Below are 142,553 nucleotides of genomic sequence, written 5' to 3'. Positions count from 1 at the left end.
GAACAGGCACAAATGCTGCTTTCACACACAACCTGCCAGAGACAGGTGACCAAAAAAATTCTGGAGGGCTTTCTTAGTGAAATGCTGTCTAACTATTCATATGGAGAGTATGCGATGCCCACTCAAACCCAAATGCAGAGCAGGAGTAGGAAGTCTAGGTTTAGTAGTAGCAGATCCACAAGATTCGCTACAGATCATTTTGTGACTACAGCATTGGTATGAAAGCCTTTCTGTTCTTCGTGTTGCCAGTTCTGTGCTCAACATCACGGTGACTGGCAGCACTCCCTACTGTCACTCACTTCTATCCTGTACCTTGATGTGGGCGTGACTAGAAAAAGATACTGCTTAGAATTCCACTTCAGCCCTGGCACCACTACCTTCCCCACCCAAGACAGGGTTCCCATCTCCCAGTTATCTGCTCCGGTGTCAGACCCCGGGCTCCAAGTCTCCCAGTGCCTGCTACTTCCCAAGCTAAGTGGGTATAAGAGCCTCAAATTAAAACCATTAAGTTTGGAGCCTCTCTCTAGGCAAAAATTAAGGCTGTGCCGGCGTCTCCACCTGTAAGACGTTTTCCTCCAGTGTTTTCCGTTCCATTCCCCTCTGCAACGCAGCAGGAACAGATCCAACCTGTACCCAAACACCTTTTACGTGACCTTGAAGGAAATCACTCATATTGAAGATTTCATGCTTATTGCACTTCCATATTTACAGAACCACATGCCCTGTACATCTGTCCTGGATGCATTTCTTTACATATAACATGTTTCATTTTTAAAGAGTTTAGAGAGATCAAATACATCCACATTATATGTTAAATACTTTCCAAACAACAGCCAGCTTTGTCAGGGCCTCTGACACTAAAATCACAGTAAGCGTTCAGCTCTGTTCCACCAAAAATAGGACCAAAGAGCTTCTACTTTGAATTTCCATGCTTCTGCAGACAACTTGTTCTGGGGTTGCCCATTTGATTCTTCTCAGAACCAACCCACTGTCTGCACTTTCACAGTTTCAGCATCTGCCAGGAAGCAGAAACAGCAGCCATTTCTGCTCTCTTACGTAAGTCTATGTAGACTTCATATTTGTTCTCAGTACTCTGCGTAACCACCAGAAGGAACAGGAACCCAAAGAACTCCGCACAGGAGGGTCTTACGGGAGGGCCATAAGACTGGGCTTTCTGCTGGCCTAAAGCGGACTCCAAACAGGGATCCAGCTCTCACTGATAGCAGCCATAACAAAATCAACCTCCAGAAAAAATTTGTTGAACCTGAAACTGGATTTTACTTTCCATTATGTCCCTTCAAAGCAATTAAAATAAAAAGGAATCTCACTAACAATCTCATGTGCTGCACTGAGAGTCTGGGTACTTTACAGTCTAGGTACAATTGCAGAAGCCTGAAAACTAGAAGTTGGAAGTCCAGCCAGTCCCCAACTTCTTAATGGGCTTCTGCCAACCCTTAATGTGATTTTAACGATCCTCATTTTGAGGTAGTGATGATGCAGTTTATTGCTTAAGATGTATTCATCACTCCAGCCACATCTGATGTTTGTCTTTAAGGAGAAGGAAACAAAAAAAAAGGGATTACAAAGTTAAAAAGGACGTTAATGATTATTAGTCCTGATGAAGCAGTATTGCCAGATTAGCTTCATGACAGACAAACCCAGTATCCATTCCATTTGCTTGTTAAAGAATAAGCAAAAGCCTCTTTGGTAGTAGAAACTAAGTGTGAAAGCCACAGTAATACAGGGCTTCCTTGTGTTTTCATGATTCTTTTTCATTCCTTGCCATCCAAGCCCTTTACAAACATTAGTTAATTCTTTACAAATCCTTATCTTTGCTTCACACCTGGGGAAACTGGAGCACTGGGCAGGGATGGTACTTACCTAAACGCAGCTCTGGAGACTCATGGTAGAGCTGAGAACAAAGCCCAAGTCTTTTGGCTCTCAGTCTTGTACCCTAAAGCCCTCTTCTTTTCTGTACTTTTCAAATTTGCTCATTTTGAAATGCAGCGGTTCCAAATAAAAAGGAAACAATCTCAAACAGTACAATTGTCATTCACTCTTCTCCTACTCCTCCATTTGAAGGAATGTGCAGATACAGCCATTCTGATTCCCTCCATCATGGGTGTGAGAAAGAAACCTTTGGACTCTGCCACAAGCAGTTGTGGGTTTGGTTTTTTTCTGGCACACAAGTGATCTCAGTAACAGAAGAATAACCCACACATGCCAATGCCCCATCTTAAAAGCCCCAGTGCACAAAAGAGCCGTTACTATCCTGGCATGGGCCCAACACAATGAAAGCAAGGAAGGAGGTAGCAGTGTGCCCATCTGCCTCAGTGAGGAAGACTGATGGTTAGAAATCAAGCAAAACTCTTGACAATTTTGCAGTGACATGTGCTCTGCACCACAGCACTTCTGGGTTTTACAGATGCACCAGGAACTTATCTACTGCTGTTAGCATCCTGCAGTATACAAAGACATCTTGAGAAGAAAAATCACTTTACTGCCAAAAATGCAGTGATCCTTCTAATACAACTCTGTCCGGTACAAAATTTGCCAGCCTCATAGATAAACCTCACATCACACTAGTGTCTGAGCAAGATCTGCAGGTCAGGCCCTGCAACATTAAATTCCGCACACAGCTTGAAAATATCATGTGTGATTTATTCATAGCATCTACTTTTAGTAGATGGTAGAGCTTTTCTCAAAAGCTTACCAATTACTGCTGAAAACACAGTAGTAGTCAACGGTATTAAAATTTCAGTCTGCATAGTTGAATGTATATTTGCCTTCGCATAGGCTGCTTACTCTTTACTGTCTTTACTCTTGATACAGTTATGTTTTATTTCGCAGAAATGTTACACGCTTTATAATTTTTGGCACCCATAGTAAACAGTTGTTTGCTGTACGATTTTGCTATAGGACATTCCAGATGTTTCAGCAGAAAGATATAAATACCAAAAAAGCTCGAAATAAATCCTTACTACCTGACTCTTAGGTTCAGTTTGATAAAGCAGAATAAAGTGATTAGGGTTAAAAGGGGCAATTCTACTGAATCTAGAAAACATATTGTAAATACTAAAATCTTATAACGGGACCTTTACCAAGGAATGTAACACACACTGCCATTACACCAAAACTGGAAATTGGGCAACAATTACAGTGATTTGGCAGGCAAGGAAGTACAGTTTCTTAGTCAGAATAATGTAGCAAGGTAGATAAATGTGAAAAATAGAGCTTCCTACCCCGGAAATTTACATTTAGAGTTTTTACTTCGAAAAGTAAGAGCACACAAAAATGCTTACACTGCATATAGGAACACACTGGTATTGGTGAAGATGTGTTCTTAAACATCCACATATTTAGCCCCTTTTTATTAATTTCATACAAAATGCAGGCATTGCAAAAATGGCTATGGCTTCGTTTACACTGTTTTCAACAAATATATGACTATTTGCCTGTCATATACTGGGCAGCCAACAGGTTGCCCTGCAATGAATCTCAAAGTATGTAAGAGGAAGCGAGAGACTGATAAAAATAACAGCATTAGCTCCAAAATAGCATAACCACCCTCAGCTGCTGCTTCTGCAGTGCTTTGGAGAACTCTCTGGACTTGTTACACTTGTGCACTTTGGAGGTTAAAGATGTTGATGATAATGTTGATGAGTGTTAGAGGCTTTAATATTACTGCCTTAAATACTCCACAAACATAACCCACCAGCTAGCTCACAAAGCATATGGTGACAACTTCCAAAAATTAACGCGAAAAGGAAAGCATTAGTTTTCCAGGAATTACTTTGTCTGCCATCAGAAATATTCCAGAGCAGAAAGGTGGCTTTTCATTGATCCATAATAATTCATATTTTGACAATGAAAACTGGAATTGCATCCATTGCTACAGAGTCATTTGTATGCATCGTTTGTGTTATTAACATTGTCACAGTGCTATTAGTGGCAATTCTCTGGAACAATTTGTGGTTTGGAGCAGATTCTAATGTGATGACATATCAGGCACCAACATATAGTATCACCGTTTGAAACCTTAAAGGAGTGTTATTTATCTGATAATTTGGTAGCATCCACAGCTCTGTTTGCCACTGTCATTTGCAAAAGCACGATGATGTTATACCTTGCCTGAAGACGGCTTATTACAAATATCTATACATATTGGTTAGAATCCATCTGGCAAGGCAAAGATAATTACAGAGGTGCTGTAGGAAATGGACTTTATGACATAATTACCCACATAGACATGGTCCATCACTGCAGAGTAAGCCTCTGGATGAAAACTAGTTCTCCAGTATAAAGCACCTACTAATCCAAAAAAGCTTACTAAATTCCAAAGCTTTAGATTACAACAGACCAAATATTCCATATATCTTTGCCCTTCCCACTGATTTCTACCAAGAGTTGTTTTGTGTGGGGACCTAGCTAGGCTCATCCAGCTGACAGTCATTGGAACTACAGTGCCACAGTTTTGTTTTGCCTTGCAGACTTTAAGTCGGGACACACTTACAGCACTGTTAAATGAAGCTGCAGCAGTCCAACGTAACCCAAAAACATTAGCACTACAATGGCTGAGGTATCACCCATTCTAATGGGACTGTAAATGCATTTGTAAGGAAAAAAAATTCCAGGAATGCAAAATGTTAGCTCCAGCACAGCTGTTCTAATGAGCTCATTTGGACAGTGGTGAGTAGGGAAAACTATGATTTTTACCTGCAGGGGGCCATGTTGGATATTTGCGGAAGTTACTTGTAAGAAGTTCCATTTTTCAACTGATCAGAGAGCAAAGTATGCCTTGCTGCTGATGAGATGAGCCAAGACCATAGCAGGTATCATTAAACTTCACTCAGACGTAAGGCACTAGAAAAACAAAATTTGCCATCAGTTGACATTTTCTGTAGCAGTTTTCAACCAAAAAGTGACAGCTGTTCTGCTAGTGCAACAGTCAGTTCTATGTGTTCTGTAAGGCCAGTATTTAACAAGCTGATCTGAAGTCCCTTATCAATTCAGTTTAGCCATGAGCTCAGCTCAGCTCATGAACTTCATTTCAGTGTCACAACTACTGGAAACTAATTGTGGCTTTCCACCTGGAAGCATTTATTTTTGCAGCAATCTCCTGTACCTGTACCTGTCTTATTAAGGAGCCAGCTGCACCCCAGGTTGCCTCCACTTTGAAAGCTCCAGCATTTCTGACTGGTTCTTTCCTAATGCAAGTGGCAGCTTGAAATCACCATGACAAATCCACAAAAGGGGACTGCCAGTTTTCCTGAGCACTCGGACATCTTGCATTCCTCAAGTATCTAAGACCTCTAATTCCCTAAGGCATACAAAGCATTACAGTACCAGGAACAAACCCCCAGCCAGTTCAGTGGATGGCTCTCTGCCATGCTATTCCCATGCTTGCACAGTGCATTAACATGCAAATCCAGAATATCATATACGCTAATGTCTACTAAAAAGACTTTTCATTTTGGGATCTCAACTTAATGAACAAATGGAATCCTGCAGCATCACTGTGGGGAAAATGATTCCATAGCACAAGTGATCAAGGAAGACCTTCAGCGATCTGTCAGAATGAATGAACACAAGTGAATAGCAAAGGAAGGAGAGAAGAAATGGCCAGAGAGAAGAAAACCAGCTGTGGTAATTCTCCCTGTCCACCTTAGCTTCAGCAGCAAAAATGGTGCAATCGGTGAATGACCTGCGACCCTTTGGCTCTGTGATGGCCCACTGCTTTGGTGAAGCAATTCCTATCTGTTTTGTTATACCTTGAGCTGCTGCTCAACTCTCAAGCATCAAGCAGCGTAGATGGTACAAGCGCAGTGACTTCAGGGTCCACACATCTGTTACTCCTGTAACTGCTGCAAAAGCACAGAGGCTGGGTTGGCAGATGGAAGATTTGCCTTTGAGGAGAAATAGGTCAGATATCAGAAAGTAAAAATAGAGAAACAGATGCCGTCTTTCTTTCCCAGCAGACTGGTACTTTGCTCAAACATTACCTTAGTAACTGAAGGCACAGCTCCTTGAGAGCAATTCTCTGTACATTATGAAAGACAACATTGCCCAGCAGGCTCAAGAGTATAGCAAGGTCTCTGACCGTACAAGTCTCTGACAAGGCACAAGCCAAGCACACTCTAGTGAGAAGCAAGAAGTGGAGGTCTCAGCATAAACACTTTGCTTGGGACACGGCTCCTAGGGTTTGTGACTATTACAAGAGGGTAATTTTCTGTGGGAAGGCTCCATTTCTACATGCTGTTAATGAAATGCTGGAGGAAAGCAGAGAAATAGTGTTATATTTTCGTGCAGTTAGTCTATTCACATGTACTCACTAGGATGGCACTGGCTTTTTTCATCCAAGTAGACCCCATAATGACTGTTCTCCTGTTTGTCTCACTGAAACCATTCTCCCCCCCATCAGTTCCCACACTATTTTGAGGTAAGAATTTTAACTCCCATTTAGAATCATAGAATGGTTTGGGTTAGAAGGGACCTTTAAAGATCATCTAGTCCAACTCCCCTGCAATCGGCAGGGACATCTTCAACTAGACCAGGTTGCTCAGAGCCCCGTCCAACCTGACTTTGAAGGTTTCCAGGGATGGGGCTTCTACCAACTCTCTGGGCAACCTGTGCCAGTGTCTCACCACCCTCAGCGTAAAAAATGTCTTCCTTATAGCTAGTCTGAATCTACCCTCTTTTAGTTTAAAAACATTATCCTATCACTACAGGTCCTATTAAAAAGTCTCTCCCCATCTTTCTTATAAGCCCCTTTTAAGTACTGAAAGGCCGCCCTAAGGTCTCCCTGGCGACTTCTCTTCTCCAGGCTGAACAACCCCAATTTAAATCAACTCCAGCTAACAGATAGCAAATAAGAGGGAAAAGAAAGTGATGAAAGCACAAAAAAAGACTTAAAATAACAGGCAGGAGCTAGCACAGGGGATCTCTAATACCATGCCGGACCTAATCATTAAGATAAGCAACAAAAACAGCCAACATTTATGTTGGTATGGCTAACAATAAGGCTACAGTGTGCTGCAAAAATTTTTTGAGTATAGACAAATCATCAACCATCAATTCCTATATAGTCCACAGAACTTTTTATCATCTGAGATGTTTGCATAGCATTAAGATGCAATAAATCCACCTCTAAACAAAGTGATCACATGTATATATATAAAAGTTTAGTAGTTATAAGAGATTAAAATTTTATATTTTTTAAAGTTAAAAACACTATAAAACCTGAGGGAGTATAACTGAGGGTGTTATATTAAAGGTATATTAAAGGAAATTGTTTGAGATTGCAGGTGAAGAAAGGTGAAAACATACAAGCCATCCTTCTCATGGTAGAAGTGTGTGAGCTTTTTAAAGAACTACTGGGAATCCTCAGTGGAGGGTATGGTATAGTTAACATACCTTGAGTTTTCAGAGTAAGGGAAGGCAACAGCACAAGGCACTTCATCAAAGCTGACTTGTAACAGCTTGTTTTACCCAAGTAGAAGTCCATGCAGTGAGTGCTTTTCCATTTGTCTCACTGAATCCATCCTCCTACCCTAAAGAAATGAGCCAAAAATAATAAATAGACTGTTTAAAGGAGTTACATAGATTGTAGATAGTACAATTATCAAAAATTTTAGTAGAGTCTCTTTACATATTGGGCTACCTCTGATGGCAGCTCCTTTAAAGACAACAAAGTTATAACATACTGGACTATTTAGTGAAAAAAGAAGGTGGCTAAAATGTTTAGGGAGAAGGCAATGAGTTGTTCAACACTACACTGACAGCTTGCCTAAAAACAGCAGCAGGCGACCTTCTCCAAATAACCCCAGTCAGGTAGCAACTGTGCTAGATGCAGAAGTCTGGTATGTTATGCTGGTAAATCAGAAATGCCTCCATCCCAGCCAATGGTGTTACTGGGAGATGAGACAAGAGCAGAACTGCATCCGGTGGCCAGCTGAAGCAGAGAGAAACCTCAATATGGAGATAAAAGAGTACTTAGAAGATTAGCACCTTTTTTTTCTATCCAGGGACTTCAGCCTGTCCTACAGTGCTTGCAAAGGGCATGTAAGATCTTCTTTCCCCTTCCTTCTACACGAATCTTCCCATGGCAAGTCCCAAAACACATGACACTCTATACTCTGCTGAACCCTTCAGCTGTAAAAGATGACTTCCATAGAATTTCTCTAATGCTCCTCTGAAGTGTCTTTATAGCTATTGCTATTTCTCAACAGGCTGCTTTAGCTTTCTTTTAAAAATCCTGTCAAATGCTAATGACAACAAATTCTCTGTTCCTCTCCTACTGCTCCGAAAAAGTCTTGTGGAGTTCTAGTATAGAGAAATCACATGTGTGGGCCTTGGAGTGGAAAAGGGTTGGCAGTAGGTAACTTTTTTCTCTTACACAGAAAATTACTCTCTGCTAGGGTTATAATTTATTGACACATCTTTCACTAACAGGTCTTATGGCACAAAGTTATATCCAGCTCTTCCCACACAGCTATTCCCACCCATTGCACTTACTAACCAAAAGCCTTCTAAATGCTATCTAGTAACAAGAATTAAGCAGTTGTGTTTTGCAGATCATGTTCCTTAGCTTGCTCTTTCCCTTCCTCTTATTCAACATTATCACATTACGTTCCCTCTTCTTATGTGCTTTTCCTCTTCACAAAGCTCTTTAAACAGCCGCAAAGGGGGAGGGACCACTATGCTCACGAAAACTCCACTTTGCAGAATGCTTCTGCCAGGTCCTACTGTCTGTCTCTTTCCAGGCATTTAATACCTCAAGATTCAGGTTTGCTTTTACATCTCTTCCTTGTGCATCCCTGACAACAGAGCCTATTGCCAGCTGTCTGAATTGAAGAACAGTAATCCACCTCTTCTTTTTATTGCCATGAGGAATACGTACACCCTCTTTCTCTTTGTAGTGGGCTCCTTTTATTTTAACGGTAAGTGATCTTTTCTTTCAGATACATTTTGCAGAACAGCGACAGCTTTCGGGGCTAGGAGGTAGGACTGTGATATAAGCTCTCAGACAATTTGTAACTATCACCTCAGTAGGTTGCAGACTTTAAGAAGATGCATGAAATAGATTATTTTAGTGTTGTTTCTGGCTTGTTCGGTATCAGCAAATCCACTACGATGGATATGGACAGACAGTAAGTTGGACGTAAAATGACAGGACAGTAGATGAAAATGATAATGACTAAATAATATCCTTTTAGATGCTCCCAGGATCATCTGTGATGGGAAAAGCACATATCGTGCTGAGAGTGAAAAAATAAAAAATGAACCATGACATGAAGCATAAATAAGACAGATCTTATCCCTCTACAGTTATTGGCTCAAGTTCATATATTTTGCAAAGTTCATACTTCCTAATTGTTTGATTAGTATGTAAATAGTTTAAATTAAGTTGAAATATGCAAATATATGCTTAAAAAAAAGCAAACATACATTAAGAACATTTTCTTTAGTCCACCAGGATTTCTTGCATATGTTTTAGCCAACGCACACAGCCCAAGAGCAGCATGAAATAGTGCATTTACCATGGGAGCTTCTTTCCATGGAGAGACTCCACTGAAGAGTTCACAGTGAAACTGGCTGAAATTGAACTGAGACAAAATTCACATCTTTCCCATAATTACCTATTCATCCCACGGTTGTTTTGTTTCTTCAGTCACTGAAAGGGAACTTTAGAAAACATCTGCTTTGTAACAAATGAAGAGTGAGGGCCTACTTTAGATTCTTAGATAACACACTTTTAAACCCATTAGTATTTCCTTTTTATTTGCATTAATTGCAGTGTAGAAATTAAAATAGTCTTTAAAATACAGTAAATTCACCACTAGTTCCATTGGAACAATAAGCGTTCCAAATTAGCGTGCGTTGTTCTAAGAGGTTATATAAATCTTTTTACTCAAGAGTATGCTGAGAAGTAACAACATCATGAAGTAATTTCAGAGAAGATAATGGGATTGTCTTATTGCTGCTTCTCACTTGCTCTTTACTAATTACAGATGGGAATTTGGTATGTCACCATTGTCCACATAAGTTATTTGTGGGAGAGGAAAGAACAAAAATGACAACATATGCTACAACATACTATTTATAAACAAATGCTATTTCAACATTTATTAAAATAACTGAAGCCAGGGAAACGGACAAAACATGCCTTATGTTAAATTTTGCAATTTAGACAGTGATAACAGTGCACTTGCCTTTATTTGTCAACATTGCTCCCTATTCTCTTCTGTGGAAATCACTCCAACATATTTGTCATTACACTGAAAATAAACAACATAACAGAGGATGATTAGTTATTTAATTTTATATATTTAAATTAGACCATGTAAAAGGGAAAGTTTGCACAGGGAAGTGAATGAAGTCTGTGTTTTTGTTTCTTCTGCTGTGAAATTGGAAGCATCCTGATGCAATTTTTTTTCAATGGTCATACTCCCGCAGAGAAAACAAACTTACTGCAGAATGTGTACTGCAAGTTATGTGGCAATTTGCTCTCCTTGTCATGGAGCAGATGTGTAGCGTTCAGTGAAGCTAAAACAATTTCCCTAGCTCAGGATCCATCCCAATGCATTTTCTCTATTACTGCTTTCAGTACACAAAAACACTCCACCCCCAAATTAGGACTGCTTCATCATTCTTGTTAAAATCCTTTGTCTAAAAGCATCAGTCTACCCTCTGTGACATTTCTGGTGATTACTGCTATTTGGAAAAAAACGGTTTGCGAGGGAAACTGTGCACTTCCATTTCTTCCAACTCTGAGAGGAAAAAGAGGAGTTTCAAATGCATGGCTACCGACACCATGAAATGCATATAAAGATGAATTTGAATGCCTGGTAATTTTGTTCTCATTAGGTGCCATCTGGTTAATATGTAGATTGGTAATGGAAAATATATTATAAAAATTATACAAGAATCACTCTTTTTTTCATGTTATTTACAGAGAGATTGAATTTAGCAACCTTTAAGGCAGTGCACTGCTGACATCTAGTGGTATCTGATACAGGCATCTGAGTCAGATGAAAGCAGTCCCCCTTCGATCTTTATTTCTGATGATTTAAGTTATTTAAAGGTTGAGATAGGATTGCAATTTTATAAAGAATCATTCACTACAGGAACGCCTTCCCTAAGAACAGATAATAATTTCTTAAAGGGATTCATTATTTAACAAATCATTTTTTATAATTAAGTCATGGCCTATCATTCATCTGCATAAAGTTTATTGACGGAGTCAGTACTTCGAAATGTGAGCTGTTCTCATCAGACAGGCAGACCCCACAGTATGTTTTGATTTGCAGACCAGACGACTATGATTGCTAAAACCAGGTTTCAGAGAATAGAATTATTATAAATTCAGAATTAGTTTTCTGCAAATATTCTGCAGTTTCTACTTCTTACTCGCTGTTTTACTTCTTACTCCATATGCTAGAATATTTACAGAAAAAGATGGCAACAGAGTGAAAACATATTTAACAATTCAAACAAGAATTCACTGTCTTTGTTAGCAGCATTCAGTGACCACTGTATGAAACAAACCAAATGACAATTTATTTATATTTGAATTATAGGCATCTGCTTATGTCACATACATATCCAACAGCGGGAATGTTTGTTTAAAAAAAAAACAAAACAAAACAACACAATAAAATAACTTTAACCAAGATTCTCTCTTTAGCTACCACAAGGCTTCTCACCTATCCTCATAAACACGGAACGATTCATTGTTCTGAGTGCGGCCCCATTTTCTTCACAGTATCAAATTTAGCTCTATCTTGATCGCAATACACAAGAAAAAATAGAATCTGGAGCCTAGCAAGGATCAGCATAGCTCTAGCTTGATAAGCCTTTGATTAGGCAGGCTTACATTGAAAATAAATGTAATATTAAAATATCACATGGTACTAGAGCTTTCAAAATGACTTGCAGGGAGGTACAAAGTAAGTGTGAATCAGAAAACAAACCGACCCAACAAACACAGATGTATTCATCCAAAGTTGTTTTCCCAAATGACTTGGGAAGTATTTGAGAAGCCTATTCTGAAGAACAATGTTATGGTTAAGTATATGTGACAAAATTTGTGCTACCAATGCCATAGCATATGCTCGTCTTAAAAGAATTAAAACAAGTCTGGTGTTTATCTCAACCTTTCCCCAGAGCTTGAGTAAAAGCTGTTCTTAGATGTGAAAAATCCATTCGATGATGTTTCCTTTTATGTCTCTCTACTTTCTTACTGGTTCAGAAACAAGAAGGTCTTACAGTATTTTTTTAATCTGAGTGGAATTCAGGAGTACCAAGTTTCAAGAGAGACTTGTTCCCCCTAGCAAATTACAGCCCAGTTCACATGAAAACTAGGCACCTTCTAGAAATGCACACAAACTTTGGCTGCTTATGTGATCCTGGCCTTTTGATGGCTGCCCTTCTCTGGATCTCATGGATATGCTACAACATAAAAAACCAGAACAAATTAATGTACCACTTGCATGGCCAGTGGTTTTTACTGTGTGGAACTGCTCCGGGGAATAATGAAGCAAGTATGCTGTAGGGACACCATCCTCATTTCTGCAATATCTAGGTTAGAGTTAGGTGCCCTTTCCTATGGAAGCACTGTTCTATCAATTGGATTAGAATCTGTTTTCATTAACACCTGTATCCATCACTGCCAGCTGTATAACACAACACAGAATTACTCGACATACAGCAGAATCCCTCTGGGTCAATTCTGTTGGCAGGATGTTACCAGGACTTTAGTCATCAGTATTATTATGTGGTCAATAGTGGTTTGAAAAGTCCACTAGAATGGCTTTAAAAAGCACATGCAAGAACATGGGAACAGATGCAGTTACCTCTGGGGTTGTGCCATAAGCTGTTCTGCTCCATGGAGGACGTTCAGGCTTGTTTGATAGTAACCTGCAGATACTATATTTTGTAGTCACTAAACTCCAGCTTTGGCCATCTAAGATTTACGGTATTTGTGCTAGTCCATAAATCAGGTTTTGTTTCCTCATAAAATAAGGCTTCCATACCCTAGCCAGCAACTAAACACCACTTCTACGCTCACAATTCTCTCCCCAATCCCACTGGAGCAGGGGGAGTGAGCGAGCAGCTGCATGGTGTTTAGTTGCTGGCTCGGGTTAAACCATGACACTCAGATTTTCAAATAAAATCATTCTGAAACAGAAACATCACTAGCTACCAAAGAGCTCCCAATCATTAAAAAACCCTTATGACTCCTGCAGCTCATCCTTTGGTTTTCCCTACACAGATCAGAGTCTTTCAATTTGTACGTATGCCTGCAACTCTGTCTCCTACGACACTAAAGACAGAAGTCACAGCCGGACTCTCTGCATTTGGACTATTGAAACATTCTTTCTCTGTTATTAACAGGGTGGTTTGTTCCCAGTTTCTATTTCTGAATGTACTCCCAAAAGTATCTATCAATTTGAGCTTCACATTTTACTGTGAACAAAATCAAAGTGTTCTGATTTATCTGCTTTGATCTACGCTCTGTGAAAGACAGTCAAGTTCAGCAGAACAGATACTGGTACAAGTACCATATCCTTCTGTTCACACAAGCCTACAGTCTTTAGAAAATCAAAAGCCCTCATTATTTCATGAAGACGATCTGGTGCACAGAAATTCTGTGATCCCTACATCATGTCACTTGGTCTCCCTTCTATAATCCTGTTAGGTGATGTTTTACAGGAAGCACCGCAGCAGATGCTGAAGAAAAGCTAATGAACCACCTACTGAGTCCTGACAGGTACAATAAGTTAATTCGACCAGCTGTCAACTCATCCCAATTGGTATCTATAGAACTGCAGGTTTCCCTGGCACAGCTCATCAGCGTGGTAAGTTCAAATTAGGCTATGCCTTTTAATTCATTACTACCTGCACAGCACTCTAAATAAAATTCATCTTGGTATTACTATGTCCCTGTTATTTTCTAGTTTATATAATACTACTTAGTAGGCAGGGCCCATACATGCAATTTACTGGTTTTATACCTCAGAATGCAGCTACAACAGGGAGATCAACCTATGCCTAAGCCATAAAGAACAGCAGCCTGATCTTCATCCAATAAAACTCCATTGATCAAAAAATCAAAGTCATTCCACTGATTTCAGTACAGCTACAGTAAGTTACACCAGGTCAGGATCTATCCTGGACTGTGTACACAATGCTAAACCATCTTCTGCTGCTTGCATCAAAGAAATGTGGTTGAATGGCCTGAAAACAAGGTACGAAGCCAGCTCGTGGCATATCAGGCATATCAGCAAAGAGTAGTGAAATGTTGTAAAGAAAAAGATATGTTAGTTCTGGCTGGAATAGCTTAACATGGTTAAAACAATCCTCATGTAAGCAATTCTTCATATTCAATAAAAATTACTTCAATGGGTCTGAAAGACATTTTCATTCACAAGGTTAGAATGTGTTTAACAGTTCTTCCAAGGTACAAATACACACCTCAATGCCAAGAGAGGTTTAGCATTAACTGCAGTGGGAACAAGATCCAGCACATAAGTGGGAATAATTTCCTGAATCAGGGCTTTCAACTCTGCTGCTCTCTCCCTGGATGAAAAAGAGGACACAGATGACTGCCTCCCTGCCAGAATTTGTGTATGGGCCAGCGACTGGACTGCTGCAAACTTTAAGAGACCTATATAATTTATGTTCTGAAATTCAAGAGTAAAAGAGAGAGACACTGATGGAACGTAAGGGAAACTGTACAAACAGATGAGCTTTCATACACACATGCAGGCTGGTTTATACAGGATATACTGCCATGCATATCAGATGACTCTGGGACAAGTGCTCCTTCTCTCCTGGAGAATTCCACCTGGACACAGACATGCCTCCTCACACAATGCACTGCCACCCCTAGCACAGTGTCCTCCCAGACTGCAGTTTCTGGGCATAAAAAGCGAGGTGTCTTGCCGCCACAGGCCCCAGCGATCAACAACCTAAACAGAGTAGATGAATAGCATAGCTCAGTCCCTATCCCTCTCTATCCTCACTCTCCAAGCAGAAAGCAAAATTAGGCATCTTATAGGCTCTAACAATCTCAAACATCTTAAAGATCAGAGAATTAACTTGTTTTCCTGCAGAAATCCTCCTGACTCTTTGACCTCCTAACTTGTCCCTTCAGTAGAGCCCCAGACACACAGATCTGCTGCAGAGAGACTTCTCTTCTCCAGAGAGACAGCAATTCCATGAAGCAGAGCCTGCCAGCTGAGAGCTTACATGGCAAACCTTACATAAACCTCACAGAAGTTAATCTAGGCCTTCCTGGTAGTCAAATGTGCCTTCTGTTTCAAACCAAATCCACAGGAGGGAAGAAAAAATTTAAAAAATCAGCTCGGCAGGGTCGTGGTAATTGTTTCCAAATAGCCACTCCAGTCACAACAGTCCTTGTAAAAGCCACTTGGAGCTCTACACTTGTGGGCTTACTATTTACCAGCGTGTGCACAAGACTGGCCATCTTACCAGCAGAGAAATGCCTGTCTTGAAATACACTAGACAAAATCATGCTGCGCAGTTGGAAATATCCTCAAAAGCCCACTGAATAAATCTTATAACCGCAATAAAGTGAAAAATTTTAGAGGACAACTTTCCTCTCTCTTTTTCCCTGCAGAATGAACGGGAGCAGATCATGACTACAAACGTCTGGCTGAACCAGGTAACCAAACCCACAGAGGCATGCTCTTGCAAACCACAAATGCGACTACTTTCACTTCATCACAGTGATTGTTTTGTTAGTGCTGGTCTGATACTCCCATCACTACTGTACAATTCTTCTCTTAGGAGTGGATTGATTATCGTTTGGCTTGGAAGCCCTCTGACTACGAAGGAATAAATAAGCTGAGAATACCTGCAAAACATATCTGGTTGCCAGACATTGTGCTTTACAATAAGTAAGTAAAACTTCCGTAGTTTATGCAGACGGTGAACAAAATTTTAACAATGTATCAAGAAACAAGCATCGGAACCAATGAAGTAGGTCTGATAAAATTCTAAAACTGAATTTTGTAACTTTTAGCCAGTATCAAGTGTATCTGAATGGGGTACTGGCCTCAAAGATAATTTTAGTAGAATCAGGGCTCTGGTTAAAGAAATTCAAGCAGACCTGGAGAATGTCTGCAGTGAGAGCTGTTACAACAGCTGTTACAACCAGAGGATCCATGACGAGACACAGATATATATCAAACTAGATTATATGGAAAGCATGAATTGTAAGTACAAGCACAGCCGAATTATGTTCTATTTTCATAAAGCATTAAAAAGTCAATTATAAGAATACATAATAAATCTGTCAACGTTTGACACTGTTGCTTTACAGTACTGAGAAAAATAAAAGCTTGGTGCTAGAGCATACTTCAGTTCTTTCAAACAAACAGCTAACTGCTATTTTGGGTTTTTTTTTGTTTTTAAGTCTCTAGCCAAGCCTTGAAGTGGATGATATCAAAACTTAGACTTTCATGATACTTCGAAAACCAATGAATTCATGAACACATGATGGTTTATGAACATATAGAGATGGGAAACCTCGGAAGTTTATATATAACTGAGTTAAGTCTCTGGAATCCTACTACCAGAAATCAGATTTGAGAAATACTTAAAACTATTGCATTAGTCACAAAATAATTCAGCCAGTGGATTAGGATGTACTCTGCCTGGTCAAATCTTGTTCTGGTAAATTGTGCCCCCACCTTCTGCTTCTTCCTTCCTTACTCCCCAAATGATACCATTTAATGGATTGTAAGAATGGAAAGAAACAGTTTTAAAATGCTTCTTAAATGTACAGGAACAAGCTTTTTGCCTCACCATATTGGATTCCTACATTAGTACAAGGCTTCAAATTAAAATTTTAGATAAAGGACAACCCGCTGTAACTTTCTGCTGCTGAAGCAGTGTTTCATAGGCATCAGTCAGTTCAAGAAGGTGCTAAGGAAAACACAAAGAGCATCCCCGTGCCCCACAGCTCTGTCCATACGTAGGCTGTGCACAGGACTGCAGAGGGCACTGAGACAGCGCCAGCAGCCCTGCCTCTGTCCCACAGCTGAGCCAGGGGCAGCCAGCAGAAGAACCTACATATTCTCAGCCAGGAGTCTACCCCAGTAAATTGTATGGCGTAACAGTAAATCTAACTCAGGGAGAACAGCTACACATGTGCCAAGCCTTGGATACTCGTAGCACTTCCCTGCTTAGAAAAAAAATCAACCTTAGCACTGAAATAGCTCTATTTTCCATGATGTCAACAAACAAGTTATCCATTAGACTTTTTATTAACTCTTAAGGAGCACATTTCCACTCAAATAAAAGGGTGCTATTTAACCATAGTCAGTTAAACTTCATTCGTTTACACTTGCAGTGAGTTTGGTCTTATATTTTTGCAGATAACATACTGTCTTTAGGTTATGTGCATTTCTTTACATAGACATTTGTTTATCAAAAGGAAGGCATGTGGGATGTGTCTAGTCTAGACTCTTCTTTGCAGTCTAACAAAGTGGCTAACCCAGTTTTTAATAAAAGTGATTGATCGACGTAGGAACAAACTTTTGAGTTTCCTCATCTGTCAAGAAAGACAGTAATAGTTGTTCCTTCCTACTGTTACACTTTCCTTTGGAAGCCCGACTGGCTGAGTTTGAAAGGTGTTGCATAGAACACTTGAGAAGATGCAGTGAATATACTCAGAAACACTAAATTTCAATATTTATCAGCAATTGACCATTTCACATTTCTACCTTAGGATACTTCATAGGTTAAACAGCCCTAAGCTGTTTGCCCAGAAACATTGGACAGGAGAAGATACTGACTACTGACTGATAATGATCTTCTCCCTGAATTAAAGAGCCCATCATAACACAGAAGACCCTCCTGGTGGAAGTTCGGCAGTTAGAGGAGATATAAAGCCAAGATTATTTGTGGGCACTAAGAACACTGTGGCTTTTCTGTTCTGTTTTTTTAATAAGTAAACATTAACTGGACTGATGCAATAAATTATAAACCATATAATTACATTTCCTCTGCCTACACTCTCCCTGCATTTCTAACTAACACTGCTCATCCTTATTTCCTCATCCAAGTCATTTAGGAGTGTTGCTGTGTGCTCTTAGCAGTGGCTGTATTCCAGGTCAAAGGCACCTCCATTTTCATGCTGGATGATCTAATATTTACTCAGCCTTCAGAGATGTTGTAAGCCTTAATTACTTTAATTTTTACAACATACTTTTGAGTTCTTTGGATGAAACAGAGATGAATATTTATTACTGAATAATCATTTTATAAAATAACTTTTGTAAGTATTGGACCAAATATCAATTCTCCAACTGGGAGAAATGCATACCTTAATCTTCCTAACAAGTTATAGCTCCCCACAATATAGATTTCAAAATCAAAATATTACTAAACTTTGATTCTAGAAACAGCTGAGGCCCACAAGACCAAGAATGTCAGAGCTCGTCTGCTTTGAACTATGTTTTTCCTCTTAATGTTTCATTATCTTCTCTCCTTTGTCTTTCCTCTTGTTTCATTAGTGCGGATGGCACATACGAAGTTTCACTATACACAAATGCAATTGTAAAGAATAATGGAAGCATTCGCTGGTTGCCACCAGCCATTTACAAGAGTGCCTGCAAGATTGAAGTTAAGCATTTCCCATTTGATCAACAAAACTGCACATTAAAGTTCCGGTCTTGGACATATGATCATACAGAAATCGATATGGTGCTTAAAACTTCCATGGCAAGCATGGATGACTTTACGCCAAGTGGAGAATGGGACATTGTAGCACTCCCAGGAAGAAGGACTGTAAATCCTTTGGACCCCAATTATGTCGATGTGACATATGACTTCATTATTAAAAGGAAACCTCTTTTTTATACCATTAATCTTATTATTCCCTGTGTGCTAATTACATCCTTAGCCATCCTGGTGTTCTACTTGCCTTCAGACTGTGGTGAAAAGATGACCTTATGCATATCTGTGTTGCTTGCATTGACTGTGTTCTTACTGTTGATCTCCAAAATTGTCCCTCCAACATCTCTAGATGTTCCACTGATTGGGAAGTATCTCATGTTTACAATGGTACTAGTGACCTTCTCAATAGTTACCAGTGTCTGTGTACTCAATCTCCACCATAGATCTCCAAGTACTCACACTATGCCCCCTTGGGTAAAGCTGGTTTTCCTTGAAAGACTCCCAGCCTATCTGTTCATGAAGCGTCCAGAAAATAATTCTCCACGGCAAAAGTTGTGCAACTGCAAAAAGACAAAAGCAGAGAATCCTTGTATGGACCCAGCCGACTTCTACAAGACCTCTACCTATTTTTTGAATACAGCCTCTGCCAAAAAATATGATATGAAAACGACTGAGACTCTTGACAATGTCAGCAGTCATCGAGATTTTAGGTTAAGAACAGGCATGAAATTTTCTCCTGAAGTCCAAGAAGCAATTGATGGAGTCAGTTTTATAGCAGAGCACATGAAAAGTGATGACAATGACCAGAGCGTAAGTAAAAATGAGAAATCATCCCAGTCTTTCCAAACTTCATCTCCTGTCCTCCTCTGTAACACGCTGTTCTTCAGAAAGCATATTTGAAATCCCTACCTATTCTGAAGTTTTTAGAGAGATTCTAGCTATAGTTTATAAGAGGAAATAATTTTTGCTGTTAGAAGAACTTAATGAATAGCAATTTGGTAAATGCCGATACTCTCCTGGAAAGTAACATGGCTATTTCTACAAAGAGAGAATGTTGATTGCCCAGTAAGTCATGAAACACCCTTGAAAAAGTTGTGTTGTCACATTCAAGTAGTGTTTGGCAGGGGAAAAAAGTACTATTCAGTTCCAGGTCAGAAAAAGAATATTTTTCCCCATTGTATTCAGTAAGACTGTGACTCAACCCATGGCCAGGCCATGTTAACCAGAAACAATCTACCTGCAGCTCAAGCATTCATTTACCTAACTGGGCATAGAAGGAGGATTTAGTAAAATTGGTAAAATGTCTTTGCAAACACCCGCTCTGGGCTAAGATATCTGTCCATATGTGGCAAACACAGTGGGTAAGATCGAAATCCTAATGCCAGCAGAGCTGACACTTCTTCCATTTGAGTTAAATCAGACTTGTTATTGGCTATGAGAAGTACTTTATCCAGTATGCGTTTAAGCAGTGCTGCTGCTGCCCTATTCACCTGCCCTACTCATGTGCTACTAGCTAGCACACTAAAGCTCATATAAATACACTGTGAAAAATGCTTGGAAAAACTCAGACGGTTCAGAGTTTTGTTTTGACAAGCATCCATGGTTAGGAAATGTCGTCCTCCTACCTACCAATGTCCTCTCTCTGACCCAGATCCCAGTCAGACTCTAGGTGCTCTATTCCTGCTGTGCTCTCCCTCCCTCAGCCAAGCAGATTAAATAAAGTCTGGTTTCTGATCTTGCAGAAGTCCCTCGAGGAACGTGCCACTGAGTAGCTCATGTTTTCTATTAGCTGAAATTACTGTCAATATAAATAAAGAAGATCAGCTATTAACATTAGACATGAGCTTGTAAACATTGAAACTGACTGAACAGAAGCAGACTTCATAGAGCAGAAAAAAAGTTTTCTAATAGCTCAGAAATTCTTGCAAGAATGTGCAAGGATCTACAAAGCCTCCACTTGACATTAAGAACAATTTTCAAGGGTATTTTATACATTAAAAATTAATTGAATGCTTTTCACACAGGGTCCTCTGATATTACCTATCACTTTTCTAGATTCATAATTTTAATCTCTGCTTTCTTCCTTCATTATCACGGTCTGATAACAACTGTTCATGAACATTTACTATAGTCTGATTTCAGAAGTGCACAATTCCCATTAGCAGCAGTGGAAATTAAAAGTGTGCACTGAAGGAAAAATACGTAATGTTCTAATATAAGATATGAGATAATTGACAAGAATGGTAAAGTCATTGAGGTGAGGATGTCCCACGTGTAACTAGAATCAACGAAAGAGGAAAAAATAATCATTCCTGAGATGCAAATGAAGATTGATATATTCCCCCTTTACAATAATAGCCTGGTAGTCACTTCAGTTTGAGAACAGAACCTAAGGCCATGACTTTCACAGACAACATATGCAAGGCAAAAAGGGGTTTTAATAAAAGCAACAGTATTAATATGCATTAAAACCCTTGATTAAGATGACTGCTGATAAGAAAAGAACTCGGAAGCTAACCTTGTTTAATAGCAGTAAACACTATCTATTTTTGTCCACTGAGATTAATAGCATCTGCAAACTAAAATTAAGAAAAAAATTCCTTAATTGGATTATACTGTGGGTCCTTCCAGACTGGCTTCCACCAGGCGGCCACGCTCAGTACCTGATGCATCCAAGACAGCTAAGAAATATTTACAGTATTTTTCTCCACTGCCCAGAATGGTTGTAGGAGAAAAATCCCTTCCTAAGCTTGAAGTCAGTTTATTCCCTGAACCTTGAGATTTGTTTCCTTGTATTTTCGCAAACAAAAAACTCGGCATTTGCAAGAGGAAAAGCACAAGAATATGACAAATTGCTAATATCTTTAATTGGCTTTTTCTTTCAGGTCATTGAAGATTGGAAGTATGTTGCCATGGTAGTGGACAGGCTGTTTCTCTGGATATTCGTCCTTGTTTGTGTCCTGGGGACTGTTGGATTATTTCTGCAGCCACTTTTTCAAAACCACACGGCTGCCATGAACCCTTAGTTGTCATTTAGAATTGTCAATACTTACATAAATGTTGGGTCTCATTCTGCTCTCTGTTTCCCTCTGTTAAATCCACAGAAATGCCAACTGAGTTGCTCTTACATCAGATTTAGAGCAGGGAAATGGAAAGTAGAACTTGACGTCTTATGATAGGGGAAAAAAAAAAAAAGCAAACAGAAAACTATTATTTTTTCCAATGAGTTCAGTATTTCTGGTGATATCTTCACCCTTTTTTCAATTATTTGAAGTCTGAACATTACAGAGAAGGCCGTTTACTATACAATATGTATTGTATACTATACAATGTATTTTACATACATTGCCTCAGGAAGGACATTTTGTTTCCTTAGAATACTGCAATTTCCCTATTACAAAGAAGGTATTGCTATGACATTTCTTTCCTTCAAATGCATCAAAACTATTTGTGTCTGATTTATAAAGAGCTTTACAGGTGGAATCACTGTTTAGTTGTTTGAGTATGATATTTAAAACTGAACTGAGAAACAGAGACATACTTCTGAGGTAACCACTAATAGGTTTCTCACCTTGCCACCTCTGATAGCTGATTGATCAACAGAGGCCAAATTAATATATGATAAACAAACATTTATATACTCTGTTCAATGATGAAATATAAATAAAATGTAAAATTTTCCTTTATATAGATTTAGTCCTGAAATGTTTCTGCAACTTTAACAGCTCATGTAACTGGGGTTCATATACACTTTCAGGAATCTAAGGCTAAGAGCACAGGAAAACATCTAGAGAAGACAACTGAAAGGCAGCTAGAATAAGAAGACACCTGAGAACAAACAGACCTGCATATGTTTTGCTGGGGAGATTTTAATGTGGATTTAAGTAGAATCCTCAACAAATTAGCTAGGAAAGCACATAACACATGTACAGTCTTAAAGTCTTTGGCAAAGGACAGATCAAGGCCCCAGACTTCTGTCACAGGACAATCCCACCACACTTTGTTCCAGGTAGCTCGTAACCTGCAAAAAGAGGAGTGGGCTCCTGGCATTTTTCAAGCTAAACCAATCTCAGCTTTTCCTGGGGTGTTGTCAGAACACATAACAATTTTACCACCATTGATAGGTACAACTAATGACTGGTGACCAAACTGTTAAAATCCACTACTACTTGTGAAGGGGATTTGAGGCTCACCTGTCCCAGGGGAGGATTAGCTGACACCTAAGCCTGTGCTCTTCAACAAGCCACAGATGAAGACAGCTCCGGCTCTGTTTGCCCTCATCAAAACTGAGCTACATCTCTATCTACATCACCATTCCCAGGCAGCTACAGATAACTACATAGATTTAGACATGCTAAAACAGCTACACCAACACCTTTCCAATTGTTCAGAGCAGCTCCAGGACCTTTGCTGATTCCTGTGTTCACTCCCCCCCTGCCCATGCGCTGAACTCCCCAGCACTGCTGCCACACACCCCCACCCCCGAGCACTGGAAGGGCTCTCCCGGGGGCCTGAGCACTGCAGCATGGCCTGGTGCGCGGCAGCCTCGGAAAGATACAATGAAAACCTATCAGAAGTCGGGTGGGCAAGGCTATGTGAGCAGCGCCAGCATCTCTCTTAGGTCGTACGCTAGAAGAAGGAATGGTTGTAACACTGTCATCCTCCCTTCCATTCCCCTTCCTCAATGCACTGTGACTGTGTCCATCGCTGAAGACAGGGCAAAAAGGTGAAGGATGTGGGACAGTCCTATTAATGCAGGTGTGCCCTGTGACCATAGAAGCTGCCAAATCCTCCTCTCCCAGAGGGTGGCAATGCTCTCGTCATCTCCCCAAACATTAACTGTTCTGGTCATTTCCCATGGTGACTAGTGGGTAGTGTAAAGTTTAAAGAGGTCAAACCTGCTTTCTGCACCTCAAATGTCGTCTTCTCCATCTCAAACCTAGAGAGCAGAGCTATTTCTCTGCAGGCAACTGAAACAACAGCTGTGAGATGAGATGGGGCACAGGCAGCCCCCCGGGAGATGCTCCTCTATGTTAGGTTATATGCCAGGAGCTGCCCTGGCACAGAACATCACAAGCACACGTGCACACACTGCCCCAGCTGCTAAGCAGCTTTTTCTGCTTACAGAGAAGCCAGAGGGAAGCCAGAGCAGCTGCCAGCACTGCACAGACAGTGTGGAGGTGAAGGCCCTTTAAATCCCACAATAACCCTGAACAGTGAATCTGAAAGAGGCAGCACAGACCTCAGCACAGACTTAAACGCTCTTGTTTAAGCTACTACACACTCCTGCAGGGCAGAAGGGAGAGGGATTCTAGCAACCAAGGGTGCAACAAGTCAGTCGCAGACCCTGCAGACCACCCGACTGACACTGGACCTGTGCAGAGCAGAGACTCCTCTCTCTGCTCTTTTCACCCAGCACCAACAGCACTTTTGGCCCTGTCCTGCTCTCACCCTCCTCTTCCTGGCCCCTTCTTCTTATCCTACTCCTCACTGCCTGAATGCAACTGAAATGAGGCCTCCAGTACTCCCATCTCATAGTCGGCCTTATCTTTATGAGCAGTAATGACTGATAACGCTTGGCTCCCTAACTGCAGCCTTCAGCTGAATTATCCCCAGCATAGACAAAAGTTTTAGAAAGGATTTGGCAGCTCAGCTAGCAGCTAGCACAGAGCACAGGCAGATGGAGGCCTCAGACTCGACAAACCCAGAAAAAGCTTTCAAAAGGCATATCCCTGGCTCCAAGGAGATCCCTGCAGAACCAGGGCTCCTCATCCAGGAAATGGTGGGCTCTGGTGCTTTCTATACACTGTGGCCACCTTATTCCTTTTTTAATAATGAGTGAAGCAATACACTCTTCCCTAGTTATGTTCTTGGAAACCACCTTTTTTTTAAAGTTTCCAGAAATAATTCAATACATAGCAAACTTCAGAATGGAAAATTTCACCCAAATTCCTAAAATTTTGAAAAATCTGATCTCCTAAAACTGTGGTTTCAAAATGGGAAATGCTTTTTTTGCATAACCCTCAGCAGCTCCACCTTCATAATACATAGAACTGTTCCCAGTTTAACTTGTCAAAGAATTGTAGGGTTTTCCACTCTGATTTTTTGGCAAAATTTCAAAAATAAAAGATTTCTGGAGAAAAGAAAACATTAAAAATGTCACCTTGCAGGCTAATATGAATAGGATAAGGTCCAGTTCATCAAACAAAATAAACTTCAACATTTCTACTTTTCAGGGTTTTTACAGAAATGCTTTTCATTAAAAAAAGAAGAAAAGTGGTCATTCAAAATGTATTTTTCACTAAAACTGTTTTTCAATGGCAGTGCGCAACCAGCCATTGTTTCCCTACTAAGGAAACAAGTAAGGAAAAGTCTCTGCCCATTCCATACCATTATAAAACTCTCTAACCCTGACCAATCCTGTCTTCCGTCAGAACACGTAAAAGTGCCAACACCATCACGCACATGTACCATCCGCCTCCAGGTGAGTTTATTTGGGACTGTTTCTGCACCCCTGCAACCACAGCAAACTAGAAAGAGCAGCAGTGTTGGCTTTTTATAGAGGGAACATCAATACCCCAGACAAAGGTGGGAAAATATTCTTTTCCTCATCACCTGAGTTGATTAAGATTTGATTTTAACAAATCTTAACAAAGCAAAACACCCCTAAAAGTGGCATGTTTATTAAAAAGCAAAAGCAAGTAGTTTGTTACTGCAGATCTTCTTGGATAGATGAGCTTCCCCCTACCCATACAAATTCTTCTTCTGTGTAGTTCTGCAATGCAGTCATGGTGACGTGTTCTTATCACATCACTCTGCCTAGCCATAAAAATAATCCTACCACAAATCTGAGCTGATTTCACCAGGAGCTCCAGCATGTGATGTTAGAAACAAAATATCTGTGCATACAAACACCACTGAAAATTTCAGTAACCAGGCAAATTAAGTTAAAATACCTGTATCTCTTGATGCAATGGCTCTTTGCTGCCTCTGCAGATCAGGTGTTTCCAAATTATTCAGGCTTAAGCACTGACTTTTGGGGAACACGGGTTATGATCTGATCTTTGAAGCTTTAGCTCATTTCTAGTTGGGACTAAAAAGAAACAAACAAAAATCTCAGTTATAATGCTGCTTATACATGGAAACCAAAAAGGCAGAAAGGGAAAACATCTAGTCCCAATGCCCTGGAAAGGCAAAAAAAAATGTATCCATAAAGGGTTAAGCTAAAAGACCAAGCGGCTGAGTTCACTGGAAAAAAGAAATAAAATCAAATGGACAGGAAAGCCTATTTCCTCCAAGCTAATAGAATTAGAGAAATTATCGTAAGAGCATGTGTCTGAGGATGGAGTGAAGATGCTCTGAGAGACAGGGCAAACAGGATAAACAAGCTCTGTGCCAAGAGCAGCTGAACCCAGCCTGATGCTCTTTCTCCCAGTGCTACCTCTTAACACAGTGCCAAATGGGGTCATTGTTTACCCTTCCCTAACGGCAGGGAGTGAAGCACCTATTGGGTGCACAGGCCTCTCGGCATTTCCAAAAACAAGGGTGGAATCCCACATTTTTCTTTCTCCCCCTCCTCCCTCTGCACAGACTGCCCAGATGTGTGCGACAACCACTTCATGCATGAGCCCTGCATCACGTGGTCGTTCAAGGGGGCGCAAAAACTGACACACAGCTAACAAGGAAGCTGATGGGCGCCTGGGGAATAAGCCACTTTGGAAATCATGACTTTATGATTGAACTTCAACACAACTCCCCATTCTCCTCCATCTACTTCCCCCTGAACAATAAGGTTTTGTGGGATCAAGCTGGGATCCTATACTCTTATTCCCCTTCCTAAACTTCACCTTTCTAATCCATGAAAGCAGCAACGGTCCAAAGACAGCTATTCTCAAGAGCTTTGGTCAAGTTTGGTCCCCATTTCAAACGCCTGGCTCTTGCCGGATCCCAGCTGCTACGTATATCACGCTGGGCTTAGATCCTGGCAACAGTTGTACATGCCTTTAATTACTCCTGGGAATAGCACATCCTTTTTATACAGTCAAGCACCTACCACATGCGCTTGCAAGACGAGACACAGGCAAGAAAAAAAAATCAACATTAACAGCATAATTAGAAATGCAGGTCCCATGCCTGCTAAATCAGGCATCCCTAATGTCAATATCCATTTCAGCACAATTCAATTGTAAGATTTTTATTAATTAAACTTCTCCTATTAGCTTGGCATGAGCTTCTGATAGAGAAGGCTCCTATATAGCAGCTGAATGGAAAAATCTTCAGCACTGTCAGATTACCAGGTTCATTTATGCACCAGTTTAAGGACTCTTCCTATTATCTTGCCAGAAGACTGCTCTTTGCCTACAGTAACATCTGTTTTGCCTGCAATTTATTTGCTGTTTCCAATGCTCTGACAGCCTGGGTAGCTAGAAAGGGGGCAGCACAGCAAACCTAATGGGCGCTTACTGCGCAGAACTGTGTTCAGGGTCCTGCCGTCTTCTGCTTCCAGGCGTTTCACGCATCAGAGGAGCTGAGCTCTCTCTCTCTCTCCTATGCTCATGCAATCCTGGCAGCTAAGCTCATCTTCAACAGCCTCTGTCGACAGGCAGTAATTCATAACACCATGGAGAGCAGGCACGCTCTCCTTGTAACTGCTGCTGTTTGCTTTCTCTGTCAAGGTGAGTGATCCTTAATTTGTTTATTCTTTGTTGGTGAAGGGGAGGTTGAAAAGGTGAACAGGAGATGGCTTTGGTGCAAATTATTTTTAAGAAGTGCTGAAGCTCACTCCAAACTAACGGATAAATGTACAGAATCCTAGTACAGCTCTTTTTGTTACGTAGTTTGTTGTTGTTTGTTTGTTTTTTTAAATTTCTCCTTGTAAAGTAGTTAAGTAGTCCTGATTCAAGATGCCAAACAGGACACACAAAGCAACAACATTCAGAAGAGAGAGCACCTTACATGTAAAGGTGTGGTTTTTACATATTGTAGCGAAGACCACAAGAAAGCGACAATATTAAACAGCTTTAAATATGTGCTGCAAACAGTGCACCTTCTCTCTGCAGATATGGAAAACACCAAAACATTTAAATTAAAAAAAACATTAATGCACTTCTTTAGATACAGTGGATGCTAGATTTAGAGTGCTGTTGACATATAAAAAGGCTGGCAATTTGGGATTGATTATAACAGAGAGTCGTTAAGATCTAGCTTTAAAATTATTTACCTAAAAGATTCGGAAGTACTTATTCCAGGAAATCTTGATCTGAGAGATATGAGATACCAATAAATAATAAGGGCAAAGCTAGCAGTTAAAAAGTGTGAAAGAAATGTGTTCATTTTTTAGTTAGCAAGTTGGCTTGAATGATTTCACTAATCTGAAAATAAAATTGCCCTCCAAGTGAACAGGAGAAGGGGGGGTGGCGAAGAAAAAAAAAAAAGGCAGTTTTAGCTGAATACAGTTTCACATGAGGGGGACCCTCTTGTCTTAGGGAGAGGGGAGCTCTTACAAAGATCGGAAAGTAACACCTGCCTTGTGAAACACTACAGATCAGTCACCTGGAGATACTTCTGCCTCCCACCTCTTTCTCTACTGAAAAACAACTGTCTGGCAAAAAATAAACACATCCGTGCAAATATCTGTAGATTCATATTTGTGTTTCAAAGGAACTGTAGAGTATGTTCAACAGACTTCAGTTCTGTGCCTTTGCCAAATTCGCATAGTGTCATCCATAAATGACAAAACATGCCTTTTCAGTTGGAGTGCTTGAGGATGTGTCATCCAGAAGAGAGTTTAAGAGAGAGTCCCCTAAAAATAAAAGGCCATTGGCTTTTAAATAGTGTCCAGCTGTCAGGATGGTTATCGCCTAGCTAGCTCTGGGAGTAAAAAAGTAGTTTGAAATACAGGCTCTCACACCTCATCCCAAAACACTGAAAGGCCTTGTTGTTTAAGAATTTCAGTTTCCAGCTTTTCTGTCGGCCACAAGGCACCACGAGCAGCAGTTATCAGTGGCAAAACAGAAAATAGGAATATATTATAAATAAAAATTACTTAGACTAATAAATGGATAATTAGCACATTTCTTTGAATGTGCTGAAAAGTCTTTGAATATAAAGGCTAATCAATTTTTAATCCTTTTTTTTCATATTTTAACAAGCAGGCTGTTATCATCACTATAATCACGCAATCATGACTCAGGCTAGAAAGCAGAGTTCTCATTTCCTGGGAATCCTTCTACTGCAAAACGCTCCGACAGCTTACAAGTGGCCTGGTCTGTCGGGTTACACTTTTCCCTTCCTCTGCTCCACACCCCTGCAGCTTCCGCAGGTGTAGGGGACTAGGCCTGTGAGGGGAAAGTGCTTTTGCACCTCCAGTTCTTCAGTAACTCCCTGAAACTACTTTTTTAACCCAATTGCAGAGATGTATGTGAGAAAAATTCTGTCATAGCACCGCCTTTCATTGCTTTTCTTCTCCCAGCCTAAGCGAATGCCAATCATGACACACTACTACCCATTTATGCGAGGCTTGGCCTTTCCCAGCGCATCACACAGATGCTAAGCAGTTAATACACAGCAAGACGGGTACCAACAGCGGCATTGCCCCCCGCTCCGGCCAAGCCTCCCCACACAGGGTGCTGCTGCCTCGGAGGCTGCTGGCCCTGAGGCTGCGCCTGCCTCCGCGGCCGCTCACCCTGTCGTGCCCTCCGCAGGCTGCGGCGGCTCCGAGGCCGAGCACCGGCTCTATGCGGCCCTCTTCGAGAGCTACAACCAGTTCGTCCGTCCCGTCAAGAACGTCTCGGACCCCGTCATCATCCAGTTCGAGGTGTCCATGTCCCAGCTGGTGAAGGTGGTGAGTACCCGCCTTCGGGGCGCCCGCGGGCGACGGGAGGGCCGGCGCCTCTCCCGACACACCTCTGTTTTCCAGGATGAAGTCAACCAGATAATGGAAACCAACTTGTGGCTGAAGCACGTAAGTAGAGCTCACTGATAGCCCAGGCGGCACCAAGTCACCTCCTCCCCAGCGCGGGAGGTGCTCCCCACTCCGGGCGGGGGGACCCCGGCCCTAACGGGCCGCGCCAGGGGCGGGAAGCGGCGCCTGCGGGTTCCCGGGAGCACCCGGCTCGCCAGGCCTCCCTCCCTCGGGGCAAAGCCGCAGCCCAGGGAGGCATCACGGGCACAGGCAAGGCCTCCACCGGCGCCCGGGGCCCCAGCAACAGCCGCCCCCCCCTCAGCGCCGCTCTCCGGCGGGAACGCCGCCGCGACGCCCTCCCCGGCGCGCTGCTGCCCCCCAGCGGCGCGCGGCGGCCGCGGAGCGCTGAGGGACGCCTCCCGCCGCGGGCGCCGGCATCGACAGCGCGCGGCAGATCCCTCAGCGGCTCGGGCTGCCCCCGGCCGGACGCGGGAGGGGGCGGGGGGAGCAGCGCTGCCCGGCCCGGCTCTGCCCGGCCCTCCGCGCCGCCCGCCCGGGCAGGGCAGGGCTAGGGCCCGGCCCCGGCCGACCGCCTGCAAGGGGGCACCTCCCGTCCCGTTAACTGACCGGCCAGAAACAAAGTCAACGTCGTCGCCCCCGACCCCTCCACGTTTCTCTTACCGACTCTGGGTGCTGCAGCATTTAAATACGGGCCTGGCTCGGGGTGCAGCTGTGAGTCGTCAGCTGCAGCCCTAACCTTCCTACACTTAATATTGCCGCTAAATACTGTATTTTTGCTCTGAAGACTCCCAAACACGCTGCCTTGGCAGACACTGATGCACAGGGAAGCACCTCAGCACAGAGGTCCCGCACAGCATCACTTCGTGCTGTTTAGCTCCCGGAAAGTGAGAACAACCCAAAAATGTTGACTTCACTTAAAAGGGTTTTTATGGGTTAAAAACGCAATTACTCACAGTTGCAGTCAGCTTAATAACCAACTTAATTCCTGGCTTCAGCTTAATATTCAACTTTGTTAAACTGGGGTTCAGTGAGCTCCGATGAACAAGACTGTTACTTAACCGAGCAATGACACCCTGCAGCTCTTTCTAACCCACCTACCCAGGGTCACTCAATGCTCACATCTAGCACCAGAGCCTCCAATGTATTCTCACCATCTCACAGCTACCTGGCTTTTTGAGACCTAAGTTATTATTGAAGTCCTACATTCTCTGGTAAGAGAGTGTCTTATTCCCTCTTTCACCTTGTTCCAACTACTGAGTAGACATTCCTGGGAAATGGAGTCACACACGTCTAAATCATATCTAGACCAATAGGCCCATAATATCCATGTGAATAAACACCAGACATACATGTTTGTTAAAGAAACATCTAATCATTGTAGTATCCAAAATAAAACAACCCTAGAAGTAACATGACAGCACTTAGTTTGAGTCTAGTCCACTGAATTTCACAAACCTAACATAGACTAATTTCTTCCATAATTAGATCTGGAATGATTACAAGCTTCGGTGGAATCCAGCGGACTATGGAGGTGCTGAATTCATCCGAGTACCATCTGGCCAGATCTGGAAGCCAGATATTGTTTTATATAACAAGTAAGACTCTTGCATATTTACCTTCTTAATTCAGGAAGAAGGGGTTGATGTTACTAGTTTAAAAAAAAACAGCAGCAGATTCACGGAATTAATTGAAAAAGCCTGTTTTTCAACACACCTGTATCCCACAGCTCCCTATTGCTGTACTTGCCTCCATGCCATCTACATCAGCATCACTGGGCAGGAGCCAGCTCCGAACCTGGAGCTGAAGTGGGCAGGCCAAAGTGAACTTTGCTTTTCCCCTTCACAAGTCCCCACTTTTACTATTATTTCTATCACTGTCTATAAGGGATGTGGCAAGAAATTCTCTTAGACTGGAGAGTTCTTGTCTGAGAGTCAGACCTTTGATTGAAAAAACCTGCAAATTCTAGCTTTTTAGCAGATAAACTCGCAATTTGACACCTTTACAATAACTGTTGACATATAAAAGCCACAGGCAATTTTACTTTGGATGTCAGTTTCTGTGACTGTGAGGAGCCAAACCATAACTAAGTGGATCCCTCTGCTATGTATGGAAGCAGTTCTCAGTGAAGTGGACTTAGCTACACAGATCCAAAACGTAGGTCTATGGAACAACAGTGATGACACTCCTTTTCTAACTGTGGCCTTAAAACTTTAAATTACCTTTTTAGTTTTACTGTTTCATATAAACAACTCAGGATATCAATGTGGGACTTAAAAAAAACCCTTCACCAAATGCACTCCTTATGCAAAGATTCACCCCAACCCTAATCCCTCTTTCCATAGTTGCTACCTGCACTGTCCACAGAAGAGGTGGAAACACCAGTACTGCAGGTATCCTCTTATCAGCCCTTGGGTTCTGATGTGCTTGATCTAGAACAGAATAGAGTAAAATAGTTCAGTTGGAAGGGACCTACAACGATCATCTAGTCGGACTGCCATTTGCAATCTCCTATTTGCTGCTTTGAATATTGATTGCACTGAGTCATATTATTCTAAGGGAGAATATTTCCTTTCAAATCCTCCATAGTAAATTTATACAGCTGTTTATTTCAGTTTAACTATGCAAATTTGACAGCCGCTGACTCAGTCCTGCACACGCAATTCAGCTCCATGTCAACATGTAATTGCTGACTTTCCCAAAACAGATTTTAAAGAGTTAATGTATATGATCTGAATCTATGAAACTACCTGGAGTAGTTGCATTCTGATTTTGTTATTTTTATTTGCTTTACAGTGCAGTTGGGGATTTCCAGGTTGATGACAAGACAAAGGCCCTATTGAAATACACGGGTGATGTGACCTGGATACCTCCGGCTATATTTAAAAGCTCATGTAAAATAGATGTAACCTACTTCCCATTTGACTATCAGAACTGCACCATGAAGTTTGGTTCCTGGTCTTACGATAAAGCCAAAATTGACTTAGTTTTAATTGGCTCTACAATGAACCTGAAAGATTACTGGGAGAGTGGAGAATGGGCTATTATTAAAGCTCCTGGGTATAAACATGACATCAAATACAACTGCTGTGAAGAGATATATCCAGACATCACATATTCTCTTTACATTAGGCGTTTACCTTTATTTTACACTATCAATATGATTATTCCATGTCTGCTGATTTCTTTTCTGACTGTATTAGTTTTCTATTTGCCTTCAGACTGTGGTGAGAAGGTGACACTCTGCATATCAGTCCTTCTATCTTTAACAGTGTTCCTTCTTGTTATCACAGAAACCATACCTTCTACTTCCTTGGTAATTCCACTTATTGGGGAATACCTCCTTTTCACCATGATATTTGTAACTCTATCTATTGTCATTACGGTATTTGTACTTAACGTGCACTACAGAACACCCAAGACACACACAATGCCTGTGTGGGTGAGAACCATTTTCTTGAACTTACTTCCCAGGATCATGTTTATGACAAGGCCTGCCAGTGATGAAGAGAATAATCAGAAGCCAAAACCATTTTTCACTTCTGAGTTTTCAAACTTAAATTGCTTCAACAGTTCTGAAACCAAATGCTGCAAAGATGGCTTTGTATGTCAAGATATGGCATGCAGCTATTGTCAGTATCAACGAATGAAGTTCTCGGATTTCAGTGGCAATCTCACAAGAAGTTCAAGCTCTGAGTCTGTAGATCCTCTGTTTTCATTTTCAGTTCTGTCACCAGAAATGAGAGATGCTATTGAAAGTGTTAAATACATTGCAGAAAATATGAAAATGCAGAATGAAGCAAAAGAGGTAAGAACATATTTTACTATTACTCAAAATGCAGACACCATTTGCCATTAGTGTGTTTTGAGAGAAATAGGGATCTCAAAAAAAAAAAAAAAAAAAGAAAAGAAAAGAAAAAAAGGACAACACAGACCATTATTTTATACAAGTAAATTACCCAAGCTGTATTACAAATATGTGCAATTTTGAATGTAGATAATTTAGGGGAGCGGCTCTGTTGCACAACATCCTCTTCACTGACACACGTATACTGAGTGAAGCATGTTAAGGTAACCACTGCTAGGGAAACATACTTGAGTATCCGTCCTACAAGATTCGGAGTGAGGATTTTCCAAGTTACAATCTTAATAGTGGAATTTGCTGACTGTATACCCTTTAGAAAGTTACATTCTCCCTCCCACAGCTTACCATCAATAATAAACGTCGTAAGACTGAATGTTCTTCACAGTGAGCATGATGCTTATTCTGCAGCTGCTGCAGAGTAAAGTGCTGTAGCTAAATGAGACAACTGCTGCAAGACGGGGACCATCATCTTTCATAAAGCTGCATCTTGATGCAATAAAAAAAAAATTAAACTTTTCTTTTTATCACGTTCCTCAAACATGCTAAGAATAGTAGTCACACCACCACAATCATCACTGAATTTAAATCCTCTGCAGTATGGTACCTAAAGTCAGAATGAAGTTACTTTGTTTATGCTGAAATCAGAACTTTATTTAGAATTAGTTGGTACAGAAAATATGGGGTTGTTTTGGATTTTTTAAGTCTGCCTTAACAAACAGGTTCTAAGCTAAAAAGCGCAAAATTTCAAACAACAAATGCATTATTCATTTATTAGCCTTCCTGAAGAAAAAGGAAGTAAAAATTTAAATTGTAATCTCAAGAGTAACTAAAATGATCACCTAATGTAGTTACTATTAATATATAACATATATAATACTTAAGTGTCACTCTTGTTATAAGGCCCACTGTAAAAAAAAACCTTAGAAAAATCTGTTTTTTGGAAACTTGGTTCCCTCTCTACATGAAAGGTAAGGAGATGAATTTTACATCATGCATGAGAACAATCAGATTTCAGTACTACATAAGAAACATACCAAATAATTATATACCAATTAATCTTTGTCTTTTTACGTACTGCCTAAAGACCAGTAGGAGCAGTCTGTTCCAGTAAAGTTTTCTGGACAAACCTGATCACCTAAGAATGTAAAGCTTTTCGCTTTTATTTTTGGCATACAGAAGAGAAATTGTATCTCATGAAGTCCAGTGTCTTGGTGAACAACTTTTTGTATTTGAAGAAGTAACTTTTGGCTTTGCCACAAATAGCATATTCAAATAAAGCCTCTTCAAGATGAATTCATTTGTAAATGAAAACAGAGATGTAAGTTGTGCATATATGAAAGACATCTACATATGGAAAAAAACTATGCTTCCCACATAAAATGTTACTAATTGCTAATGCAAGTTATTCATCTACTAAACATGTCTACTTGCTATTCAATTTATTTTTCAGATTCAGGATGACTGGAAATACGTTGCCATGGTAATCGATCGTATTTTTCTATGGGTTTTCATCCTGGTATGTATTCTAGGAACAGCAGGATTGTTTTTACAACCTTTGATGGCTGGAGATGAAATGTAAAGATTAAATAGTATGTTGTGAAATCAAAGAAAACTTTTGCCAACCAAATCTTCACTCCCACCCCAGCACCTGATGTCTCTTCTATGTGTAGTAGAATAAGGATTTCTCTTGGCCTCAACTTTGCTTGACCAAGAAGGCTTTGTTAAAAATGTGAAAAAGTGGAGAAGAGGAGGAAAAAAAAAAAAAAAAAAAGATTTTGAACCTTATGGACAGCTAATCTCAAAGTAGTATGAGCTATGCTTGACAGCTACTTTTTGCAATAATTGGAAAAGATGTAGTAGTACATTAAACTTTATAGGAATGGTTTAAGAAGGGGTTGATAAAGAAATGGAAAATTACATGAATATTCGGAAAGTCAAGACAGGTTGAATACTTTGGGCTACTAGATTTGTTTCCACAAGTCTGGTGCCAAGTCTCTTCAGACCATGACAGGATCTTCTGGGAATAAGTTCATACTGAGTTCAATGAATGCCCTCATGAGGACGAAATGGTTTAGGAAGCATACATACCAAATTGCTAGAATGCAGACATTGTCACCTGGTGTATAAATTGACTCAAACAGTGGGAGGAAAGGACCATGGGCAGGCTTTTTACAAAAGGAAAACAAATATGTAAATAATAGATGACGGTAATAAAGCAGCCATAATGTAAACTCTGTGCATCCCCATATTTCAATGTAAGAGAAGGCTGTCAGAAAAAACAAGCTATTCAAACCTAATAATGTTTAAAACTGTGTACAAGTAAAACACATGATAAGATGCAGTCTGCAGGTTATGCACAGGATCAAAATACTTTGATAGGATAGTGTGGATACAGAAGCATCCCACTATAGTGAACCGTTTTATGACAAGGGAAGGCAGGTAGATACAAAATAGTGCTGTAAAATATGCTAAAATTGCTTCTTAGGCATACTTTTTTTTTTTTTAAAATCAGTAACTGCAGATAATTTAAGGGCATGAATAAAGAACGCAACAAAATACTGTAATAAGAAAATATTTTGTAAAAATATGAACTGTTGTCTCTGTACCAAACTGGAAACTTTTCGGAAATACAGTGTAACAAGTGATGTAACATTTACAAAAATAAAGAGACTCAAGCTGTTGAAAATTGTGCTTTTTTTTTTTCCATTTATTTTGACTGAGTGACAAAAACCTATATAAGGTAGCATTAGCTATAGTTCAACACATTCAGAAACAAGTTGCACAACTAAAGGTCCATGCTTCTGAGTCTATTAAAATCATTTTGTTTCAGACACACCTGATGATAAGCTGAAGACCCTAAGGATTCAGTGTCAGCTATCTGTATTTATCATGAGCAGATTGTAGAAGTGACTAATAGAAATACATGCATTTGCAAAAATTGTGAGTTACTAGAATAAAGACTGGGACTCCATTGGCCAATATGCTGCCAATCACCTTATGATATAATTGGGCAGTCTACAGACATCATTTAACAAGGCAAAGGAGATGAGGTGGGAAGTAAAAAAAAAAATATATATATAGCTAATCTATAGTTTTACTTACTTTGCTTTCTGTTCAGGTAAGAGTAAACTTCAGTAATTCAAACCCAAGGAGGACTATAAAAAGAAATTTTGCATCTGAAGAGGAAATAAGATATCTAAAGTATTTCTGCAACTTCCACACAAAGAAAGTCATTGATGCATTGTTTAATCTTAGTAATACTGAGAAAGTTAAAATTATTATATTAATGGATTAAATCAGATAATCTTTGCAAATTCACCTTTAAAATTAATTATGATGGGAATAGAGGAAATATGGATATCCAATGCCAGATGTAATTGTATAACTGAAGAGGAAGAGTGACTCCCTTTACAATCAGAATTATTTATAAAAAAAAAAAAAAAAAAGGCTTGCTTGGCATCATTTCCCTGCCTGTGAGCCTTAAAAAGCTACACAAAACCAAGAATGACCTACAGGTGAAAACCATTTGAAATAAATATTCAATTATATATAAGTTATGACATAAGCAATCAGTATTATAATCAGTACAGTGCTATTCTAAAGGACATACAGGGGAAGGGGGGGGAAATATGTATCCATTTTCCAAATTCACAACCACTATAAAAACCTACATTATCAAAGATACTACAATTTACATTAAACTTCTCACCTAAACATATCATTATTAACGTAGTAATTTAAGCAAACAAAAACTTCCCAATACTTGCTCTAGCTTGGCATTACTGTATTAGCCCTGCAGGATGCAACTATATTATGAAGTACGCTGACAAAACTTTGGTGTAGGAAAACCGCCATCTATTTTAGAGTCTCTTCCAGAAATAAAGCTTTTAAGAAAGGTGGCACTAGAACGAATGTAAAGAATTTAAAATCAGTATTTAAAGAATATATTTTAATGGAATAAGTAAAAAGTTGCAAGTTAGTTTTCAACACTCTCTAGAAAAAAGAAAGTATGGAAAGTTGCAAGTCCTCGCTGCTTAAAGTTACATATGTTCTGTAAGTGAGAGAACCTATTAAAGGTAGCTTTCTAAGTTCGGTTTAACAAATGTGTGAAAACTTAATCATCTGTTTTTGGTTACACACCATAATAATTTTCAACCCATTTCCTTCAGAAATGCATTCCCCAATTTCCTTCTACCTGTGCTTAAAAACTTAATTCTGAGAAACACACAAAGGCAGGAAATGATTAACATGTTTGCAACTAACATACTGTATCAAATTCTTCATCAAGAATAAAGAAATCTGTATGTCCCGGTACATTAGAATACTCTTGCAACTTGGGAACTCATTTAATTGTCTTTGCCTTCCTTTCCATAGCCAATACAGAGATATCGATATACATGTATCCTGCAGGCATTTTAAGGCTTACTGTATTAATGTTCATGTTAGTATGATAGAATTAACAAGGCTTTAAATTTAGCAGCAAATTCCACTGAAAATTTATAAAGGCAAAACATAGCCAAAACGCTATTTTTACTTATATGTTGAATATATGGGAAGTTTAACTGGTATTTTTATTATTATTTTAAATTTACTCTGTAGAAACTTTACACTTTTACAACACATTCAAGAGAGCTGATAAAAATTCTCCTTTGCATATTACAGTAAATTGAAATAAGCAACTCTTACTGTGTAAATATCTGCAAATATTTAATACTCAATATAACAATTTATATAGTAATTTAATAATTGGACTACAGTGATCATCATTCAAAAATTTTAAATCCTCCTATTTCGCAGTAGGTGTCAGTATATGCTTTTTTGATATATCATACATGCAAGTGCTTGAGAAGGTCCTTTTAATTCTGATCCCATTTAGAAGTAACTTAGTAGACTGGCAATAAGCAAATTGACTTCTATGTGTCCTAGGGATGCCATGCTTTAATATAAACATAATTTTCTGGGTTTGGATTTTTTTTTTACTCTATCAGAAACATGCCTACAATGAATGTGCATGGAAATAGAGCTACTGCAAAACTCTTTAGAGCCTTATTAGTAGGAGGCAGATCCAAAAATATTTTATGCATTTGTACTGCCTATATGCGTAGGTACTATTATACTTGCCCATTTATGAATAACAGGAATAAATAACAGAAGTGATCCAATTATTGAAACTAGAAGAAAAGTCCATAAGAACATTCGATCAAGCACCTGAGCAATAAATTTCCAGTCTTCAACAACCTAAAAAACAAAGAGCGTAAGAGTTGGTCAGTATGTGTGAGAGAAGGTAAAAATATGGTACCAAACCCTGCAATTCTTAATCACATTACAGTACACTTTTTTCCAATCAGGTCCATTTGGTAACCCCCTTTAATACCTTTTTATAAGTACACTATGAGCTAGAACAGGAACAAACTTCCCTCTATGCAGATTGGTAAGCTATATAGACCAATACTAGATTTTAATGCAGAAACTGACCCTGAGAAGCACTGAACATCCTCAACTAGAGAGAGATGAAATCGGTATGCAATTTTCTAACATACTGCAGGATTTAGGATTCATGCCACAGCCTCATTCATAAAGTGGAATTCCCGGGCAGGAGCTAGAAGCAAAAGCTGTAAACAAACAAACAAACAAACGAAAAACAACCCAACCCCCCCCCCCACCACCACCACCTACTGAAACCAAAATATATTAAAAAAAAAATTAACAGTAGACAGCAGCTGTTGTGTTACATACAGGATCTGAAAGCTGTGAAGTACTGCTGCACAGAATTATACACTAGGGAGAATACTCACAGTACTTTCAAGACTATTTTCCTTTTTGATAGGATTATTCCTATCTGTACAGTTTTGCAAGTATAGTAGATATAATTGTGCAAGCAAATTAAACCTCTGCCAAACACTTGTCTTTGATTTGAACTGGAGCTATCCACATTTCCCAAGACTACTGCTTCCCAAGAGGTAAGGCTACAACAGCACTAACTGCGTAGTTTTTATTAACAACTTTTGCAGTTAAAGTTTGCATTCTCTGCAGCCCAAATAATAAAATACAAGGGAATCCCCAGTCAGCTGTATATTAATTTCTGATGTTTAAAGTCACAACAACATTACACCTGAAAAACAAAATACTTATCACCTCTCTTGTCACTCACAGTCAAATAGAGTAAGTTCAGTAAGCGAAAGAAAACCAACCCTTAATTTACAGGAAATCATGTATTTAATAGCAAACTATTCTATTTGTGTTGTTTATACAATGCAGGGGTATTAGATGCTGTTTTAACAGTAGATACATTTATGGAAAATCTAGGCTGGATCCCTTGTGATAATGTCAGAACTGAGTCCTGAGAAGGTACATTAGAGGAGTTAGCTTATTCCTAGGCTAGCACATGAGAACATGCTCTCAGCAACCAGCAACTTTTGAAGACAGTATTTCTGTATAAATTGAAAGAATCTCAGGCCTTGCCATCAGAAACAGATAGAGTATCATGAGACCGCACAATAAATGTCTGTATTTCTACGCTAGCCTGAAAATAGCACCAATGGTGCTAGTTTAAAAGCATGGAAAGAAAAACATATTCATAATGCTCTTACCCGAATGGTGTAAACATCCATTATGGATAGTTCAGAGTGCACATGTACAGAGTGAAAAAAAGCCTTTGACATCTTTTGATATAACTGAGAGATAAATAATAATAAGGCTAGAAGAGAACACTCAAGAAGTCACCTAGTCCATGTTTGATCTCAGCACAAAATGACAAACACATGGCTATAGCTTGTATTTAAACTTAAAATTAGAAATATAAGTTAGGGCATTAAAATTGTTTTTATTTGGAATTGAAAGCTGCAAAATAAGGCTTAGCAGTATTTATTCTGAAAAAGGCAAATGCATTTTTCAGATAGCCTTCAGGTACAACATCAAAATGAAAAATACCTACTTCTCTCATCATGAAAATAACATCCAGGAGCACTGTAGGGAACAGTTACAGTACATGCTCTTGTAACAGACAAGTATCTCTGAAAATGTGTAATTAACAATATGAATTTACTTCTAGAAGAATGCAAAAGACTTTAAAGAACCCAACGACCCAAGGACTGTATTGTATCAGTCAGTATCTATAAGAATTCTCAGTATTGTACCATACTTGTACTTCTTTCCAGTGGAAATAATTACACAGCTTCCAGTGATGTACAAAAACTGGAAATCCCATAGCATATATTTAATATGCATAGTAAACCATTACTGGTTTTTTAATTTCCAGTTTTACAAAATCAGCGTAATATGACTAATATACCCACCTCGCGAACTTCATTCTCCTTCATAACATGTCTTGTAATATATCGGATAGAATCTAGAGCTGCTTCCAAGGTGTTCCTAGATGATTCTGATCCATTCATATTTCCTGTTTCCTCCTTCTGAGCAAAGTATCTATCTACATGACTTCTCATGCAAAGCAGCTTGGGAAGTTTGTGAAGAAATATCTTGCGAACCCAAGGTGCCATAGCATTGTGTGTAGATGAAGAGCGATGATGAATATTGATAGCAAAGACAGTTATCACAATGGACAATGTTACAAATATCATAGTAAACACCAAGTACTCTCCTATAAGTGGGATAACTTTAGAAGATGATGGAATAATCTCTTCAATAACAAGAAGAAAAACAGTCAAAGATACCAGTACTGAAGTGCAAAGTGAAATTTTTTCACCTTCATTTGAAGGAAGATAGAAAACAAGGACAGTTAGAAACGAAAGCGCAATACAAGGAATAATGAGAAACAACGTGTAAAAAAGTGGCAAACGTCTAATTATAAATGAATATGTAACAAAAGGATACCAGCAGCATCCATCAGTCCTATTTCCTTTGCTCCCTGTTGCAGTCACTATTTCCCATTCTCCATTATCAAAAAAGTCTCTTTTGTCAACATCATAATCTTCAAGAATTATATCAACCTGTGAGCCATCGTAAGTCCAGGACCCAAATTTCATAGAGCAATTTTGGAGGTCAAAGGGGAAGAAGGTTACATCGATAGTACAAGAACTTTTGTAGTTTGCTGGTGGAGTCCAAGCAATGGTGCCATCATATTTTACCACGGTTTTTGTAGATGTTCCCTCAAAACGTCCATCTGCACTGAAAGAAAAGAGATATATGCATGCAATTACAATGGGGAGAAGGGGGGGGGGGTGTTTTTAAATAAGAAAACATGTTTTGTTATCGTCATTTCAGCTGTTTATCCCTTCTCCCCCTTCACAGCCAAAATTTTGTATTGTGTTCATGGTCAACTTTTTTTTTTTTTAAATCTGAATCTCACACAGGTAAACAGCTTTGGAAGAGTGAAGAATATTTTCAAGTCATGAAAAGATCTGTGCAACTTTCTGTGGCCTCAATGACTTATGAAAGGATTGTAAAAATCCTGACCTTTAACAGCATGAGAAAACTCTGGTGTTTCTATTGTTAATACAGCATAAATACTTTTCAATTTCGCCAAATCATAATTATTGAAGAAAAAAAGTCATGAAACAGGTAAAATAATATTTGTGCGCCACCTCCAAACTTGAACTTACAATCACGGCAACAGCCTTTTTTCCTGTCTCAACAAGTCAGGAAATGTAAAAGCATTGCATATGCACCTGAGTTGAGCAGAAAGGTTAATTCAAAAGTTTTTGCTTCTGAGATCTGTTCATTCTCAACAAAAAAAAAATCCAAAACAAAAAACAACAACCAAAAAAAACCCTTACAGTTGCATGTACTACATTTAAAATCCATGCTGAATATGACTTACAACAGCATGAATTACTTGCTTCCCTCCCATCACTCTACACTATTAGTTTGTACCTGGCACTGTGCAAGACATTGTTTTCTACTTAAAAAAGGAGTTTACACGAAGAAGTGGAAATAAACTTTTCAAGGAGACTAGAAATTCCATACAGAAGCAAAGCAAAACATTTAAGCATTTAACATGGCAACAAAATCCATTTGCATTCAGAGGCAAATTCTTCCACACATTCTTAGCTCTACTAAACGTACACACATATCTATCCAATGAGCCTCCTAGAAACAGCTTGGACAGTAAAGTTAGAAAGTAAATGTAATTTATATGAAAAGATTAAAATCTTACTTGTCATACAACACGATATCTGGAATCCAAATAGAATCTGATGGGACACGAATAGATGTTATTCCAGCATAGTCTTCAGGATTCCACCTTAATTTTACATCTATCCATTCCTGTGGATATTCGAGATGTAAAAATCATTATTATTGTGAAGCTGGTTTAAGCAGGGCAAGACTGGATGAAAATAGATAAAAAGGCAATTAAAAAGAAAAAAAAAAAACAAACTGGCTTCTAAAATTTGCACACAACAGTGAATTTGCTGAACAGACATCTATTTAACTCATCCAATATTTGTCTTCTGTTGTAAGAGCCACTTGACAGTATTTCTGTACAGAACTTAAGATATTAAAATCTTTTTTCAGAACATGTGTACATAAGTAAGAGCTATTATAACATATAGACAATTAAATTTGAAAAAAGCTTGTTCTGAATGAATCTCAATGACTTTGGAAGCTGATCAGAAGCAATTTAAACATTTTCATCACAAAAAAAAAATCATGCTGCGACTCTCAAGGTAGTCATTCCTATTTCTATCAGCAACACTAAAAATAGCACCATTAAAAGCATAGTAATACTTTGGTAATTTTATATTTGAACTAAAAGCTCAAGAGGAAAAATTCAAGTTTCTAAGAATTCACTATCACATAGAATTTTAAATGCATACTCAGATCAGTTTTTTTTTTTTTTTTGAACTGGTTCAACTGCAACAAGTTCTGCAGAAACTATTAAGAGGGCACAAAGTGTTGCCATTGACATATTGCTGAGTAGTCTCAAAGTTTTCCTGAAAAGAAAAACTTTGCCTGAAATTACAATTACTGGAAAAGAAGGGAATGAGAAGCAACTGGAAAAAAAAACAACAAAGGAAGTAGCCCAAACAAAAATAATTTAGTAAGCTAGTAAGTATAATCAGGGTCTGCAAACATTCTTCTAAGTTAAATCAAGAATGATTTGTGAGCAGCATTTCCCAAGTTAATAGTGGCCATTAAGGTTAGCACTGGACTCTGATTATTATAAAGCTTGAGGCTTTTTCCTACCCATAAACAAATATTCTTACGAGGAAAAAGTAGCTCTTTATAGGAATCATATACAACTTTGAAACTGCAATTCTTCAGTGATGTTTATCCAATAATCTCAAGTACCCCATAAGAGAAAGATCTTAAAACTATTATACAAAAGACTACACAAACCATACTTTTCATAGTTTTTGAAAGAAAACTTATGTACTGAAGCAGTAACTTTTATGATTGGATAAACACACCTTGGTATATTAAATGGCCATGCAATGCCATATCAGGTTTCTTTTCGTTAAGTAATTTTTTAAAATTTACCTCTTTTTTTGTTTGTTTTTGTTTAAGAGTTTTATAACAATCAATCCTTTAAAGCATTTCCAGGGACATTTTTAAAAGATACTATGTAAAATAAAAATTCATGCAACCACTAAGTTTTTTTCAATACACAATTAATTTTGACTTGCAGTTATGAAGCTTCAGAATTTTTCATCAATATTTTACACATACCTGTTTCAACCAGACATTTGTTGTCATCAATTGATTTTTCTCGTCCTATAAAAATAAAGCATATTTTATGAAAAATATCTGCACAGTACATTCATAATAACTAGCTGCTTTAGTTCACAGAGGTCTGTAATTTAAAATACAAAACACACTTCTAAAAGCATTCCAGTCACTGGTAAGTATGCTTATATGAGAACTTTTTGAACATACAATTATGACCTTTGATTATTTAACTGTTAAAAGTTATATTTTCCCCTTCTGTGTCTCTTTCCTCCCTTCCATTTTTTTATTTGACTGTATTTTATGCAGTCTTACTGTTTTTCTATGGAAAATTAAAGGAACAGCCAACATGTGGAAGAAAAACTCCTCTTACAGCTATAAACAGTGAATTCAACTTGAAAAGAATATTCTGAAGTGAGTAAGTATCAGGGGAAAAAAAAATCTGATTGATCTCTTTTACATCACAGGTAATGCCAAGAGATAATCTTCATTACTATGGAAGTGACATATTTGAAGGCTTAGAGGTTTTTTTGCTGCTTAAGGGGGGAGGAAGAGCAGTATTTGCCAGTGTTCCTGAATTTTACAGAAATGAGATTGATAAAGTTTAAAAATATATGGTTTTCCCATTGAATAAATGAATTAAAACACAATTCCCTATGCTTAAGAATTTCACTCACGTTTTTTTTTCTGAAAACGCCACTAAAGAGCCAACTGTCTTCTCAAGCTCTTTGCAATCACTTCTTCATGCCCCCATCTACAATGCATTTTTTATTATGCTGATAATAATTTTAGAGGTTTAATCTATTGTGTTTAAGCTAATATATGCACAATTATTTCATATGACATTATGTTCCAGAATTTTAAGAATTAGGGAAAAAAAACCCACGAACTTATTTACTATACATACCACATCTACTAGCTGAGAGATTGCAAGGCCAAACTTTATTTTTATTGTGTCATTCAAGCGTTCCACTGGACGAACCCATCTTTGATAATCTTCAAATAAATGTTTAAACAAACGATCTTCACTTTTAGCAAGAAAAAAAGGTTCAGATATACCTACATAAAAAAAGTAATTTATTAACATTGATTTAAATGAAAAAGTATACATCTGCATTCCTGTGTCCAAAGAGCTACAGCTATGTTTATGCAGAGTTACATTTCTCATATTAACCCCTTTCCTCTGGAAGCATGGACAAGCTCTTGGAAGAAGAATTTTATAAAATTACCTGCTTTTATTAGCATCTCCATACCACTATCACACTTGTAAAATCTATGACTCAAGAGCATTAAGATAATTTTAGTAATAATAAAGGCAAAATGCACTTATATCATTTACCTGGTGCCATGCAGTTATGGAACTCCTCTAAAACTGAAAGCTTATCTAATGAGGGACTGAAGTTCTATCATTCTAGAACAAAGTGGTACTTTTTAAAAACCTACATCCATACTACACAGGTCTCTAGTATATTGCATAACTTGCACTCCGGTTTGAAACATCAGTCTCTTCATGTTTTATACATTATTTCTTCTAATGTTTGGTCACCACTATGACGTATAAACTTTGCAGTACTTGTACAGCACTTTTTCCCCCACACAGTTTTGTATCTTAAACGTATGTGCCAATCTATTTACCTGTCTATCCTCTACCTATTCTAATGTTACATTGACTGGAATGCACCTTTCTAGACAAGTAATAGTATACATTCAGTTACTTCTTTTTCATAGTTCTCAAGGAGTCATTTCAATGCCTGGAGACTGACTGATGACCTAAAACAGCCAAAAATCTTTGTATAGCTTACAAAGAAGTGGAAACTAAATGTTTTCTTTTGTCTCCTGAGATAATGGCATACATGGCAGAGCTTTGAAAAAAAAAAATTCTGTAGATGCAGAAACTGCAGGCAGAGAGCAGCCCAGACTTTAAGACAGATATGTACGTTGTCCTAAAGCACCTCATCAAGCAACCACTGTCCTTTATCTTTGGGAACCCATAAAAAAATGAGTTTTTTACCAATGTGGTCTCACTGAAGTGTATCAGTAGAAACCCTGTTACCCAAAAAAAGGCAAAGTTTAAGGTTTCTCCATGATGAAAACCCACGCAAAAAATTATATACCCTAAATAATAAGAGAAGGACAAATTTGGGGAAGATACGGAGAGAGGGGAGGAAAAAAGGCAAGATCAGTGTCTAGCTTAGTAACCCAATAAGAACAGCTTTCAAAGGCAGTGTGAAAGACCTGAAGAAGGCCACCGCCTCAAGAAGCAGCACAAGCTATACACATCACCTTGAAAGGAATGGCTCCAAAGGGGTCTCCAATTCCCAGACAGAAGTCAGAGCAACCACCAGAAGACATGAACATGTACTGCAGACAAAGATTTTTACTACTCACCGATGAGATTTAAACTAACTGAAACTACCTCTGAAAAAAGACCTAACAATTATTATAGTCACTTTAAGGGACAGAATAAACCAAAGAAAAATTTTCACAACCATCTCTTTTTAATGCAGATTTAAAATATTATACCATTACATAAATGTATGGCATGACCTCTCTAGAAATGATGTGCTCACTAACAGCATCCATCTAAAAAAAGATATATCAGAAACAGAAAAAGCACCAGAGAATGTCATAAATAGATTAACAGAGACTGTCATCCATACAAGGAGAGATTTAAAAGATTAACATTATTTTGTTTGGAGAGGAGGTGAATTTAGTGAACATAACAGAAGTAGATAAAGTAGTGAACGATACATGCAGAAAAAACACTGATGGTATTTAACCTTTCTCATAAAAGAAGGTAAAGGAAACAAAAGCATTCATTAAAGGCAGTATAAACAATTTCTATTTCAAGTTCATTACCATCAACATTCGGTAAATCAGAGATTGTTAGACATTGAAGAGGACTAAAATTTTAGAATTGCCTGGGATTACTAAATTGTCAGTTATGTCAGGTAGCATCATATTTGCACAGGGTATCAGTTTTCATTTCAACACAACTTGCAAAATCTACCTTGGAAATTGATCAACACTTTGATGACTTGCATTTGTTGCAGAGACATGGCTAACACCATTTAAACCATTAGTTCAGACAGACCTAAGCTAGTTCTATGTGACTGCAACCACTGCAGCCTAGACAACTAAGACAGGCAATGTAAGTTTTTAAGTTCCCTCCCATTCAAAGTGCTCTTGTGACAGCAGCGGCCTTCTGCTGCGCTGCAAAAGGCTGCGTTTATGATCCTTCAGACAAAACACCCAAAGCACTGCAGAGCCCAACCACCAGAGAATTCCCTGCCTTCTGCACTGCAGGTTTGGGGCAGTCCAGTAAAACTATTATTATGAATACTAACTGGATTTTCTCTGAAATTTTATAGTAGGAGCAAAAGCAGAATGTAGCTTAAGGAGTAGGATCCGCCAAGTGGGAGCAGCAGGACTCCTTTTCCCTCCAAATCTTACCATACACTAACATGCTGCTGAATGGTTCTTGTTGCAGGCCAAATCAGCATTTGGGTTTTAAGACAGTTCACCCTTGTGTTTCAAAATACAAATCTAGCTGTTTACAGTTGTATTTCATTAATTTGCAAACACTTAGAAACCTATGGCTCTTCAAGATGTATTATTTGTACGTGCTCTACAATTTAATATCTTCCCATTTCAAGATTGGTGACATGCGGGTTGTGTAATAGCAAAGAACTGATGGGCAACTTGCACTGCACTACTGAGCAGACCTCAGGTGGATACATGAAAACACACAGGACATAAGAATTGCTGCCAAAAAGGATCCAGCAACAGAATGTTACACACACACAAGCTACCTTCACAGCTATTAGGTTAAAATAGATTTATTTTTATTGATACCTTAGCTTCAGTGTATCCTCATTAGCCAAGGCATTTTTCTTATTTGTAACTGTATATAGATTTGCCAAGTCCTGCTTTTTACAGACATTCAAAAGAATGCTTCCTGAAGACACAACTTAATTTCTCTATTTCTATATCCCTATTTCCTGAATTATGAATGCTTTTCTGTATATTTCAGCCTAATGTTCTTGTACAATTTGAGAATGACTATGCAGCTGAGTATTCTCTCTCCATTAATTGACCTTGAAGTAATGCAGAGTCAAAGTTGCACTTTCACCATTTCTGTGTTCCTGTAAGATGACCTCCTGTACAGCAATACAGCATCTTCAGGGTACATGCTGTTTCCAGATAAAGCTTCTCTTAAAACACAGTATCTTCTCTGCTATGCTAAATGGGGACATGTTCCTTTACCACTTTTATATACTTACAGAATTTTTTTCAAACATTTTATACTCAGACCTACAGTATACTCACTGATGTATTAAGATGATCATATTTACTAACAATATAGTTAAACTAATTTTTTTCTTTTTTTTTTGTATCACAGAAATATCCACACTTTTTCATATTTCTAGTTTATTCTGTTTATTAATAAGCTGGGGCATACTGGTCTATAAAAGGCAGCTTATATAAAGGAGAACTCCATGAGGAAGCTGGAGGTGGTAGCAATAGATTAAGAGTCGGAAAAATAAAATAAATAACCACCCCCACTTTTCCATATTTTATTTAACAGGATCACACAGCTCACTTGTTACACAGACTGCACGTGTTTAATTTCTCTTTTCCGTGTGTCTGTATACTTTTAAGATTATAATAAAGGGTGTAATTCTTAGTTACTTATTGGTGTTAACACCAAGGAAAAAAAGTGAAGAACTGGTGGCAAGCAAAAAAAAGGTGCAGAAGAGAGGAAAAGAGGTAAAATACAGTTAGTGGCTTAAGGCAGCAGACTGGCTGTGCTAGTTGGAGAAAAGCAGAAAGAGCAAGATTAGCAAACAAACAACCCAGAGTACAAGTCTCATACTAAATCAGACAGTAAGAGATTATGAAAGCACTCACCCCTGCTACTAGCGCAGTGTACTAAAAATCTTAGATGATTTGTAGCCTTTGAAGGGCAATTCTAAGCATGCCTGTATTTGTGTGGCTTTATTTTTGTTGAGGTCAAGTAACTTCTGCAGTCTAAATCAAAGGTAGGCTCTCTATATTGTTCAGTGATAAATCCCAATGACAATGTTTACTTTGTAATTTACACCTGAAACTCTTCTCTGCTCACTCCCTCTCAGTGTGATTCCATGTTCAGCAAAAAAACTTAAATCACATAATAAAATGCTGGATGGCTGAAATTTTAATTCTGCAAAAAGAAGACAAATATTTACGCACAAAGCAGACTAATGATTGAATTTTTTTAAACTTTGAAGTAGTTGGAGCACACTTTTGACAAAACGGTAAGTAGAAATTCTAATTAACACTTGGCCTCGGACACAATTGTATTTAAAAATTCAGTCCTACCATTTCCCCCCTAAACATTTAACAAACTTCTTTAACAAAAGTACTTTGGAAGAACTATTTAGAAAAGAAGAGGAAGCATTACATGGGTCTCAGACGCATGAATAGCATGACAAAACATGTATATGTCTATTCATTTTTTTAACATTCTCAAGTCAAAATTTCACTAGTGCTGCTAATGGCAGACTTTTTAAATGCTTCAGGTAAATCACAAAAATTTTGTTCTTTTGTAAAATCTCTCTTTTTACATTGTTTCTTACTGTATTATTATGGGATGAAATTTCTTAGCATCTTAATATGATTTAGCAGCAGTATTCTTTTTACAAGAATTACCGGTGAAATATTTAGTATTACAGGTATACCTCATAACTTTTCCTAATTTTTTTTGTTTGTTTTTAAATGAGAGAACATCACAGTCCGTGTTTCTCCAAAGAATAAACTTTCTTTGAATTCTATATTCCTCTGTACTTCCTTAGATAAAGTGTCCAAGAACCACATTGGGATTGCAGGTATAACACTGGTCCTTATACTTCAAACAATGCAGTTCAAAGCATTTTCTAATTGATATAATTGAGTGTTAATGATTTCAGGTTTTCTTTGGATTGCCACTTGGTGCATTTTCAAAAGAGGTCCATGGGAGAAGGGAAAGGATCACTTTTTAGAAGCCTAATGTTAAGATGTAAATTCAGAAGTAATATCTATTACTAATGCAGATTTATAATCATATACCACTATAATGAAAAAGAACACTACTAAGGACAATAAACATGGCAAAATATCCATACTTTGTAGTTAACATTAGATTCTTTAATGGTGTGCTATCATAACATATAGACTGTTATCCACAAACCTAACTACTACAAACTACAATACAAGTAATAGTTTGCCTACAAACCAGAAAAGTGAATGAATATATGCAGGACACCTGCCTTCAGTACACTACTATTTTGTATTAAGATGATACTGTGATTTTTTTTTTTGTTTTAAGTAATATATTTTACATAATTTATAACAAAGGAAGCACTACGAAGTCTAGAAGCGCAATGATAACTGTTTAAATCTTACTCTAAAAATTATTCAGTGATCATTTTGAGAGGAAAAAAAAAGTTTTCCATCTTTGCTAACTATTCTAGTAAGCATCAGTGCTTTTCCTCCTTTAAGTTTACAATTTTTCCCCAAACAAATCTAGTCGTATCACAGTACTTTGGTAGCTGGTGACAATTCTGACTGCAAGTCATATTTATACTGCAGCAGACAGGAAAAAGAACAAGATCATGTTCAATATTAACTACACAGATCTCTCTCTGTCTAAGCCTCCCTTTAGATTTTAAAGAATCTCCCACTGCTACTTCATTAAGCAGAAAAGATATGTAATACATAAAATGACATATAAAATGGAAGTTTTATTTCTGTACTGATTCCCCCCTCCCTTTCAAAGGATTGTGAGTCATACTTTCTGTATGGTCTTCAATCTTTTTCCCTACTTTTTCTTCCATGCTTTAGGAATTGCAAAGAATCCAATCACTAACAGTCAAGTGTTTAGTTAACAGAAGGCATTTAGAAAGATCAAAATCATCTTTACTAGAATGTCTGTAAGTCAAAGCAGGATTGCTAACTATTCAATTTACTGCACAAAAGTCAGAAAAGCCAGCTATTACATTCTGTACATCCTACACGTATCCTTTTCTCCCCTGTTCAAAAAATAAAGCCAAAGCCCATCACTACACCTACAAGCATGGAAAAGGTGGCTATTCTTGACCATTTCTTGTTGGTGTTTTTTTTGCAAATTCATTTTGCTTTCTTTCGTTCAGAGGTTGTCTTGCGATTTCAAAGGTTGAGAGTACAAAAGTGACAGCCTTGTATTTCTATCACTGTGTATTAATACACGCCCGGCAGCTGCCACCTGCTTCAGGAACTTTTATGATTTTTCATTTACTCCGGGACTTTCAAGTTATTGGAAGGATTTCTGCCTTCTCTCTTACCTAGCATATCAATCTCCTGCCAATCAGTAGCAAAATAAAATGACATATCATGGACATGAAACTATCAAAGATTCTGAACTGCAATATTGCTTAGCACTTACCAATATGAACAGAGGTACAAGAGCTGCACGTAGAGAGCAGGGAAAATGTTTCTTACATTCAACTCAAATTTAAAAGATTAAAGTTTCCGGCTTGATAACTGGAAAGTAGAATCGAATTATCCCCTAATAGCTTAGCATCAAGTGATAACTATGGCCCATATTAATGAATGCATTTACAAGTTTGATTAATTACAGCATAATATACTGCCACGTAGTTTGTAACTAATCAAGAAATAGATACCATCAACTATGGATAGACTGTCAGTCTTTCGATTTAGAGCTAACTGGAGCACAAACCATTCCTTTCTGAATACCTGTGCTATGGATTCTATGGTAAATACACACAATATGCCAAACAGCTTCCTGAACTCTATAGTGAAGCTATTGCCAGCAGCAGCCTCCTGATGAACAGCCACCTACAGCGCTAACGTTACAGTTCTGTGGCATGGCACTGCATTTCCTCGTGAGTTCACTGACACTAATATTCTCCACTCAGCTTTCAGCAGACAGAACTGTGATCCTTCTGCCTGCCCAACAGCTAGGGCACATGAAAAGGTTGCCTCATGTCAGGCTGCCTCACGGTAAAAATTCTGGTCACTCTGAAGCCAGGGGGACTTTTTCTGTAACAGATCCAGGATTTTGCCATCTCTCTTTATACCACTTTTAACCATTGCATCATTTTCACTGACACTGACCTATCAGTAAAGACTGAAGATGGACTGTGAAGAGAGCACTGAGGAATGCTGAATGCAAGCAGCAAAAAGTGTACATACAAGTGCAGATAGCGCAAGGAGTAAAAGGAAGAACAAGTATGTAGAATCTTAAAAGTAGAACCATTTATTCATATAGATTTAGAGGGTATGCATCATGGAAGTAAACAAATCCACAATTTATGTAAATAAGACATTTATGCAAATAAGACACAGGCCCTTGGGCTTCTCACAAGTTGCCAGTGCAGCCCTGGATGCTGCAGAAGTTGCGCACTGGCGTTACCTTCTGCCACAGCAGCATTTGCTCACGCAGCTCGATTGCAGTCTTGGATACACCGGAACATACAATCCTACAGCTCATAGAAATCAGACACTCTGTTTAGAAATCAGATACTCTGCTCAAAAACAGACGCAGGGTAGGAGATTTCAGAACATACCCTATCGTACAAAAATCAGGTTTTACCATTCTGAAAAGTGGGAAACTATGCAAGTACTTCCTTCCACGGTTCCTTCTACAAATCGACACAAACATTTCTCCACAAATGAATGCTCACGTTTTTCTTCCTAAGGATCTCTAAAGAAAGCACAAAGTATTTTAAGAGAAAAATCACAAGAAACCCATACAGGCAGGAAGGTTTGCAGCTTCCTGCTGGGCAGGGAGAAGGATCCAATCTGTTAAACTGAGTGGAAAATGCTTGGGTGTATGAACTCCCAAGGAAACACTATCACAGGTCTGCAGCATGGCATAGCAGTGCTATAGGTGGTTGTTAATCTTGATTCATTTTAGTCTCACCTGTTAGTTTAAGAATCAGAGCAAGGAACAAAACTTGTAATTTGATTGTATTTTAAATCAGCACGTATTTTGTCTTGTCAAATCAGAGTTATCCAGGATAAAGGGTTAGTTCACTTCCAGACTACTATCTAAAGCAAACACCAAATTAGTTTTCAAGCACTCTTAAAGTATCATAAAAGCAAAGTCACATCCATAATTCACTTCTACTCATTAAAATGATTACTGTACCACATGCAAAGCAATACCTCTAAAATAATTTTAACTGTATATATGTGATACAGTGATTTAGGCTATTATTTCCATTTGCTGTATATTTTAATAATAGGTAGCTATAATGTTTTTCATCTTCTTAATAGCAAATTTCATTTTATTTTAGAGCAAACAAATCGTGAAAAGAAAATTTTATCCTCACTATATATAAATAGTGCTCAATGAAGTCAAAACTACTGGCTTGTACCAAAAGGCAAAACTTGGCTAACCTGACTGCAAATAATTCCATAGTTATATATACTATATAATGTAACATAACAATTTTACATAGCAATATCTTTTGCCATGATTAAAAACACTACTTTTCCAAACATTGAGACCAAGAATAGTCTTTTAAATCACATTTAGCAATAACAGACTGAGGTTTTGTATGTTGAATTAAAACTGAGACATCAATATGATTTACATTCCTTAAAACATATTTATGACCATTTTTTCAGTTTTGAGCTAATATTAAAAAAAGTCAATTTTATTTTTCATTGATTTCCTTTCTGCTTGTAAATAGTGTAGTTATGACTTCAAGACATTTTGCAAAACTCTTAGCAATGTACCCATAAATTATGTAAAAGCTTTTGTTTTGAAATAACTATTTCTAAATAATTCTTTGAAAGAACATTGATTCTGCTCCTTTAATCTTTGTGTAATTTTATAAACTTTAGCTTCACATGCTATTTCACATCCTTCAACTCTGAAAGTTACATCCTGATTGAATTATGAGACTGACTCTTTTGAAGTCAAAGAAATAATGCATAACCAAACTAAAAAGATTTTTTTTATAAATTCTTATGAGGCACATTTCATGTGCAGCCAGATCCATATGCGATACTGCAATTATTAAAATATATTCTGTAAATTTACCTCTGTATCAGCTGCAAATGCTAAGAGCACACACCACAAATCCACAATTGTACCTCATCTGAGTAAGTGAATGGAGCAAAAATTGAAAGTTATGACACTTCAAATCTTCAAAGCATTATATATTAATTTAAAAAGCGTAACAATTGCGTAATGAAATGTGTGGCAGTCAAGGCTGATATGCACCTGAAAAGCCGTGGTTTGACAAAGGCATTTTTCCCCTCTTTTGTGAAAGGGGCAGCTCTGGTGAGCCCGTTTGACCACAGTCTCTGTAGGTCACGTTCATTTTTTTAAAAACTAGCCGAAGTCCAGCAATCCCTACCTCGGCACTCCTCAGCGACCGCCAGAACCCTGCTCCACCTGGAAATCAGCCTTATTTTAGCCTCGTCTTGGCAAAAGTTGATGGCATGGAAAACGAAGCGTGATGCGTGGCCGCCTTAACCCCGGCAGCATTTCCCCACACACGCAAAAACCCGCCTCATTTCTTCCACGCGAAACGCGCTCTCCTCCTGCCCGCGCTCCCGCCGCTCCCAGCTGCCCGCCGGAGCCGGGCTGCAGACGGAGAACCGGAACAGCCAGGGGAGACAGCGGCGGCCCGGCAGACCCCTGGGCTCCGGTACAGCCTCCCCCTACCCCCGGCGGCGAGCTAGCCCCGCACAACGGCAGGTTTACACGAAAGCCGGGGTTCGAGAGGGCTCGTAACTCCCAGCTGACCCTGCCCTCCCCTTCCACAGCCTCCCAGCTTCTCGCTGAGGCGCCTGCCTGCCACCCACCCCTCCCTAGCGGCCCCGGCAGGGCGCCCCGCTCGCCCTCTCCCGCACGGGGCCACCCCGCGGCGCCTTACCCGCGTAAGGGGCGCGGGCGGCGGGGCCGGCTCCGGGCTGGCCGAGAAAGGGCGCGAAGAAGCAAGTGAGGAGGAGCAGGGGGCGGCCGTAGCGCAGCCAGGCTCCGAGCTCGGCCATGGCCGGGGCACGGCCCCCGCTGCCTCGGAGCCTCGCGGCGAGGACGGGGCGCCGCGACGGGGCACCGCTCCTAACGGGCGGCGCTGGCCACGCCCCCCCCGGGCAGCCATGAGGGGGCGCGAGGGGCGGGAGAGGAGCGCGCGCGCGGCGGGAACCGTTAGGACGGCTGGCGCGTTGCGGGTGGGCGGGAGAAGGCGGCGCGAGCCTCAGCAGCGGCCTCGGCAAGGCATCGTCCCGGGTCGTTTTTCCCGGCGGCCGGTCACGGAGGTACCGAGTCGCGGCCCCGCGCTGCGTGGGAGACGTGCGGGGCTAGCCGGCCAACCCTGCCGCTAACCGCTGGCTGCGTGCCTCAGCGGCCCTGCTCCGGGCGGGCAACGGCCGTCGCCTCCCCCTCGGGCTGTCAGGAGAAGTTCCCTGTGAGGGAGGCAAGTACCTCGGAGGGAGAGCTGTAGCCATCCCACTGAGCACGGCACCCAAAGGCACCCCGCGAGCACCGTCCCGCGGCTTCCAGAGCTAAAGAAAAGGCTCCTTCGGGGCGCAGGTGCTGACTAGGTGGGTGGTGAGCTGGGGTCCCCGCTCTGCCTCTCGAGCGACCGGCCGTGCCGCACTGAAACGCGGCAGCAGCAGCTGCAACGTAAGCGTTAAATAACGATGGTAAATCCACCTGGGTCAACGTTTGTTTCTTTTAAACCATGTGTTTGGGAGGGTGTAAGTTTAAGTGATTTTTAGTGAAAAGGAAAATGTTAAACAAACTAATTTTTAACTTCCATTCCATATGAAACACTCAGTAGGGTTTTCTTTAAGTTTCTAAATCCGAAGGTTTTGGAACTTTTAATCAAAAATAGATGAACTGATGCAAGCTAAAAAGACCTAGGATATTTCCATCTTTATGATTATTATAGATATATAACATATATAATGAATACTATATACAAAAACCCACCTTTTTTTCCTATATCAGATAAATAAAAAGCTGTTACGAAAGACAACTTTAAATGCATCGACTGTGAAATACAATTAGTGATTTTTTCCTAAATCATCCTAATGGAAATGTACAGTGTACACATTGCCAGGGAAAATAGAAGCAGCTGGCATAAATGCATTTTTTACATTTAAAATACTGTTTAAGATTTTTACAGAGAGAAAAAATTTGGAAAGAAGGGCTAAATGGCTTTACACAGCGTTAATCGGCTGCTACATGAGAAGTGCTAGATATCAGATTCCTCAGAAAAATGGACCTTATTCAAGTTAGCAACTTTGTACCTTTCTAAAATAAGCATTACCCAAAGTAGTAATTTCATTAAGCACGTTGTCAATTATCAAAATTCTTTTATATCGTGCTCATTTTATAGAAAAATCGTGCATCTCTCTGGGTAAATCATGAATCTTTTTGATGACCAAAACAGAGTACTTCAGCATTTCAATCCCTTTCTTAATTTTTAAACTCGTGTTTTTCTGAGGTATTTTATCCTGCAGCCATATTTAGGTTGTGCATGTCTGTGCAAGGCATAATGCAGTCCATACAAGCCATCTGAAAAAAGGCTGCTTACACAGTAGTTTCTTCCAGCACACTTCTAGTGACATGTTGTATTGATTGAATGCTCTGCAGTAAATATGGTCCTTTTATATATTGAGAATCCATTTGTATACAGAATGTTCTCCACGATCGAAATATACATGTGTTGGAGGATGCAGCGTGTGACTCTTATTTTGAAATGCTCAGTGTGTATGCAGTGGTCAACCCAAGATTTTAGGGTAAATAAAAATATATTATAGCCCAAAGCATGGCACAAAAAAACCTATTTTATTCTTTTATGATACACTGGAGTTCTAATATTGTCTGAGTGCTCCAAAAATTACTGGGCAGTGTTTCTACTGAAATTGCAAATCTGTAGTTTTTGATGACAACCGGTCCACCACTGCACTGCACCTGGTGTTCCTAATGTAAGGTTATCACATAAAATCTTTATTTCTGTTAGCAGCGTATGTGCATTGCAGTAACTGCATTTTAGAGCCATAATGTCTAGTTAACAGTGTTAAACATAGTTGCCACTCAAATGTGCAGGACACAGCAAACTGGTTTTATTACATAACTATGAATTTGTTTGCAGCTGGGTCCTAGCTAGGCAAAACAGATGCCGTCAGATGTAAAAGGATTAAACTGTCTCCGTTACATGCCCAACGTCTTGCTAAATATTTTATGTAGCATCATCTGGCACACATTAATTATATTGTATTATTACTGTTTTAGAAAATAGTAGTTATAAATAAGAAGCCATTTTTTCCTGCTGCTTTGAACTTGAAGCAAAATGTTAATACTAACAGCAGCATGTTAAGTTTAATATTAATCATTAAGTGAAAGCCAAAACAATTACATGAGTAATGTCTGCTATCTTTCAAAGGGTCCTTCTCAGCAGGAGTTGACACCTGAAGGTCCTTACTAAAGTATGTTCTGAGAATCTCCAGTAAATTCATTGATGGCAGCTTTTACTGTGCACTGAAGAGTACTTTAACTGGAAAGCCAAATGCCAAATTAATCACAGATAAAAATAGCAAGCTGCTCAGTTCTCTTTGTAAAATCAGAAATATTCTAAAAATTTTTGTGACGCTGTATTTTCTCCAGATTAAAGCCAAGAGCTATATAACTGGTGAAGGGTACTCTCAGATCAAGTTATTTTAGTGGTTTTTCATATCGTAATAGAAAAAACTGCAATTAAAACTTGAAAACGAGGACAACTTTTACTACAGAGAAACTGTAATGGAAAATATTCTTTAAAGAAAATGAAAGACAAGTCCTAGAATCTCGTCTAGTCTGAAGCTACATCATTTCTCTCATGTATCAAGTACCTGAGTGCATTAACTTCTTGGACTTAAATGTCTTGTATATACTAAGCTATGTTATCTATTTATCACATACAGTTCTGTGGCCTCTAAAACCATTAATTTTAATGCCTTGTAATCATTAATATATTCATTCTCACAACACAGTGGAGAAGCATTGTCCCTAATTTTAAGACTATGAACAGAAAGAATAAGTAATTACCTTGGGAATCCATAACAATACAGAAGCAGCAGTCAAAGTTAACACAAAAAGTCCTTTGTTTATCATCTTAATTTGGGTGTTTTTATAACTCTGACAAGTAAAAATATTTGGATGAATAGGGAAGTACATCTAAAGGAATCTTCTGTCTTCCAGGGCACAAGACAGTAAGTCACATAAGAAGCAGTCTTAGAAGTTAATTTGACTTTATTTGAACAGAATACAGTCATCTAGAAAACAAGCTAACTCTTTTTTTAAACACTGACAGATGCAAGAGACAGCACAGGTATTACTGGAGCAGCAGTAGTTTCATTATCTCTTAAACTACTTAGAATAACAAAACACATTACAGTTTATTAGGACAATCTATTTGTGAATGCTTGCCCTAACAAGTTCTATCATGCACTCAAGTGAGATATAAACTATCCAGTCTTTAAGTTTACTAACATCATATTATGCAAACAGTTTCAAGTAAATACTTTTACCTAATTTGAAAAATCTGTCACCTTCCACAGCACCACATGAAGTTCTGGTGTTAAAATAACATTTAATCCACAGCAATAGCTAAATATTTTAAATACTTATGTAATACACTGTAAACTCTACGTAAACACTACGTACACCAAAAAACATACAAAGAACAGGAAGATCATTTTGATTAGCAAAGACAACTCAAATGTATCGCCAAAATCATTTTTCTGTTCTTACGACTTATCCCCAAACCACTCCCAGAAAAGGCACAGATAGTGGTGATTTTTTTTTTTTTTTTTTTTTTAAACACACAAAGCCAGAATCAACACAATAGGCCTATGCAGTCAAACGCTGCTCTATTTCTAGGAAAAACAGGTAAGGAACTTGCATTAGTGTAAGGATGCCCTAGGAAGATTCCAGTCAATTTTTGTCTCCAGCATCTGCTTACTGTCCTAGGTTCAAATGCAAAAAAGAATCAGAAATTAAATGTAGTTCAGCAGAACTTTACTGTACATCTTGAATATGAGTGCCAGCTAGAGTTACTTGCCTATTCCAAGGCAGTACTGAGGCTCATCTCACCATCAGCTATTAATGGCACTCAGTAGAGATGGTGGTTTTTAAATTAAATTGGTAATTATTGTTCAAAGATTATACTCAAAGTATTTGACAATACTTTTACTTTGGGTAAACAAAACTTTAAATAAATAGATCTTTTAAAATGTAGTGTAATTACACAACTTATCACTATGCTCCAATACGTAATGGAGTACAGATCAGAAAATTATTTAAGTCATTCCAACTTTTGATTATTACAGTATCTAAAAAGTTCTTTTACCAGCAAATGATGTAGTGTTTGGCAAAGAAATGCTATTGATAATTCTTTAAACAAAGATCCAAATATATTTGTTATCCCCTCTTTGTTAGAAACAGAAGCATTTAAGAAAAAATATTTTAATAAATCTATATCCTAAGCTATCTAATAATACCTCCACTAGTACACTAAACAAATTGCCTTGTGTGATTTATATACATTGATGAACCCAGACTCAGATGCTCTTAATGGTTTCCTAGAAGACAGAAAGCATTGCTGGAGTCTGTCATGTTTTGTTTCAAGTGATGTTTGAGAAGTTAGAAAAAACCTCCATTTTGGCATTGCTGCTTTTAGGGCATATTCCAAGTACTTGTATAACCATCATCAGTGATCTAGAAATCTGCAAAAGATGCTGATATATTGCATTCATGGTATCAAAAAATAAGAAGATTGAGCACTGAGTTTTCAACATAAAAATGGAACTTGAGGTATTTATACAACCCTTTATAATGGAGATGAAATCTTACCCATTGCATGTTGTCTGCAACTATTCAGGACTTGTTACATGAAATATCATTCTTATGTAATTATTTGGAAGATCTGCTGTTGGACAAGGTGCAAGTAAAACTCAGTATAACTATTATTAGCTATAAAATTTGAATGCTAACAAAGTACTGTCTAAGTTCAGTACAAAAGACTAAAGCAATTGGCCTGCACTGAGACTTAGAAAATTAAGCAGCAGGTCCTGCAGCCTGCACAGAACCCATGCCACCCCACACCGCTCTCTGTACAGAGGTTGCCAAAGTCAGTGCAGTACATCTACGCAAGCTGCAGCACAGACACCTCAAGTCAGATTCCTTCCTCTGTTCTCAACAGTGAATCCTACAGCAATGAGCTCAAAAATGGGTTTTGTTGAGACTAAGGGTAATTTCTGGCCATGTTGACAAAGCACATTTTATCAGTCAAAAATGTCTGGGATAGATTAAAAATAATAAAACACTGTATGGATTCACTCTGTTTCTTTAAATGGTCATATTAAATCCTCTAAACACCAGATAACCTTTGGAGTTAAAAAAAAAACAAAACAAAACAAAATCCAAAAACCCCCAAAACCGAGATAGACACAATCCAGGGTCAACACAAAGGGGCTGGATCACTACTGTCACAGGTTGAAATTCAGCAGGTAAGGCCTCTCATTTAAGCACGTCACTCGAGTGAGCTTTTCAGTTTGCTTTTGATAACTGAAAGGGCGCAAAATAATTTTCAGTTAACTTGTTTCCACCTCCTCTATTAACTCCAGATCTTTTTTTTTTTTCAAAACTAGAAGACATTTTTGTTAATCTGAAAATCACATTATTTTGCATTTAGTATAGGGACAATCTGAACAAAAATTATTGTAATTTCTAATTCATGCACAAATATTATGATTCCTCAAGTGGTTAACTGGTTAGTTTTCTAGACTGTTGTCTGTCAGAGAAGGGAAACCGAATTCTCTGGGGAAGTATCAGCAACACTAAACTAAATATAGAACATCTCAATTTCCTTTGAGGATAAAATGTAAAATAGTCAACATGGCCTAAAATCATGCACTATTTTATTTACCTATTTGTATTTTGATGAAATAGCTTAACACTTAACATTTTCACGTGGCCTTTGTAAAATGTCTTTCTAGTTTGTGTGAATATAGCTAGTGTTATATGATTAATTTCTTAGAAAACACATGCACTCATGAAAGGCTATGATAAACTGAACACATTTGCTACAGGGCATGTTTAAAACACTACTGCTTGCAAGACCATCAGTTTGACATAGCCTGTTATAGAACAAAATAGGCCAAAATTAAAACTTGGCATGCCAGCACACTTAAATTCTGTATTTGTGAAATGATTTTTCAAACTTAGGAGCCCTTTTCACTACTTTAAAAGGAAAACCCACACATACACACAAAATTCTAACAAGTCTAACACCATATTTGTTCTTTACCAACTAGCATATACCTTGTTTTAATGGTTTAAAGCGATTAAATCCCTCAAGATTGTGCATATCCAGGCATTACTGAGGAAATAAAGACACCCATCACTATTCTTCTTAAATTTTATTCCATAATAAAAAATAGAAGATGAAAGAAGTAGAGCGTTCAAGAATTAAAGCAATTATTGGTCAATGATTATTAAGGACCTGGTTCATCAAAAGTAATTCTGGGTCCTCCATGGCATATTCGTAGGCTTCTACAGAACAGAAATCCAGATTATCTTTTACTGAAGCAGGTCCTATATTATCTACAGAACACTTGATTTCATATTCTATTTATCCTTCTCTTTTTGTTCTTTTTCCTTCTTTTCACGTTCAGCTTTTGCTTCCTCCTCCTCATGTTGTTTTATCAACTGTTCCACCTCCTTTTGCTTCAGAACCCTGATTACTGTCTTTCCGTTCTCTCTTGTCAGTGTTGCAATTTCAACTGAAACATATGGAACAGACAGCAGCGTTACATTTTGTCCTTTAGACAGAGCAATCATCAGAAGGGTAAGATTTGTGGTTACAACTGACAATGAAGCAGAAGGCTCCTGTCCTGCCTCTACAAAGAAGCTTCACTGGCCAGCCAGACGGCAGCCGTCCTCTTCTGCGGCAGCGTATACAAGCGCGTTAATACCTCTCCAGTGATTCTTCTGCCAGACACGTAGCCATTTCTGCTGCCACACCACTGCAGCCTACGATCCCTAAACTGTGGTCTAGCCCTTGGAGCTGACCAAGGTGGATCATGCTCAACTAAGCTATCTGTACGCCTCGAAAGGCTAAGGCTGAGAGCTGCTGCATCTTCTAAAAACATTTTTCACATGACAGCTAAAAATCCAATAAACCACGTCTAGTATATATACATACACTACATTTTATTTTTTTAAGCAAAGGTTGTTATCCCATATTAGCGAACTGCTTACCTTTCTCTGCAGAAAGTTTGCTAACATCCATGGTTTTGTTTAGAACCTTAATGGCTAATGCAAGTGCAGTCTTTAAGGTCATTTCTCCTTCTTTGTAGTCTTGCTTTAGCATTGACACAGCTGCCTATAAATTTCACAGAAATTAAAATGATATCTTTGGGCAATCAACCAAACAGCTGCTTTTTGCCAGATAATATCAATACATGAGTAACAGCAGTGTTTCTACAGTTACCTATTTATGCTCTGCACTAGTAATCAACAACTCAGTTTAATTAGTACAGTGCAATTTACACTTTTTTATTTGGTTGACTTCTTGAGAGGACAAAAAACAGAACTTACAGCACTATTATTCCCAATGCAAGTAGCTTTCCACCCTCCGTAATTTCCACTAGGATCACTTTGATACAGCTGAAATCCATAATGCTTGTCCCAGCCAATATACAGCAACGAAACACCAAAAGGACGTTTTCCTGTTGAAAAGAAGGCTATTAGCAATCTAAATTTAGTTACAAGTTTGGTCATGACTGACAATCATTTTCTTTGATTTCCGTTTTCAAATTATTCCTATGAACTAGGATTTAGCAGACTGTTCTGTACTTCTGTTGCTTGAGATAAGCACGTCAGCATTTCTTTCTAACTCATGGGGTGGGGTGGCGGGAGCAGCAGAGGTTTATTGCATTTAACCCTAAGAGCAGCTCATTTCTGTCTCCACAAATTGCAATTTATCATCTCAGGACTTTAAATCAAAACATAATATTTAAAGTACGTAGCTTAGCTGTTAAAGTGTATAACTTAACAGTGTCAAAAGCCAGGTACAGAAAAAGGTCATTCTTTCACACTACATCTATGTAAAATACCAGAATTATCAGTTCATGTACTAAGGAACACTACTTAGAACATAATTTTGTAACATGTTGCTTCATCCACAGAAATACTGGTTTTTTTAAAGTGTTAGACTATTGATACCCCTACATATAGTCTTATTTGTGATTCATTGTGCCATTATGCTTGATGGGCCCAAAATGTTGAAAGGTTACATATCAAACAATTCTCTGCTGGTCTTCTGAAGGCATTCACTAAATCCAAGAGCACTCAAAGCATTCTGTGCAATGGGCCAGAATCTCAGCCATCAATTTCTCAATCACTAAAAGGTAGCATCTTCAGTAGCAAAACTGTAACCATGACTACCCATTCCCCTCTTAAATTTGGCTATTGTTTTTCTCGGTATAACTTGTCACAGAACAATTTGGTAGAATTGTCCAGAGACTCACGTGCTTCAAATTATGTAACAGAATCATTCTTTAGACATTTAAAAGCACCATGGTTCATCATACTTCATTACCTCCAAACTGCGTATAAGCCTGCTTGATATCACATAGCGCTGTTACCAGTTGCTCACAAGGAATAGGCTCTTGATATTGTAACAAATACCTAATATGAAAGAGGAAAAAAAAAAGTTTTCAAAACTTGTTTTGCTGACAGTATCCTGTACCACATTTAACAAGAAACAAGTTCCTAAGTTAGAGCCTCTTTGATCTAGCTGTTTTATTTCAAACATTCTACTTCCGCTCTACTAAGTGCATGTTCATGTTGATTTAATACAGAACTAAATCTAACAGCGCAGGCAAGTAGGACCATGTTAACTATCAGCAGACCTACCTCTGCGCAATCAGTCTCAGTTCATTTGTTAGAACATTGGCATCTGAAGTTATTCCTGCAACACTGCAAGCCATATCCCTGCAATATAAGCATACAAATTAACTGAATTCCTATCAATCTCCAAGAAATAGTCACGTCTTCATACAGCGGTTCAAGCAGAACACCTACCATTGGGCTTTTCTGATCAAAACTACGTAGCTGCCATATAAAACAGGTTTATCAGCTCCTGCCTTTAGGGTACATCAAAAACATTATGCAACCATTTTGTAAGAGCAGAGGTGGACAGCAAAAAGTAAGCGGGTCAGTACATTAGTTATACGTATAGTTCTGAGAAGAGGATCATGCCAAAGATGATTAAGTCCCCGGTGTCTTCACACACCAGTGCCTATCAGGCGGCCACCTGACACAGCACACCAGAACACTGAAGGAGCCACAGGGACGCGACAGGCCTTCAGTGGAAGTTACCGGCTGACACACTGCATTTCTGTAACTGAAACTTAGTGATCTTGATTTGATCATAAGAAAAATAAGCACTTCACGTCCTTGATTGTTTCGTTAGGTCTTAATTTAAGATATCTTTTGCCCAATCCGATATTGCTACAAAGCTTTCACTACACAGAAAGGATTCAAGAAAAATAATCCAGGTTATTTTTTCCAAGTGAATTTAAGAATTTTTCAGAAGATGGAAGGGCTGGCCTAGGCGACTACTCCAGGGCACTGTTACACAGCCTCCTTCAAAATCCAGTACTTCCTACAGTTTCAGGATCAACACGGAATGGGAAGCTGACAGGATGAAAATTGTTTGTGTTTCATGTGCACCTTCGGGCAAGGATGAAGCTCTACCTCCCTTATAGGCAAGAGAGCATAATCCGTAACACTCTTCACTCTGACACAAATTTAACTTCCAGAGAGCTAAAAAGGAAGTCATAATATGGAGGGGTATCATCTTTGCTACAATTGTGGCAAAGAAACCTAAGGCATGTTTTACCTAATTATCTTGTTCTCTTTGAATCACAAGAAAAACGAAGACTTAGAAGAGGACGCTGAGCTGAAACAGCGTAGTGATTTTTGTGTGCATTCTTTATTCTGTCCCCCCAAATGGTATTTTGTAAAACAGAATCCCCAATTTTCTTAAGTGCTACAATAACATTACCTTGTTTGGGGAAGTACCAAAAAAAAGGCTATTCCACCTAGCAAATTCTCCTAGAGATAAAAAAAAAAAGTGATGCTTCTACTTTAGAAGGAGAACTACTGAAGCGAACAATGACAAAATAGTCATACCTGTCTAAAACACTGAACAAAAAGAATAACAACACTTCAAATAAAATAAAAACAGGTTCAGTGCTAAAATGTCTGTGTAACAGCAGAGTTTTGTTACTGATAGCACCACTGGACATCTGATCATCATTTCAACTTACTCATTAAGTTTGTATATTTTCTCCGAGAAAAACACTTCATCAAGAAGCTTGTGAATGTTGCGTCTCTCTGCTGCCAGCAAAACACCATCATTTGCTAGAATTCCCAAGCAAGTACCTGCATGTCCAATTGCTTCCATTGCATACTCAACCTGGTACAAGCGACCTAGGAAAGGATTTAAATTACTAACATCAAAAAAGTAACACTGAACACGACCAAGTATGCACGGTGACTTAAATGTGCAAGAATCTGACAGATGCCCATTGTAATCTTACCTTCTTCAGTCTATTACCAGTTGATAGTAAATTAATTGGTTGAAAGGGAGGAAGGAGTCAGAGAAGGAAAATCCACAAATCTGATAAAATACAGGGCATCACTAATGCGGAAGAAAACCCTCTTTTACAAAAAAAAAAAAAAAATTTCTATAGAACTCTCTGCTGCAGTAGAATGAGCCAAAACAGATTTTCACTAATCAAAGAAAATAATTGATACTAGACTTTTTGAGTCCATCCCATCTAAGAAATAGGAAAGCATGGCTTCTACGTACTTGTTTCAGTATGTGTAAGAATAACAAGGAGAGGTATGATTGTACCAGGGGGATATTATGCATTCTCAGGGGTAGGGGGGGAACAGTAACAAAACCCATCCATACTCAAACAAAAGATGAATGGTGAAGATTTGCTCACGTTATTTCAAAAACGTGACAGGTGGTATTACTCACTAATGGGGCACGGTCTCATAATTGACTGAATTAGAATGAATTTGGATGTCTCCACTTTGGACCCTTGGTGTCCTTACAGAATTGGGTGCTACTTCTAGCGGGTATATATATGATTTCCGTAACTCATATATGGATGGAAACACGCTATAAACAACCAACCTTTGTACAAGTAGTTTGTTACTTAGTTTTGAGAAGCTGGATAGAACAGTCAGAGTTGACTTGAAAGTGTAGGGTTAAAAAATACCTTCTGGAGAAAATATGGTAGTTCTGGAGTCGTATCTTCGAGACTGTAAAAAGCAATAGCTCGTTAAATATCATCATCCTCTTGTCAGAAAGTAACACTCTAAAATTAGCGGTGCTCTGAGCCGCACATAAAAAACCCAATCGCCTCGTGACCTCAGTTTGGTACCACGGTAAGAAAGTAACGCCGCTACCACTACACACGCGGGCCTGCCCACGGACACCGCCGTGCCCACACCCCCGGCCCCTCTGCAGCGTGACCGCCCGTCGCCTCGCACATGCTGCAGCCGGCCCGCCCGCAATGCCGGCGGACCGGGCCGTGACTCGACGCGACCCGCGGCTCTGCAAGGCCCGGGGAAGGCGGGCCCGGCCCGCAGCTGCCACTCACCATCGTGCCGGGGACGCGCTGCAGGCAGGAGGGAAGCGGGCCTGCAAGACACCACAACGCACGTTAACCGGCACCGAGCGCCCCGCTCCGCGCAGACGGACCCCGGCCTCGGCCCGAGCCCCAGAGGGCGCTGCAGCCGCGCCCGGCCCGGCGCCCCCCACCGCGGCCGCACTGCAGAGTCATCCTCACCGCGGCGGAAGGCGAGGGCCTCGCCGCCTCCCGCGGCGCCCAGGGGCGCGCCCCGCTCCCCGCTCCCCCCAGCCCGCCCGCCCGCACTCACGGCAGGCCGGAGGGGGCCGATCGGCCGGGGAGGGCGAGCGAGTCCCGTCCGGCGGGGAAGAACCGGGCGCTACAGCCGCGCCCAAACCTTCACCTCTGCGTCGGAAATGGCCGCCGCGCCTGCGCGGTGCCGTGTGCCGGACTGGGGCGGGGCCCGCGGCCCCCTCCCCCTACCGCCGCCGGGCGGGGCTGGCGCTCGTGCCCGCGCTCCCGCCCGGAGGGTCAGCGCGCGCGGCAGCTCGCGCCGCCGTAACGGCTGCCCGCGCGCCGCGGGGGCCGGCCCGCACCGCCCTAGCGGTTCTCCGCGCGGCCGCCGTAACGGCTCCCCCGCCCGGCCGCCGTAGCTGCCGCCCCCCGCACCGCCCCCTCGGCGCCGTGGGGAGGGCGGCCCGGAGCGGTGCCAGCGCGGCCCAGAAAGCCGCAGCGGCTGGTGCGGGCACGTGAGGCGGGCCCGTGAGGCGAGGGCAGTGACCGCCGCCTCAGGGCGGAGAGCCCGACCCTCGTCCCGGATCGTGCCCCGCCCCTGCCTGCGTACAGACCGCGGGGGACGCGCTCCAGCGCAGGCAGCGCCGCCTTTATTGCCATAGAGTCAGGTGCCACCGTGCAAGGACCGCAGCAGCCACCGACCTACTTGGCAGGTGCGTGGTCCGTATATGCTTCGGCAGTCTCAAACCATGTCTTCTCTACGGCTTCCTGGCCCACCTCGAACATTTTCATCAAGTGTTTCCATCCGGTTTTGGCTGTGATCATGAGGTATTCCGTATTCTCTGGGTACTGCAGAGCTGTGTGGGCTGCTATGACAAGGGACTGAGAAAACCTCCCGCTCACCAAGAGAAAGAGGGCACCTCTCTCCTCCTCTGTGAGTGGCAGGACGCTTTCAAACCCTGCGAGAACATGCCCTCCAACATTCAGAGGATCTGGGCTCTCAATCATCATGTACATGATAGCTATTGCGACTTCAAATACGTAATACCCATAACTCATGTCGCTAAAATCCAGGATGCCGGACACCCTGTACTGAGGATTCTCCAGGGAAGCAGAACTGGAGTCTACTAGAATGTTGTGGTCATTAAGATCTCCATGATTGATACCTAAACACAGAGGAAATAGAAACAGTATTTAATAATTATTAAAGAGCAGAATCCAACTTTTTTTTTCCGTTTCTCAGTGAAACAGGTTTGAAAAGATGCACAGAGGCTCCAACTAACACCCAACCACAAAACCATACTTGTCTCCCTCAGCATCAAGTGTTGCCTTTCACGGCCTTACTGCTTCCTAGGAACCTCCATTCCACTAACAGGTGACCAGATAGCAATTGGTAAAGGCAGCGTTATGAGATCTTATTCTGCTCTGGTACTACCTGTGATACGCTACGTGTTTTCCAAACATAGATAGCAGTTACCAAATTATCAATTTGTCAAATTATCATCAACATCAATGTAAGTTGAATTCCAAAAAGTATGATTAAATAGTTATTTGGGCCTTGATGAAAGGAAGTAGTGTACTCATATACCCTTATTAAGCTGATGTAACAGCATGAAAATCATCACTTCAACTGGAAGCAAACTCATCAGAAAGATCAAGAACTGAGCCTGACTCTGGACAGCACATTCCTCCTGGCTTATTCTGCGCTGTGTTCATTCAGCACAATATTTGCACATGTCTAGCTAGGGATAAAGGAGACTTACTTTTTTGCCTTTTTTTGCCTTCTCCACAGACCCAAACCCCTGTAATAAATTTCAGTGTCTCAGTTCAATATAATTACAATGAGAATAAAATACTCACAGGCTCGAAAACTGCTTAACTTGGGTATTACTTTCTCTTTAAACTGCTCAATAACTTGTTCCACAACTTCACGATATTTGGTCTGGCCCAAGGCATAAATGTACTGATCTAGAAGAGGAACGTTTGCCAGGTTCCAAATGAACTGACCTCGATGCAGACTTTTTACTGATGGATGATGGAATTTCTTTGGAAAAAGCACAAGATAAAATAGGCCATAAGTAAAAATCCTGTTTTTATTATTAAAGGGCTTGACTCAAAGCCCCTATTAACTTTAACAGGTTCCTAATGAGACTCACTGAAAAGCACCATGACTTTGATTATTGCTTTATATCGACAAGTAAAAGAATAACCTGAAGAATGATTAAGGTAAGCATTTTAGTATCTACATACAACGCAAATGGGTTTTTTCCCATTCTTTAGGTACAAAGATTATCTTAAGTCATTCATCACTTCAGTAATTTAAAATGGATACTGACTTTCTGTAATGTGACATTATGTAGTGACTTCGAGGCCTTGCCCAGGCCAGAGTCCCACGCTGGCAGAGCCCGGCTCGCACAGCTGGCGCTAACAAAGCTGTCAGAGCAGAAGAGACACAAAACCTGCCAGCGTGCTGGGACAGGCACGCTGTGCATTTAAAGGTGGCGGCTTCTGGGGACGAGCCTTAGGATCAGCTGGTAGATGAAAAATCCTGAGGACAGAAGTACTTTATGGAGATATTGGGCAGAGCTTTATTCTTACGAAAATTTGCCTAAATTAGGTAGCCTAAATATTTTAAACAACAAGGTCCCTAACCTCTCTCTCACTAGCAAATGAAAAAGGTGGTTTGGAAAGTGACGTTCAGGGAGAAAAAGCATCTCTCCCACTGCATACCACTCTTATCCTCGAAACCTCTAATGCTTATTAAGGTGGCTTGTGGGCCAGACTCTATCAGAGCATAGGGCAAATAAAAATACCTTCCCATGGAGTAGCTGGCTTCCTCTTAAAAAGAAACCCATGCTTGTAATTAAGGCTCTTAGAGATAGCTAAATGGTAGTCAAAACTGGAACCGTGTATGAAAAAGTAAGGAACAAGACCAAGCCTAAACCAGAAATCACAATACAGGATCCCTAATGCTGTATAAAGCACCACATCGGAAGAAGAATGTCATCTGGTAAGCAACCACTGCAGTCTTGCCAGCATAAATCAGATATTCCAGCAAGCTAGAAATGGGTTACCAGGTGTGTGAAGGGTAATAAAAAGTCATGAGCCCTAGACAGTCACTTTACAGTCATAAACTTAACTTATTTCCATTTAGAGGATGTGAGGAACATCTGAGCAAAAAGAGACACCAACAGAGAAAGTGGTGGAATACTATTTTGTGCACAAAACAAAGCATGGCACATTGCTTTGCGATCAAGTTGACAAAGTAAATTAACTGGGTAGAAAAGACAGGCTGTATTTTCTGATCTGTCATCATAAGAAAACTTAATACCTTAGGTATTATTTTTAGTGTCAATGATATTTTGAAGTTTTGACAGTAATGACTGTAATTTTCTTTCTTTTAAATTACAAATCTTGGTAGATGATAATCCATATGTTAAGGGCATAACAAGCCTTTTCCGTCAAATCTGCATTCTTGTCATCTATTGCCTCCTTGGCAGGACAAGTCACAGGCATATTTTGAGACTAGCTGGTCTATATAAATTGTTTTAATCGCATTATAAGAGCATGACCAGAGTGTTAGAAGGCAACAGTAAATTATCTTTCCCAATTGAAAAATGCTCTTGTAATTTAAGAATGTGGTTAGTAAAGCTGGCAATTCACATTTCATAATTGTCTGAAGCCGGTAGCCAGAACATGAGAAGGAAAGGTTAATGAAAGGCAATAAATAATGCAAGAGTTCTTTTATGTATCAAACTTAATTACTGGCTGATTTATCAGCTTTATTATCCTGTATAATTACAGAGTAAAGAAAGAACGAACTTTGCATTAGGATTATTTGACTGGAAGCAGTGCAAATGAGAGAAGTGTCACAAATCTCTGTTCATTGGCACAGCTGGCATGGTAGAGAAGGAACCAACTGCTACCAATGTTAAATGGTCACAGTTCTAAGGACCAGGAGAAAGACAGCAAGTCAAAATGAATTCAAAATGATAGATCAGGCAGCTGTGCCCGAGGTGCACTATACAAAAATGCTTTAAAACAAGCTTTACATGCTTCTAAGTTGCGCAGCCTGGGGTTCACTCTCCTTATTCGCCAGGTTTCAAACACCGAACAGGTGAGTTTTGCATAAGTAAAAAGAAACCCTGTAAAAAGATCTCCCTGTCCATGGTACAAAAATGCATTGCCAAAGGATCACCAATACCGTGTCATAAGCACCAACTGGTCATCTTTCTTGGGGAAATGCTTTAGTAACAGCCAGCTTGGAGGTTGGCAACCAAAAGATGAGTTAAACTGACATCTGCATTCACCAACTTGAATTTCACAGATCGGGAAAGCAGACAGCAAGCAAGAAGAAATACAGAGGAGAAATTAATTGAGAAAGTAGTTTGTGAGGCCGGAGCAACGAAAACTCACCTCTGAGAGAGCTTTATCCAAACTGGCAGCTAGCTTACCGACCTCATAGAAGATCTGAGCGTTTGTAGCAATTTTTGCTACAGGCGTACCTGGCAGGTAAGTCAGCAGTCTGGCCATGTACTTTTTGTTCCCAGATCCAGTATCTAACAAGCGAAGAGAGATGCAGTCAGTCGCTTCAATATATGCTATTGAGTATTAGTTAACACAAGAGGCAAAAAAGGTTTATCCCAGTGTAGAAGTCAGCAGAGGTAGCCGATAAAACAGATTTCATTCAAAGATTTGATTTACCAGAACGTTGTACGATGATGTGCAAACCTTAACACCCTTGCAATCTATGCTGGACTTCTAGTCCTCGTGCTTGGAATTGACTCTGCATACAGCAGGTTTCCTCCAGTGCTCGCAGACACCCACTTACGGAGTTTTGCAGCAGAACAGGAGGTCTCAGGAATCCCAGCTTTTGTATGGGAGTTACAGTGAAAATAGAAGCAAAATGTCAACACAATTTTTCTTCCAAGCGCTGTTGAAGCAGTTTGTTCTGGCATCATAGATGGGCTAGAACTGTATTCTACACCATTCTGTAGGCAAATAATTTGTAACATCATTTAGTCAATGAGGCTTTTTTTTCCTTTTCTTGTGCATGGACAGGTCAGATCAATGTTTTCTCCAATTCATTATACTGAAGTTATTTCCTAAGTGTTTTCATAGTTAATTATTACTCTCTTTGACTTGCTTTGCTTCTGGTATTTTAACTTTGGACTATTATGGCTGGATATAAGGTCACCTAATATGTATCCCCTAATATTTAAAAATAAGCCTAGAGTTTTAATTTAGTATATATATGGCATGCCATATAGCAAGCTACTGCCAAGCTAAGGGTGATAGTAGGGCAGTAAAAGTGCTTGTAATTGCTCACCTCCTGACTCCAGAGACATCACGTTACCATCTTTTGTAAGATAAGGAGTAGCTGAAGGAAAGCCTTCGGCGCTGAGAAACATCATGGCCTGGGTCTGCGCTTCAATGAGGGCAGGCTTCTGGCTGTCTTCCGAATTGGTGATTTTGAGGACATACTCATCAGCACCTTCAGCCCCACCTTTGTTTCTGGAGACACGCACGTGGAAATTTTGATCGTCGTAGCTGGGGAGTGGCCTGATCCAAAACACCTTTAACCCAAACACCCTGTCAACCAACTCAGTTGCTTCTTTTTCTCCAAGTGCTGGTTTGGTGAGTGTCTGAGGTTGACAGTCATTTCCAGAAGACATCGTGTCTCTAGGAGAAAAAGAGAAGCCAGGTGATCTTACCTGTATTCTGGTATCAGAAGCAGTAATTACTGCAACAGAATGCATTCGGATACTGGAGAGAGGTTTCCTACATTTATTAAACAAGCAAAGAAAACCCACTAAGCCAGTCCACGTTTCTTACATCATGGTTTCTTGTCAACTACTTAGTCTGCAGCCCCCCACAAGAAAGACTTCTAGAGAGATGCATTCAATCCGTTCAGAACAAGTAGACGTGAAAAGCTTATTAACTAGGAGTATTTTTCTTAGCTAATTTCCAGTAGCAGCCTAACCTGGTATGTTGCTAACCAGGAATGATTTCCTAAGGAACAGAGTTGCTGAATCCCTGTCCAGGAAGTTCTAAATTCACGTCTGCAAGAGACAAGAAATATTTTAGTAGATCTTAATGTTAAAGCAGACATAATCCCTCTGCCTGGTCACGGCCTTCAGAATTCCTGCGTTAAGAAATGCAGAACCAACCTACAGACGCTCGCTCCGTCTCTCGCCCGCCCCAGGTCTCGGCGCCTGCCCGGCTGCTGGAAGCACCGAGCCCCGGCCGCCCTCCGCACCAACAGGCAACCCTTGGACTCCGCGGGAGCTGCACCGACCTTTGTCCTGCCCGCGGAGGCCAAGGAGCCGCGGCGGAGCGGCCGTCTGCCGGGGACCGCGCCTGCCCACCGCCGGCCAGCGTGCTTCTCGGCCGGAGCACCCTGCGGTACCAGGAGCGCAGGTCTGCGCCGCGGCCCTGGCCTGGCCGGCCGGACCCTGCCTTCGACCCCGGCTGCCGGGGGCCGCCAGGGCCCTGCTCCCGGCGCCGAGCCCGCCTAGCGGCTGCCCGCGACCCGCGGGGAGGCCCGCCGCACCAGGCCGGGCCCTCCGGCACCCCGCACCCCCGGGCCCGCGGCATCCCCGCAGCAGCCTCCCCGGCCGCCGCCCGACATCCCCCTCCGCGGGCAGCGCGGCCGGAGCCCTCCCTGCGGGGAAGGGCGCGGCGCGGCCCGGCGAGCGGCGGCTGGCAGCCGGCCCCCGGCTGCGGGAACGGCGCCCCGGCCAGACAAGGCCAAAGCCGCTGCTGGCGCGGGGGCTGCGTACCAAGCGATGCTCCATTTTATTTTTTGTTTTCCACCAGCCCGAGAGGGAAGGAAGCGTACAACTTCCTGTCAGAAAGTAAAATGCGTTAAAAAAAAGCGCTCCCGCTGCTATCAGTGGAAATGGAGATTTACATTTGATTGTTTTATTTAAATCCTTTTGTCAGCACACCAGATCAAAAACTCTTATCAACTGTTTTGACCGAAGGTCATTTACCTATAACAAACCTGAGGCATCTTTCTCAGGATGGCCTTTAGACTGTACCAGAGTTCAGAGTGGGAACACTCGTCCAGTCCTAGAGAGTTTTAGACTTAGTTAAAGTAATTACAAACCTCAGTTCCCCACACATACTCTCTTTCAAGATCAATATATAAATCTCTTCTGAAATTCCTAATGAAAAAAAAAAAAGTAATCTGCAATATTTGAGGTCCCACTATGACGGAATTAGGAATCTGAAGAAAAAAGGATTTAGGAAAGGCTTACTGAAGTTAAAAAACAAAAAGAATCTTGGTTTTAAGTAAACCAGTTATTAAGAATCCTCTGTCCCAATATTTCAGTGTTATCTGTAATATTAAGGACATTAATTATTTTAGTCCAGTAGGGAATTTAGAAAAGGGAAACTATTTCCCCAAGAAACAAATATAAGTTCCTTGGATTTTTTTTCCCCTGATTTCAGAACAGATGTTACTAAACAAAGTGATTGACCAATTAATAAATATTTTTACCTACTTCACTCCTCCCCCCCGCCCAGCCCCCCAGAAATCACACAAGCAAGTTTTTTCAAGAATAAAAGAGCTCTAGAAAATACTTAGGGTTCCCTCTCCCCATTTCTGAGGCTGACTGAAGGTTTAGCTCACTGAAACAAAATCGATACAACAGGAAAGGATTCTTGCTATGCTTGTGACTTAAAGATACATAGCAGGTTACAGAAAAATCAGAATATACTCATTCTCTCTGTAAAGTAAATTACAATGCATTTTACAGATCTGTACCTCGTTAGTCTTGCCTTAGTTTCCAGATAGTAGTGCCAAGACTTAAGACCTTTGGACTTCCATGCTTCTCCTGCCTGCCCAGTATTCTGGTGGGAAGCACACTGCGGTTGTGAGGCAGTGCACAGGATTAAGGTTGTACTTTGGCCTCTCTTATCATTATCTGTAAGAAAAATAAGACTTGAATAATTGAGCATTTCTGTGTTGGATGCAAGTCTAATGCCTCTTCTAAAAGTGAGTCTTCAGAGGCAGGTCCGTGTCGGACACCCCCAAATCACTTTTGAAGATCTTGTCATAGCTTTAAGCTCTATGTGCCATAACCATAACCTTGGTCAACAGCTTGCTTTAATACAGGATTTTATCTAGATTCTAAATTAGACATTTCCCTGAAGAAAAAAAATCGGTTATTCAAAAAGCATGTGATATAGTTATAATATCCAGACTAGTATCTGGGGCTCAGCTAACAGAAAACCACTTTCTACACCAGCTAAACATGCTTTGGAAGCCCACATGTGAGACACTCCTAATGAGAAAACAAAACACGCATAATTATACCCATTTCCTTATTCACTCCACCCTTTCATATATACTTACAGTACCATTTTAAGTGTATTCCATACTATCTTTTCAAAATAGATGGTAACATACAAGAACTGTGATACAGTTTTCTTTATTAAAAATAATTTACAGCATTGGTAACATTTTATGCACAATTGTCGTCAATTAAACTTAGATATATCTATACAATACTTACTGAACTTAAACACTGTTCTGTTGGCTTTAAACAGCAGACATTGATTTGCAGTTGCTTTAATATGATTAATATACATAGTTTCATGTCCTTATACTTAGGTGTAAAATGTATAAACATCAACACTATCCCAAAGCTTTGTAGTTTGGGAGGGGGAGGGAGGAAGAGGGGCGGAAGGAGAGAAAACATTTAGAAAAATTGGAACAGATTCTTCCTCCGAATCAAACTGGAGAGAGAATTCTAGGTTAAACACATCTAACACACCGAGTCACTTCTTCAAAAAGGTACGTTTCCCCCTATGCTTCAAGAGACTAGAAAGAGGCCTAACTCAACAATGTTTTTTTGTGTGTGATCACAGCAATCCTCCGACTGTGCCGTATCCCGCCACTGCCAGAAAGCAGATGGCACTCTTGCCCATCTGAAGCTCAGAGGATCCTAGCAATGTGCCCAAAGTTAAACGTCTTCCCTTTGCCGCTGCGTTGTTGAACTGGACTTTACAACGTTCTCTGCTGCACGGGGGAGAGGGGACAGGCACATTACCACGGATAATCAGGCAAGTGTTCTCTTCGCCGGCAGCTCACTACCACGTGAGAAGCAGGAGACGGGTACGCAGGCAGTGCTGTTCCTCGCAGCACCCACTACGCTGCAGGCGTACAGATCTTAAGGGTAGGAGTCAGTCTGCACAACTCACACAGATGCTATTGACTTTGGCATATTTAGGGCTGGACCCGCTGCAGCAACAGGAGCAGGAGCCTAAAGTTGAACAGCAACTGTTCCAAAGCACAGCTCAAAAGCTGTCTTTCATCGATTTAAAGCATAGGAGTGCAGCAGAATTAAAGTAGTTGCTATGGTAATGAAACCCATCGTGTCTCTTAAAAGAGATGACCAGCTTTATTGATGACAACTTGGGGGCAAGTCACATCCCTTGAAATTGCACCTAACTTCACAATACCGGTTTACCTTGGCATGGCTCGGATCACTGTCTCCTTCTCAAGCAACGAGTGTGTTACTGCTCTAGAGAGGGTGGGAGGCTGTGTTCCCTTCAAGCATTAGCAGCTACACGAGTTTTAAACAGGCTGGTAGTTGTGGTTTTATTTATCATCTGCACAAGGCATCATTACGGGCCAGCACTAAATTCCTAGTTGCTCCCAATAATGAACATGCATTTTCTTGAACTAAATCAAGAATATACCTTTGAGCTGGGGGAAAAAAATAGTATTAGACACTGTTGTACAAGAAATAAGACTGCTCAATAACTCTGGATAAAATTTAAGTGTACCACAGAACAGAAACTCATTCAACATTCAGTTGAGTATAGTGTTCAAAAATGCATTGATTTATCACCCATATCAGTGGTAGGAGTCACCAGATGGTTTTTTTACCAAAAGAAAACCACAGCAAAACTAGTGAAATATAAAAACAGATTATACAGAATTTCAAACTTCAGGAAACTTTGTCCAATTAAATAAAAAAGGTATATCAAAGTTATGCCAGTGAAGGCAAATTAATTTGGCATTTGAGCTGTCAAAAAATTAATATATTGTAATGATATAATTATGGTTTTGTAATGTGGATTTTTTTTTCTTTTTAAGGAATGTCAGAAACATACTATTTAAAGATTTGAACAGTGCATCTGTTTGCAAGTCAGCTAACTTAGTGTCTGGTTATAAATTGAAAGCGCATGTAGTAAAGCTAATATAGTCCTCTTGAAAGTTTTGATATTTAAGACAATGTTTATCACGAGCAAAAAATCTGAAAGCAAAATCTTGACAACTTATAGGCAAGTTATTGCAGTTTTGTTCTCCAAAAGAAATTAATCTCTATGTAAACTGTAAGCGGTATTATGAAGCTTTTCAAGATACAGGAGCACAGAAATAGCATCTTGAAGCTGAAGACTCACTTGCACAGATCAGAAGCTATCAACGTTTAGTTAAGTGGTAAAACAAGCAGTTTTGCAGAAACTGCACATCATCTTTTAATATTAAATACGGAACAGGGTTTTTACTGTCAATGTGCTGACAATTAAATTTATAGAAGTTGCAATGGCGTAAGAAGCAGATTTGTTCAGTATTCTGGGATCTTCAGCGGGGGAATCTGCTTGGAAGGGCTTGTTTGGAAGAGCTGTAAACTAACAGCATATTAGAAAGCATTGAAAGGCAGTACGGCTACCGCAGCTATTTAACATTTGACACGTAAGTATAACTTATTAGACATAGGTCGTATTTAAAGCAGAGGAATTTAAACAGTCCTAATAAATGTTTTGAAAGATTTTTAAAGGTTAAAATACTAAGGGGAGGTACTTTGTCTAATGATATTGCAGACAGTACAGTAAAAACTGATGTCATAAATGACAAACTGCATCCCTTGAAGTAGATATGACAAACTTCAATCGAAGGACACTGCAGCTTGCCAAAAAGCTGGGGTGCTACATTTCACCTGCATGAACAAAATAATTGCGAGCATTTTTTTAAATGCAGAGATGTTTCCCATACTTCTAAGCACAGAATATTTCATCGCGTGAACAGTTTTAAATCTGGATCCAGATGAAATACAATCCCGTAATGAAGGTAAGAAAGTAATCTGTGATACGGGATACCATGGGCCTCATGTAGACTGCTTTTTGTTCAGCCCATAAGCGAAAGAGCAAGAAATTCAAAACTGAGTTTCTGTTTTAAGGTCTGGTTGCAAAAAAAAAAAAAAATTTCTGTTTGGCCTTTAACATTCCATACCATCTGCTACCCTTAAACCAACAAACAGCAGTACACAGATTTACAGGTGCAAAAACTGAGTGGAAACAACTGCAGAAAATCTTCTTACATAATAATCTTCAGCACAATCAGTTTCAGATTTCGCATAGTTTATTTACAAAATGGTCTGATAAAACATCCCCTCCATACTTACAGCTCTCTGCCACAATACACACGTTGATTTTAGCAATGTTTAATAGCACCATTAGAATATTATTTAAAATCAGGAAGGATCTTGTTGCAGTTACAATGATTCACAATCTTTTACATCCATGGACGAAGTAACTTTGAGCACACTAGGACTGTTTGCAGTTCCACAGTACAGATTCCTGGGTTCACACAAGGCATTTTCAGAATTACCAGTTATGCACGGTACCCATATAGTCAGTAGCTACTATAAGAATCTTCGAGCCACAAAGTTTAGACTTCCACCATATTTGTATAAAGTTATCTCCATATCGTTTTCAAACAAGGCAATCACGCTGAATACTTTTCCAGTGCTTGTCTTCAAAACAAAAGCAAAAAAGAGAGACCAATTAAGAGTTTTGCTTTCACTTCCCCTTGCTTACTCTCAGTTAACATTCTAACCCCAACTTTTGTGGAACACAAGCAAATTCAACCTGCTTATCTGCCACTGCAGATCCGTGACACAGCTGGGAACAGAATGGAGGCTTATTTTACTGCACAGTTTAGATCCAGCTGGGAGCATGCTACGTACCTACTGATAACAAAGAAAAAGCCTTTCCCTAAGATGGCACAAAGTATGTTATTATGGGTATACGGTTCCTTTACACAGAATGGAAAGCTGAAGCCTCTCTCAAATAGTCGCACCTTTGTCTTTAAAAGAGCCTGAATGAGAGACGAGACTCAATTCTACCCTAATACAGTGCCCATGAGGGGGGAAACAATGCCCAAAAGAACAATCAAGAATTTGAGGTTGCATAAAATGTTGCATAGAAAGAACATGTGTATATGTACTTTCGGAAACTTCAATAGCCATGACAAACTTCAGGCAAGACTATAAGCTTACTTTCAGAGAGAATTAAGTTTTGTTTTTTCCTGCTTTCAATCATCAGGATTAACTTTTCTTTCTGTGCTTTCAATTGTCAGTACATTCAACAGAGAAATTAAAAAAAATTGCAAAGATACCTTAATATCCAAAGTCATTCTGGGCGACAGCTCTGGAGGGAACAATATAGAAAATTGCTCTCTGCCAGTGAGACCCAAAGTACTTGGATTTTCCCCAGGAAGAAACTGAAGTGGAGCTATGCCAATTCCAATCAACTGACTTTTATGAACCTTCTCATAGCTTTCAGCTAGGACAGCTTTAACACCCTGCAAAAATACAAGTGATTTGGTATTTCAGTACAGGAGTCAGAGTGAAATGCACAAGTAAGCTTCAAATACATGTTATGTCCAAAACCTTGCGATTCAAACTGAAGAGTAAAGAGATGCTTTGTAGGAGTCCTGTAAGTAAGGAGGTAACATCTTTCAGCTTTACAGCTAGATGAAAGCAAATAAGCCAGAGTAGGCCCATACAGCATGAAACAGAGTTTTATGACAGTGAGCATGCTGTAGTTAGCAGGCAGAAAATCCCAGACGGAATGTAGTTGCTTCCATTACTCCACATGAATAGAAGGCTGACTCAGAATATATTCTGAATATTACTGGAAATTAGTCTCTGATAGCTAGATACTCAATAGCCCACAGAGACCAAATAGAGGTCAGCACTAGATAAATGTCTAATTTATCTCAAAGTCTGGAGTCTAAGATGGTAAGTTACATGATTAGGAAATTCAGATTTATTCTGACTTAGTGATTCTCTTCTATGAGGATTCTAGCAAAGAAATTTTTGAGAAGTCTTTAAAAACATAATGTGGTATTATATTCAAGATTGAGGACAGTTTCTAAACACATTCATGCCCAAAACTATAATGTGTTTTTAGGTATTTCCAGAAAAAACAAAAACACACCCCAAAACCAAACAAACCAGCAGTACCAGTAAAAAAGGCCCTTTTGCAGCCCAGTCTCTTGAGCTACCCAGTCCATACTTCTTTCCTGCTAGAATAATTACAGGGATGCCTTCTTTCTGGTACAACTCCGCTGCTTCAAACACATCTAGCTGTGGAATAACAAAGTGAAATAGTTTGAGTTCTAAATCCGTATCACAATTTCAGAGTAGCTATGCAAACAAATGTTTTTTTACCGTTTGTCCTGATGGGAAGTGAATTGTTTTAGGAGCTGGTTTTCCTATGAATTTATTCAGAAGCTTGATATTTGCAAAGGTGCCTCTTGTCATCACAGCATCATTACCCCTTCGAGCTCCATAAGAGTTGAATTCACGAGGTGTGAGTCTAGAATAACAAGAATATTTAAAAGGGAATCGGTTATTTTGAAGATTATCTGGTTTAAAATGATATTATGATTTTTATAATAATTATTGCAGCATCTCTAAGTTTTCAGCGCAAGATGTAAAGAACTATTCATCCAATAAATGTAACTGTTATAAATCATGAACAAAGTGTGTAAATCATTGCTAGATTATTCATGAGGAAAGCTGCAATTTTAAATTCATTTTCTATAACTTCATTATAAAGTGCTATGAGCAGTATGGTACTTACAGAAGATTTATGGGGTGACTGTTCTAGGAAACAAGCCTGTTTATTAATCCTCTTACCTCTACCAGCATATATATTAACAAGCATTGTACCAAAATGAGAGCTTTACTCCTAAACCAAACGACCACCCTGGGATTGAAGGCCCATTAATTCTTTCTTTCTCGTAATACTACTCATTCAGACTGAATGCAATAGTTAGAAAGAAGCGTCCACACCACAGGCTATTTTTTTATGCTTCACTGATACTGTAATAATACACTTTTGCAATATAACGCAACAATACAATTTCCAAAATATTCAGCAGAGGTGTGACACTGAATAGCTCAGCACCGCATTGTGTTCTGTGTCTTTTCAGAATTTCAGTGGAGGTGAAAGGCATCCCCTAGTGCTGTAGGATGCTCACTGATGCAGAGGTAAGTTAGAGCACCAGTTGCATTCATTTATAAAACTAGGCTTCATTTTTTTAAAACTATGTATGTTTCTAGAGCTTCTGATCTGTTCTGTGCATCTATCTGATCGTTCCTGAGGCCAATGACAGTAACAGTGACTAACCTCACATTAACAGAAGATCAGTCACCTGATTTGTAAATTGGTAAATTGTTTTTGCTTTGGCATGCATTTGGCAGCAGACAATACTGTAACGACAGCTATGAGAACGAGTTCCTTAGGGGTATGGCTCAGCTGCTTGTTGTAACCTTACACAGAGAGTGCAAGAAAGGCGATTACTGGGATTGCAAGACAGGTGATTACTTATAAATGCCAGTAACAGTTACTGTTTTGCTTATCCATGTATAATCTCCACGTTATGCAGACAGGCATTTATAAAGGAAAGCGACAGTGCCGATCAATTATTTAGCATGTGGAGCAGTCCTCTGATATAATTAGAGCTGTTTAATATGAAAAGTCCTTACCCTTTGTTGGTCAGATACTTAGCAGCAGCACTACTCCTTGCAATGCTTCCAGCAGGGGATATGTGATCGGTAGTTACAGAATCTCCCAGATGGAGCAAGACATGGGCATTTTCAATCGGTTGTGGTGAAACCGGTTCTTTGGCCTAAAAGGGAAGGGGCAGGGAGGGGAGGGAACAACAGCAACAAAAAAATAAGAAACAGATTTTTCTTCCAAGATCCTCAGAGACGTAAAACATAACTCCAGTATATGAAAGCACATTGATGTTCAGCCTCCACTCATTCCAGAGATACAAACAGTATTTAAAAGATTGAGGAATATTAGCGATGATCAAATTTGTTACTTAAACATCAAAGCTTTACTGGAATAGCTATTCCTTTACTTAAACGTAATGCATATAATCTGGTGGATAGATCCAATGTACTTACAAGTTTATCAAAAAAGGAAGGACATCTGATATAAGTAGATTTTAAATCCCAGGGAAATAAAGTTGACTCAGGTGCTTCCAGTAAATTCCATCGTTTGTTTCCTTTCTACAAAAAAGAAAGTTAACAAAAAAGAACAGAGAAATTGGTTTATAATCTGTTTACATTCTGAAACCAAAGTTTTACTGGTGATTTGCCTTTTAATTTCTATTATATACTACAAGTTACCTTATTGGATATTACTTAAGAATCACTATTTAATGCAAGTATCTATCTCAGTTAAGTCCTCCTTCACAGTAACGGAAATAACTGACAAACCAATCATATTCAACTGGAAGATATTATAAAGCTACAGTGAAATGCAATCTTTAATGTGGAACAAAAGATCATTCTTACCTCCATTTTTTCTTTCAGTTCCTTAAACATGGATGATATCACACACTCTTCCTCCACTGTGTGAAGTTCTCGTCGGGTGGGCCAAATATCTCGTAAGTAAATACTTTTGCCATTAAAGCCAGTGCCTGAGTAAGATTTTAAACAGAAGGGTAATTTTGAAGAATAAAATATTAGACTTTATATTTATATTAGAATATAAATATGTATATATTCAGGTCTTCAGAAATGGTACCAGACATGCAAAGAATTTAATCAGTTAAGTGGATGCTTTGCTTTAGCTATGAGCAACACTAAATATGACTGTGCTTTCTCTTCAAATGTACTGGTTTTGTATGCTGAAGTGCATGTGAAGAAACCTCTTCTACGTATGCATTAGATGCAGAAAATAAGACGTAAGGAAATACTTACCTAAAGGCTCAGTTTCAAAGTCTATTCTAACAGTGCCCGCAATAGCATAAGCAACTACTAGCGGTGGAGAAGCAAGGTAGTTGGCACGGACACAGTCACAGAGACGTCCTTCAAAGTTCTTTGTTCCAGACAATACTCCACAGGCAATTATATCACCCTGAAAGGCAGACCCACATATATTTTTCTAGGACTTTGTGGTACTTCAACAACTTGTGCTATTTTTTGTTGACTAAGTCAGATGTGCTTTTAGCATTCCACTTCAAATATTTATTCTAACACTTCAATTTAAAGGCATTTTGTTCTCCCCCACTACCCTTCCCTCCTTCTCACTCTTGACCCTCTGATATGTTCTCCAGTCACTTCAGTGAACTCCTCTCCTGACTGTTTTTTCTTGTATTTTTCTTCTGCTTCACAGGAAAAAAATACTGCAGCTGTTCAGATACTGCTGGTTAAAAAAAAAATCACTCGAGCACATAGCTCTTTAAACCCCTCCTCTTCATTTGTGATACAAAATCTACACACTGCATCCTCCATAAGATTAGATCCTATGTATTTATCTTGTAATTTATATCTGTATGCTACAAATACTATTTATTATGTTTATTTTACATAGCAATGAATTACCATGATCTCCCTCTGACATGCAGATGTGCAAAAATGTCATGCAAAGTCCAAACCGACAATAAAGTATATCTTGCACAGATTACTGTATTTCTTGATGACTTAACTGGGTGAGAACTATATTTCTGTATTCAACGAGCCTTAGAGCTTTACCTGTTTTATTGCATTCCTGATGGCTTCTGGCAAGGGGGCAGTGTTTCCCACACAGGTTGAACACCCATAACCGACAACCTCAAACCTACATTGGAAAAAACCAATGAAGTAGCTCATTAAATGATCACAAGCAATTTCTTAGCAAAACAGCTTTTTCTTTTATTAACAATCACTACAAAGATTTTTTTTTTTCCTCTGACAATTAGACTTTTTAGGAAGTGAACATCGCACTGATGCAAGCAGGAAGATACAAGGTAACATTTTTGTAATCGATCAAGGCAAGTCAAATAAAATATCTCAAGATGTTCTTAGTTCCGTAAGTAATGGCAAAGCAAAGGCAGTAACATTCCTCACAGAGCACAGCTGGGCACTGTTACAGAATTATGAACATAATCTAATTGTTATTGCTGCAAAGCAACCAAAACCATGCTAAACAACCCAGGACAGCAGCAACGTTAAGAAAAGACTAATACAGACTGTCCTGACAAATTTACATCCAGCTTCCACTTTTAAAATATATAAACAAGTGCATCCTGTCTTATAAGACATTTACAATTAAGTAGATCGCTACTGAAAAAATAGAGCTCAGATGAGGTAGACATCTACACATAATAAATTGTAAGGTGGGAATAAAAAGGAGTAAAATACAACTTTAAGTCAGCAAGTTAAAATGACAATCTAGTAAGTTAAGAACTAGTGAACCCAAAATGAAGAGCAACCATATTTATCAACCCCCTGTGTACTATTATCCTAAAATGACAAACAAAGTAGGAGTCACAACTTACCCAAGCTTACTGAGGTACGGTAATACTCCACTTGAACTGAGGTAATGTGTAACCATTCCACTGCCTGGTGATAAACTTGTTCTTATGTAGGGCTTAACCACTAGGCCAGCTTCAACAGCTTTTTTGGCCAGGAGTCCTATGGGAATTAAAAAAAAAAAAGAAAAAAGAGACAGCTTATGTTTTGTATATCCCTTAAAAGAACATCTATATGATGCTACCTTAGTTAAATTAAGAATAAAAAAAAAAAACACCAAAAAACCAGAGGATGAGTAGACCTTCAGTTTATTAAATTATTAAAGCAACTACTTGCCTAAATAAAGTTTTTTAACTCATAACAATATCATTCAGGTTTTTGTTCCCATTCCTATAATGTAGATGCCCATTTTCTGTAAGAAAAATCTCTTTCCCATGTTCTAGCTGGCAGTGCAAATTCATTTTTTCTTCTTCTGATACAGGCCACGCAGCCTCAAAGGGCAACTTGCCTTGGCCACAGAGGACCTCAAAAGAAGAGAGCAAGGTCTGGGAGAGGATTAACTGTTCTGGGAAAATTGTATGCAGCTCGCGAAGGTACGGCACAAACTCCTTAACTAGTGGCTAACGCACAGAACAATTGTTCAACAATATGGACTTTCTTTCCAGACTCTGCAGCTCACTACAGTTCAAGCTACCATCATCCAGGACGGAGTCAAAGCTAAGCCCGCCTCCTGTATCAATTGTGTCGCTATGTGCATCCACCTGAATAGAGCCCTAAAACTGGTTACCTGTTGAGATACTACCAAATGTAAATATTTTATAATTACCATCATTAATACTGCTTTACGACACAAATTTTGAGATTGTATTATTGAAAAGTAACTTTCATTATATAACCTTCAGAACATACAACAAGTTTAAGGCTAAAAGTTCAGACTTTGAAACCTTTAGGTCAAGACATTGCAAAGAACCCACAAAAGTGAAGGTGAAGGCTGTGTAAACATGGGAGCACCATTAAGATCAAGTTAGTTGTCACTAGTCACAACATACCTGCAGCAAGCATGACAGATGGATTACAATTATTTGTACAGCTGATTACTGCAGCAATGACAATGCAGCCGTGAGATAGCTTGTATTCGTTTCCTTCATACTGAACAGGTACAATGTCATTCTGTTTCTCAACTGCGATCTGAAACCCTTTAACACCAGACTAGATGACAAAAATACATGTTAGCAGTTGTTATAGTACAGAAAGTATGACATTACAGTAAGACCAAGTGAACCCTCATTTTAAAATAATACTCAGCTGTCCCATTAGGAACCCTTGAACAGATTTTAAAAGCAGCCCTCAGTTCACGCCTCCATATATACAGTGGTCTCATCCCTCTTTCTTCATAAGTGCTTTAACTTTGCAACATTTGTGAACAAATGCCAGTCAAAAAGCATGGTTGATCCCACGCTCATTTCCTGCTATACATGAAAGAACAATCCCTTACGAGTACATGTCTAATTCTATACAATATTTGTTTCTGAATTAGAAGCATACCCAAGATTTTAACTGGACGAGGATTATAACTAAAAGCAGACTAGGTCCATTAAGATTTCACACCCTCCAGCTCTTCAGCACTTAGTCATCCTCCAGAGGTCCCTTTCAACATCAACCATTCTGTGATCCATGATCAGTTATGATTTCTCCCTCTAGCACAACTGATCATTCTGTATTATACACCCCATTACAAGCCAGAAATGCTAAAACCAACAGAAATGATTTTTACAGAGTGTCTAAGTGTAAATGTTTCTAATACTCTTGCCAGTCTTCAATGATAAACACTAAAAATGAAGATGCATTCCTGTATTAGCTGCATTCTTAGATACCCATGCATATTCCTAACCAAAAATAACACCTTCAGAGTAAAAACATTTCCTCTGTGAAGTCAAGTTAAGCTGCAAGCAAAAATCACTTGCTAAGTTAAGAACTTAGAACATGATTAGCTACAAATCTGGGAAGTCCTTCTGCATCTCCTTTAAGATATGATGAGTTTTCTTTTCTTATGGTAATTTTGTTTTGGAAATTAAGTAGAATACAGCTGTTTAGAAAACTCTGAAAACGAGAAAATGTTTCCCAAGCTTATGCTATTTACTACTTAACTTGAAGTTTTCCCTCCCTAGCAATATAAACTGTGAAAGTAAGGATTTTTAGAAGTTCATGTTCCTGACAAACACACCTATGATTTACGAGCTAGTACCTTCGGGACACAAGAATGTAACTGGATAAGCTTTTTATATAGTAGTAAAGAGAGCTCAGCAGGTATGCAAGGAATAAATAACATAACATTCATTCACATAGATTATAGGAAGTACCTTTTGAACAATACATCAGTTGTACAAACCTTTTCATTTAAGCAGGCTTGGAAGTCACTTTTCATGTTATTAATAGCCACTCTATCTTGGGACCTCTTGGGGCCACTGACATATGGAATTATAGAACTTAGACTAATTTGCACTACCTAAAAAAAAGAAACAAAGAAAAAAGCACGCATTATCAATCCTAGCCCAACATTACATTGAATATACTCTTGAGACATCCAGGACCTCTTTTGTTTAAAATTTGAATGTTCTGAGACATAAAAACTCTGGGCTTCCATTTTCAAGACTGCCCACTGTAAAAGGCTATTCATCTTATTCAAAGTGTTTTAACATTATCCCTAGCTTTCTACCATCCAATAAGACTGACCTGATCACTCGGGAGTGACAGGAAATCAGTATCTGTTAGCTGACATGAACATTATTGTACTTCCCTTCTTTCCCCCACCCCCTCTATATTTTGCAAACATACTCTGCTTCTCAAAATCATTGAGTTAATAAATGCAACCTTTATTAAAGCAATGAAAATTACAGCAGGAGACAAAATTGTTAAATCATCAGTAGTTATTTATTATGAGAATCAAACATACAGAAACAAGTCATTTCAAGCATACCTGGGAATACTCAGGTTCTCTGGAAGAACTCTCATCATTTCTAAATAACTTCACAGCTTTAAGATACGCTTCCATGACCTCAAGCTTGGCCTTGTCAAAACCTTAGCAAGGTTATTTCAAACATGAGAAAAGTCACATTAAAAGAATAAAATAAAACATAACACAGAATTCTCAAATTAAGACTGTTTCAAGCACATCAAATTTATCCTTGAACATCCAAAGTACTTTTTTTCCAAGGCACACCACTTCCATACCCCAACCTCCAGGAGCTTTTCAGGAATAACACACGAATGAAAATACTTCTTTTAATTTTTTTTTTTTTAATTAGCTTGACTTCCCTTCTTATATCAAGAAACAAAATAAGCTGTTCCAACTCTAGCAGTTGTAACTCTGATGAAAATTTACAGATTTGTCCCTGAAGTTCATAAAGCTTTTCTCTATTAAGATTTGCTTGTTTAATACACATCATGTGCTTAGTTGGTAATAGCCAGTATTACTGGCTACTGTTAGAAAATGTTTCATTTGCTCTGCACTGACCAGACAAAACATGTTTGTTATTAAATTAAAAAAGTTTAACTGTTATTTAGAAGTGACAGATTTCGGTGTCAGAAAGGCTTACTAATGTGAGTGAGCTTTTTTTGATATCTGTTACCCTGTGGCTTTGTCTATTTGCAGTAGGTTCATAAGGAATTGGCATTCTTCTAGCTTAGCTTGAAATGTCAGCGAAATAATGCTCTTCAAAGGAAAAAAAAAAATCATTGTGAAAAAAATCCAAAACGTGTTGTGATTTGTTTTGCAGTTTCACTTATTTCTAGTAATCATTTTAGATTTTGATTTTGTAGGGAATCTACAGGTGGTTAAAGGATTCATTTCATATCAAGATGACTTATATTCCATACACTTTTCAAAATATAAGCAAGAATTTTCTTAATACTTTTCTTTTTCATAGGTAAACCTTTTAAGGGTTTCAAAAACAAGGACTCTGGATGTTGAAAAATAACATGATGTTAGTAAATCAGGTATCAGACAAATGAACCAGACTGGACACAAACCTCAAGGGCAAGTCAGCTATCCACATGCCAGCATTGTGCATACAAAAACTACAGCTGCACTTAAATACATGGGATACATGGAGAAAAAACAGGCCACAAGAAAACATCCGTGCCAATACAGCAGGTAAATAACTTAGACCCAAATGCCACATACTAAGTGTCCCACAACACTAGCCAACAGTAAATATGTATGGTACAGTTTTTGTGGTAGGTATTACTCAGATGCATGAGATTCTACAGGATAAAAGTTGTAGCCAAGTATATCCCATGACACAGCCTGTTACTGTACAGCAGAATTTTATACATTAAATCCACGTCAGAACTCTGCAGAAAATCGCTGTTTAAGAACTATGGAGTTTTAAGCAAAAAACGTATTGCCACGTATCTAAAACACTATTACAATGAATCACTATTTTAATTTCATCTTTACCTGTATGCTTTAAGTGCTTCAATGTCACATTATCAACAGGGAAAAAGCTCAGAATAGCACCATATTCAGGACACATATTTGCTATTGTGGTTCGGTCTGCTACAGACAGCTGGGAAACTCCACTCCCAAAAAACTCAACGAATTTTCCAGCGACATCAGCTTGCCTAAGATGCTGTTTAAAAGAACGCACAACAACAACATTTGTTATGTGAAGAGGTACAATGCAAGCAATGTGTGTTGCAACAATTCGCAATTAGCAAGTCACGAACGTTTAAAACAAAAAGCTGAATCCTTAAGGCCCACGTTTGCAAAAAAAAAAAAACACAGCCCCATTAACATACTGGGTTCTAAAAATCTGCACTGGAAGTTGACGTAATAAAACACACATCCATCTGCAAATGAGTTCTTCAGATTTCCTAGTCAATAACACGCTTCTTAAAGCATCATGCCAGAAAGAAGAACCTATTATCAAAGCAATCACAGCTCTTCAATGCTTTGACATAGCTCTTCACCTACCACAACAGTGACAGTTTGTGCCACCCCAGCAAAACCCCGTCTTCAGAAAATACATTCTTGAGTTATACCAGCTTACAACCACAGACAGGCCTTGTGTCTTGCAGGAGTATTTTAGAACAAAAAGGGTATCCAGAAAAAGTTGCTGAGCTAGAGAGGAAGCCTACGTGCTGTCAGCAGGAGAAAAAAGGAACACAGGGCTTCTCTCCCCTGCCCCAACCCTGCACGCATACTTTTTTTTTTTTTAATTATTTTTTAGTGAAAGAAGGCCTGTAAATAAACCACTATAGAGGGAAAAGAAAAAAAAACCACTACTTTGGAGGACTATTAAATAAAAACAGTTAGAGATTATTTATATCTTTCTGCACTGCCATGATTAAAGGTATACTAAAAATATCCCCAACATTTAATTCAGTTCTCAAACACCACTGGTAGAACTTGCAACAAACTCTGCTTTGTTGAAAAAGTTACTTACCTTTGTAATGCTTAGAACAATATCTATGGATGTAGCAAGCGGGCTGGCTGTGCCTGTCAGTTCACACCCAACCACCTCAGGCAAAGTGAGAGTAACCGGCATCCCCAGCATCACTGCTTCTGTTTCAATCCCCCCAACACCTGGAAGGAGAATATTAGGTTGCTTTTCACCAGTTTAAGTAACCGGCACTGAATATTTTGAGGTCCTAAAATCTAACAAAACCCTTCCTATTAAGGCTATAGCAAGAAATGCAGAAGTTCTCTGTTAAATATTTGTACATGAAAAATAAAATCAAGCAGACTACTGCTGAAGTTAGACTTCACAGTCAACCAGAAAATATTTTGTATCTAAAATTAACTTTCCGAGAGAAGAAGAAACCTTCATACAAATTTTATACTGCATGTACAAACAGCACTTATTTGAGTATCAATTGGGTTTTGGCTATTTTCTCTTTAAATTACAAAAAGCAGTTTCTCGATGGAAAGAAATGTTAGTTGAGATTACTTTTAGACAAAAACAACTCTGAAGTATAATTCAATAGAGTTTGTTATGCTTGAGATAGAAATATCCAGTGGGAAGAAAGTATTTCTCATTAATGCTTCAGCATGCCTTTCAAATGCTATCAAGTTATTCTTAGCATACTTACCCCAGCCCAAGATACCCAAGCCATTTACCATGGTTGTATGAGAATCTGTGCCAACCACGCTATCTGGATATAGGAAATCTTTAACTTCAAAAACAACTCTTGACAAATATTCCAAGTTAACTTGGTGCGCCATTCCAGTCTCAGGTGGAATTATGGAAATATTCTTGAAAACCTTTGAACTCCACTGTAATTTTTCCAAAATGAGAAAAAAAGAGTTGCATTTGCTCAGAGGTATATTCAATTCTTAGAACATAACTAAAATGACAAAACTAATATGCAATAAAACAGTACTTGCTATTATGCAAGTGGCTTTTGCTCATTTGTCAATTTGTCAAGAGCTACGTGATCCCCTTGGATTCTACACATTCTTATCATTAACAAAACCATTCATTCAATTCCTGCTGAAGGCTGAATCAATAATTCATACCTACCTTTCAAAAGCAGGGCTGGATAATTCTTTTTACCTTCCACTTCACACAACTGATTTCAAGCACAGCTAAAACTAGTATACAGACAACAGAACCTAAGCACTTGTATTTATATCAGAATTTAGTTTAGGTTTTACACTCTGGATGAGACTGAAGATACAATTTAGAAAAGTGTCTTGCTACATGCAAACTCAGGATGCTAGATTTTAAAAAGCTAATGTGGAAACTTGTAACAAGATTCAGCTTGACAGTTTCCCTCTTTAATAACGTAAAAGCTAATTCACAACTTTCAGAAAGAAACCTCCTAGTCTACCCATCTGAAGAGATTTTTAGATCATTGCATCAGATTCTTAAACGATGTTAAATTAGTGGATGAAGATTAAATACCAATGTTGCAGATCCCTGGCTAGCAATGTTCACCACACAAGGCTTCCATTAAACACAAGTTTACCAGCACTGCTGCCTAGTTTGAGAGCAGCAGTGTCTCAACACCAGCTTCTGTTCAATGCTTCCAACTTCAGTAATATTTGTAACAGAAATATGGATAAATGAACCTTTTATCCAGAAACTCATTGTGACCTAAGGCACTGAGCTCATTAAGAAGCATTAAAAAGACTAATGCTTCATAAATATCTACTTTGTCCACTGCCTTCACACCGATAAGAACCAAATCAAACAGTATAAACTTTTTCAAGTTAGAATTACAAAAAATTATCTCCCCTTTCAGCAACACCTAGATTTAGAACCTCTGCTCCTAACAATTTTTAGATTTAAAGTCATAAACCATGTTATTAGCCGATTTTCTGCTCCCATATTAAATTCAGAATTGAGAGTCTGACATTTCCAAACAATTACATTTAATTTATCATCTAAACCTGAACACTGGTAGACAAATGGAGCAAGGTCTTGAAACAACAAAAACACAACACAACACAAAGCCCACAGTTACACAGACATACCTTAAAAAATTGAAGCCTCTCTCTGTTTCTGCCAAATTCCATCTCTTGATTTTTCAATACTGTCTCAGGCCTAGGAAGATACCAAGTTTACATGCACTGTCATAATTTATTTCAAATTACAGAAGAACAAGTTGTTATTTTTGCTTGTTTGATGAAAGACTCCTTTAAGCCTGCAGCAAAATTTGAAGTGGTTTATTAGAACAAAGGTAATTCATTCCTTCCAGCAAGCTTTCTGTAAACAGTGAAAAATAACTGGTTTCATCTGTGCTGCTGCTTGAGAACATGTTTATTCTAGGTATAGTTTGCCTAAAGCATTTCATCTCAAAAATACTCATTTTAAGAGATCTATTCCCAGCATGTAACTACAATACACAGAAGCTTTTTTCCCCTGATCAGTATTCTTACAGGTTGCACACCTCAAAATTCAGTTACGGTAAAGAACCAAGGTGTTCACTACTTCATATAAAAAACACTCTCCGTGTTCAGTACTAGACCTTTAGCAGCTGCGTAGAACATCAGGGCAATTGTAACTATCCTCCATTTCTGTATTTTTTGCCTCCAAGATATAATTTTTTCTTCACAAGTACTTATCAGTACAGTCTCATAAAATGAACCATCTTTTCTTAATAAGTGTTTTCTATTAAGATACTGATATTCATTATAAAGGAGTAATCCACAATTTAAGAGGAATAATCTCTGCTTTGAGAAGGTGGACAAGGGAGGGAACACACTTGCTTTGTACCAGGAAGGAAGGAAGTCCTCAATTCTCTAGAGGTATATTTTACATCGTGACCCTTCCCTTTCTTCTCTGCAGTGTCAGAAGGTTAGCCGCTATACTGCTTTGCAAAGCCCCGAGGGATACTCATCATTCACACCACAGCTTAATAAATACCACTGCTGTTTTGCTGCCAGAAACATCAATATTGCTGAAAACATCACTAATTCTGCATCCCTACACCTGTACTGAGCAGGAATATTTGCATATCTATAAAATTACCAAGACAATCAGCATTATATCGCTGTGGGATACAGATTTGATCAGCTTTTAAATTCTACGCCTGTCCATCACAGGAAGATAGGGATCTGAACAGTCCATCAGACAAAAGAGGTGGCAGCGGAAAGAGGAGGATGATGACATGTAATTGTCATAGATGGAATTGTATATAATGATCCATTAATAATACTGAAAATCTGGAAAAGGGAGATCGATGAGGTTGCCCTAGGCCATTACATACAGGCAGGATATACACTGAGTATCAATGCAATGACAGATGGACTGTGAGATTCATAGAAGCTGGGGGATGATGTATAGGCTAGTTCTTAGTTCTTCTTCAAGAGCCAGAGACTTTTGGAAAGTTCTCACAGAAAAACTAAAATTTACTTTTAGAAATAAATCAATGCTTCATTGATTTATTCATTGAGGTTTACTTTGTAACATATAGAGGATTGCTCCTATGCTTTGTTGTTCTTGTAAAGAAATGAGGGAAGTCTCAAACTTTAATGTAAAAATCACAGCCATGAGTCACACGGTTGGCCATCTGCACTCTGTTTAGTAAAGCCCTTCTTGTCAAAAAAAAAAAAATATTGTAGACTAATTCAAACCTGCTACACCAGACCTTCTTCTAGATGCTGAAACCTCTCTATGGCACATGTACAGAAGGGTACAGAAGAGTACAGCACGGGCGGGCGAAACACGCACGGGGGGAGAACCAGCGAACCATGTGGGGGAGGGGGGAACACAAGAAAAAAATGTTTAGGAAGAAAAACCACATCTCTATGAACTGTCACAGGCAGTGCTTAACAACATAGGAGGGTGCAAATACTTTAAGAAAGGAAGCTTTCATACTCAGGGACCGGCTGAAGGTGGAAGGGACAGAGGATAGGCGTGTTCTCAATCTGCGCAGAAAACGGTCCCGAGTTGCGACTGGAATCTCCGGCGCTACACGGCCCCTTGCAGGCAGTCTGACCCCTGCAAGGCAGCTTCCGAGGCTGTGCTTTAAGAGGTGAAAGCTTTGCCATCGGCTTCTGTGAATCACCACCTCCAGGATTTGGAGCATTCTGTATTGCACTGTAACATTAAATAGAGGAATAATTTAGACATTAGGAATTCTGCTCTTTTTTTTTTTTCTCTTTGTTTTTTGCAATCCCTTCAACAGATTATAAAATATTATCTGAAAAAAATAGTTATTTTACTACAACACTGTTGCAAAGTAAAATACCACTGGATAAGCTTAGTTAAGTAATGTAGCATGGTAATAAGTGAACAGAACTGGATTGTCTGAAAGATTAACACCAGATAAACAACCCCTTCAGTTTGTTCACAACAGACCAGAAGTCTTTATAAACGATGTTGCAAAGGCTAAACTCAGGGTTTTAAACTTCAAAGTTGTGGGTAGAGCCTCATTCAAGTGATGGACTTGCTGAACATGTTTCTTTTTTTAAGACAGTGCTGTACATGTTCTGTTAAATCCACAGAGGAATGATTACAGACAGCTTTCTCAAGAAAAGAAACATAACTTTATTATTTAGTTTGGCTTTTTATAAAAATTCTCAAAGGCTCAGATAAATTTTATACACTATTCAAGTCAGTCAGAAGTAAGACAGAAAAGTTGGGTTTTTTTTTAAAAATAAGGTCCATATAGCACACTACCCTCTATTTGTACAATATTCAGTCTTTGCATGAGAGCAAAGAAAGCTTGTTGTGAAGAATGAATGACTTTTTACTTCTCAGTATTTACCAAATCATGGATTTGTAATTAAAGCCACTGCTTGCTTCTGCTTTAGTAGAAGGATACTTAGTTACCGAATTGCAGGATATTGCATTGCTTCAGAGGATACCTAGTCTAAATCCCAACTTAGTCCATGAGCCTCTGATCAGCAGATGGAAGCTATATAAAAGCACCACAAACCATCGTGTAGGGAAGGGTTTCTTATCATAGGCCAGCAGCTGCTGAGATCCTGTAAGCTTTCCAAAAGTGAAACTACAGAAGCCCGATTTATCATTACAAAGCAGCATGTTGAGACCTCTTGCCAACACTTGGTCTTTCTGATAATTTTAGGCTAGCCTAATTGCAATTCAATCAGCTGTCCCTCCAGACACAAGAACGGACTGACCACAGAACTGAAACAACACATATGCAACACAACAAATCATTTGTAGCTGCTTGCTCTTCACTCTTCTAATACTAACCAAACCGAAATCCTCTATGTATTTGGAAGGTCTACAGAAATGACTACAAACATGTCCATTTGACTACAGACTTTTTCCCCATGAGCTTTTAAAATTCCCAAAGGGCTTGCGCAATTTACACAATTCTGCGTGAGTTTGAAAGGCTCCATGATGGAGGGGCGGGGGAGAAAGTGGAGGGGAGCTGCATTATTTACTTAGTGTTTACTTCAGCAAACACTGAATAAAATGCGAGTTTTTCCTCGTTTGCAGTATTTTTTTGCTTTTCTAGCAAAAGGCAGCCTCAGGCTGTTTTCATCACGTTACTGCCCATCAGAAAAGGAAAACCAGGCTGTCAGTTTTCCAGTCCCAATACTTTTCCAGACTCCAGACTCCTACAATACACTTCTCTCTGCAAATATATGCAGCCTTTTTTAATCTGTTGTAAAATCCAGGCCCATTTGGGGAAGGAAAAAAAAAAAAAAAAAATCAATCGTAAGCTATGGGCTGAAATGACAGTCTTTCAATATGTCCAGTAAGGTTGCGAGCTGTTTCTCTGGAGCTGTGACAAGGCAGTCATGTTTAAAAAAAAGTTTTGTTTAATATTAACAGTAAAAACAGGGCAAAGCAAAATTACGAACTCCCTCTGCCTCACTGTCTTAAGACATCATCTTCTGGAAACCATGACAGATCCAATTATTTCAGCAATCTCTTGCACAGAATTTGGGTTCAAATTCTCACAACCGTTCTTTCTCTCTTTCAAGAGTGTTCTTTTATCCGTTTTTATCCAGCCCTCTTTCAGATACCACCAGGTCTAGTTTCACGGATCCAAGACCAAAGTGAATCCATACTTCAGTATCAGACAAAAACGTATGGTTTGTCAAAAAAATGAAGTACGTTACCATTTGCTGAAATCAATCTGCAGAGAATGGTCAACAGTGAGATCAGTTGGGCAGGCAGGATTGACTTTCACAGGATCTCCTCCAGCATTTCTCACAGCTTCCCTCATGGCAGCAAAATCCACCATTGCTGGAATTCCACTAACAGACGGAAAAACAAAGTAGTATAATAACATGGGACATTAACTCACTAAAACATACAAGCTTCTTTTTACTTTTAACTTTATTTAAGTCTAGATCTACCTAAGTTTTGTTTCAGATAATAAACCCCTACTATTCTATTCTCTAAATGTTAAAGAACTTGAAACATTTTTAAAAGTTAATGGAGTTGGTACTCATTCACAAGAAGCAACAGCATGTTTGAAGATAACACACCAAACAACAACATAGGAACATCTCAAAGAAGAGAATTACATTTCTCTTTTGTCCAGCTATGCTTCTGAAGTGTGATGGTACTTTACTACAAAACTAATTTTTAGATACTTATTACCTATGCAAACAATGCTTGTACTATACATTTTAATACCTTAGCATGTATTATTACTCTTCTTACAGGGACAGCCATTTCTGAAGCTCATAGCATTTTACAAAAATATTCTTGTTGCTATTACATAGATATGTGTACCTGAGGTAGAAAACTGAGAGGACAATGTTTATATAACACAGTACTATATAAATCTTCCTGACTTTGCTTGCTAAGCAGAAGTTACCTCATTTTTATTATTAATATCACAATTCCTTTTTTTAATTATCTCACTTCTTGATAAATATATAGTTAATGAGTCAGCAAAACAGCTTAAATTTAATATTTGCAAATAGCTGAAGGACTGCTCTTTTAGCTATGCCATAATCAAATCACAAAGAAAGTTAATATCCTAAGAGACTTCTTTTTAAATATGTGTATTATTCATGGATTCAACTGGATTACGTATACTTGTAGAGTAAGCAATATTTAATCTTCAGTTATCTCAAGCAAGAATTGTATATATTTCAATGAACCATCAGCCACCTGGCTACAGCCAAAATGTCACCACTTCCATTTGTGTTTTGGCTCTTATCCTGTGAAGTGTTCCTTGTAGGCCAACAGCTTCAGCCTGGCCAACCTGCACTAAAACCGGGTACCCTATGGAACAACTCCTATCCTTGCATCACATGTAATTATCACGAGGAATCTAAATCTACTGGATGGCAGAAGCAGTGCACAGGTTTCCATTGAGAAAAAGATACTTCAGTATCAAAAGGCTAGGTACTATTTGTTTTCAAGCCAAAGAATTGTACACACAACTTGGTGAGTTTACACAGATTATTTCAGTATTTTTGGCGCACACACTTACGTAAAGTCTTGAAGAACAACTCTGGCAGGACAGAAGGGCACTTCAACATTATTCTGCTTTGTCTTCCAGTCTAAGATGTTCATAGCATCTGTTTCTTTCACTAAGAAGCCATCACAGTTACGGATACTGGATTCAAACAACACTCGTATGGAATAAGGCAGAGTATCTAGGGTAAAGCAAATTAACTGACTTAATTAGTGCAACGCCTTCAGGTTATGTAGTTTTTGAAAAATTACAATCTCACATTTCTAAGGAATTCCACTTTGCTAGGGATTGGAAGGATGAGAGCTACAGGAACCTCACTCTCCAGTTGCCTTTGGGTTTGATCTTCATTACACAATATGGAACAGTGAGTTGCATAATGTATACATTGCAGAAGATGAGTTATCATATGGGATTTGAATGGAAGATACCAATGGCTTGACCGCACTGTGTTAAGACAGTGACATTTAAGAAGGTATGCTATGCTGGCAGGAGAGAGATGCAAGGAATCCAGAGTTGGGATTACTGATCAGAGTGGGTGAAAAGCAACAACAATTAGAATATTCAAAAATAAAAAACTGTGAATTTTGCCATTTCATTGCTTGAGATATCAAGCCAAAAGCATCCAATGCCATAATATTTCCTTTTTTTTTTTTTAAATAAACAGTGATATGAAGACCAGAAACTATTCTGCCATGTGCCCCAAAATTAAATACATTTCATAAAATATAAAGAATAACAACATACACTAAATACAACTTTAGTTAGTTTGTTACCGATCTGGATTAAAGGTATTGACTAGAAGCAGCTTTCTGGCACAAAAAAATTTAGGGAACTGGAAATGAGAATGAAAAAAGTTGGGGGAGAAGAAAGAAGCAGATGCCACTATTCACTGCGAACAAAAAAATCAAGATTAATTCACATTTCTCCCCAAATCCCATTATTTTCAGCACCACTCAAGCAAGCAAATGACTTTATGAGAACAGTGAGAAATATAAAAAAAAGCTAGTTGGAAGAAGAGGGTGAAACAGTTAAGTTCAGGCTTTAACAAAAAAGTTAAATTTGGTGGTCTCAACCTAATCCAGACATTTGTCCACAAACTATTAATATAGGATTTGACTCTGTTCTCATTGTGTGTCTTTCTCCGATATTATCATTGTTGTCTAATTAGACAAGCCACTCAAAATAATATAAGAATGTCATCAAAAACATGTCTAATCAGCTGTAATGCCACCACGCACTTTATTTAAAAGCCAAATTACCAGAAGAAAATGGTTTTGCTTTTTCTTGGATTACAAGTAATATGCAGTGCATCCTTACAGTGATAAACCTAACTGTCCAGGGGGCTGCTTAGCAGCCATCAGCTATGGAGAAGCGACTGCTTCTCTCTATTAGGCACTAGCAAGCTCACACCTGCAACACTGTCTGTAGTTTTGGGCCTCCCAGGATACAGGAGATCTCAAGAAATGAGATCACATCCAGAAGCGAAGGGCCTTCTATGACGGTTATGGGTCTGCTGTACCTGACACACAGCAGCAGTTGGGAGGCCTGGGTTTGCTCACCCTGAGAAGAGAAAGCTAAGTGAGCTAACTGTAGTTGTCCACAACCTAATAGGAACTGCGGAGAAGGTGAGGCCTGTCTTCTCAGAAGTGCACAGTGAAAGGACAAAAAAAGTCACAAGGTGCAGGAAGGGACACTGTGACTGGATACAAGGAAAAAAAAGTTCACCGGGAGGGTGGTTAAGCACAGGATTGAGGGAAGCGGTGGAATCTCCATCCTCCGAGATTTGCAGAGCACAGCTGAGAAAGGCTCTCCAAGTTAGCTCTAGTCCCAGCAAGAGGCTGGACTAGATCTCCAGATGCCCCCTCTGCCCTAAATCATTCTGAGCTCTTTCTAGCTATCGTTTTCCCCATAACTGAATACTATTTTAAACACTAGAAAATCAGATTCTCCCTAGCAAATTGGCAAATAAATCAATTAACATTTACATTGTAATCTGATTAATTCAAACAGGCACTTATTGTCAGATTATAGTCAGAAGCCCCAAGGCAGAGGGCAAACAGGTAAAACCAAAAATTAATATTCTAGCAACAAATGCAATGAGCAACTCCAGATGCTGGATTTGCTATCAGTGCTGTCCCACACTGTGCCTAGATTTTATTTAATATCTTGCTCATATGTAGTTAATATGAGGCTTCCAACTTCTGCACAGAAGTTTCCATTGGAAGACAAAGGCACTCTTAGACTAGTCTATTTAGACTCCTTCTCCGAATATCTTCGGGAATATCCTCTGCTGCTCCAAGGTTTATCAGAAAGTAGTATCTTCTGTTTATATTTCCACTTGTGTCATGAGGCTTTTCAAAAAACTGCTCTAGAACTGACTGGTTTTGTCACTACCATACTACTGCTTCTTCCTGAACAAAGGCTCAAACAGAAGCATTCTACCTCCTTCTTACGTGCCTATCTGAAAGATTAACTTCATTATTACAAGTAGTAGAAATTTGCAAGAGCACACAGCTGTTGCACAAAAGTTTCAGCAGCCATTGTGCACTAGCTCCCCTTTCCCCTTCAAGCCACAGGGGAGTAATTACTGCTGTCAAATATGAGTTTAAAGTGAAAAATCCACTGGTCATTTTTTAGTGAAGAAACACATCGCGAATTCTGTGAATATAGGAGAGTAATTCAGACCTTGCAAAACTGAAAAAAAAATCCCAAATATGTTTAGTATGTATCTCAGGCAAGTATTTTAGGAGTTTAACATGAAAGCAAAGGGAGAGAATAATGAAAGTGTGTTTTGATTATCTGCAAGAGTAAAGCCTATTCCAGCTGACACTGATCTATAGCTTTCTCCATCTGCATGTATTCCCCTCCCCCATTACATGTGCACATACTTTTTATTTTTCAAAAGGCACCCAGACACAGAGACCCAATAGAAGTCTTTTTGGCACATATCACTTAGTGTTATATTACACACTAATGACATGCTGAGATTGAGCAATTGTATGAACACCACAAAACCTCATCTTTCTGTAGCAATTGCAGTAGAAGCTATGTTCTAGTAAACACATAGTTACCGACCATCTGAAGTTGCTGGTAAGGTGAAACTAGAACACCAAGAAGTAGTACAAAATTACAGTAAAAACTATACTTATTTTTGAAGTACCACATAGCAGTTCTCTGTCACTTCATTTTTTCCCAAAAGAGAAATTATTCTGATTTGAAGTATTGCTGAAAACTCCAGCAGCACCTATACTTCCTTCCTTACTGAAAAAAAGCTACATGAAGTATTACCCCCCACCAACTTCATAAAGCAATAACAGATTGGAAAATTATAAGCTTTCAAATACACCTATTAAGAATTCACATATTCACAACTACATCTCCTAACATTTTACAGCAGTAAGTGGTGCATGTTTACTGCTGGTACCATCCTTATTACAAACAACTAAAAAGTATCATTACCATACTTGGCGCCTCCAAGTTTTGAGACATTGTAGAACTTCTTTTGTGGATAGCTTCCTAATGCTTCAATTACGGTCTGGTAAGGGCTTCCTGGGGAAAAAAAAAAACCAAAAAAAAACATTACAGCCGTAAAAGAATGGAAGGTTTGAGCACTGATAGAGGACTCATAAGAACACCTTTTTATTTCTGATTTTACCAAAAACAATGTTCCTCTAGGACTGTAAGTAAATCATAATATAGAAAGGTTTCTAAATGGATTGAGACACCTAATGATGTAGATGTGTGACTAAGATGAATTTTAAAAATAATAATAGGTATATACAGGTCATGCAAGTAATCAGCATAGTCTCACACCTGAATACATTTGACCTTTATTGTCTCAGTTTACCATCTACAAAACAGGATAAATGCACCTCACCAACTCAGATAAGAGATACAGGTCTTAATACAGTAGAAAACATAAAGCATTAAGTGCTGGGCTAATGACAAGCAAACAAGAGACAAAAATAAACCTCATAACAGCTATCAAGCAGAGAGAATAAAAAACTTCTTAAGAGAAGTGGTGGTTCACAAAAGGAACGTTTTAATTCAATCACTAGCAAACTAAAGGGACAGTGCCAAAGATACACCCCCTCAGGCCTAAAGAACTTCGTATAGTAAAAGTTTAAGGAAATAAAATCTATTTTTACAAACAGCAGGGAAAATGGTGTTAGTTCTGACATCACTGAGCTGCTCCTGTGAGCACAAATACCAAACGCTGGATCTGCAGCAGAATCCTTACCCTTTGTTTGCTATTTGCTTTGATCTTAATACACGACAGTTACACTTGCATTGCAAAGCAAATGCTACATCATCAACAGCTAACAAAAACTGCGTCACTCGAACATCCAAACAATTAACATCACCCCCCAAATTAAGCCGAGTACCGTTTAGGCCTCAGCCCAACGAGCAGGCACCTTTATGGGCACGACATCCCTCGCTCGCCGCGGCGTTTGCAGCAGAGGGAACCGAAAGAGGGACAAAAATGGTTGTCAGGAATAACGGGAGGCCCGGCGGGACAGGCTTACAGCCGCGGTCAGGCGCCCCGGGCAGCCGCCGGCGAGCGGGCGGGCCCCGAAGCCGGCCCCACCGCCGCCGAGAACAAAGCGCCTCCCGCGGCGGGGGCAGCCGCCGCCGGGGGCGGTAACGGGCCCGGGCGGGGGGCGGCGGGTGCCCCAGAGCAGCGGGGGGCCGCCCGCTCCCGCCCGCCGCAGGCCCGGGTCAGCGCTCCCGCACAAAGAGCCGCCGGCGGCCCCGCAACGGCGCCGGGAGGGAGAGGACAGCGGGGCAGGAGACGCGAACCGCCTCGCGCCGCCTCACACCGCCGGGGGCCGCGGTCGGGCCGGGCCGGCCTCGCTCCGCTCCGCCGCCGGCCGGTGCGAGGGGGCGAGGCGATGGCCCAGGCCGCGGGGGTCCCGCCGGGTGGGGCAGCGGCGGCGCCCGAGGCCGGAGGCAGCGCCGCGGCCGGCGGCGGCCCCGCTCCCACTGACCTGGCCTGACAGGGTCCATCGCTGGCGACCATATTAGCTCTGCGGGGAGGGGAGCGGGGGGCCGGGGGGAGCTGGCCCGGGCGGGGCGGCCCCAGCTCTCGCGAGACCGCGCCTAGCGCCGCGAGACCGCGGGCGCTAGGCGCGGTCTCGCGAGAGCTGGGGCCGCCCCGCCCAGGCCTCCGGCCGCTCGCGAGACCCGCCGTGGCGCAGCGGAGAAAAGGGCAGGAGAGCTCGCGAGGCTTTGCGGAGAGGGCGGAAGTAGCCGAGTGCGGGGAAACCGCCTGCTCTCGCGATGCTTGTGAGGCCATGACGAAGGCATCGGGGGCGGAGCTGCCCTCCGGGGAAGCGCTTCCAGCCAGGGGCGCCTGCGGCCCCTGCGCGAGCGTGGCCGCGGGCACCGCCTATTGGCCGCCGCCTCGGGCACGTGCGGCCCCACGTGACGTGGCTGCGGCTCGCGCGGCGGGGCGGGGCGGGGCGGGGCTTCAGTCGGCCCGTGCCAGCCTAACGGTCCCTCGGGCAGCGGGCGCCGCCGGGGCCTCCCGTGCCCGCGGGCCTTGTCTGCCCGTCCCAGGTGAGGCTGAGGCCCGCGGAGCCGGGGCGCCTGCACCCAGACCCTGAGCTTGTAGGGGCCCAGTGAGGCCCGGGCGATGGTCCCAGGGTTTCACAGCAGCCGGCGCCAGCCGTGCCCCTCTCCCTAGCTGCACAACGCCTTCCCTCCCACCAGCAGCGAGTGGCCCCCCGCGCTGGAGCAGGCTGCAGCCCTGGCGGAGGGGCTCTTCCAGAGGCATTTGGGGCTTGCAGTGGGTTAAAGCATTGTAACAAGGCTGTAACGCCTTGCACAAGAGGAACATGGTTAGGCTGAAGCTGCACCAAGGATAGCCCGTTCCCTTCGCAGCACTTACCAGAGTGCCCCGCAGACACGTGGGACTGTTGCAGCAGCGCTCCAGAACTCGGGTTACATTGCTCCTTGCTGCAGTTCATCACGTTCTTACCTTCCACTGCTAAGTGGCATAGGATGGCCTATAAGGAAATAAACAAGTACTAGCAAACCTCTCCCAGGGCAGAGCATTGAACTCCCCCCGAGCTGATTCCTGATGCAGAGCATTAATGTTACCACAGCCCACACTGGAAAGAGTGGAAAGGCCTGTTGTCGGCATTCTGTCACACAGCCGGCCTTAACCTTGCTCTGGTCTTAGCCTCTGATGCTAGATTTCTTGGCAGGTTTTTTTATTTTCTTATTTTTCTTCTTTTCTTGCTTTCAAATGATCTTTTTTTCTCAGCTGGATGGTGGAATTTTATTTTTGTCTTGACCTTCAGTGCAACAGTGGCAGTACATGAGGTCACACTCACAGTGGTGACCAAGTCAAGCAATACTAGTTTCTCCAGGCTATACGACATAGATAATATCAAGGGTTTAGACACTAATGCAGCCAGAACTCATCACCAGGCTCAGGCAGCAAAGAAGATTACCAAAAAGATGTCTGTGACTCGGCCTCTACTTGATCCATTTTCCTTTTTGCCTGCGTGTGTTTTGACCTAAACTGCCATTGCCTTCCTGAACTGTGACAGAATGACTTGACACACTGATTGCAAAAGCTATACTCAAAACTGCATGAGCAACCATAATTCTGGCATCTTTTTCCTGTTCTAGATTGCAATGATGTTTGGCATGACTTTGAGAGACCGCAGGTGGAAGGAACTAGGTTGGTGGGAAGGAAGATGGTGGAGGATGTGGCCGAGATGTGTCTAGAGGAGCTCCCCCAAATCAGTTGTGTAAAGCATGTTCAGGATGCCAAAAGCTGTCTGTTTCTTTGAACAGATTATTTATGTGTGGCATCTTGTTTATAGCTTTTACCCTTGTTGGATCAGGGCGGTCATTTTTCATTACAAAGCTCAGACAAGCAGTGACGGCTGCAGCCCAAGATCTTGGCGCAAAGGGCAGTTTTAGCCTCTGCTCCCCAGCGCACACGTGCTGGCCACGCGTTTGCTCCCAGAGGACTTTGGCAGGAGTTTCTGGTGTTGGTGCTGGGAGGTGCGGTGACGAGCAGATAAGTGTTGGCAGACAAATGATGGCAGCTTTGTCTCTTGACAAATTCAGATAAGATGCATCTCCAGGGACATTCTGCACCACCACTGACCCACTTGTTTTCCTTTGTGAAAGACACCTCTAGTCTCACAGGGCTGAGTCCACAGGATGCCAGTGACAAAAAGACTTCTGGTTATCTTCCGCTGTTGGCTGAAGGCTGACTTTGGTGGGTCAGGTACATCCAGGGAAAGGAATTTTAGGGAGTATGGAGTATTTCTTGTTCACATGCTAAATCCTTTAGTACCAAATGTTTAGGGGTTTGTGCCCTTCTTACATATCAGACAGATTTTTGGAAAGCAAATCCCATATATATTTGGTTTTAACACAATGTTTGGCCATTTGACGTTTGGCTTTTAATATTAATTTATACTGAAATTATTCTTTCTTTTTGCTTATTAGCACCTGGGCTACTCCACTGTTCTGCGTACTTTTTTGTGTGTGTGTGTGATTCTTTTAGAATCATGGAGTCCTTTAAGGTGCTGTGTAACAGTCTAGGAAGAAAGATGTTTTTGCAGTTTCCAGAATGTTTTCTCCATTTCCCAGCTGGCATCCAACATCCTGAAATAAATAAAATTCAAGGGAGAGCTTACCCAGGAGAAAAACAGGGATGGGTGTTGCTGGTTTATAATTCGAGCTGACAGAAGCAGGGTAAATGGGAGTGTCTTAGTAAGAAGAGAATATGAATGAAGGAATTACTTTGTGCTACTTCTGCGAAAGGTAGTCACTCCATGGAGTGAATTTCAGTATTGTTGTTCATCATATTTCAGCCTTCAAACAGAGAAAGCAATTTTGTTGTGGAAAAAGCTGAGCTAAATAATGCTTTCAGGTCTGCGTTCCACAGCAGCATCATATAAAAGAGAGACCATACCAAGACAGAAAGAGAGAACCCAATGTAATGCAAGACACTTTTCTAGTTGTGCCTTTCTTTTCTCTTCCTCCCTTTTTCTATAAAGATGGATGAAAGACAATAGCAGGAACAACCAGACAGCACCCACACCATACATTTCTCTGCAGGAGAAGCAGGTTGGTCCAACAGTTTGAAGTACAGGCCTTTGAATCAAATCGCTTCTAATCCTACAGATTAAAAGACTTCCATATGACTGTTGTATTTAGAGCTCAAATGCAGTAAGTCTTACACAGTTCTCCTAAGGCAGTGAGAGATCTTTCCAGGAGGAGAGTAAAACTTAATTTTCATACCTAGCTATAGATGAAAAAAAAAACACAGCAACTGAAGTTTTTTTCCCACATGAGTGAGTTTAGGAGATTAAGAATGAAAACTTGGGAAACCTCTCTAGAATATTTACTTAAGAAATTTAGGTCAGTCCAATCAATCGTGTCCAAGATCCGCAAGTGAATCTACAAAGGTGGATAAGACATAGTAATCTATGCATAGACGATGTCAAAGTTGGAGCTAGTTGGGGCAGCTAATTAAAAAGATCACAAAGACGTTTTGACATTGGCGTATTTTCAGTAACAAACTGAGAAAAGGGTTTGTAAAATTCATGTTGGACAATTTGTAAGGAAAAAATCAAATAGTCGCATTCCCCTATGTCTTGTGCCACAGCAGCAAAGCCACAGGAGTTAGGTGAGCTGTAAACTAAGAACATGGCAGGTTGGATATTTCAGTAAGAACATGACTGAATATTTAGTTTTGGTACCACATGGTTTGAGATACAATCTTTGCTGTTGTAATTTTTTTTTTTTATAATACAGTATCCTCAGTGCCACCATGTAATCTTCAAGAATATGAATTTAAGCTTCACTTTTGATTGTATATTGCTTATAATCACTACACAAAATCCCTAATATCAAAATAAGTAGATTAATAACTGCCAGAGGAGAACGCATTTATTCCTAACACTAGCTGTATGGCAACAAGTCTGTGCTGCGTGAGCCAGGGTCACAAAAGACACTGAAAGTCAAGTTCCTTACCCATGCTAGGGCTCCACTGAGAAATAACGCTCCCTAGATTTCTCATCCCCTGGGTTATTAATTACCTCAGACTGATGTTTATTACTTGATTCAGTGATAGCAATTCAAGTTGCTGTGATAATTTTTCCTCTAAAATGCTGGCATTCAGGAAGTCAAAAAGTTTGTTTTAATCTCTTAAAAGAGCTGCCCTTTAGACAGACATACACAACTCTAAAATCCCTCTAAAAGTCCCTCCCAAGCATTCAGCAGACTCTCAGTAAATCAGATGATAATGCTGTCTTGTAAATATCTAGAGATAGCACATGAACTGTTCTAAAGTTCAGGTCGGGTATAAGGAGAGGCTCAAGTATCATGGAAGCTGCTTTTCAAAACTTATTTCTGGGGCTTGTACATGTTACTTCTCCAGATGAAGAAAAGAGGTGTTTAAGATGATTTTTACTTGTGAGAGAAGTGCTAGTGTATGGGATCTTGCACAAAGTGTGTTTGGGAGAACCACCTTGCTGTGAAGAGTTTATTAGCACCAAAAGGGAAATTCAGTAGAGTAAACATGCTTACGTCCAAATAGATCATATCATAAAAGAATAGGATGGTGAACTTTAACTATTCTGAAAACAGGCACCTATTTTCAGGTTGCAGTACCATTGGTCCTCCAGTATCGTTAGGGAGCTTGAAAAATTGCCTTTTCTAGTTACTCAGCAGAGTCTAAGTGTATGCAAAATCTTTTCCCAGGGATGTCAGGAAGGAGAAGGACTATTTTGTGCTGATGGCAGATTAACTGGATTCTGAGTTGTGAGCATGAGGTCTTCATTTCAGGAAGTACGACAAGCGACTGGGGAACCTCAGACTACACTGTCCAGCGCTTACGGCAGTCTGTGAAATATCAGGCTTAACAGCCATAGAGATGACATCTGTTTTGGTTCAGGCTGTGGTTGTTACTGACATGCTTGTTTTAAATGGATGGCATCTGTTGCCTTCTTTCTGAAACACTGCTGGAAACTGAGGGGGGAGGCACAGTTCAGCTTTCTTACTTCAGGATTTTTTGCAAGCCCAGGCACTGCTGGCCGAGCTTTCACCCCTAAGCCTCCAGAAACAAGTGTTTTCCCTCTCAGGAAGGTAGAGCTCACCTGCCATCTGCTCACACACGCTCTGGAGAGCCAAATTGCTTCCTCTCCTCACTCACTGCAGGAGAATGCTTAATTTGGCAAGTACCACTATGTGCATTTCTCACATCTGGAGGGAAGAAAGCGAGTGCTGGGTACCACTGTTAGGCACATCCCAGCTGCAGAGAGCCCAGAGCCCCATCTCTTCAGAGAGGGACGGCAGCAGGGAACACATTCCATACATCCACAAGAAAGAAATTTGGGGGATTTAGTGAAACAGTTGGCAAGAATGATCATAAAGTTACACCCTTCAGCACCAGGCACTGCAATTCCCTAGCGCGCAAGGGAAGTATGGATGGTATTAAAGCTCTTTTTAACTGCTGATTGCTATTAAATGCTTCTAATATGATGACAGCTTATCCACACCTGACAATCTTCAGTCATTCGTGGAAACCTCCACAGCAGGACAAGCCACTTTCTGCGTTTTGTTTTCTGGTGAGTTGGGACCTGGCTCACAGCAAGTTCTGTTTTCAGCCCAGATATTCACTGTGACCCAAGGGACAGAGAGAGATGTTGGAGGTGTGCTCAGGACTTCTTAATATATTGCACTGAATGAGGTGTTTAGCAAGATAAAACCCAACTCATTAAGCTAACGACCATTCAAAACCATCCCCATCCTTCCTAGAAACTGGTAACAGTTTGAGATAAGAACACTATATCATCTGTCTTAGAAAATGGTCCCAAGTCAGGACTAGGTAAGAGTCCCACAGACCTGTGTATTTAGGAGAACCCAAGAGGCATATTGGGGAAGAAGTCCGTTGTGGGAGCAGACAGCTCCAGTCTTTCTGTCTAAATACTGTCAAACACACTTTTGCTGGAGGTGGGAAACCCCCAGCTCTACAGGGAGAGACCTTCAATCTACACCCTAAAATAGGAGGGGTGCGTGAGCCAACCAATCTCCCTCACCCCTGGACTCTAGCTGAGAGAGGCAGTTTTGCTGCCACATGCCATTGCAGCTCTCTCCACAAAAAAGGGTTGTGCTTCCTTCTCGGGGTGCAGGCAGGGACGCAGGCAGAGTCTCTTTTCTGACACCTCTTCGACTACTAGAATTAAATCTTCCCTTCACAGCTATTGTAGCTTGCAGGAGGCTGGATCAAGTGGCTCCTGCAGATGGCATCTGCATCCTAGGGATGGAGTGAAACCTAGGCTAGAGCACAGCAAGACTCTCATTCGATGCAGTGCATTGGAGAGCAATCAAAGGAGCTTAGACAAACTCTGAACCCTACTTCCGTCACTCTGCTTCTGTTCAGCTTCCCACCAGGATCACCCATATGCAGCTCTTCAGCAGAAGAGGAGCTGCTCCGGTCCTGCTGTCCTGTCTTCTTCAGCACAGGCACTCTCAACTATTTTCTTTTAAATGTACACACTCTATTGCTCACTTCCAAGTGCAGTTAGAGGCCAGTCTTCCAGCCCCTCTTCATCCCTGCATTGCTACCAAAGGTTTCTGCACCCCATCAGCCACAGCAGAGGCAGAAACAATTAATTGTTATTGCTGGTTGTGCAATCCTCACCATCTTAAAGTTTCACCTCCACATGGCCTGTACAAGGAAATCCCTGTCCTAGTGCCTCTGCTGAGCAGCCCCAAGGCAGATGAGGAGTCGGCTGGCTACAGCAGAGCTCACCTTGTCCCATCGGTGCAGGAAGAACCAGTTAGAGCTATACACTCCTGGTGCCCAAGCCCAGTGTAGAGGGGAGAGCAGAGCAAGAGGAACCTGACATCTCCCATACTCATAGCCTCACTTGTTTGTGTGTGCAATTTCATTTGCTTAGTGGTAACCCCCCGCCATGCTCTACTCATCAATTTTGTGCTGAAGGTTGTTGCTGGGAAGTGCGGAGAGGATTGGGATGGAGACTGCTAGGCCTGAAGCAAACATACAGGGGAGGAGGAGGAGGATGAGGAGGAGGAAGTGGAAGAGCAAGCCTCTGCGCTAAGCTGAGCAGGATGGTGCAGCTTCAAGAAGAAGGACAGCAACAGCAGGAAGTGGCATTTGCTGGAAGCATTTTTAAAACCAGTTGGGGAACAGCTGTGCTGATTTTAATCCAACTGCACTGAAGTGCCTCCAGAAGAGCCATAAAGCCCTTTGATACCTACCGCCCAGGCAATAAAATGTTAATCTCAGTTGAAAGTCTTTGTTCTCTTAGTAGCGGTATTTTTCTATTTAGAAATAATATACTGCTGCCTCCAATCAGAGGCCCCACTGTAATATGGACCGTGCATGGCTAACAGAGACTGCTCCTGCTGTTAGCATCCGAGAGATGACAGACGGCTGGGGAAGCCCAGAGTACCAGTGACCATCAGGAGCAGTGGCACAGCCCTTCTGCTGCCACACCACTCTCCTGTGTGTCAGAGACTCCTTGACGCAGGCGGGTTTTCTGAGGAGGAATAATATTGTGGCTCTGGGGATTTTTACAAATGTGTGAAAGTCAAAGAGAGCTACCAGGGCAAGTTTAAAAAGGAGCAGGCTGAGGTTTCAAGGGCAGGTGTGAGACAGATTCTCAAACGCATATAAGACGATAAATCAGTAGAGGAGAGGCCCTGAAGGGCTACAAGATCATTTCTAAACCATCCTAGTGAAGTTAGTAGTCAGTCTCCCTCTGGGAGGTCGCAGACTCCCATGATGTATGTATGGTCTCCTTGGATAACAGATTAAACCTTATTAATATAGGCTGCCAGCTGTACTTTCAGCACTGATCTGTAAGTACAGCTATTCCAATGGTGTGCGTGTCCCTTACACTTACAGCCTTGTTCTCAACAGACCTTAGTGACAACTTCATATTTTGTTGTACGTAGAACAGGCCTGCCCTGTTGCTTGGGGTTCACGAGGGCTCAGGCTGTGCCTGCGTTATCATCCAGGAATCCTGTGATGAGTTTGACAGAAATGAACCAGGCTTTCTACTTCACCATCTGTTTTGTCCCATCCTTGAATCATCTCAGTTCCCTCTCCAGAACTTCCAGCTCAAAATATGTTTTTTCTGTTCCATTTCATTTAATTTATGTCCCAAATTTTTTTAAAGATCAGAGGAAGTGACACAAAAGGACACTCCAGCCTTGCTGCATTATCAGATAGCATTAGGTGTGAAGTGATAAGGTGACTAGTATTCTGTTTTAGAAGTGCATATAGTTTAGATTTCTTTCTGTCAGATCTTTTCATCATTTCCAGGGATTAGGAGAATCTCCAGGCTGCCAAAAAGCTGTTACCCTAAGCAGGCATCTTCCATATCATCAGACTGAAGCTCACGCCATCATCTAAAACAGGAAGAGGAACTTGGAACTAGCTTTCCCATGTCTCTTGTAATACCGTTGAGTGCCAAAATTACTGGGATGTTTTCTGTAAGTGGCTTCTTTTTCAGTAGAAATCCTACCCTAAACCTACTGAATTTTCCTGGCTAATGTTCCATCGCTGACAGGAGAGATTTGGGGCCTGACTGTTTCATGTTTCTTGACAAAAAGAACTGTATTTCTGAAAACATTCTGACTATTTTCCACTTAATGCTGTTTGCTGAGATATCTCATTTTGCAGAGGGCACTAGAGATGCTACTTGTACTATCTGCAAGTAAAGCGAGGCCGTAATGTACTTCCATTATTCAGCATGTACTGTTCATGTTTTCATGATCTCAGCGATGATTTCCTGCCTCAGACTCTTTGGTACACATCACCTGGAGATTCTACATAACTCTTCCTCCTTCTAGCTTTTGTCTATTTCTGCTCCTACTGCATTAATAGGCTTCATTATATTATTATCTTTGTTGCCATCAGAATCTAAAGCTGAGGTGAGTTCTAGGCATAGCTTGTTTCCATTATTATCTTTATTGGCATTTTGAAGGAATCATTTGTCTTCATTATCTGCAGCTGCATCCTGAAGGATTTTGAAAAGGTGCATGCAATATTTTCCTCTTATGAGAGCTTGATTTTTATACAGGGCTTTCCCCCCTCCTCCTGCCTGTTAAAAAAAAATTTCCGCTCCACTGCTGGCGTGACGGTATAGAAAAGCGTCTCACAGATGGGCTGACTCTCCAAGAGGCAAGAATCTTAAAATCCAGCAGATCCTAGTCTAAACTCCACTCCTTCCCTGCTGCATTATGAATCAGTGTACCCTGATGTAGTTTCTTTCCCTCTGCAGTTTTTAGCATACTCCATCTTTTTAATTTCCTCTGTAGCTCTGCCTACAGCTGGCAAACTAATCACTGCCTGAGCAATACACCTCAAAATATTTGTTTATGCTGAATGACTCTAGTTGGATTTTCTGTTTCCCATCATCTGCTGGTCATCTTAATCTATATCAATGTTTGGTTCACAGTACTGAGCTCAAAGAACAATTATTTTATTCAGGGAAGGAAGTGAAGCAGTAGAAAAAAACATAGTGTGAGCTAGCTGTGAAAATGAGTGTTCAGCATACTTTTAGCATGAAGAAAAGCAGAGATTTTTAGCAATAGCACAGGTAAGACGGTTACAACGTCATTGTGTGGACTTACATAAATGTACAATTCAGTTTCTTCCCCCTATAGGGTCTACATGAGTACAGACCTCTGTTCCCATGGAATATTTAATATTGCAAACATCTGGCTTAGACTTAGACAGCTGTTGAACATAGGTAATTTCAGCTTCACTCCTTTTGCCTTCAGTCAATCCCTCCCATAGCCTTTGTTGCTGTGACCTAGATTGTGAGCAAATGCTTTCTGATGGCATTTCAAAGGAAACTAATCTTGCACTCAAACGTCCTCGATTCATCTGTGCTCCATACTCTGTGCATGCATAAGTTTATTTCTGCCTCCATTCTTGAGCAGCAAATCCTTAAAGATCTGTCCTTACGCACAGACTCACCTGCAGGGCACAACCTATGGAAAGAAGACTTACAGGGCTTTTCTTTCTCCAAAAGCAAAGCTGCTGCTGGCTATAGGGACTAGAGATTTATAAATACTGTTCAAAGTTTTTCAAAATTTTACCATATAAAGCAAAATAAAAGCCTTAATTAACAGCTGCAAAAACATGTCATAAGACTGATAATGACACCCCAGCAATTACGACTTACCCTGGTTATACTGTGCTAATGAAATTCCCTATCCAATTATGCTGCCTGAGTGGAGTAACATACAGTCAATAATACACCATGTGGAGAGCAAGATACCAGTATTAGCGTTTTCCTTGGAGTGAGACGTCCTCACATCCTCTTGAGCTCTGGGATCAATAACGAGATGGAGCAAAAGAAAAATGCAAGTAAGAAAGCCAGCTGCTCAAAGAATCCTTTTAAGTTGATGTATGTACTGTTGGATTTCTGCATGAAAATGGTGACACTGAAATGGCCCTTAGAGAATGATGTATCAATATTAGCACTGCTAAATGTGCAGCTTACATACATCATATATGAGGCAACTTTTGCTTTGTTCATTTATTTCTCCAAACTATACTGCCCATTCCCTTCCCCAGTTAAAGGTGCTGAAGCATCTGCTGTTGCAAACCATAAACCCGTCCTTACTGTTTTCACACAGACAATGCCATTGTCCTGTTCACGCATTATTAAAGCTTTCCTATTACAAGGGGACAGTCTGATTTAAGCCTTGCTGGCACTATCACATTTACGCAAGCACTTACTCCATAAGAGGGACTGCTCCAGAGAAAGTGCTGGATATATGGACTTGAAACATGCACTATCATACTCCCAGCTATGGAAGGGTTTGAGTTTGCATCCCTCTGATGCTTCCTTTCATAAACTAAGAGCATCCTCCATGCAACAGTAACAAATAACACAACTCTCTTTCCAGTCCCCTCCCAGGACATCACTGGGATTATTCCTGCACGCATGTACTCATTTACTCAAGTGGAGCGTTCCGTGCTGCCTACTGAAGCTAAGGCACGGATGCAAAGGGGAATGAAATCAGCTGCAGTAACGCCTGGCACTGAGGGCCAGGGCTGATGGGCTTCCTTCCAGGGACATCTGGTCATTAACCCTCACAGAATAAGGGCTTTTAGGTCCTTTCAGTCAGGACAATGAGCTGTATGCTAGGAAATGCTAACTTCATGCAGCAGAGGCTTAATCACACCTTTTGGGACTTTAAAAGCTGGTAGCTATTGATTGAGGCAAGGGTGGTGAAGCGAGGTCACAGCTGCCTTCATCTTTCATATGGGGTCCATGGAGACCACACGTAGTAGCATGCAGAGTTCCCTATTGATTCAGGTGGCTTGGCAATTAAAAAGCCCTGTTTTCATCCTTTCAGTCATTTACCCTTCACCAGATGAAGCCAAGTGGGCTCAGCCAGCTATCATGGTTGCCCAAACCAAGCTGGATGCACTCAGCTGTAACTCCAGATTAAAGCTGAGCACAGCTTCATTTCACGCAAGTGAGGGTTGTCCTGAGACACACCACCACAACAGATGGGGCAGTGTTTCCCAGGCCCAGATTGAGCCAAGAACCCAGTGAAGTGAAAATGGTGTGGCTCTGGAGGAAGGCCTTGCTGTGGAGAGAGCTGAGAGGAGAGGCACTGAAGCAAGGCCATGTGAATGATTTCTTTTCTGTGCTGCTCTAATCCTCCTCCTGTCCCTCCAGCTCACCACTGAAATACGAGAGATGACAACCTGCATGTGGACCATTTGAACCCTGGGGGGGAAAGGAGTGTGTCCTTCTGTCCCCAGGACTATTGCCCCAGGGCATTTACAGAGACTGAAGCTTGGGAGGTCCTCAAACGTCTTTGTACAGCACCTAGCACAGTAGAGTCCGGTGCGGTAGAGGGACTCAGTCCTCCAGTGCACTCCAATAATATAAATGGTGAATAGCCATGGCAAAGGCACAGTCTCAGCCCACAGTCAGCTCTGGGGCTTAAAGCACACATGAACTTCCCAGCAGGGAAATGGATGTGTCTTTTCATAAATCACTTCGTTGCCCAAATAAAATAAAAGGCCATTTCATTTTCATAGCCACAGTTTTATAAAACAATAATCAAAAGTGCCCAGTTTATCATACACACAGATGATCAGACAGCTGAATAATGCATTCAAACTACAGAGATTTCCAGAAACAATAGAGGACTTTACCACGTGTTATGGAGAATACAACATCTCTGGTGCAGGCTTCATGCAGGCTGAATGCCTTCTGGCTATCCTTGCAACACTAAGCATGAGAAGACAGTAGTTATTATACTAATATAAGACAAACTATGCCCTTAAAGTCATATATATAAAGGGCACCGTTGCTATTTTTATAGTCAGAAATGCAGCTGGCACTTTAGAGATGAATCTTAAAAGAAATTCCTTATGGCCACACCAGTAGCTTCCCTCAACAGCCTTGCACCAAGATCTCCCAGTGCAGAAGTGTGTGTGTGCATGGACAACACATGCTAAGCAGCCTTTGAGCAAGTAACCATATTGCTTTCAAGTGAGCAGCATTCAATGTACTGATTGCAGGACTGAGGCCTTAAGCAGGTGGAGTGAAAGAGCTATGTAAGACATCCTTAAATATAAGGACACTCTTGCATCTATTTTCAAGGGATAAAAGTGTGTCCCACACAAACATCTTCCGTTTTGGTAAATCATGGCCGCAATCCCTGACCATCCACCTTCCTGTCATCTCCCGCGTTCCTGTGCCTTATTCTTAGACTCACCCAGAAAGGCACATCCTGACTCTGGCCAAGCAGGGGCAGAGGAGGAACAAGAGCTGCTGCCTTGACCAAAGGCAAGTTGTTTTGGTCTGCTGATTGGCACTGGCTCTGTGTATAGCATTCCCTACCCTGTTGCTCCATGATATCTCACATTTGCGTGAGGCATAGGTCTTCTCACATTTTATTTCCATGGATAACCCTCCAAAGCCAGTTAGTTCCTTCCATCTTTCTAGTTTCTTCCATCTTCTGTGCAGCAATACTAAACTCTGGACAGTGCAGTGACTCAGTGGACTCTACTGGGAACATAAGCCCAAACTACAGAGAGAAGAGTTTATTTTAAAAAGCACCTTTACATATATGTGGGTAACTATGATAGTAAAATCCTTGCAAGGCAATAATGCAGTTTTGTAGGAATGAGCTAAAAATTGCTGCCCAGATTGCAGTATAACAGAATGATTGTACACCTCCCAGGACCGGGTAACTGAGAGGGAGATTCATGCCATTCCCAGCCAGTGAACACCAGGATGTTTGTAGGTTCTCATCATTTCCTTGAGACTGATCTCATCTGTTTATGACCAGCTTATGTGAACTGTTCTCTTTACCAGATGCACATTAGTGGCCTGCCATCAGATTCTTATGCTCTACTCAACACAAAGAGTGGCCGCCCCCAGCCATCCCCATGGGCCATCGCCTGCTTCTGCCTCCAGTCACCCAGCTGTGACAGCTGCTGTCTGTGAGAGGAACTCTGTAACCGTGTCACTGTTGAATCAGCTCCAAAAACTTATTGTCGTGCTTATAGAGGCATGTCTTTTAAATTCTTATCCCAATTATCTTCTTCTTCAAGATACAAACTTCTTCTCCTGTCCCAGCAATTTCCTTCTGTATTTGCTTTATGTTATTAGATGATAAAATCTGGCTAATGGGCACCCTAATTATTGCAGCATCCAAATGACAGGCTTCAGGCAAAATGATAATTACTTATTCAAAAGTATTCATAAAATTAACATATCCTGAATAAGTTCAAGCTTAATTTAACAGGCCACTGCACTTATTACAAACATTTAGCACATGTGATTGTTTAAACTTAGTAGAGAGAGACTTACTCTTTCACAAGATAACAAGGTCAAAAGTAGATGTAACCACAATTTGCCCTAATAAGAGCAACTGTCAAACAGTTTAGGGAACTATACAGCAATTTGTTCAAATGCATGTAAGTTAAAAAAGCATACAAAGAAGCTCTTCCCAGGCTTTTAATTATGGCAGAATATTCAAACTCTGCCTTAAATTCTGTTTCTCAGCCAAAATCAAGAAGAAAAAAAAGGTAGAAAAAGTTGTAAATTCCCTCTCTCTCCTCCCCCCTACCTTGGCACAAATTCAGGGCTTTATTCTGAGATCCTTCTATGGTTCCAAGTATTGTACTTGAGGTTTTTTTAACTTTTATCTACAATGCAGAGTGTTCCCCACTGACATACTCATAACACAGAGAATACTATCTGTGGTGAGAGGGGAAAGAGCTGTTTGAGTTTTGTACGGAAAATCTTGTGTGCCATAGTGTCAATCCACACGGTAAAATCAAAAGCTTTGGGAAAATAATAGAATGGTACATTTCATAGCACTGTTCACCCTACCTGCAGGAGTATATAGTATTCCCTTCTGTCACTAAAACTGTGTCAGCTGTACATGTCTCATTGTATTTTAGCCTGGTTTCCCAAGATTGGCTGAGGTCTGTGTTGTCATGCCATCTGTCCGTCTTTTAGTCAGGTAGCAGTGAATAACTTTTGAACAAAATCGGTCCCTTTCTAATAAACTGAAAGAAAGGCAAGAGAGTACTGTATTCATCTTTAGCTGTGACTACCACAGCTGTGTGAAAACTAGGTACTCTGATGTGATGGTTGTTTCACACACACACAAACACACACTACACCTTTCTTGCCTCCTTCTTCCCTTTCTTGAAAATGTAATTTTGTGTCCATCGTGCTTGGGACCCTAGCTATGGGGTTAGGAGAAACATTGCAAGATGTCCCCCACCCCAAGTCCTGGAGTATCTTCTTAGATATTTTTCCAGCAGGATGAAATGTCAGCGATAAATCAGTGAATTAATTCATTCTCCTATTACTTAAACAATAGCAAGGAAGAAAGCTCTGTCCCTGAAAATGGTCCTTTCACAGCATTCTGACCATTCCCATAGCTGCCCTATGACCTGTTTTGAAGATTCTCTCTGTTGCTGCAACTAGGCCAACAACTGCGACATTTATGTATAACCTGTGCTAATGGAAAGCATTACAGATCCTTACTATTTGTTCTTCATGTTCAACGCAAAGTATTGATATAAAGTTCATTAAAGGAATTAGGAAATAAATCACCCTTGAGAGAACATGATGCCAGTCAGGTCCAGATGATTCCAATTTACTTCACTAAAATACTTTTGATTAAAACACACTGCTGATGACGTGTCTTAAAAGGAACTTGGACCTCAGGCTCTGTAATAACTGCAATATGTTCTCAGTCTCTAGCCTTACCACAGACTGCATAAGCTCAGTGTTAAAAACTCCTGCAAAAAGAGTTATTAGGTGCTTACTTCAGACACAGACTTCTCACTGTAGTCATTGCTGATGTCCTGGCACACCCTATGGAGGAACAAATGGAAATTAATATAATTATTTAGATGTTCCAGACTCACTATGCATCATTATGGCACAGTGTCAATTTTACATAAACTTCCACATATGGAACATTTTAAAAATCTCCCAACTGCAGCAAGAGAAATGGAAAGAAATAGCTTCAGCAATCGGCAACCTCTTAATAGCATCAAAATCTCAGCATTGACATAGACAATAAATTAGTGCTCAAAAGGTCTCTCTGAGTAACATTGATAACACTGCTTTCCATCAAGATTGTTTTAAATCACTGATCTTACTCGAGAGATGCTAAGATAAACCTTCATCTTGTGGATGTATTTTCTGGGCAGAATAGAAGCTAAACACAAAGGATAGCAAACTTTTTATAATTTACTCACAGTGGGTAGAATCCCTAAGTCCTTGGTCATCAAAGCTGCTGTATATTTCACTGATGCTGTCTGTCTTAGCCCAACCTGAGATGCCAAAAATTCTCAATGCATTTAAAAAGGTGACAGGTCTCTCTGAAAGAGACTGACAAGTCTCTTTTTTTACTCTCAGGGGTAAAAAAGTACTGCCATTTTTTTGAGTATGTGGAACACAAAGGTGAGGAAATGGAGTGAATGGGACACAAGCACATAGAGGTATTTTCAAGGCATGGTTTGGAGGCAGACTAGCTGTATGTCTTTCAGCCTGCTAAAGGGATATACAGGCTCAAAGGGGTCTCAGGGAAGAGTCTTAGGCAGCAGATACTGGAGGAGAAAGGATCTTTGCACTGACCCACCATAGCTATTCCTATCTGCAGTTTCTGTAAGATCACTTGATTTCCAATTGCACCTTTATCTCCCAGCGGTGGCAGCTACTTAGACACAAAAGCTTCAGCCCTTTGAAAACTTTCTGTGAAGTCATCAGACCTATGATGAAATCAGTCCACCAGCTCCACATGAACATCTTGTGAAGATTAACGTTGAGATACATATCGACAGGGCTTTTAAGAAATCTGTAGTTCAGTCAGTCACCTAGACCATCACCTCCTTTCTGCTTGAGCAACCGAACTGCCTCTCCCGGTGAGCAGCTGGTTTGTGCGGGAGATAGATCGATAGCAGTATCTAGTAGAAGACTGTGGTATTGCCTGCTGCAGAAACCATTTCAAGCCTCACAACCTTCCTCTCTAGTTGCAGTGTGTGACCCTACAGCAAATTCTAACAGCAAATCGTACTCAAGCTTGTAAAACAGATTAGCTGCCAGATTCCTCTTTGTTTTGAGGCAAAAACCCTAAGTGCCTGCCACAGATCATGTCGGTGGAGCATCACTGGCAGGCCCTCAGATGGAAACAGAATGAGAGATACAAGACAAAATCCCCGGGTTCAGAACTTCACTCTGATTTACCAGAGCGCAGCAAGAGTCAAGTAAGAGCGAACTAAAATTTCAAGAATCTCGGGGGTTTTTTTGCTTCTGATTGAAACTGGCCTCATGTTCTGGGAGGCAATGTGGGAAATGTTGAAAACGAAGAAATTAGCAGAAAGTACTATGACATCTATTCCCACCTATTCCTCCATTATTAATAACAGCATTTTTTTCACCACCCTCCTTAGCCAGCCACCCAGCCATCTGTAATATCAAAGAGAACACCTCAGGTTGTTCCACTTCTGACATGGCAGTATTCAGACAGCGCATATTTTAACAGGATTCAAAGACTCTGGATTCTGCAGCCATGTGGGATTTGGAGCTTCCTGTCAGCAGGAATAGATCTCTTTGCACTCAGAGTGCAAAAACTGATCACTTGAGCTAAAGCAGCACTAACTCTCCAGGGCATACAGCATGCAGCGGGACAGCTCTGTTCTCACACAATAGTAGCTGGTGGTACAGATACGTGTGAACTGAACAATTCAATGCAGTATCATATTTCTGGCTGAGATTTTTTTTTTTTTCATATTTTGGGTTTCCCACAGTGGATTATTTTGAATCCAACTTCACTGCCTGATCTGTTTACTAGTTAGGATGTTTATTTTTCCTGGAGAAAAGAAAAACAATAAATGTTTTATGAAAGCAGCTTAAGAACAAAGTATGGAAAATCAAAGGAAAATCCTAAAATGAACTCAAATTGCCCTAGGGCAGAGAACATGGCTGCTGCATCCTAGTGTTCCACTCATGTGGGGAAGTTTTGTTTTTGTGAAATGTTACACATGTGCCAAGTTGCTGCAGATATCTGTATAACCCTTTCTTTGTCTTGCTGTAGCAGTTGTTATCAGTGTGGTCAATGCCGTGCACAGCATGGTCCCAAGCCTGCAGGCACATAGGTTGGGAGTCAGTTGCCTAATCACAGCCATCTATGTTGTGATGCCCCCAGGTTTTGTCCCTGGTCTGCTGCTGCCTCTCCAAAAAAAGGCACAGATGTCATGCAGAGCCTGTGTTATATGCCAGCTTTGTGCAGATCTCTTGGATACATAGGACATCTAAAATAGCTGTAGACACCTATGTTTAGGCAACTGAATACTCACTTGTACTGTATCCATTCAACCAGCAGGACTGTTTAGGAAACTGCAAGACAAAGCCTTTAGATTTCAGGGAGGAAGACTTCTCACCTTCTTAGCCATCTGTATTCTGCTGACCTGGTGTGGAGAAATACTCTCAAACATAAACAGTAGTATGTAATAAACTCACAGGGAAGAGTTCTCTAATGCATTCACTTATATGGTCAGAAAGTTCTTAGCAACAAAGCCTGAAAGCCATTTGGCCATCACCGTTGAGCACTGGCAGACCTCAGAAGTCTAGCTTCTTGAGCACAGAGACTTGCAAGACAGCAGACATGCAGTGGGTGGTTATGCATACAGTGGTCAATCAGCTGCCATCCAGACAGACGTGAGCTACGTTTGTCACCATTCGATGCCTGTAACCACTGAGTGCTTCCAGGTCAAGTGACAAAGTGCTAAGTAGAACACAGTAGCATGAGGGGAAGGAAGTTTCTGCTTGCTCACTGATACACATAGCTGCAAGCCTGGCTCTGTCCCTGGCTCCACTGCTTGTACCACCACAGGCCTGACGAAAAGCCCTAGTGATGCAGAGAGAGTCTCTTTGATTTGAATCTGGAAGGCAATATCCATAAAATCCCTGGGGCCCTTTTCAGATATCCACATGCTATCAAGCAATCAGCAAACCATTTATGTAACCCTTAGGTGCTCCATTGTCCTGGCACCTTTGCCTATAAAAGTCCCTCCCTCCTACGTGCAGAGAGTGGCCGCCTGAAGCTTTCAGGATCCTATTCTGCTAAGCAACTATTTAACACTCAGACATTGTGAGACTAAATTTTTGTGGATGCCAGCTACAATAACTCAACTCTGCTTCCATCACCTCATCTAGGGAGGGGTGAATTCATGATTTTTTACACAAAAAGTGGATAAAACTGTCTCTGTTGGCCACCCTGGCATTGTTCAACTTCCATGTTCCCAAAAGAGCTTAATCTCAGCAAAGAAAAGAAAGGCAGGAGACAACTGCAAGGCTTTTGGCCAGTAAAATCATTCCAAATCCTTGTGTGCCTAGATCTGAAGAGCTTTTAAATCCAGGAGGACTCACAAGATGGAATTTGGCCTTTGTGCTGTTTCAACAATGAGCCATAAAACTAACACCCTGGACCAATTCTAGTCTCTGTTCATAGGAATTTACCCATGCACCAGTAACTCTAATGTAACTCCATGAAAGTCAATCAAGTGGTGAAGCTTCCACACTGAAATTACTAAAGAAAGGAACCTCTGTCATGCCAGACTGCAAATGAAGCTTAGGGGAACAGTTTCAATCCTGGAAGAAGAAAGTTCCCAGTTAGGCAGGGTAGCTCATATCTCAAGAGCCTGTTTTTAATCATAACCTCTACAACACAGTTACACAGCTCATGCTTTACTACTTGGATACTAGTTGCCAACTGGATGGAAACCTGACTTGTTTTTTTCCAGTTGATGGGAAAACTTTCTGAAGGATATTTGCTTGAGCAGCACAACAGTTTAGCATGAGCCTTCCTAGAAATGAAACAGAAATCGCTGCTTCCATTAAATGCACTCACTTGCTCTAGACAATGTGTACCAGTACCATACCAGTATCTTGCTGAACCCTCACAAACCGTGCATCAGGGCTGCTTTAGACACAGGCAGAAAAGGTAATTGCTAAGAGTAACATTTTTCTGGAATGGCAAAACAGCCCTGCTATCTACTGGCTTTGGCTCTACTACTTGCCTCATCAGCTTGTACCAGCCCCCGCATCCACCACCCACCTTCTGGGAGGTGGAGGCAAAGCACTCTACAGTGTTGGTGGGCTCCTGTTGCTGTAGGGATATGGCATGTGCCAGCATGTCCTGCAACACAGTGCTATTTACTTCTCAGCCTTGATGTGGCAAGACACAGTTTTGTCTGCATCACTGAGATGCTTTGAGCTAGCTCAGCCTGGCACTTTTTATGGAGTCGCTTTGGCACAGCTGATTGCACAAGCAGGTCCAGATACTCCTGAAATGGAATTTGTTTGGAAAAAACCACCCAACTATTTTAATTTGAATCTTAAAGGAAGATAGAAAATAAAGATAGATCGCTGTCATTCCCCCTCATGGTTTCATTCTTACCAGGGGGTAGCTACAGCTGCATCCAAACCACAACGAACTAATTTTAGCCCATGCTTCAATGCGAGCTAACATGCAGTGTATTTAATTGGTACCAACTGAACCAAGGTCTTGCAAACAGGGTTTGGCTTAAGGTTAGAGTGCAGAAGGAAAAGATCCCCCTTTTCAACGGCAATATTGTATCTTGAGTGCTGATGGCAGAGAAATTAAGTGTGAGCTGTCAGAGCAGAGGAGACAGGAAACATCGTATGTTTCTCTCCCATTGTGCTGCTGTAGCTCACACTGCAATGTATAGAACAGGCAGCTGATTTCTCCATAGCAGTTTGACAACCCTATCAAAGGGGATTCCTCTGCATAGTTATGGAAGTGATGAAGAGACAACTAATTTGTTTCCCATGGATGTCCCAAGATGACCAAGATTTGGACCGATTTTCCTATTCTGAGTATTGAGCACAGTCCAGTGAACAGGGCATATACTCTGCTAACACTGAACCTCTTAAAAATCTTCCATGATTGGGTGACATGAAGCAGATGAATTATTCTTGCAAAGCTGAAAGATTGTCAGATAAGCTTGGATACTGCACTGAAATAAGTAGTGGTCCTAGTCTCAATCTCTAGATATTTCCAAGGCTGAAGAACAGAAGAGTTTCTGGTTCATTAGAGGAATGTCTGTTCAGCTTGATAGTGCTGTGGTCAGAACTCTGAGCTAGAATAAATACATTAAATTTGGTGTTTCTTTCATTCTTGAACTATGGCCCTGGTTTGTGAAATACTTAGTTGTTCAAAGAATGAAATATTGAGTCACCAAAAGTGACAGCTGTAACACTGCGGGGGAGTGAAGCCATTGGAAGTTCTCTCTGTCGCAGGTGAGAAGGTAGGAGAAAAGCAGCTTTCCTCAGCTTTATCTTTTTATGGCCCAAACAAGTAAAGTCTGTCAGATTCTGCTGGCTCTCTGATCAGGCCTGAGGTGCTTGGGTGTGATGACAATAAGTATTAGTCATGATCACAATGTTATTTGTCCTGTAGATACAGCTGGGTTTTGTACTTGGATAATGAGTGTCTCAACAGGGAAAGTTTGGGCATTCTTCAGAGACGCAGCAGGAAAGAGGGTAAAGATCTCTCCTTGTCTTGTCTGGTTCTGCTGAATCACAGTCCCAGCAATCCTAGGATACAGGAATTGTTTCTCAACAACTCTCCCAGGAGACAGGACAGAAAGAAGGAAAGAAGCAGAGCTCTGGGTTTGAGAGAGCAGCCTGGAGCTCCGCAAAAGGCCTCGCAATTCACTTCTCTCCTGCACTTTGTGTTGCCCTAGGAGGTGTTCCCTGGCAGCATAGTGCTAGCCAACAGCAGTGAAACTCCATACTGACTTCAACAGAGAGTAAAAAGTGCTTCAGTCCTAACTAAAGCACTGCTGGTTTTTCTATTAAAAACACCCCAAAACGGCTGTGAGTTATGCCCAATAAGTTTAATAATTGATGAAACCATAGCAAGTGACAACTACAAAATACAAAGCAGACATGAAAAATGATGGCATAAAAGTGGGAAATGTCTGCGATGAAAAATGAAAGCAAAATACACTTAACAGAGGATATGGGTTCAGATATAACACACACGGTCACATACAACACCGCATTAGTAACAGCACACACAGATACTCATTATACTGGGGATTTTCACAGTTCTCCACTTCATCTCAGATGACAAGTAAATTGATGTTTTTACTCTCTTACATAAATTCTTGTGCACACAACATCATCAGCACCAAAGGTCTGGAAAAGAAACAGAAATCAATCAGAAGAGATGGAACCAGCAAACATTTAACACCATTTTTAATGTTATTTTTACTATAGTAGCTAGTTCTACAGCAGAAATACATTTTCCTATGTCTTTTGACAGATGAGAGTAAAGAAAGGAGTCATTTTGGAAAAGGAATGCAATGTAAGTGACCTTTTTTCCAAGGTATGATGAATTTTGTCAGAATGATAAATGATGCAGAAATTCCCTTTTTCTACAGTTTCTTGGCATGCATTTGTAAATAAACATGAGAAAAGAAAGGGAATGTGGAATGTACTGTTGTTATATTTAGAAACAGTTGCAGCACTTTGAACTGGAAATGCTGAGGGTGGAATTCAGATGGCATGTTCAAAAGGTATTCTTTGATATTTGCAGGTATAAATCAGAGTAGTTCAAATGAAGTCAGTGGAGCAATGCTGAAGACCAGGAGAATGCATACCTATAACCTGTAAACATAATGCTGCTGCAAGATGTTGACACACCATGCTAGGATACCAAAAACCTCTCTCCCAAGCTGTAATGTGGGCAGTGTCAATCACAATCTTCTCTCAGGATATTGTGACCTTAACCGGTGAATTTGTTAACTATGATAAGGGTCTGAAATGAGGGCACATAATGGAGAAAAATGTAGTGGAGGTCAAACTCATTTCACATGACTAAACACCTCACAAACGTTTGATCACTACACATCTGAAAGCCACTGACTTACTAGACTATGTCCCATTATCATCCATTTCTTATACCAGATTTAGTACCTCAGTGTACCTTGATTTTCCTTTACCAGATACTTAGAGTTGGTGTTATATGATGTTATACCATCGACTAAAACAGAATTTCAGATACGCATCTGAAAGCCTGCATTTTTTAGATCGCTCTGTAGTTCTGCACTTAACAGGCAATTCTGCCACAGCAATATTGCAGTACAGATTATCAGGACATTTAGGCAGGACAGTGATTGTGGCAGCTGTCTGAGAAAGCCACCTAAACCCCAAAGTGTTTGTATGTAATTTCAGGTCTGGCAGGCTAAAATCTAAGCAAGCAATTAAACATGAAGGAAATAATGGGTGCAAGAGTAAGGAAATACTGACTGCAAAAAAATTCATGTTCAGCTACACTGACAGACAGTTTTGAGCTCACTACTAACAAGCTGTGGGGTGGGATGTTTGGCTGTAATAACTGCCAAGGTCTCGCTGAAAAATATAGTTAAGGCCTACCCCAGTGTGTTATGAAAATTCAGCTGGACTTTATTTGTTTTAATGCTTTCTATGCCTGTTTTGGCCAACACCTCTTTGAAAGGACTTAGCTTTAAAACTGACTCTGGCTTATATTTTGTTCACTTTACTGAGGAGAAAAGTGTTAGTATTTTGGAGATATAGGCTTTGTTTTTATGCATATAAAGAGCTTATCATATCAATCTTTATGTACATTTTTTGCTTATACATGAAAATGTCTGAAAATGAACGTTAAAGGATGCAGATAGTTTTCTACTACCCACAGCACCAGTTGCAAATACCCTTACTATGGCTTCCTTCAACATTTCCAAAATTATCCACAAAGGCAAAATTATTTCGGCAGGAGCTTTGCCAGAGGAAGCAAGTCAGAGTCAAGACCATCCAGGGCTTGAGGTTGTCTGTGGAGACAGGAAAGTCACTGTGACAGTGATTGTCTTTCTCTGGTACATTCAGGCACTGCTAAGCACAGTGAAGTTTGGGTCCCCCAGTGCTATTTCAACACAAATCATAAGTAATAGTAAAACAGTCTTTGTGTAGTGTTCTTCAAGAGCTGGCACGGCCCCAGTCTGACAGTTGGAGCTGCACAGTTATGCAGCCACATCTTGTGATGTGAGTGGGTGCCACATCAGCCAGTTCTAATGAGAAAGGCTGCAGCAGCAGTTTGCCAAAACTCTTGTAACCTCCCTAGTAAATTTATGACTATTCTTTCAGGGAAATTAAGAGACAAACTCCTTCCCCTAAACCTGTGCAACAGCAGTTATTCTCACAACAGGTCAGCAGTTGTACTGAGAGGGAACACTGCAGGGAAGAGGAGATTGAAATAGATGTGATCCATACTGCAAGTCTGTCCTAGAGTGTCACTGTAGGCCTGAGGGTTTGAAATTCTAGTGTCCAGTTCTGAGACGGCACTCCTGGGCAAAGCTTGCTCCTAAGACATCAGTGTAGTCTGACTGGCAGCTTCCTTGCAAGACCCACAGGAGGGAGTGTGAAAATAAAGATTAAAATTTGTGGAGGAAGAAAAAAGAAATAGTAACTTTCTGGGAAAGCTCAGTAGTATGGGTGCATCCAGAATGCATTGCAGAGGCAGCAAGTCCACTGAACGCACACACAGACTGACTTGTGCACTCACAGAGTCACAACTTGACACGCTTGTGACAAAGCGCAATGGCTGTTTGTTTTGTACTTCCAACATCCAGCTCCAGCTGGAGTTCTGGACTCTTGAAAATCTCAGGCAAAGCACTGCATTCAAATTGCTCTGTCAGGATAAAAATTATGCAGAAAACATGGACGTACCTGAGGAACCCAAATACATATTAGTCTTAGTCAGTTACTATACACAAGGATTGTCATTCTCTGCAACGCACCAGTCTTACAGTCTGGAAAACCACTATAATTTAACACAATCATATCTTTAAATCTAAATCACAAAGAGATAAAATTCATGCAAAGCCCAACTACAATTACTCTGGAGTACCATGTAGCCACTGGGCACTTCTCAAACAGCCAGGCATCCCTTCCTTGAAGACCCAGCTTAGGTTATGTGGCCTCTGACCTGTTTCAGGAATAAGCTGCATTTTTTAGCACTTAGATTTTATACCTTATACCCATTCAGATGATTAGCAACCTAATTCCATACTGAAACACATAAATAAATAGCTTTGATTGTCATGGTTATGTACATGGTTTAAATGTGGACTTATGTAAAAGGTGTTTCCCTACCTTATTGTAACTTACTAGCATTGTTGATAAAACTCCACTAACTGTTGCTACACAAAGCAAAGAGGAATGTGTTCAAACTTGCTGCATTCCTTTTCTTGTGGTTACTCACAGAAACGTCTAATGTACAGCTGGGCCCAAGCTCAGCAGAAGGTCCAAATCAAAAGACTTACTCCTCTATCCTTCACACTTAAATCCTTGTATTCAGTGGTAGGATGAAACAGTTTAGTGTCTATGGTTGTAATTCTAGACTGGAAAAAGTGATAGTTTCTGTCAGAACAAGCAGACTTTAAAGATTTCCATGACCCAAAGGAGTAGAACGTTCTAATAAAAAGAAAGAGAGCAAGCAATCCTGGCTATTTCGTGGTGAAGTTTCACCAGCACAACTAAAAAAAAAGTGCAACACTACCAAACTGCGATTCAAATCTAAGGAGAAGGTGCAGGATTTTCAAACACCACCTTCTCATCAGCTTGCAAAGGTCCCACTTATCTTACAAAATGCTACAAAGCAAGGCTGCTGTCTAGATCTAAAATAGGATTTTAAATGTAAAATGACTGTAAATTACAGAATTGTTTTCTTCACTTAGCTTGTCATAATCGTAGCTACGAGTCCAAAAGCACACTGCAAACAAAGCCCTGCACAGGGCATAATCCAATAAATTGACCTCTCAGCTCACTCAAAATCTGATGACCACTGGCATCATTAGAGATTAAAAGAGAGTTACAGGGCAGTAATATATTACTGTATGAGTAAATCTGCTTTTTGAAGGCCTTCTTTATACACATTTGCTGAGGAGCCTTTGTGGTAAGTGGAGCACACAGTGTAATTAGGAAGACTGTGATTGAAACAATCGCCTGGGAAAGATCACTTCTATCAGTGTATGCAAAAATTCCCTGTTATCTGCTCATGACTGACCAACCTGCAGAGGTAACTTGCAAAAGGAAGACAGAATACATCAACAAACAAATGGAGAAGAGAAGATTTTACTTAAATGAATCCTCAGAAAAGGCTTTGTCCACATGCAAACTTCCATGTTATCCAGAATAAAGATATAAATCTTCATAATAAAGGCATATTGCATATTTCATTTCTCCTCCTGACTCCCATAATGTTTTATGAAAGAGGTTGATCATTATGGGGCCGTAGTCACAGAAGGTGCAGCCCCCACTTTCAAACTTGGATATTAATAGCAAATCACCCAACATACAACCTCACTTTCTGGAGGATTATCAATTGACAGGACCATGCAAAATCAGGTCATTTATCAAGGTACCTAAATGTTGGTATTTGAGTTTAAGAACTGCTATATTATACAGTTTCTTCAGAGTCATGCAGCAAATGAATGACAGAGGTAAGAACATGAGACAATGGTTTTTCCCAGTAGTAGTCTTGAAAGCCAGTACACAGCAAACACCGAAGCTACAACTGCTATTATAAGACGCTATATACAGGATCAGATGCATCCAAGATGCAAATGGCTTTGGCTTCTTTCTCTGCTTATATGTTTGGGATGTGACCCAGACCAGGCTGTACTAGTGAGCAGTAGCTGCAGGTCCCTAAGCCCCCTTAGTAAATTTGCTCGTGGCAAATAGTAAATTAAAGCATTAGGTCCATGCAACACACACGTATGCATTATTACAGGCTTCTGAACTTTTATCAAGGCTGCTTTAATGAGATTAGCAGCAAAACCCCCCACTGACTTCAGTATGAGTAGGCCCTCCTTTTGATAACTGATTTTATTTAAGATCACTCTCCAAAAACTATAGAAAAGTTAAACGCTTAGGTAGTTTAACGTTCAATGCAAGGCCTAAGCACATCACAAATCTCAGCATTCGGCTGCAGATATCTTTCCAAATCTGCATTGACCCTTCTCACCTACTATGTTTAATTTCAGAAGCCAGCAATGTCATTTAAAAAATGTTCACTCACTCATCTAGGCTCCACAGTTCAACAGTTTTAATCAACTACAGCATGATTTTTCTGGGGAGGGAATGTAGAATAGAAACCATGCTTGAAACCCCCCTAATGTTCTGATCTTTGACCCTTGCTATAATTGATTCTGAGAACCCCTGTGTGATACGTGAACTGTGTAAAATGTGGTCTGAGGCTGTTTTTAAAGCCCCTCTTCAGTAATCATCCACTTTAAAATGTTTGTGTGTTACAGATTAAACTAAAATCTATAGAGGCATGAGCAGCTATGAAAGCAGCAATGCAGATAAAGTTTGAATATAAATGTTTCTCATTTGAATAGCTAACATTTGGAAGCAGCATCCTTTAACTTTGTAAGAGCAGACCTTTTGTTCTTCTGACTTACACAAGTGATTGATAGCTCACTAATGTCCCTGACAAAAACACACAGCAACAGCAAAAACATTATAGAGTATAAAAGAAAAGGGAAGAAAAAGCATATTAGAATAGACTTAATCCCAGATCTTACTTTTCAGACAAGTAAAGGAAATATCTATCTCTGTGTTATATTCTATTCTTGATTGCTCAAGTGCTAATCCAAGTACAGTTTATGAATGTGGAATTGTAAATACAGATATTCTGACTCTCTGTATGCATTACAGTCTTAAAGTACAATACAATATAATCTAAAGATACAGTCAAGACAAACAAATGTAGACTTGATGGGGATCTATCCTTTTCACCCTCCCTTGCTTGCATATAATTTTTGTATCTACATTGTTCAGTACTTCTAAAAATGCAGCACTGAAATGCCAGCAAGTGCATCAGATGAGATTAGAATAAACAGCACTGATGAAAGTAGTTGCAATGTTCTAACACATTCACAGCACCTTTTTTACAAAGCAGAGCTTGATCCTTCTTCCCTTACTGAGCTGAAGGGACTCTTTTTCTAACAGGACTTTAGACCTACATCTGCCATTGTATGAGTCAAATATTATTTATGCTACTAATAAAAGTAATCTCATTCTCCATGCTGCAAGGAGCTAAGGAGAACTAAAGGCAAACTTAACTGGTACCTGAAAGTAAAGAGAACCTTTGCTAACTACTCTGTTCCCAGCATCTGTGTACCAGAGGACATGATGTGACATGGAAGACCATTATATTGCTCCAAAGCAGCATCTTTGAAGAACATAAGGAATTATTCTGCCAGGATGCAAGAAAGATCGATAATTATACAGTAATATGGTTTCTATTTTAGCTCTGTAGTAGTCATGACAATTCAACACTGATTTTTTTTTTATTATATGTGACAATAAATGCATTTTATTTAACATGCTGTGTTGGGGAGAAAAATATATCCTTCCACTAGGAAAATGTCATAATCTAATAGACCCCCTAAGCAATACAGCATATTAGATCAAAATTATGTGGCAAAGCTCCAACATTTATGCAGCCAGTATTAGCAGAGTAAAACTCATTCCTTACCCCCTGCCTGTTGCCCCAAGCCTTTTTTTGATTCATGCCTCAGTCTAACACATTTAGATTCCTTCTTGCAACTTTTTCCAAATGGGGTATGAGTTTTCTTGATTTCTTCTGCAAATGCATGTAATAGCTAAGAGGGAGACTCAAGATTTCTTGAAAGATTTCTTTGGATAGTGAAACAGGAGCAGAGACTGTGAGAATAAGTATCAACCTTACAGAGTTCCTAAACTGCTACATCACAGGCTCTGCCTCATAAAAGACGGCTTCCCCCGCTGCAGACATCTAGAAGTTCACAAGAATGTGGTTTCCTTCTGCTTATTTAAGGCACTCTGCCAGAATGGAAATAGGGAAAGCTTACCAAAGCACTCAGAAAGAGTAAAAGAACAGAAAATATTTCTTAGGTAAGTAGGGAGGTTTGAGAAGCGTGGAGATGGGAATTGTTAAATGTTAATGTTAAATGTTAAATGCTTGAAGTGATATGGGCAGGAAAACTGAATGAGAATGAATTTCAGGTCCTAAAGAAACCTAACAAAGCTGGAAAGGTGGAAGAAGAACGAAAGGAGAAGACAAAGAAAGATCTCTTCTTCTCACTGTGATCTTAGTTTTGAAGAAGTAAGATGTAAATGGGAGTTTGCAGACTCAGATCCAAGGAAGATTTCCAAGCATAAGATAAAAAAATCTAAGTTGAATCTTTCTTCACTGGAGTGATGAAAAACCCAAACACAGTTGAGAGGCAAGAGATCAAAAGGGATGGCAAGGTCTTCTCACTAAGAGCTCCTATTCCTACTTTGTTCCCTGTTATAGTTGAGGAACACACCTCAGTCAATCCCTTCAGGTAGTTTAGCTTTTAAAGCCCAAATAATGGTCTGGAGGGAATATTCTGGGGTTCTAAACTTAGGGGCCACAGACAAGAAACTGTAGCTTCCCTTACCCTCTTCTGTCTTCCTCCAAACAGTAGAACCCTTTGTTGCCTCCCAGAAGGATTAATTTTGGCCATCTTAACTTCTCCAAAGGACCAGAGACCTCACTCTCACCACCATTACTCTTAGGAACACCTCATTGCTGAGCTTTAGGGTGTCAGAAGATTTTGAACATGTTGACCATGTATTTAAAAGATTTGTACATTCAGTCCCATCAAACGTCATGAGGGGCTTGAAAATCTTTGTCCTGAGGACTAAGTAGTGTCCTAATATTTAAAAAAGCGAAAGAGGCCATTGTGCTCCAGAAAAGAAGTAGGAGAATGGAACTACATATCATATGAAATAGTAAAAGACAGAGAGAATGATCTGGATCACTTGGAAGCAAACACTATGTTTTCATAACGGCCACGGTAAAATCGTACATTGCAACCAATCAACATAGTCCCAACCTGCAGGAGAGGGGAAGGGGATCAGTCTGGGGAATCAGAAACAAGGAAAATTACTTGGGATCATGATCAGCTGAGCATGAGTTCCCAAAGAAAAGTTAACAAAGTCTTTGCATATAAATCAGAATAATTTCAGGTAAGAGTAGGGAGATGAAGTCACCACTACATTGGGTGCTAGTGTGATTGCTAGCAAAACAGTATGTGCGGTTCTGGTGTTCATAGTTTAGAAAGGAAATTGATAAATTGGAGGGGGTTATAGAAGCACTGAAAGAATGATTCAAGGAAAGCTTGCTTTATATTGAAGGGCTCAAGGTCTTCCAATGGTTTAGCTTAACAATGAGAAGATTCTTCCAAGAGCAGGCTTGATCAGTGTTGTTAAGAGAAGTATTTGCAATAACAAACTTTAGGCATATTATTTAGGTTCTTTTATACACAATATGTAATGACTGGAAGTTGAATCTAGACATATACAGATTAGAAATAATGTGTATATTTTAATGGCAAGGAAATTAACCGGTAAAACAACTTATCAAAAGTTGTGATTGAGTTCCTCTAAATGGAAATATTTTAATAAGAAGGAAGTTTTTCTAATTTATATCCTAATTTGAAAAATAATTAATTCAGAAAAGCTCAACAGACTGTACTATACAAGAAAAAAGGTTAGATGGCTTTATAATCTTTGGATCGCTCTGGTTTCTTAACCAACCTCGTTCTTCTTCCCCAGCAGGGTAAGCTCACATTGCTGATTGCAGGAGGCAATTATATTATGACTGGCTTTCTTGCTTTGTTTGGAGCAGTTCACTTTGTCTAACAGCTGCCTCGCTAGTTTGTTGCTTAAATAATAAAATACAGAAATGTATTGTTAGAAAGCTGGAAAAATTATAGTTGAGAATATATTTTGTCTACTGCATTATATATAAAGATATGAAGCAGAGATCAAAGTACTTTGCCTCCTAAAGTTTTTTGATAATATAAAGAATTCCAGTGGTTGAGTCAAAAGAAATTTTCCAGAATTGGGAGTATTCATTCAGTAGAAACTAGTGTGATTTCACTAACAGCATACACCTCCTCATAAGGGGTGGGTGAACAGTTCCAAGATGTCTAGAATAATATTAACACCTTAAAAGCTTTTTGTTTATACTTGGTTAGGTTTGGGTCCTGTTTTTGTTTCAGATGCAATCTTAAAAACAGAGCTCCAACTGCTTTAGAGAAACATTGGGGAGGCTGTTTGTTTTTTAAAGTGCAGAGGTTTAGTTAGTGTGATAGTTCGAAATGAAACCTCGCTGCTTTGATGTTTTTACCCGTCACTCCAGCAGCCTGTCTTCCATGCCCAAACTGATGAGGCGTAACAGTCTAATCAACTATTTACCCGGAATTCACTAGTAAGAACATGTGCAATAAAATTATTCTGAACTCAAGCTGAACTCGTAACTCAGAGAAACTGTGTCTTTATCCAGTTCTGGATATTGTTTCATTAATGTAGAGGGACTACTGAGGAAAGATTCAGTGAAGAGAACTCAACTCTAACAGAAATAAGTACAATATAAATAAATAAATTGCGTGTGGTTCATGGCGTAAATGGCGAGGCAGTTGCAGAAGTGCTGCTCAGAATGCCTACAGTAACCCTGCTGCCATATGGAAGGTCACACAAGAGTGGGGCGATGTTGGCTGACAGCAAATGTGCAAATCGGTGTATTTCTCAGAAACTCATGAAGGCAATTCTGAACTTGGGGAAGGTGGCAGAGATGGGGGAGGAATTATATGTTCTTCTTAAACAGAGTGAGATTACAGCATGCTAACAACATGCCACATCTTTCCTGCTATACACCGTGTGATTGTGGATAAGGAGCAACATATTATGCACATGCCTAAAAAAGAAGGTTCTCCAGAAATGAGGTCAAATGCCTTAATCTCACTTTCACCAGAGAAAATCTGCAATAAATTAAGCAAATTCTTTGTTGGTGGTGTGAATTTACAGAGTAGAAGTGGCCCACTTGTGATTATTCTACCAGTAAAAGTATGGCAAAAGTTATAGCAATAAAATGCAAGTGAAAACCTGCATATATCTTTATTTGTTCTTAAAAAAACATTTAAAAAGAAAAGAAAAAAGTTATATATGAATTGTACTGTAGAGGATTATGAAAATGGTAGTTTTCCAGATGGATTTAAGTAAGGAAAAATAGTAAGTCATACTACATGGTAGCAAAAAACTGTTAATGTGGTGCATGTATTGGGGGTTCAAGGTTCTTACCAAAATCAGCTCATCATTAGCTAATTCTCGAGTCCAGTATGTTTTGGGGCCATCTCCCTCAATAAGAGTTTGTTTGCAATAGATCTTGTTTTCATTCTCCCAAGTGGCCAAACTCTGCAGGCAAGAAAACCATTAGGAATAACATTAATTATACTCCCCAGCAGCATGAGGCAGAAAGACAACAATGAGCGGTAGTGAGAATAATTGCTGCAGTAAAGGAGCAACACATAGATAGATAAAGGCAAAGGGAAAAAGACATCAGCGGAAAGTGGTGAAATCAAAATTAAGGTGTAAGGGGGCATTTTGGAAATAAGTATCTATTAATAACAAAGTAATTGTAAATATGTCTTTTCAGTGTAAATCCGCATTTGTTTCCAAATTAAAAAGCCACCCAGTTTTCATAAAATGCTTGATGCTGAAAAGTATAATTTAGAAACGTGTGATAACGTAGCGTCTACATTCCCAAGCATCTTTGTACACATGTGGTTTGATCTGACATGTTATTTATCACTACAGAGTCCCCTTGGTGTAAAAGCATAAAGAATCATATGTATCATGTTGTGGTCATAAATAATGCAGTATTTGTCACTTACTTACAACCTTTCATGCTATATGGCACTGTGCCAAGTTAACTGCATTTTAAACACTTATTGTGCTAACAAACTAGAATAAATCACAACTAAATTAAAGAAACTTTGTTAGAATTCTAGTGTTTGCAATATTACTTTTTTAAGGTTGTGGGTCTGGAGATTGAAATACCCTTGGGCATTTTTCAAAGCATTTCAATAATGACTCTGAAACCACTGAAAAATAAAAAAAAAACATAGGATTTTGTTTAGCTCTCACAAACAGGCAAGCCCCGACTGTTGCTTTTCATTCTAGCACTGAACTATTATTCTACAGTGCAATGGAACAGCTGTGCAGAAGGATGCCCTGTAATGAATGTGCAAGTAATCGCTTTATAACTAGCACATGGGAGACATTAATTAGTCTGTGATTATATACATATACATGTGTGTGTGTGCATATGTGTGCATAAATTCAAATTAACACTTCCCAGATTTTCCAAGGGAAAAAAACTTTACTTTGATTTAAAATTAGCTGTTTACTTTATAAATATTTTTTCAAAACAATAGGTTTTTTAAGCCAACAAGCCATCTCAAATGGCACTTACAGAAGCTATGCCTTGCAGTACAACTACATATGACTCGTTCTTTGTCTGTATGAACAATGAATCAAGTTAGTTGGCAGAACAAAACCCTCCACCCCATAAAGTGTATCAAAATCTACCACCAGTCAGCAATTTTGCCAAATATTGCAAATTACATTCTGAAGTATTATTTTATTATCTGTCAGTTTCTGCTCTGTGGCCACATCTTGGTTATATACACACAGCAGTACAACTTACTCCTTAGAGTGGACTATAAATAATTCCACAACACATGGAAAAAATTTACTACTTCACAAAACACATTTCTTTCAGATTTTTCCAACTTTCATAGCTTACAGCCGTAATTATTATTTTTCCATCTGCAGCAATAAATCCTTCTCTAGAAAGTGGGTCACATTTATTGTATATGCATTATGCATGAAGACACTAAAATACTACTTTTGCCAAACAAGATAAATTAACAAAGCCAGCAACATTTCCTGAACAAACTGTTAAATATACGATAACTCATCCTAGAGATCAAGTGGATGTTCTAAATGTTCACTGACTCCCAGAATCTGCCTCCCGTTTTCATAAATTTAAATTCACAGCAATTGCACTGGAGATAGTAAGTTCTGAATTTTTTGTGGTGCAAATGGTCTCAGAAGCTGACCCAAGAATTAGCAGAGATCACATTTTGGAAAGTAGATTATTTCACCATCATAGGATACTTTTAAAACTGTATTCTCATTTCGGACTACATTCTGATACTCTTTATTCATACTTCTTTTATAAGTGTTTTATATATACTTCTCTTGTAAGTGTGAGATTAAAGTGCCTGAGGAAAGGATAACTAACCCATGTCTTTGATAACTTTTTTCAAAAGACAGCTATGATCACAGCCCAATTCTCCAATACCCCAGATCCCATTCATCTACACCAGCGAGAAGCTGGTGTCAGATGCTGCCGACTTAAAGCCCCCTCCACGGCCATAGAAGTGGTTACAAAGGTAGAGGAGCAGGGGCTCACACACAGAATCAAGCCCAAAACACTCCAGTGAACGCCCTCTAATGCACTTCTGCACAAGGAGATGGTGTAATTACGGCTGGTATAACACTAGCTGAAAGTCTGTCTTACACTGTTAAAGACTTATCTGATCAGCAAACTGGAGATATGCACTTGCAAGGGAATGAAAGAGGATTTCAGCCCCAAACTACAACAGTCTGCGGTCCTGCTTGTGAACTCAGCTGACTCAGTTTAGGACAAAAGTTATGTCAGGTTTGTGCACTAAATCCTGACTCTCAGGGTCTCCTGGCTCCACCGTTCCCCATGTTCCCATCAGGGCCAGAGGTTGGGCCAAGCTTTCACTGCAGCTCAGGCCTCCAGGGCAGAGGGAAGCAAAAAGAGCTGGACAAAACCCTGCCAGCCAAGGAGCCAGCAGGCAGGTACTTGGGATGGGACCTGCCATGCTCTGTTGCCTTCAGATTTCAGTTTTACCCTACAAGAGGGAGAATGTCAGACAAGGGACAAGAGGAGCGGTGACCACCAAGAACCCCCAAGGACTGTTTCTGGGAAGAAAAGGGTGGAGGGCAGCAATGCCACTGTCTGGGGACACCGGCAGCAGATGTGTTTGTCCCATCTAAAAAGAACTTGATAACACACACACACACACACACACGCCCCCAGCTCTCCTCCTACCCTGCACTTTCGTCCATCCACCGTCTCCTCCTCAAAGCTCTCCCCGATTTTGAAGTTGATCTCAGTGGTGCGGACAGTGGTGGAAGTTTTGATGTAGAACTGGTCCCCGTCCTGGCGGATCTCCACGTGGGGTTTGGAGGCGGCAGCCACCGCCACCTTCCTGAGCATGGCATTGACACCTGAGCAAAGCGGGGAGGAAGCAGAGCTTGAAGTCGCCAGCCGTGCCCGGGGCTGAGCTCGCCCAGCACCACGCGGATCGAGGGGGGACGAGAGGCCGGCGGCGCCCGCAGCGGCGGCGCGGCCCCGGGGCACTGCGCGCAGCCCTACGGCGGGGCTCCGCACAGCCCGCCGCGCCAGGGAGCTGCGGCTCTCCGGCGGGCTCTGCACGGACGGCAAACGCGGGGTCCTGCAAGGAACCCCGTGGCAGAGCGTGGCAGGAGCCGCCGGGGCAGCGGCAGCCCGGACGCCCGTGGCAGGACCACCGGCGTTCGCAAGATGAGGCTCTGACCACGCCGTGCCTGCGATCGCCCCTCTCCGCGCAGGGCTCACAGCTTTCCCCCGCACGGAGCTCTCCCGGGTGCCTGGCTCCGGAGGCACCGGGCACCGGAGCGCGGCTCCGGCTGCAGCCCCGCCGTGTCCCCCTCCCGCGGGGCACAGCCCCGGCCTGCCCGCTGCCCGGCGCCGGGCTCCGGCGCGCCTCACCCAGCGCCTTGAGGAGCTCGTCGAAATTCTCGCTGCTCCTCATCTTCCAGGTGCCGGCGAAGTTGGGCATGGCGGGGCGGCGCTGCGGACGGCGGCGGGGACGCGGCGCTGCTGCTCTCTCTCCGGCTCAGGCACCTTGTGAGCGGGGCGGACCGCGGCGGCGGCTGGGAGAGCGGGTCACACCCACCCGGCCCCCCACCCCTTCCCCCGGGGCCAGCACCACGCCATCAGACAGCCGTCCCCCTCCCAGCCACGGCCCCGCCATCCCTCCGTCCGTCGGTCCGTCCTTCCACTCCTCCATCCATCACTGCCTGCCTGCCTGCCTTGCAGCCTGCCAGCTGCCTCCTGGGGCTTCCCAGGGAGGAGAGCCCGATTGTCACTTGTCCCACAGCTGGCGTGGACATTGAGGACTTGATGAAAGGTCCCAGAGGCAGGCAAGGAAGGGAGAGGGCAATCCAAATAAGAGCAGCCTCTCCAGGCTCACGCTGGATTGATCCCCACCACGGCAGGGCCGAGGCACAGTAATACATTACGCCCTCGCCCCCGAGCTCCCCACGCGCCCAGGCCTCCCAGCTTGGCGGGCCTGCACACCAACGAACCTGCCCCCAACACAGCTAATCTGGACGACCACCAGGCCGAAGACGTGCCGGGGAGCACAGCCCTTTCCAGGTGGGAGACTGTTGTAAGGAAGCTGTCACTGCCCCCTGATCCACATCTGCCCCTTTGAGAAGGGTGAAGGACAAAGACATATACAACGTCTATACTGTTCCCCAGTCACAGCCACACACTCCCTCATCGCTTTGGTGCTTTTGGCAGTTGGAGGATATAACTGCGGAATCGGAAGGTATTCCTACTGCATCAGAAAGAGCAGCGCCCATGGTGGTCACAAGCTTTTATGGAGAAGCACATCAAGCTATTTCACAGTTATTTAAATTAACACCAGCGTGCTAAAGATTTGAGCGCCGCTGAGTCTGTGCCTCTCAGACCTTCCATGTCCATTTCCATCATCTTTGCTTTGAATCCCTCAGTTTCAGGTCAAAGATGCTAGACTAAAGTTCCTTATTGCAGCTGATTTATCCACATGATTAAGGGGAACAGAATTTGACGGGGTAAGGCATATGGAGTTTTTCTGCTGCTGTTGTGCATAAGGAAATACTCAAAACATTCAGAGGTCTGTGATTTCCCACTCAGAATGGAGCCAGATGTATTTTAATTATAGGAAAACCTTTGCTGAGCCAGCTTCATGGTACGTTCACAACCATTCTTCACTTGTTAGACTCACTCTGTAAAACGAACAAGTCGGTTACTTGAGGTATGTATAAAACGTGTTCACTCTTGGAAAATGTATAGATCTGGCAGTTACTTTAGCCATATGTTAGGCAGGATTCTCCAATTCCTATATGCTGAAATTTGCTCTCATTTCTTATCCCAGGAATGATTTTACCTGAGTAAGAACCATAGGGCAGGACCAAATACTTGTCTGTTGATAGTCACTCTTTTTCTACTGAATTTTTCTTCTGTCTTTTCAGAAGGACACCCTGGAGACCTGGCATAGTTCTTTAACTGAAATATTTTGATGGAAAATGTGGGTTTTTTTCCAGGAAATGAAAATTTCAGTGAGGAATATCTGTTTTCAATAACAGGGTTTCTCTAAAAAAAAAAAAAACCAGAGCATGAAGCATTTTTCAGTTTTTAGCAAATGACAAAAGAATTAATCCCCATCTGAAATACTTTGTTTAAAGATTTTCAACCACCTCAAAAAAACTCCAAAACAAACAAACAAACAAACCACTTGGGAAAAGAAAACAGACACACAAATAATTTCGCTATTGCAGGTAGGTTCAAGTCTTACAAATAAAAGGCTGCAGGCCCAACAAACCCACACCAAGTTTGCGTATTGCTATGAAACAGTGAAGAAAAACCCTGCTCAGTCCCTCAGTTTCAACTTCCCAATTGCACAACTGAAAACATACTGCCATGGTCCAGGCTTGCTTCCAGAATCCTGCAGAATACATACACATGGAGCCCAGTGGAAGTGATATGGCTAACTCTTTGCAGGACAAAGTCCTTAGCTAACTATGACAATAAGTATGTGCAGCACAAACCAGATGGGAACCACCTATCTCTGCCTGAGAAAATAAATTGGCCTAGAAGATTTTAAGGGGGGACACTTTATTCTTTAAAGGACCATTTAAGTTCCGCAACTATTCCTTCATTTGCTGCACCACTGATATGCACAAGAACTATTCCAGTAGATGTTAGCTGTGAGAGTGTTTATCAGATGCAGGACTTGTTTTCTAGGTGCTGGACTGTGGCCATTGACCTATTTCATGAAGACCAGCAGAGAGCCTTCAGAATACCCTTCATCTAGACGTGCAGCAAGCTAGAAGGAACAAGTGCCTTTGAGCGATAAAGGCTCTATTCTGGCAGTACATTGAGCTGTTCATCCTAAATACATAGATATCAAATTATATTTTTATTTGCATGATGATCTTATCTAAAGACCGTGAGGTACCGATCCACCTATACAGTACAGTTTCTAAAGCAAAAACCCAGATACACTTTAGGGTGTCTAATTAGCTCTGGCAACGTGCACATATTCACACCTTATTTATGCATAGAGGCAGTTTCCTTCAAGCACTGCATACTGTAGACTCACCAACTGTTTAGAATTAGACCTCGAAGTTCAACCACAGAAGGAATTGTCCCCCTCTCAGACTGAGGGGCCACTGCTGCTAGCACAGGCTGGAGACAGGCATGTGCATTTCCAGAGCCAATGACTTCCCTCTGACCGGTAGATCTTCAAGTATACGCAGCAGTTGAACTGATCACCACAGGCATTCCTCCCTTCCCCTTTCAGTTACATTTTTCTTTGTATCTTTCCTGTATGCTTCTTCCCTATCCCTTTAAATCATTTATGTTTTCCCTCTCTATCTCCATCTATGGCCTCATGATTCTCTGGCTTTACTAATTAATTTAAAAGTCAGCAGGAGTTGAACTCCAAACTCATAAGGAACCTAACTTCACTCCAACTAAAGTTTAAAAGCAAAACAACTCTTATATTCCAGTCCCTTAAGATAGCTAAAGCTCAGTGAGAAAAATGGTCTTTTTGTTTTTCCATTTTGTGTTTTATGAAAATATTGTGGATTGTAGTCCCATTGCATTGTGGAATACAAATCCTCACTTAGACTGATAAGGCAACAGAGTGAGATGTAACTTAAATGGCAACAAATTTCACATGGCTTATGTACTAGTTACACCAATTAATTATGCATATAATAATAAGGATATAAAAGTCATTAAGAGCTGAGTTTCTATTTTACAAGCTGTGCTCATATCAGTTAGCTCAATGCTATTAGATTCATTTGCATGCTGAACTTTTCGGAGGAAAAGGAAGAAAAAGATAAGGAAAAAAATATGGAAAGAAGCTTAAACGAAAGGAAAACAGAGGTGGGATGTAAGAGCCATAAAGAATATAGCACTGTTATAATAAAAAAAATTAAGAAGGGACAGAATGTGAATTAGGATCAGTTTACTGCATGTCTCGGATCACTCAAATGAAGGATGGAAATAATATCACTATGGCAGATATGACTCAAATTTCTACTGTTATAAAGTACGGGTTGCTCCTCTGAGATCAGAAAACTATACTGATTTATATTAGCTGAGAATATTGCCCATGGACCTTAACCCTCTTCATAGATCCTTATCCTAGCACAGCAGTAATAGGAGATGTTTATCAGGTCATGCTGAAATAACCCAGACTAAAATGCAGTTTTACTTTTCTTTCAATCTCCTTCTGTATGTAATTTCCCCATTAATGTTATGGAAAACAGTTTGATTTTCAAAACATCCCCCTCAGCATTTTTTCCCCTTGGCATTTATTTTATTTACCTGAATCCCCTAAGGCTGATCCTTCTCTGCAGATGGACTTAATTAATCTTTCCAACAGTGCCCCTAAGACAAAAGGAAGTAATATATGTACAGATGGGACCGGGGCACTCCATCATCCATCCAAATAAGTGACCAATAATGTGACCAAAACTATCCCCTTGAGGTTATTGACTGACCACTGTGAAGTCACACAAGGCTCAGTGTAAACAATAAATTTTATTTACTAAGGTGGTACACTAGAAAAAAAAGACTGGTTTAAGGGAGAATATAATAAATTATTTCTGACATGAATAAATTATACAACTGGAAGGCAAATTGCCATCGTAAATTTATCTGCCAAATTAATTTACAATGGGCCTCTACCATGACAATAGGCGAAATGTAATATGAATGTATGCAGAGTAAACAGCATTTCTGCAGTGTTGCCTTGTATCTTCTACTGCACTCTCATTTAGTTGAAAGAATACCCACTATTCCCAAGCTAAAATGTTAGAGGGATTTCCAGTCCCAAGTTATCCTTTTGGTTTTTGAGACCTAACTAATAGGAATGTAAATTAATTCTTGCATTGTAAGAGGTGGACAGTAAAGTGTTTGCCAGTTCTATGTTCATTAAAAAAAAATCTTATCATCTTAATTCCTTCCCTATAATATTCCCTTTCAAGGGGAACTAATTGATCCATGTTCTCTTCCACAGTCAGGCTTTAAGCTGGCCACCTGCTCTTTCTATCTTCTTTTCTGAACTGCTACAAGAATACAATAAAATTGAGAATTGTTTTCTTCACCAAAGTAAAATTTGCTACTCTTACTCTGAAAACAAAGGGAGTTTGACTGTCTTTTCACTTGGCCATTAATTCTGCAGGCTGCTGAGCAATTTGATCCTGATCCAGCAACGCGCAGTAGCAATGCTAGTAACATAACAATGAACTGTGTT

General features: G+C 40.3%; 7 protein-coding genes and 2 long non-coding RNA genes across 24 annotated transcripts; 4 read left to right on the top strand and 5 right to left on the bottom strand.

Moving 5' to 3' along the window:
* The first annotated feature begins 8,884 nt into the window (after positions 1–8,884).
* On the top strand, positions 8,885–21,734 carry LOC142086468 (neuronal acetylcholine receptor subunit beta-4). The gene is made up of 6 exons (XM_075159530.1): positions 8,885–8,939; positions 13,714–13,859; positions 15,644–15,688; positions 15,814–15,923; positions 18,546–19,518; positions 21,594–21,734. The coding sequence occupies exons 1-6, from the start codon at positions 8,885–8,887 to the stop codon at positions 21,732–21,734; spliced, it is 1,470 nt and encodes a 489-aa protein (XP_075015631.1).
* A 5,441-nt stretch (positions 21,735–27,175) lies between these two features.
* On the top strand, positions 27,176–35,108 carry CHRNA3 (cholinergic receptor nicotinic alpha 3 subunit). Its single transcript, XM_075160397.1, has 6 exons — positions 27,176–27,383; positions 29,412–29,551; positions 29,627–29,671; positions 31,118–31,227; positions 32,426–33,437; positions 34,945–35,108. Exons 1-6 carry the CDS (start codon positions 27,329–27,331, stop codon positions 35,071–35,073), a joined length of 1,491 nt encoding a protein of 496 aa, XP_075016498.1. The 5' UTR covers positions 27,176–27,328; the 3' UTR covers positions 35,074–35,108.
* Positions 34,944–55,213, bottom strand: CHRNA5 (cholinergic receptor nicotinic alpha 5 subunit). 4 transcript variants are annotated; one of them, XM_075160398.1, is made up of 6 exons: positions 55,034–55,213; positions 45,028–45,179; positions 44,124–44,168; positions 42,610–42,719; positions 40,790–41,621; positions 34,944–38,732 (listed from the first exon to the last, which is right to left on the bottom strand). In XM_075160398.1, exons 1-6 carry the CDS (start codon positions 55,149–55,151, stop codon positions 38,571–38,573), a joined length of 1,419 nt encoding a protein of 472 aa, XP_075016499.1. In that variant the 5' UTR covers positions 55,152–55,213; the 3' UTR covers positions 34,944–38,570. The 4 variants fall into 4 exon arrangements, with proteins under 4 accessions (XP_075016499.1, XP_075016500.1, XP_075016501.1 ...); XM_075160399.1 differs by lacking the exon at positions 34,944–38,732 and adding an exon at positions 38,750–40,507; XM_075160400.1 differs by lacking the exon at positions 34,944–38,732 and having other exon boundaries at positions 40,774–40,893; positions 41,328–41,621.
* A 3,167-nt stretch (positions 55,214–58,380) lies between these two features.
* Positions 58,381–67,240, bottom strand: PSMA4 (proteasome 20S subunit alpha 4). 6 transcript variants are annotated; one of them, XM_075160390.1, is made up of 9 exons: positions 67,114–67,240; positions 66,834–66,874; positions 66,450–66,492; positions 65,487–65,649; positions 64,069–64,146; positions 63,752–63,840; positions 62,749–62,879; positions 62,410–62,533; positions 58,381–61,931 (listed from the first exon to the last, which is right to left on the bottom strand). In XM_075160390.1, the coding sequence occupies exons 2-9, from the start codon at positions 66,834–66,836 to the stop codon at positions 61,777–61,779; spliced, it is 786 nt and encodes a 261-aa protein (XP_075016491.1). In that variant the 5' UTR covers positions 66,837–66,874; positions 67,114–67,240; the 3' UTR covers positions 58,381–61,776. The 6 variants fall into 6 exon arrangements, with proteins under 6 accessions (XP_075016491.1, XP_075016492.1, XP_075016494.1 ...); XM_075160391.1 differs by lacking the exon at positions 67,114–67,240 and adding an exon at positions 67,023–67,031; XM_075160393.1 differs by lacking the exon at positions 66,450–66,492 and having other exon boundaries at positions 67,114–67,216.
* Positions 66,450–77,540, bottom strand: HYKK (hydroxylysine kinase). 4 transcript variants are annotated; one of them, XM_075160386.1, is made up of 9 exons: positions 77,457–77,540; positions 74,809–74,968; positions 74,033–74,111; positions 72,367–72,719; positions 71,454–71,596; positions 68,898–69,081; positions 67,740–68,203; positions 66,834–66,874; positions 66,450–66,492 (listed from the first exon to the last, which is right to left on the bottom strand). In XM_075160386.1, the coding sequence occupies exons 3-7, from the start codon at positions 74,050–74,052 to the stop codon at positions 67,740–67,742; spliced, it is 1,164 nt and encodes a 387-aa protein (XP_075016487.1). In that variant the 5' UTR covers positions 74,053–74,111; positions 74,809–74,968; positions 77,457–77,540; the 3' UTR covers positions 66,450–66,492; positions 66,834–66,874. The 4 variants fall into 4 exon arrangements, with proteins under 4 accessions (XP_075016487.1, XP_075016489.1, XP_075016488.1 ...); XM_075160388.1 differs by lacking the exon at positions 74,033–74,111 and adding an exon at positions 73,021–73,099; XM_075160387.1 differs by lacking the exons at positions 74,809–74,968; positions 77,457–77,540 and adding an exon at positions 73,021–73,099 and having other exon boundaries at positions 73,820–74,800.
* Positions 69,080–71,955, top strand: LOC142086825 (uncharacterized). Its single transcript, XR_012675259.1, has 2 exons — positions 69,080–69,263; positions 71,365–71,955. It is a non-coding gene; the product is annotated as an uncharacterized LOC142086825 (long non-coding RNA).
* Positions 77,541–78,480: 940 nt separating the features above from the next.
* IREB2 (iron responsive element binding protein 2) lies at positions 78,481–102,532 on the bottom strand. 5 transcript variants are annotated; one of them, XM_075160385.1, is made up of 22 exons: positions 102,445–102,532; positions 100,916–101,005; positions 97,472–97,637; positions 96,141–96,278; positions 93,896–94,140; positions 92,073–92,142; positions 90,686–90,869; positions 90,040–90,179; positions 89,052–89,223; positions 87,570–87,670; positions 86,982–87,098; positions 85,642–85,801; positions 84,619–84,754; positions 83,834–83,918; positions 83,060–83,216; positions 82,652–82,776; positions 82,259–82,363; positions 81,833–81,975; positions 80,510–80,657; positions 80,303–80,425; positions 79,453–79,638; positions 78,481–78,808 (listed from the first exon to the last, which is right to left on the bottom strand). In XM_075160385.1, the coding sequence occupies exons 6-22, from the start codon at positions 92,112–92,114 to the stop codon at positions 78,698–78,700; spliced, it is 2,235 nt and encodes a 744-aa protein (XP_075016486.1). In that variant the 5' UTR covers positions 92,115–92,142; positions 93,896–94,140; positions 96,141–96,278; positions 97,472–97,637; positions 100,916–101,005; positions 102,445–102,532; the 3' UTR covers positions 78,481–78,697. The 5 variants fall into 5 exon arrangements, 4 of the variants coding, with proteins under 4 accessions (XP_075016486.1, XP_075016483.1, XP_075016485.1 ...); XM_075160382.1 differs by having other exon boundaries at positions 93,919–94,140; positions 102,445–102,526; XM_075160384.1 differs by lacking the exon at positions 102,445–102,532 and adding an exon at positions 101,842–101,911 and having other exon boundaries at positions 93,919–94,140.
* Positions 83,916–90,871, top strand: LOC142086826 (uncharacterized). The gene is made up of 2 exons (XR_012675260.1): positions 83,916–84,087; positions 85,074–90,871. It is a non-coding gene; the product is annotated as an uncharacterized LOC142086826 (long non-coding RNA).
* Positions 102,533–123,875: 21,343 nt separating the features above from the next.
* On the bottom strand, positions 123,876–137,864 carry CRABP1 (cellular retinoic acid binding protein 1). Its single transcript, XM_075159529.1, has 4 exons — positions 137,729–137,864; positions 137,027–137,205; positions 134,179–134,292; positions 123,876–124,197 (listed from the first exon to the last, which is right to left on the bottom strand). The coding sequence occupies exons 1-4, from the start codon at positions 137,796–137,798 to the stop codon at positions 124,147–124,149; spliced, it is 414 nt and encodes a 137-aa protein (XP_075015630.1). The 5' UTR covers positions 137,799–137,864; the 3' UTR covers positions 123,876–124,146.
* Positions 137,865–142,553: the final 4,689 nt, after the last annotated feature.

This window comes from Calonectris borealis, chromosome 11 (assembly GCF_964195595.1).
Source record: "Calonectris borealis chromosome 11, bCalBor7.hap1.2, whole genome shotgun sequence".
NCBI lineage: Eukaryota > Metazoa > Chordata > Aves > Procellariiformes > Procellariidae > Calonectris > Calonectris borealis.
This window is presented reverse-complemented; position numbering and strand designations above follow the sequence as displayed.

Excerpts from the sequence above, each read along its gene's own strand:
- LOC142086468 (XM_075159530.1), top strand. The coding sequence starts at position 8,885 with ATGAGGAATACGTACACCCTCTTTCTCTTTGTAGTGGGCTCCTTTTAT. Across the intron at positions 8,940-13,713 it reads GGGCTCCTTTTATTTTAACG|GAAGCACCGCAGCAGATGCT; the intron begins GTAAGTGATCTT and ends GATGTTTTACAG. Across the intron at positions 15,924-18,545 it reads GACATTGTGCTTTACAATAA|TGCGGATGGCACATACGAAG; the intron begins GTAAGTAAAACT and ends TTGTTTCATTAG.
- CHRNA3 (XM_075160397.1), top strand. The coding sequence starts at position 27,329 with ATGGAGAGCAGGCACGCTCTCCTTGTAACTGCTGCTGTTTGCTTTCTC. Across the intron at positions 29,552-29,626 it reads TGTCCCAGCTGGTGAAGGTG|GATGAAGTCAACCAGATAAT; the intron begins GTGAGTACCCGC and ends TCTGTTTTCCAG. Across the intron at positions 31,228-32,425 it reads GATATTGTTTTATATAACAA|TGCAGTTGGGGATTTCCAGG; the intron begins GTAAGACTCTTG and ends TTTGCTTTACAG.
- CHRNA5 (XM_075160398.1), bottom strand. The coding sequence starts at position 55,151 with ATGGCCGAGCTCGGAGCCTGGCTGCGCTACGGCCGCCCCCTGCTCCTC. Across the intron at positions 42,720-44,123 it reads CAAATGTCTGGTTGAAACAG|GAATGGATAGATGTAAAATT; the intron begins GTATGTGTAAAA and ends GAATATCCACAG. Across the intron at positions 38,733-40,789 it reads AGGAGAATGAAGTTCGCGAG|GTTGTTGAAGACTGGAAATT; the intron begins GTGGGTATATTA and ends TTTGTTTTTTAG.
- PSMA4 (XM_075160390.1), bottom strand. Across the intron at positions 64,147-65,486 it reads AAAATATACAAACTTAATGA|GGATATGGCTTGCAGTGTTG; the intron begins GTAAGTTGAAAT and ends CTTATATTGCAG. Across the intron at positions 63,841-64,068 it reads CTGAGACTGATTGCGCAGAG|GTATTTGTTACAATATCAAG; the intron begins GTAGGTCTGCTG and ends CTTTCATATTAG.
- HYKK (XM_075160386.1), bottom strand. The coding sequence starts at position 74,052 with ATGCCTCAGGTTTGTTATAG. Across the intron at positions 71,597-72,366 it reads GATGTCTCTGGAGTCAGGAG|ATACTGGATCTGGGAACAAA; the intron begins GTGAGCAATTAC and ends TTCGCTTGTTAG. Across the intron at positions 68,204-68,897 it reads GTTAAGCAGTTTTCGAGCCT|GTATCAATCATGGAGATCTT; the intron begins GTGAGTATTTTA and ends CTCTGTGTTTAG.
- IREB2 (XM_075160382.1), bottom strand. Across the intron at positions 92,143-93,918 it reads CACCTTCAGCCGGTCCCTGA|GCCTGAGACAGTATTGAAAA; the intron begins GTATGAAAGCTT and ends GTATCTTCCTAG. Across the intron at positions 89,224-90,039 it reads TTGTTCTAAGCATTACAAAG|CATCTTAGGCAAGCTGATGT; the intron begins GTAAGTAACTTT and ends TCTTTTAAACAG.
- CRABP1 (XM_075159529.1), bottom strand. The coding sequence starts at position 137,798 with ATGCCCAACTTCGCCGGCACCTGGAAGATGAGGAGCAGCGAGAATTTC. Across the intron at positions 134,293-137,026 it reads TGGATGGACGAAAGTGCAGG|AGTTTGGCCACTTGGGAGAA; the intron begins GTAGGAGGAGAG and ends TCTTGCCTGCAG. Across the intron at positions 124,198-134,178 it reads CTAATGATGAGCTGATTTTG|ACCTTTGGTGCTGATGATGT; the intron begins GTAAGAACCTTG and ends TTTCTTTTCCAG.